The sequence below is a fragment of the Poecilia reticulata genome, chromosome 15 (genome assembly GCF_904066995.2).
Source record: "Poecilia reticulata chromosome 15, P_reticulata-male-v2, whole genome shotgun sequence".
Classification (NCBI taxonomy): Eukaryota; Metazoa; Chordata; class Actinopteri; order Cyprinodontiformes; family Poeciliidae; genus Poecilia; species Poecilia reticulata.
This window is the reverse complement of record NC_088844.1, coordinates 4,228,895-4,373,073: the sequence shown is the minus strand read 5'-3', so window position 1 is coordinate 4,373,073 and position 144,179 is coordinate 4,228,895. Positions and strand designations below refer to the sequence as shown.

General features: G+C 39.4%; 2 protein-coding genes and 1 long non-coding RNA gene across 11 annotated transcripts in view; all 3 read right to left on the bottom strand.

The window, feature by feature from the left end:
* Window positions 1-46,547, bottom strand: part of cdh11 (cadherin 11, type 2, OB-cadherin (osteoblast)) — a 148,809-nt gene extending 102,262 nt beyond the window's left edge. For 2 of the 3 annotated variants that reach the window (XM_008429073.3, XM_008429074.3), the window contains exon 1: window positions 46,045-46,547. The gene's annotated coding sequence lies outside the window, so the exon portion shown is untranslated. Of the gene's footprint in view, window positions 1-15,472; window positions 15,497-46,044 lie in introns of those variants that run through there. The other variant, XM_081616587.1, reaches the window with a different exon arrangement.
* Window positions 46,548-56,921: 10,374 nt separating this feature from the next.
* LOC103461274 (uncharacterized) lies at window positions 56,922-125,337 on the bottom strand. 7 transcript variants are annotated; one of them, XR_014091194.1, is made up of 5 exons: window positions 116,645-117,018; window positions 116,331-116,468; window positions 116,122-116,221; window positions 112,212-116,034; window positions 110,895-111,864 (listed from the first exon to the last, which is right to left on the bottom strand). XR_014091194.1 is itself a non-coding variant. In XM_081616434.1 (3 exons), exon 1 carries the CDS (start codon window positions 124,680-124,682, stop codon window positions 123,819-123,821), a length of 864 nt encoding a protein of 287 aa, XP_081472560.1. In that variant the 5' UTR covers window positions 124,683-125,337; the 3' UTR covers window positions 56,922-57,427; window positions 63,865-63,952; window positions 121,164-123,818. The 7 variants fall into 7 exon arrangements, 6 of the variants coding, with proteins under 6 accessions (XP_081472560.1, XP_081472556.1, XP_081472555.1 ...); XM_081616434.1 differs by lacking the exons at window positions 110,895-111,864; window positions 112,212-116,034; window positions 116,122-116,221; window positions 116,331-116,468; window positions 116,645-117,018 and adding exons at window positions 56,922-57,427; window positions 63,865-63,952; window positions 121,164-125,337; XM_081616430.1 differs by lacking the exons at window positions 112,212-116,034; window positions 116,122-116,221; window positions 116,331-116,468; window positions 116,645-117,018 and adding an exon at window positions 121,164-125,337 and having other exon boundaries at window positions 110,895-111,087; window positions 111,699-111,864.
* Window positions 125,338-128,405: 3,068 nt separating this feature from the next.
* On the bottom strand, window positions 128,406-130,317 carry LOC108166949 (uncharacterized). The gene is made up of 2 exons (XR_001777341.2): window positions 128,553-130,317; window positions 128,406-128,477 (listed from the first exon to the last, which is right to left on the bottom strand). It is a non-coding gene; the product is annotated as an uncharacterized LOC108166949 (long non-coding RNA).
* Window positions 130,318-144,179: the final 13,862 nt, after the last annotated feature.

Sequence of the window (144,179 nt, the reverse complement as noted above, 5' to 3'; positions counted from 1 at the left end):
CATTAATGTTACATTGTACTAAAAGTAAAACACTAATACAATTTCTACCTTTGCTTGTTATTTAGGAGCACTGAAAAGAAATGGATCCATCCTCGGAATCACATAAAGATACGGAAAAGGCACTCTGGAAGTGGGTTACTGGAGCCTGGGACTGAGGTGGAAATGGAAAAGTTAGAGCGACTAGGGAGGCGGCCGGCTCAGACTCAGGTGGGCAGGTCCTCCAAGATGGACAGTTGTTAATGTATGAGAGCTTTGAAGTGTGACAAAAAGGTAGTGTGAAAGAGCTGTGTGTGTGTGTGTGTGTGTGTGTGTGTTGATACATATTTAGATGTATTTATATCTAGATATGTAAATATACAGAGGTATAGATCTATCTATATATATAGTTGCATATCTAGATATAGATCTATATTTACAAGTTTTGTGCTGAAGCATTTAGTACTTTGGTTTGTTGATTAAGATTGTATATCTATGAATGTAATTCACTTCCAGGTTAGGGGAGAAAGACGCCATTGTTCCTACAGGAATAAGGCATCTGGCTCCCACTGAACCCAGTCAGGGCCTGTTAAACCCATATGGGCCCATAATGGAAAATGTGTAAATACACATTTGTTACCCATACTAACCCAGTTTAGACCCATTTGAGGCCCAGGTAAATATTCATGAAAGGTCCCTAGTGGGCCACAGATGGGCCTCATGTAAGTTACCCATCTGGGCCCCACTGAAAACCCAGTCAGCACCCATTTAAATTACCTGGGCAAACCCATTTGGGGCCCATATTGGCAGCCCTCTTTTACCCATACGGGGCCCACATAGGCATGCAGGAGAACAGAGCTGCGCCAAGAAGCTACAAACACTGAATAGAAGAACTACCATCGATACAGTTGCAGCCAAGCATGACTGTATGTTACACAATACAGTTTTACCAAGTTGCTCAGTCAAAACTGGCATTGTTGTGCATTTAAGGTGTACAAAAATCGTTGAAGAATGACTCAAAACCACCATTTTATCTTGAGCTGAGTGTCACTACGCTATACACAGACCCGTTGCCATAGCAATTGACTAACAGCAACTCCACCAATATGTCAAGATTCACCACCAAAAAACATGCAAACATTTCCCACACCAAAAACAAAACATTACAGTTTTATGTTTTCATGCTTTGCTTATTTTGTGGTTATTAATAAGTGATCGTCTGAAAATGGCTGTGGTTGATTAGCTAAATTAAACACCTGGTTCTCCTGTCAGAGAGTTGGCTTGTGGGTCGCCTTTTCTGTACTGAACCAGAACACAGAATTCTGGAGCACATCTACATGTAGAGGTTGTCAAAGTCAAGCTAGCATAACTGACCGACTTCCCTCTCACTCGCTATTTTTTGTTAATTAAAGCTTTTTCCTGACCTTGTTACCTAGTTGTTACAGTATTGACAGTAAAGCATTGTATTCCTTAATTGAAGATACCTGTGTGCCTTTGAGCAAAGTAAACATGATACTCAGCAAGGATAAGCAGGTACAGAAAATATGTGGACGAATGGAAGAAGTTGAGAACATTTCAGATATTACTCCAGACCCACACACTCCTAAACCAACCATATCAATTCATACTATGGAGCGAGCAGCTCTACAAAATACTAACTTTGTGCTGCATAAACAAACTACAACAATTTGCAGGGAGCGTGGAACGTGAACTGTAGCTGAGTGAATGCGCTGTCACATTCATATGTAATTGTATTTGCATAATTTCTCCATGCATGTAAATGTAAGACAGAGAGGGGTGATGCTCCCTCTTGACAGGCAGCATGACAGTCAACGCCGCACTCCACACCGGGCGCAGCGTTCTGATGAATAACCTGAGCCGGCGCGGCGGCAGAATGAATCAGAAGCACGGTGTGGATCTGCCCTCAGCTCCCCGCTCTCCGCTCTGGCCTTTCCTCTTCCTCTGACGGTCGGTCTCTTGGTATTCAGCAGCTGCTCTCATGCAGCTCAGGCTCTCTTATCTAAATCTCCATTCAGTCAGAGAAAGAGACAGAGCCGGGGAGAGCGAGCGAGGGATAGATAATGCAGGTCACTCTCCAATGACAACTCTAAAAGGCAACTGGGGAGAGGAGAGCGGAGGGCTGCTGAAAAGCATTATATGGATTTCTGTTCTAAGCTGGGTTCGTGGAACGCGGGCAGACTTTATAAGTAGCTTGCTATGAACATTACTGTACATCTGGTGCTTTATAGGCTTACAGTGACTTAGCTGTTTGTTTCAGCAGTTCTGGGAGCATCTGGCATCGATGAATCAATAAGGAATACTGGGAATGCATGTTGAAAATGAACAAAATAAAATGAGGAACTATTAAGAAGCAAGAAAGTCTAAGTCCCATCTGTAGTCCTTATCTGATGGACAAACATTTGTTAGCCTTAGCATTTTTTGTGAGTTGCATTAGTTTATTATTGCAGAATAAAAAAAAACAGTGGACGATGCTGATACAATCAGAACAGATCGAAAATGCCATGCAATTTATGAAAATAAATACAAAAGAATTGAACTGTACCATATAAATTACAGGAGATAGCCGTAATATCTCAAATCCGCAAATATTTACACATCCAGATTCTAAAAACATGCAAGTGTCTATTTTAATAGCTCAAACACCAAATATGCCTTGATATGAATGAATATGACCAGTGGAAACCGTCTTAGCATCACCAGAGAAGCTAACATCCACAATTTATCTTATCATGGCAGAGCAGCCAAGCAGCAGTAACAAAAATGAATCATTAGAAACACTGAGACAGCAGTTGAAGTTGTAAGGCAGATGAGAACGTTAGCATAGTTAGTCGCTAACGGCCAGTTTTGGTATTTTCACTGTGTTTATAAATAATATACACTGCTCAAAAAAATAAAGGGAACACTTAAACAACACAATATAGTAAATCAAACTTCTGTGAAATCAAACTGTCCACTTAGGAAGCAACACTGATTGACAATCAATTTCCCCTGCTGTTGTGCAAATGGAATAGACAACAGATGGAAATTATTGGCAATTAGCAAGACACACTCAATAAAGGAGAGGTTCTGCAGGTGGGGACCACAGACCACTTCTCAGTACCTATGCTGTCTGGCTGATGTTTTGGTCAGTTTTGAATGTTGGTGCTGCTTTCACACTCGTGGTAGCATGAGACGGACTCTACAACCCACACAAGTGGCTCAAGTAGTGCAGCTCATCCAGGATGGCACATCAATGAGAGCTGTGGCAAGAAGGTTTGCTGTGTCTGTCAGCGTAGTGTCCAGAGGCTGGAGGCGCTACCAGGAGACAGGCCAGTACACCAGGAGACGTGGAGGAGGCCGTAGGAGGGCAACAACCCAGCAGCAGGACCGCTACCTCCGCCTTAGTGCAAGAAGGAACAGGAGGAGCACTGCCAGAGCCCTGCAAAATGACCTCCAGCAGGCCACAAATGTGCATGTGTCTGCACAAACGGTTAGAAACCGACTCCATGAGGATGGTATGAGGGCCCCACGTCCACAGATGGGGGTTGTGCTCACAGCCCAACACCATGCAGGACGCTTGGCATTTGCCAGAGAACACCAGGATTGGCAAATTCGCCACTGGCGCCTTGTGCTCTTCACAGATGAAAGCAGGTTCACACTGAGCACATGTGACAGACGTGACAGAGTCTGGAGACGCCGTGGAGAGCGGTCTGCTGCCTGCAACATCCTTCAGCATGACCGGTTTGGCAGTGGGTCAGTAATGGTGTGGGGTGGCATTTCTTTGGAGGGCCGCACAGCCCTCCATGTGCTCACCAGAGGTAGCCTGACTGCCATTAGGTACCGAGATGAGATCCTCAGACCCCTTGTGAGACCATATGCTGGTGCGGTTGGCCCTGGGTTCCTCCTAATGCAGGACAATGCTAGACCTCATGTGGCTGGAGTGTGTCAGCAGTTCCTGCAAGATGAAGGCATTGAAGCTATGGACTGGCCCGCCCGTTCCCCAGACCTGAATCCGATTGAGCACATCTGGGACATCATGTCTCGCTCCATCCACCAACGTCACGTTGCACCACAGACTGTCCAGGAGTTGGCGGATGCTTTAGTCCAGGTCTGGGAGGAGATCCCTCAGGAGACCATCCGCCACCTCATCAGGAGCATGCCCAGGCGTTGTAGGGAGGTCATACAGGCACGTGGAGGCCACACACAATACTGAGCCTCATTTTGACTTGTTTTAAGGACATTACATTAAAGTTGGATCAGCCTGTAGTGTGTTTTTTCACTTTAATTTTGTGTGTGGCTCCAAATCCAGGCCTCCATTGGTTAATAAATTTGATTTCCATTGATGATTTTTGTGTGATTTTGTTATCAGCACATTCAACTTTGTACAGAACAAAGTGTTCAATGAGAATATTTCATTCATTCAGATCTAGGATGTGTTATTTGAGTGTTCCCTTTATTTTTTTGAGCAGTGTATATTGTGTTCATCATTCTGTCACCATTCATTTTTTTTCACCAATTTCCAGACAAACCATTTAAAAATAGTGGAAACTTTTTCATTGCTTTTACAAGCGAATGGCCGTCCCAACAACAAGCCTTACAGTGAAGGGCTGACTTTGTCATTTTTAACTGGGGCACAAAGTTAAGCTGCTGTCACTGTGTGTATCTTTCCCCATGTGTTGGCTTATCTAAAGACTAAGCTTGCTGGATATCAGGAAAACATGGAACTGCGATGCCATTGCTGAAAGTTGAAATGTTGATGAAGATTGAGCTACATTTTCCTGACTCTTTTCTTTTGATTCCATCTATACAATGTGCCTTCATCTTTCTGTGAGTTGTAGCGTCTCAACACCTGATATCTGCAGTGTGAGGATCTCAGCCCAACATACAGTGTGGAGATGGCAAACACTTTTGGTATTTTTAATTAGAATTGATCAATAAATAAAAATTTGTATCATCATAAAAAAATTACAAGCGATACGGTACATGCCATAACTCATAGGAAAAAGTGTACCAAAAAGATGTTCTATAAATTACAACTATAGAAACAACCAGCTCGAGTTTTCTATAAGTTTTAGAAAAAGTTGTGGCTCATATCAAATTAGCAATTCTGAAGCTGGACACTGGTCTTTCTAAATTACAATTTATGTAAAGGTATTTTCACACCAGATAAGTCTGGTAGACTTTGGGGACTGACATTGAAACATTTGTTACATTTTGAAAACCCTGTTCCCCTCCTCGCCTGTGGTGGTGCTGCATCAAGAAACAATGAAGGAAACAACATAAAAACTTCTGAAAAAGACACCAAGCACAACTTCCTCACAAAATGTCAAAGAAAATGACAGCATCAGATTTTAGCGGTTGTAGAATTTCTTTCTGTTCTTTGGCAAAAGATCAAGTGTCATTTCTAGCTCGTTTGTTTAGGTTGTATTTACCCAGAATGCTCTGCGCTGTAGTTTGCTGCGTCCAAACTACAGCGGTCTTCTCCAAAAGATTCACATATGCAGTCAGAGTTCACTTAGGTTGTTAGTCACCTTAGTGAGTTCACGCCTCCCCAAGTGAAGGTAAAGGTCATTTTATTTATATAGCACATTTTCAGCAACAAAGAAATACAAAGTGATTTGCTTTGTATGAACTGGACTTTCTAGGCAAACAAAACAGAGTTTGATTAAAGCGGACTAGACAGGGCTGGTGTGAATGAACCCTAAATTTAACAGCATTTTGTGAATCTTCTAATTGGTTGACACAAGAAGAAGACAAGTTCATTCAAATTTGTATTTACACAGAAACACTGCAATCTTTTCTGATGTCTTCATCTGGAGAAGTAGCAGTAATTGAAAAGGTCTATTCAATATGAGGATTTTTATTCCGTCATTCAGCTTCTCCCAACAGCTCAGCTCAGTCATTCATTCATTAACCTCTCGTTTAACTCTCCATCTCTTCTGTACATTTACCTGTCTCCCCACTTTAGCTCCCCGCCTCACCAGCATCGCCTCCCTCTCCTCCTCCTAACCCCAAGGCAGGCAGTAAAACTCCACACCAAATTGAATTTGGCATGTTCTCAAACTGCTTTCGAATACAAGCGCTGTGAGCGCACGCCAGTAATGTTTTCACTGTGACTCCAGATTTATTTATGCGATGATGCCGGAGCCACCCGAAGCGGCTGTAAAAAAGATGTGCCAGCTCTTTAAAGGAGGAAGTAAGCATGTTAAGAGCAGAGAAATGACATGATAGTGAGCCAAATGCAGGAGGATGTGGAAACGGTGCGGACCTGTTGTGGGTGTGAGTATATGAAGATGCTTGACCTTAGTGAGTGGGCAGGATGACAATTCTACCTTTTTGCACCGTTTGCTGATTGATCCTCTCATCGTCTTTGTCTTTCCACAAGTTTCTCTTAAATTAATTTCCCTCCCCTTTTGCTGTCAGCCCACTTTAGTGTGAAGTCAATCTTGATCCATCTCTGTTGCTATCAGATCTACTTGGCACAGTCTTAGCAAGCCCTGCTATCCCAGCTAAATGAATGTTAAAAGCCTATTGAGTTTCTTTGCATTGGCTGCAGTAGCTCTGTCCTTATTCAGGTAATACGATGTGCCGTGTGTGTGTGTGTGTGTTGGTGGAGGTTGGAGTATGTTCTATGCAACCTGTATATGTGTGTGTGTGCATGCGTGTGTGTGCGTGTGCATGCGTGTGTGTGTGTGTGTGTGTGTGTGTGTGTGTGTGTGTGTGTGTGAGCATTTGCACGTAACGTGATGCAGTCTTTTCATTTAGGGAAGGAGACGCAGTCAGCAGGTTATGACCTCTGCCAGAGGGCGAACATGTACTGTAACCTGACATGAAATTGATTCCAAGGTAAAGTAGCAGAGTGTGTGACTGGTGTGAGCTTTTTGCTGTGTGTTCTATTAATAGACCTTTAATGCAGTTATCAGTCAATATGTAATACCTACTGTATCTATCACTGAAAACCAGTTTCTGTCCTCTGGATGTCTCATGTCAGAAATTGTCAAGAGGTTGTGCATTCTTGGTAAATCATATTCTCCTTCAAAATAAAATAGAAACATTTAAGAATGAATGAATGTGGATGCAGATGATATGGACTTTCTTTTAATTACGAAATTTGGTGGTACTATTGTGAGAATGATGAAAGTGACGATAAATCTACGTTTTATTTCTTTTCATAGAAAGAAGCAAGATTTGTGTCACAAAAAAAAATCACAGTAGCTACATTTAATCATATTTCCAACTTTTTGATATTTACAGATATGCTTATTGAACAAACAATGGAGGAAATGCAAAAACTAAAAGCTCCCACATACTCTGGTGAACTCGTTCTGGGAACATCTACACTCCACACTAACTGGGAGACAGTGGAGTGAGAATGTTTTGTTTCATTTTGCTCTAATATCTAAAATGAAACACAGCAATCAAAAACAATAAAAATGAAATTAAATTTACGCACAATGATAAATAAAAAGCATCTTGAGGTCTCTAAGCGAAATTGCTCTTCAAAAACAATCAGAATGGAAGTCATCAAGCTCATTTTAATTTATTATGCAATTCATTCATTAATTAGCTTCTGCAGTTGTGCCAAGCTGGTTTCAAATGTGTAATAATCCAAATATTGTTGCTGTTTGAACGGTTAAAATATGCAGATATATTTAGAGGGAGAATTTATGGGCATCTGTGGAAATGAATCCCTGTGAAAACGGGGGTCAGCTGTACCTCGTGGTGGTGGTGGTGGTGGTGGTGGTCTGCCTTCGCTGCTCTTTCCATTCACAGTGTGGGTTTCCTCGCTCATCCATTGGTAACCTTTACTGATCCATACCAAATTATGTTCAAATTAGACTCTTCCTTTCGGGAGCATTATGTGGGCATTTAATGTGTTTTTTTTTAATCAGTCAGAGTAATTTCCTCAGTTACTTCTCATTGATTACTGCGACTCCCGTCTGCCATCCATTAGCAAACGATATTGTTGCGTTAGCATCAGTTTCCAAATTGATTTGGGTTCAATTTTTATTTGGCTTTGAATCTAAATAAAAACATGAAGCTGCACCAACAGGTTTTGCGTTCAGATCGACCCGTTGTACTCTGAAGGATCCCTGAGGAGCTGACAGAGCTTCTGCATTAGAGTCGTTTTAAGGGCCCACTCAGAAAGAGTCCTCCTCTTGGCAGTAATGACTGGGAAAATCACTTGCAGAGAGGTGAACAGCAGCACCGACTGGATCAATGAAGAGACTGCGGTAAGAAAATGGGGGTCACCAAAATCAATTAGACTCTTAACTGTGGCTTGAATGATGAAACATCAGCAGATGGAGAATCTCAATCAATGCCTGTCCAACTTCTGGTGTCATTTTGCTCATATATTTAACTTATATCTGTTTTATATTGTAAGCTGAGAAAATGACAAGGCGGTTTCACCTTTAGATGCAACTCAAGCCTCTGTCAGATCATAATTGATCTGTCAGATCATAATTGATCTGTCAGATCATAATTGATCTGTCAGATCATTTCGCTACACTGTCCCAACACGCATTGCTTTGAACAAGCTAAGGATGTTTTTATTATTTTGAGGTAGTTGATCTCAGGGTTAGAGGTACAGAAGTGTCTTTATCTGGATTTCCAGAAAATGTAAACAGATTTATTTTTTGCAACGAAGAAACAAATATCTAAAAAAAATTGAGAGTAGTGTAGCTCTGAGTCAATTCGTACTTTTATTTTGTACCTACATATTATCATTTCATCTCTTCCTAGCAACATTTTGTGCCATTTAATCCCTATGGCTACTATTTTATTGGTTTCATATTTTTATTGATGCTTTATACATGTGGACATCTTACTAGTATATTAGTTTAGTACATATTTGCGAAAAGGACAAAAAACTTTACATACACTATGGTCAGGACTTTATTTTGATTAATTTGTTATGTGTTTTCATTATAAATAGTTGGTTAAATATGTAGCTTAGGGTTGGCGACCACATTCACTGTGCAGGTACAAAATCTCCTCAGGGCTGGTCTGAAATATCTACAAATTATTTCATGATTGCTTTGAAATGTCAAGTGGAAAACAGCACCATTTTGTACAAACGTTTAGAAAATTTGAAAAGGTGAGACACATTCAAAGCTGCAAAGGTTTTGGATGCAAATGGTGCAACATGAGCAAAATGACCAGCATCTATAGCCAAAGCTCTGGGCATTGAGACGAGTCTCTGCATGGCAATGCTGATGTAAGCTAGCACTGCTGAAGCTAATTTGGAAAAAAACAACAACAAACAAACAGTGAAATACAGTAAAGGTTGTTCTGCTCTTCTGATAGATTGCATAAGCAAAAACTAAAAGGTGTTTTGAAATCACTGAGAACTTAAAATGAGCTAAATCTCTCTGGATCTCATGGCTTTCTCTCCTTTACGCTTAAAAAACCACCTCATCCCTCTGTGTCCTGCACCAAACCCACCTGAACAGACGAGCTAATGTCAACAGAAATCACACTCAGTCTCTCAAACACCAGCGCAGCACTATAAATGGTTTATGTCACAATCTTTGTCAAGCACCCCCTCTACACCAACCGACCCAGCCCTGTATCACACACACACACACACACACACACACACACACTCCCTCAAGCATTAGCCATGGAATTGAAAAGCCACTTCAGAAAAATAATGGAGCATTTGCAGCCCTACAGGGTGTGTGTTGTGTTGAGGCAGCGTGAGGGAATGGGCTTCTGAACGGCCGTGACCAAGGTGATCTGACCTGTTTGCAAAGGCAGCTGCTTTTGTTGAGGCACATGTATTCACATGATTCAACACATGTATTCACATGATTCAACACATGTATTCACATGATTCAACACATGTATTCACATGATTCAACACATGTATTCACATGATTCAACACATGTTTGAAAGAGAGAGACAAAAAAGTCTTGATCTGAACTAGTGAATTCCAATGTTTCTCAATTTACAGATTTACAACAAGTCATAAGCATGTCTGACGACACATACACTAGATCATTTGATGAAATGTGCACTGCAAAAAAATTAACTGGATTCAATTCAATTGAATTAAATTTTAATTTGATTTTGTGTTTACAGCAATGAAATGTATTTTATTTTGATGGGAATGAGTTGAAATGCTATGGCATTAATACCTTAGTAAGGTATTACTAAGGTACTAAGGTACCTTAGTAATACCTTACTAAGGTATTAATGACCTTAATAAAATGACCTTGTATTAAGGTCATTGTAGATAAAAAAAGAGGAATAAATTTCCAACAAAAAAACATTTTGAGATTAATCTCAGAAAATGTCTAGAAAAAGAACTCAACTTTCTGAATTTGAAGTTAAAAATTTGCTAGAAAAAAAGTATTTCTAGATCAATCGCAAATGTAGGAAAAACAAAAAAAGGTAGAGAAATTTTAAGATCAATCTGAGATATTGTCTATAAAAAACAGGGAAACTTCTGAACTTGAAAAGTCAAAAATTGGCTAGAAAAAAAAATTGATTAATATCAGAAACTGAGAAAAAACTTGGAAATTTCTGAGTTTCAAAAGTTTAAAGTTTTTGAATTTCTGTGAAGTTTTTTGGCAGAAATGTGCTCCTCATTTAATTCCATCTACAATGGCCACAATACGCATCGTAAAATAGTTCCATGAGAAATTCACACGGCTTTCAGTGGAAAAATGTGGTGCATCTTTGTGCGTTTACACAATTTAAGATGGATAACAACAGTCAGGTGCTACTTGATTATCTGTAGTGTGTTTGGCTAATCAGGTTTTATAGCCTGAAGGGCACAAACAGACCTTAAGACAATGCAACAGAGTGAGTCATCACAGTGACATGACTAGGATCTCTGGTACTTCTAGAAATGAACAAATGTGAGCTCATTCATTCATTTGTCATTCAAAAGGACCCAATGATCCAGAATGTTGTACATCTACACCAACATGGTTGAGAAATAATAAAAATAAAAAAGGTCGCAATGGCTTAGTCCAAGCCTGGAATGATGGTGAAATATTTTGAGAACTTTGAATAAGAAATGCCGTGAAAACTGAGTAACTTAAACAAAAATATCGAATTAAGTCCAATAGAAAACAATTTTGAGTTATGACCGCTCTGCTTGGACGTAGACGTCAGTTGATGGTGTAGCCCGACACACGGACAGAAAAGCTTGCCCGCATTGCTTGGAGAGATGTGTGTGTGTTGCTCAGTAATGCCATCTGCCTGTCATCACTACTGGAGGTACCACAGCTTCATGCATACACAGCAGAATCTGTCACAGATCGTCTTTAAAAAGCCTCCAGGGATCCATAAAGAAATCCACTGAAAGATAAAGTAGGAGAAGACAAGGCTGAGATGCTGGGGAGGACCTGGCCAGTAGATAAGAACTGGGATAAATAATTTAAAACTGGAAGAAAATTGTATCAGAGTAACAAAATGTCATATCACTCAAGATTTCTTCAGTAAACAGAAAAACGAATCCCAACGACAATGTTTGAGGCTCTGCAGACGTGACTCTGTCTTTCTGTACTGGATTCAAACTAAAATCTGATTGTTGGACAAAAATGTTTGGATGAACAGGCTTTTAAAATCGATCAGCATATTTGATGGAATTTGACAAAACATAAGGTTTATTCATGTTTCACAACTGGTGACTGTATGATTGAACTGTCTTGTTACTGAAATGTGCTACAGAAATAGACTTGACTTAAAACACATTGAAGCTGATAAAAAAACACACAAATAGAAATTAACCCAATTTTATGGAATTCCAAAGTATCTGTATTCTTCCATATTGTTGTACAATATCTGTGACAGACTGGTGACCAGACCAGGTGACCTGTCCAGGTGACCTGTCCAGGTGACCAGACCAGGTGACCTGTCCAGGTGACCAGACCAGGTGACCCCGCCTCTCGCCCGGAACATTAGCTGGAGAGGCAGCAGCACCTCCTGACCCACTGAGGGACAAGGGAGTTAGAAAATGTATGGATGGATGGATGTTGTACAATATTAGCAGATATGACTCTGAAGTATCAAGAAACTTTTTAAAATTTGGTTTTAGGTGTTTAAAGCTGAGTTGAGTGGCAGGTCTTCTGATTTTAGGTAAAGTCTAAAGTATTGTTGGGCATTTATTGTACCGTATGTTTATCGTGATATGATTTTGATTTATTGTTGCCACAATAAATTCTGATTAATGATGCTTTACTATTGCTACTATTGCTGTTATCACACAATATTTATCACAATAGTACCACAAAATATTGTGAAGCTTTCCGTCTATAACACCCACCATGTTTCTACAGTCGGTAAACTTCAGTCTCTCTGGTCTGTGACTCTTGTTCACGTCTCTGGCAGCTTTTGTTGAAGCTACAGATGCTTAATAAAAAATAGAATAAAGTTGAAATAAAGTAATAAAGTTGAAATAAAGTTGTTGAAATAAGGTTTATTTTGATTGTTTTTATGAGCACAAAGAATAAGATATGATTCGCATGTAATTTCTTAAGTTCATAGCCTGATTCATCACATTTTTTATCAGTTCCACAGAATCTCACTGGAAACCTAACATTTTGCTCACTGCTCGTGGTTTTTGAAGGAACTCCAGTCGTCTAAATTGCTGAAGCTGTCTCTGCCTTCACTCAGCTCTACAGGAGCCTGAGCTCAGGGAACTTTTCTTCCACTCTAATCAGTCCAGCAAAGGGACAGATTGGAGGCTCAGTAATAGCCAACAACTTGAGGTCAGGCTCAGCTAAGACTTTAAAGTTAGTTGTTATCTGCTAGATTGAAAGACCAAGAATCGTTTTATCTAATTTCCCCCCATGTTGTTGCTAAGATTTCAACTGTCACAAAATGGTTACAAGACAGAACAGTGCAGTAAAATAAGGCTCCTGTTTTTTGAAATAATAAATGAACTTTGTGAGCAAAATGTTATTTCCAATTAGGACCTAAGAAGTAGTTTGAAATTATAATTGCAGATGTAACTAGAAAATTTCTACAGAAATTTTACGGGGCCTTCAGCTTGAACCAAACATTTTAGTTTTAGTTTGTACACCTGAAATGAATAGGAAATATAAACATACAAAACTAATAGACTTTACTTTGTTCAACAGTGTCCAATGACTGATGCTCTTGCCAGATCCATCACCATAGTTCTATGGCTGATCTGGTTCACTACAACAGTAAACTGGCAGAACCAAATGTTCAATGAGCTTCAGTCCAAACTGACGACTATAAGCTTCGCACATGTGGTTCTCACTCACGGTACAAAATAATAAAAAATAAAGACAGTCGATAATTGTTTATTTCTCAAAATCTTTCAGCCTTCATACTAAGGATTTTAATTCACACTCAAAAATTCAGAGAAATAATAATTTTATCTAAACAAAATATGAATAGTCACAGGAAATATGTATTCTTCCCACCATGCAATGTGAGACCTCTCTCTGTGACTGTTTGTGACATAGACATAATATAAGAGTAGACCCCGCATTGACTGCTCCGGCGCAGGAAATATGGCGGCCATCTTGGAGAGGTCGTCCCTCCTACTTTGCTCAATCAAAACAGCAGAAGATGCCTCAGCACTGAGGGATATTGTTGTTCTGATCGATGGACTATTGATGTGAGGCTCCACAGACAACATTTCACAAGTAAGATGGACATATTATTGTGTGTATTCGGTGACTGGAATATTACTTTACTGTATTTATGTCCACCGGCGAGATACCAGCTAATATTAGCCACAGTGCTCGGTGTAATACAGGTTCAGCTGCTATGAAGGATAACTGAGATTCTGTAAATATAAAATAAATTATTCTCTAACATTGACTTAGATTATCTGACACAAGAGCCTACATTAGAAATGAAACAATGTAACATATATTATAAAACTTATATTATGTTATAAAATTCACAGCAAAGTTTACACAGGTGGTAAAGACTATTATTTATATGTAATTCTTTCACTCTGTCAAAAGTAAGATACATCCCAAATTTTCCGTTTTTGTTTTGAAGGTTTCCTAAAGACACGATGTGAGGAAGAAGAAGGAGAATCTATAAAGAGAGACGGATTCACTGCAGGATGAATCTCACCGGATTTTGGACTCAATCTCAGCTGCTGAATCTCTGAAGCTAGAAATCCTCGGTTGAAAAACATACATACATATAAACATGTATCCAATATATATTATTCAGTATTAATCATTATTTATTTGTGTCTGTATAGTTATATAAATATGTATTGATATTACTAAATAAATTATTAAATAAATCATGAACGGCTGTGGGCTTTGTAATCTGCTCATCATACATCAATATCAGAATATTCCATTCCTATTCTATTGTTATAACCACTAATATTTAAATATGCTGAACTATGTATTAAAAACATACTTAAATAATGCAATTGTTTATAAATGTAGCTTTGATAGATGTTTGAATATGGTTTCCAGTAACAAAAAAAGCAGTTATGATCGATTAAATGCGCTGATACGTCATTGTGCTGCTAAACACATAACGCTGAGTGGAGCGGTGGACCGCTCCAAGATGGCCGCCCTAAATCTCGTCAGCGACAATAGGCGAGAGCGGCCATGAGGGTCTATCCTTATATTATGTCTATGGTTTGTGAGACTACTCACTGCCTCTGGCTGGGACCCGTTGCTATGGTAATTAATTATCTCCACCTGGGCTGGCTCTGGAGACAGAGTTTCTATACTTGGGAGACACCCAGCGTCAGTCTCAAGGACCCTGACAAAAAACCATAAGCCCTAGCAAATTTTTGAAAACATTTTACGGGAGCAGGCATGTGTATCTATGTCATGACCGACTTTTAGACCAATAGGGCGATATTTGTGCCAGTGAGGGGGAGTTAAAAAGAGTTGTGGAGTCAGAAATCCACAGTCCTGTGTGTGTGTTTCAGAGAGAAAGATTACCAATTCTGTGAGACACTCAGCCTCAAATTTTCTCGTTTTTCTTAATTTATGTCATCATTTTAACTCAGAATCCCACTAAAAGTAATAGCTCCCTTCTCAGCATCAAGCTGAACGTTTTGATACCACATTTGTAGGGGTGCACGTAGCAGTTCAGGCAGCGGTTCGGGACGCATTAACGGTGACGGAAGAAAAATAAAGAATAAAGAGACATTCTATTGGGTGTAGAACAGTAGGTGCCTGCCATGCAATGCATGGAGGCAGTGATTGACTTGCTCTCCCTGTGACTGAGCAAGTCAGTCCCTGCATTGCATGGCAGGCCCAATTAAGAGGAACAGAAACTGGGGCCTTGACGGTTATCAGTAAATATGTTGAGGAACATGGCGTTTGTCTGACAGATCTCCAGCTCCCTCTCTGTGCCAAACACACACCCCCACGCACGCACACGCACGCACACACACACACGCAACCACATTCCTTCAGTGGTTTTCTTTACTTTTCGTATTTTCAACATGTTCAACAAGCCCACTTGTGTCGAGCTTTCCTGTCACACACCCAGAGATAAAAGGGGAGACATCATTACCTGTGAGCACAAGACGGCATGATGACATCTGTGTGCAACGCCAAGCATTCAAACTTTTTTCTAAGAAGAAAAAGAAAGGTCAGATCTAATAGCCATGAGACATCTCAAATTTAATTTCTAAATAAAACAAATAATTATTCTTCAAAAATACTCAATATAATTAACCTTCACCTGCAAAAAACCCCAAAGTCACACAGTAAGGCTTCAAAGTATATGTGTAAACATACAGTATATTTCATTACCTATCCAGTAGTTAATGTTATAATGAAAACTGTTATTAAAATATACAGACGTTTAAAAGAAAATATGGCATCAAAACTACATCAAGAGCAAAAGCATATTAAACTTTATTCAAGTATTTCTAACTGTAAAAAAGCAAGTTCAACACACATTTAAAGATACTTTTTAGCACAAGTAGGAACAACTATTGCTTTCCTGTTTAAAAACCAAACAAACCACATTACAAAACCCTTTATAAAACATAATTATTAATACAGTGGGTATGTGTTTGAGAGGTTATCCTACCACGAGAGGCTCGTAGCCCTGGTCTTAACGCACCAACCTTAGAATCTAAACTGGCAGTAAAGACTTTTTATTCCCGACAAACATTCTAATGTGCTTCAGAGCCTTTGGCTTCTTCTTCTTTGTTGCTAAGACTCTAAAGGTTGTGAGTGAAATGCCTGTATTACAAAGAGAACAGTGTACTGTGCTGCTTGCTTTCCAACAGGAACTAACAGCACATATAGCATCATAAAAGGATACAGATTTACATAACAGTCCACTCATTTGTTAGCCATTTGCTGTGTGGTGTGTGAGCTTTCACCACCTCCTGAGTCCCCATGCAGCACCATTCAAATTAAATGAGTGTCTTTAACTGTTTGGCAAATGAGTGATGCCCTCTTCCTCCCTCTGTCTGAGTGACACACAAAAAGCTCTTTACTGATCTACAGCATTGTCTGTGACATCCACCCTCCACCAACATGCAGCAGCAGGACGGTTCTGTCCAACACTGGACCACCCACACTGTACTGACCCCGGTCAGACCCACGCACGTTGCTTCAACAGACTCAAATGATAGAGACACCTATGGCTCCATGGTGTCCATGTGTTGGTGAAGATGTTTTAAAATGATTAAAGTCCTACGACAATTTTTTTTGTCATAGTTTCAGGTAACCATAACAAATGACAACCTGAAATTGCATTAAACGTTTCAGAAAGTTACATTTAACAGTTTAAAAGCTTCTTTAAGCCTAAATAAACTCTTTAATGCCTTACTTACCAAGTAGTTTCTTATTCCTTTGCTCGTTTGCAGAGAGTTAAATATTTAATACTTTCTCAAATTATTATTTTTTCCTGTCACCACACTGCTTTTACATCTAAAACTTTTATTACGTCTTAGTCTTAGGACACCTGTTTACAAGTGAAAGATAATTAAATCAACCCTCTTCTAAAAAGTGCTTGTAGTGAATAACATAATCAGAATATTTTTTTGTATTTGCTCCCTGAACAAACAATGGAAAATATGTGGTGATCATTTTTTCCCCTCAGACCTTTGAAGATTTGTCTCAGTAAAACAACCACCAGGTCCCTCAGCCAGAACCATGGCATGCCTTAATAAATATGTAAAATTATTATAAAAAGCAAAATCATGTGAAGAAGTAGTGCTTAAAGAGATATAGAAATGTAACGTTCAGTCTTCTATTGTTTTCATAGTCTTGAGCTACTTTTAACTTTTTAAATTTAAGGAAAATAGTCACCAGGTTCTTTTTGTCTTGGCTATTTTTCAAACTATGTTTGCGTTTCTGCTTGATCAAAATTAGGTCCGATTTGATTTAATCTCCCTTTCATGTCTTGATTTTATACGCCGATGAATACATGAGTAATTTTTGTCACGGTTCTAATATCACAGGTATGGCTTTTTATTCAATTGTCTGATTTCTGTCAGGACAAAGATGAGCCTACGATTTTACAAGACAGTTAACAAGGTCAACAAAGTCACAACAAAGTTCAATCTAAAGTATATTATTGTGGCTGTCTAAGACATTAAAGAAGTAAAATTGATACTTTTCTGTGACTGCAGAAATAATGACTGAAAACGTTTTGCAAGCTGGCATGTGGAGCAGAGCGGGCGCCATGTTTACAGACACTATTAGTCTCCAACTGTTGGCTTCGCTTCTCCGTCTCAGGAAAAATGCTGCCTGTTTTGTCCGACTTGGTTCTCCGTTCACTTTTATAAAACAACACTTGCATCACAGAATCTTATAAATATCTGCTTCCCTTTACATTAAACAAACCAACAAAGCCAGTTATCCTGAAAGTTACTGAAGTACAGACCGAACTGGGAGAAAAGCTACAAAATGAGTCGTGTGAATGTAAAGTATCTAAAGTATCTGAACAATGCTTTTACTTTGTTTTTTCCTTTATCTTAAGTATTTTCAGCTCAAATGTTTTGCTGACTTTTCACCCCAGTGAATGGTAACGTGACCTTCCTGCTAGTAATTAAAATGAACATGAGTACTTCACTTAACGGAGGAATTTCTCATTTAGCATTTGGCATCCAGATGAGGCACTGAATGGGCAAAGCAAATTAAATAAAATGATTTCACAGCTGAAATAATAAAAAAAGATCTTTTATTTGCTTAAATCTTAAACCGCTGAATGATTTTCTTTTCAGGATAAAAAAAAGACAACAATCTTTCAGCACATTTAAGATGTCCTTGCTTTCAAACGTATTTATGAAAAACTTAAGAAAATGTTTTTTATCGTCTTTAGAAACTTGGTATTCCACAAAAAACAAGCAAAGAATTTCTGTTCCTCATGTTGTTCACATTAGAGTTTAGTTGAAGTTACAAAAGAAGAAGGAAAAAATCAAATGGAGAAACGGGGGGTGACTCACTGTGGAAAAAGATGGAAATATGTATAAAAAAAATATACGAAACATGAGTAACAGGAGCAGGGACTGAACCCAGACTTCGCTTAGCATGCACAGCCAACACAGAGCGCCAAAAATAGCTCAGTGAGTTGCCAGAACCACACAAAACTGCATGCATGTCGAGGAACCAGGGGCCCCAACCGTGGAAAACTCATCAAATTAGGAGTCTGAGGAGGCCAAGATGGAAGAAAGGGAGCAGAAAAAAAGAAAGGAGCCCATCAAAGTGGGTAGTTTGAGTGTGTGATTGCTGTCAGACTGGGTTTGTCTCAGCAGAACTATTTGTAGCTTAGAAACTGGCTTCACAAACACACACCCACGCAGGAGAGAAAAAGCAAAGCCTCACTTCCCTCTTCTCCTTTAACCTTGTTTCTCCTTTCTGTTCTTTGTCATCTTCCTTTATTTTTACTCTTTCCTCATTCCATCCCCATTTTTAGCCCTCTCTCTTTTGCTTCCTTATATATATATATATATATATATATATATATATATATATATATATATATATATATATATATATATATATATTCAGAACACAAACTGTCTGGAAAATGCTGACTATGATTGGCTGTTACAGTTGAACCTCAAATAGTCCTGCAATTTCTTTCCCCGAAAAAATGTGATTTAGGAAACATGAGCAACATGTTGGAGATTCCAGGACAATTTTACTCATCTTTGTTGTCTAAAACTGCTTCACCGCTTCCTACTAACTTTTCAGCTCCTACTTGTCAATTTCCACCTGTATTTGCAGTAATGTGCTCTTATGTAAAACGGTTTTTATCTGCCTCACTAATATGCTGAGACTCAGACGCTTTGACTGTCACATTCGTCTCTACAGGATGCTGCTAATATTGCTAATCAAGTCATTTTACCACATTCTAGCGATGTCTGTCAATCAGACGATCTCCTTAAATCACGTCCACCGTTCTTTATCTTCTAACGTGGGACTCAGTGACACTTTTCCTTTTATTCCACAAGTCACTATCCACCCAGAGTTTTCTCTGCTGCTTTCTTTAGGGCTCTTCTTAAATTCCAGTTTGTACTGCTTCCCTCTCCTCTCCTCTCTTTGGACACCTGTTGCTACAAACCCAGCAAAGTTTTTCTGTTTTGATGGATTTGGTTTTTCAAATTTAAAGACATGGCTTTAAGTACATATTAGATATGAAGTTAAATTGGAAATTGGCAAAGTAGTCATGGGTCACAGCTTCAAATTTTTGCATGTGGGCCTTTTTTACTCAACCCATCATTTTGTCAGACAGATAAAATACAGAGCTAGTTGATATGAAAACCCGATAATTTCACCAGAGACTTTAAGTTTAAAGTGGTTTTGTTTTAGGTTCTTTTGTTAAGCTGCAGACTAGAGTGTGTCGCTCTAGTCTTGATTTTGGAACTTTGAGCTTCCCAACACCGTGTAAGATGGTGAATTTCTCCATGGAATCAGGAAACAGTCAAACCACCCAGGTAGATAAATAACTTCTAATTAGCTTTGACCAAACTCACTATTTATTTACTTCTACAAGTTCATTGTGATTGGACATCTTCCTGCTGCAGGTAAGAGAACTATTCCTCAAACTGGCTTCAGAGAACCTCATTTCAAAATCATCTTTTAATCCAATATATCCTGATCCGACCTTTTCCAGGTCAAGGTTTTCAGAAACTGTGCATCACAAATCAGCCACAACTCTCTGATCAGCAAACCTCCAGTTTTCCACTGGAGTGTTTCCAGGTCAGGACATCAGTGTTAAAGACAAGACAATGCAATTTTTCCTGTATTGACCGATTGTCATTAAAGGCCGTGTGCATTGAGGCAACGCTGGTGACCTGAATTATACACCTCTGTTTGGGTAAGCTATGTTTCTGTCTGTCTGCTTATCTTCCTGCTGTCTGTCCTCTGTTCATTTTCTCTGTGTGTGTGTGTGTGTGTGCGTGTGCCTTTGGGCCTCAATCTTTTTATTGTTCTGGACAGATAAAGAGATTGGGTCTCAAAGAAAGAAAAAAAAAGGTCTGCAAAATCACACACACCCGCACGCACACACTGAGACATTCAGGGCCACACAGAGACACACACACACAATCAGAGGTTTCTCCGGATGAAAGGGTCATTGTGGTAGCACAGCCACAAATCCTGGCAGCACTCAGCTCTCGACAGCTAAAACACACACACCCCCACGCACACACACACACACATGCACGCACGCACGCACACACACACACAAAATTCTTGTAGAACAAAACACTTCTTGTCTTCGAACCGCAGAGCCTGACCCCGTCTAAACACACAATGCTACACACACAAATAAAAAACACTTTGACTCACTCTCCATTGACTTTTAATCATTTCCTGCACCAGAGTCTCTGTTCTGCCAAAATGCAAATTTCATCTGCGTTCAAAATTCTGATCAGTTTTGAAGCTGCATTTCTGCAAGCAAGTGCAGCCCCCCCTCACCCCCTCCTCTTCCTGGGCACATGTGCACAGACTAAAGGTGGGTTATCCTCATTTACAAATCCATGGCTTTGTGACTGACCCATCAGCAACAGAGGTGGCAGCACAACCCAATGAATAATTCAATGCTTCCTTAAGGGTTAAAACAGGCAGAAAATGTGCTTGTTAAGATCATAAAGGGCAGACAGCAGACACTTCTAGACACACGACATAAAGAAGACCGCTGAGAGGGGCTGAAGGGAGAGACAGACGAAAGATGATGGGGTGGAAGAAAAATACAGATGCAGCCAATGGAAGTTTCAAGTCAAATGACCACGAATGGTCAATGGACTGAATCCATAAAGAGCTTTTCTAGTCGTACCAACCACTGTTGATTCTTTGCACAATCTTCAGAACAGACAGACGCCAAAATGAGCGCATCAAAAATCAGACCATTGGAATCCTAAGATCATTTCTAGAAAGTTGATTTATCTGTAGAAATGCCCATAGGGTGCTGACTGGTTGGCTACAAAGACAGGTGCAAACCAAACTTTCTATTTTATAGTACTTCTTTGATGAAGAAATAAGACGGCGATGAATAGCAGGTGAAAGGACCAGCAGCCCTCGGTGTATCCAGACTTTTTACAAGGTAAGTAGATAAACATTCTCAAGTAAGCAAGATTAGTAAGATGCAGTCAAATATCCCATTATAGCGTAGGTATGGGTCTAATTATTAGTAATCATGGAGGAAATGCCCCACCATCAGGTAGCCTACCATCTACAACAAAATTTTAAATAGTAAGTATCTAGCTCAGGGGTGGGCAGTCCTGGTCCTGGAGGTCCGGAGTCCTGCAACCCCTAGACGTCTCCCTGGTCCAACACACCTGAATCCAACAGCTGAATCTCCTCCTCAGTGCAGGCAGGTTCTCCAGATTCCTGCTAACGACCTCATTATTTGACTCAGGTGTGTTGAAGTAGAGACACATCTAAAAGTTGTAGGAGGCCATGCAGGCCTGGAGGTCCTCACCCCTGGTCTAGACCCTTCCATGCCTTTAGGTCTGCTCCGTTTCTAACATAGTGGTACATGTCACACAGCATGAATTTATTAAGTTTGTGATTTCATCAAGGTTGTGAGGGTATGGGTCAGTTTCTAAGCTAGCCATTTCCAACTTTTGTAAATACCGCTGTCTATGAATGCCACAAACAATGTGCCACTTCCACAGGCAAATTATCGACTTGAACAAGTACAAGCTAAGGTTACACTGGCAAAAACTACTGGGGAAAACAATCGCAGTTGCTCCATTCAACACCCTCGTCTCTAACATCTGACATTCCGTCTCAACCTGATTAGGTGACATAATTACAAAGAGTCAACAGCCACACCAGGGCTGGGCCGTGCGGACGTAATGTACTTTTTGGTATTTATTCTGATAATGATGAAAGTGATGATAAAGGTAAAGGTACTTGTTTTTCACTAACTTTTTAGGACAAATGCATTTTGGAGTAGTCCTCTTCAGAACAGCAATTGCCTTTAATCACATTTTTTGAATTAGTAGCATTTCTTGATGATCTTATGAATCCAAAAATGGAGGAATTATCCAAAGCAACAATTCTGACAAAGTTGTTGGTTATTGTAACTCAGAGTCAAAACCAGAACTTTCCATTGCCTTACTACAAATGTCTTTCTCGATCAAAAAAGAATCAAATGCTTCAACCGATGGGACGAGATAAAATATTCAAATATTCCTGAGTGAAAACCTTATAAAACCAAACTAAAACTTTTTAAACCAGACGTTCCCTTACAAGGAGTTTTAAGTACACAGAATATCCAGGAGGCCCAGATTAACTCTGTCAGATTTGATTTCAACACTTTTAAAGTGTCTATATGGGTCCACACCAGAAAGTGTTAATTTAACTCTTTTTGGAGAGTTAGTACCTTAACTCTTATAAAGTGTCAAATATCAAACCTGCTGGAGTTAATTATTTAACACTAATTCAGTGTTAGATCTTAATATTAACTTCTTAAAGCGTTATTTGTAATTAATATTAAATAGGTATTTTATTATTTTGAACTTTTAAAATTTTGGGGGAAAATAAACATTTAATAAAGAGGCAATGATTTTCTCAAATACATTTATGTCAAAACATGCACCATTATTACAAAACATATTACAACATGGAATAATGTGCATGTGTCACATATTGCTTATCAAAAGGTCTGACATATCAGCTGTGCAATACAAAATGCAGTATACTTAATACATTTTTCTTCAATACCATATGCATGAAATTGTTCAAAGTACAAGGTGGAGAAAGTAAAGCAAGAAGTTCAAGTAATATGATAGAGTACATTTTCTTTTAACAGGTAGATTACAGGATATTACAGTACATAACAGACCAACCTGATATTCAGATCCATCATTTCTTATCCAGTTTCTGTTTCTGTTGGTAAGAGTCAGTTCCTCTCTGACTCCACCAGAGAGATGTCCACTCACTAACAGATTGTCTTCAGGTTGTTGTTCTGTTCATGACGTTTGGTCAGAGACACCAACAAGCTCCTCTACTGCATCAGACAGTCTTCAGTCTCTGAGTCGGACAGTCAGTGTTGGTCTCTGGATCATAACAAACAAAAACATGACAATGAGGAATGGAGCGAAGGAATACATTTTACTACAACTCTAACAACAAGCCTCCACTACAGAAATGTAGAGTTTTAGAGATATTAACACTTATAATCATTTTTGGAGCTTGAATCTTCCAAGAATCCATGGAGGGATCAGGAGGGAGAGGTTAGGCTGACGACTGGAGATTCATCCTGAACCAGACTGGTTCTAAAACAAAAAGGCAGTAAAAGGATTAAAACATGCTGCAAAACGTATATAAGACACAACAGCGGGAAAAATGCTCTTAACAGTTTTTTAAAGGAAAAAAAATCGATCAGAAAGGTTAATAAATCTGACCAATATGCATGTAAACGTTCAATATCATGAAAAAACATAATCCAGATTATTACGGACCTGTTCAAGTTAGCCAATAATTTGATCAAATGTTCACCGGCTTGATATTGTCCAACACTTATACTCCGCTAACATTCGGCATGCTAAGCTAATATGCTAACTAACACCGAGCCGTGTGGTGAACGTGACGTCTATCATACAGGTTGAGCTCAACTCAAAATAATAGTTATAAACCATCTCAGAAAAAAAAGACTTACCAAGTGCAGTAAATAACTCAGACATGTGGAAAGTAAATAGTCCTGAAATGACTTGGCTTCTGTCACTTTGGTGGGAATCTGTGATTCTGGGCGGAGTCAGTGAATTAACTCCTTCAGTGTTGGAGCCGCTGGTGGAGTTCAGAGTTCAGAAGTGAAGAGTTATTGATTCTATTTTAACAGCTCTAGATTTGATAGGAAACACTTTGTTTTAACACTGGATTTTAACTACTAATAATATACACCGCAGACTTACATAAACTGAATGTGACTCTATTAGAGTAAAATTAACTCTGCTTTTACACAAAGTCTACTAACACCAAAACATTTAACACTTTTGAATTTTCTGTGTACAAGGTTAACTTGCAAGGACTTTCCAAAATGAGCTCATTTCATAATTTCTTCTGAATTTGACATCTTCCTGGTTGATTGTGAAAACGATAAGAAAAAAAAACATGACTACAGGGCCAGAAATAGATATACAGATCAAAATGTAGAATGAATGCTAAAACATGTGGGGAGCTAATCATGTTTGTCAGAGCATTTCTATGAATAGCTGGAGGTCACGAGGAGCTCTGTCAGGAAGGGAAACTGCGATTTGTGTCACCTGCGAGCCGACACATGAATGAAACAGGGAAAAAAAGACGAAACACCCTGTCCCAGAGAGAGCGAAAATCTACAACGCCCTCCATGACGGAGAGCAAAGTAAATCAATCAAAAACAAATCTCTTCTCCTGATGCTTTCCCAACATCAGCTCTCCCGTCCATCTGTCGCTCTATCTTTTCCTGGTTTTTTCCTCTCTGTCCTCTCTCAAACCTTCAATCTCGCTTCTCGTATCCACCGAGGCGTACGTAAGCGAGTGTGGCAGGCCTGGTGGCGGGGTGTGTTACAGCTTCAGACTAACATGCCCCCCTTCACCCTCTTTCCCATCGTATCCTCTGCAAACACATTCAAATTCAAAAGGCCAAAGAAGTTTGGAGAGTGACACCAGATGTTCCAAGCTTCACATTCAAACAACAACGTCCTCTCCGTCTTCTCTTCCAGCTCGCTTTTCTTCTTCCTCAATCATCTGGCCTTTTATTCCTTTTACAGAGCCCTCTCTTTATCCTCTTCCATTTCTGAATTTAATTTAAAAAAACTCATCTTTTCTTTCTGTTGCTCTTTTCTTTCTTTGTGCAAGCAATTTATTTGCTTTCTCACTCCATGTTGCTTTATCCTTCGCTTCCACCCATCTATTTGCGTCAATGCCGTCTAACTCTGGGGTCCATTGACTTTTAGCTCAATCAGCTGAAAACTTTAAAAGGAGCAGAAGCTTTGGGAAGAGGGAGAGCATTCACAATCCTATCCCTGATATACGGAATGTGACGGATGTTCTGCTGAATTCATACCGATCTCATTGGGTTTAATTGTTGCAGCCAAAAAAAAAAACATTATCTTTCTTGCGTGAATATTTTCTTTATTAGCCATCTGGATCCCTGATTTTTCCTATTTATCACCTCCTCTCCCTGTCTCCACAGCCACCAGGTTGCTAATACCCCTCCGTCACTCCGTCACTCTCTCTCTCTGAATCTTATTGATTCTCTGCCGGTGTGTGTTTGTTCCTCCTCCTTTTAACTGTCAGAAGCAGATAAAATCTGCCAATGTCCCCCAAACTTTATAAACCCAATCTCTGTCTCCTGCAAACCTCTTAGGAAAAGCTGAGCACGAATCCTTAATATGTAAAGCCAAAGCAGATGGGAACCAGAGAGAAGTGACTGGGAAAGAGAGCGGGGGCGACTATTTGCACACCTTTTCATTTTTATCATCTCTCGAGGTTCATGAGTAAGACAAAGCTGTATTAAGGTATTATTCTGTCTTTATCGACTTTCAAAAAGTATTCAAGCCCTTAATCTTGTCACATGGCACCAAAAGTGTGTGTTGTATCGTCTGTATAGTCTGGAATTTTAATTGGTTGCATTCACCTTCCTTTTTCTGACTGTCTGACATATAATCAGACCGAACGTCTCTTCTTGTAGGTGAATTAGAATTAGCATCTTTTTTCTTTTGCTAATTAATTTTTCACAGTGATGAGAGAGAATATCTCAGATTAATTTATCAATGTCATCAAACCGTAAGTTGATAGATTTCTCAGTATGTGGTAGCTTAGTCTTTAAAGTCTTGGGTCAAATTTTTTTTGTTTCCTACTAAATAGCCATAGCTTCTTGGAGTTTTGGCACAGAACTGGTGGAACTTGGTCTTTTCAGATCTGCTCTCAACTTCTACATAAGACTGAGATCAGGACTTTGCGGTGACCTTGTGTTCTAACCACTTTACAGTCTGGATGGTACTAGCATCCCAGTTTTTCTGCCAAACTGGGAGGAAAACAAACTTTAGTTTTATTAGACCTCAGGACATGTCTCCAAAAATGAAGATCTTTGTCCTTGTCTGCATTGTTCTGGATTTGATTTGAACATTTGGGTCACAAAGCCCATCTCCTTCCAGAGTGGTACTCCCATCACGTCTATACATGCTTATAGCTCCAATTAACTCATATGTGTCAGTTGACCCATCAGAAGTTCCTAAAGAAAAGACATCATCCTTTGAGCTCTCCATCATTGCTTAAAGAGATACAGAATGTAAAATTATGGTTGTGAAGACTAATAATGAAATCTTTGACATATTCTCTCTCTCATTATTGCAGCATTTAGCAAATGGAGATAACAAACAAGAAGAGTTTGGTTTTCTAACTTTAGACGTTGAGGAAAAACAAGGTGTTTGTGTCTTTTAGTTTGGTGTATGTAAACTTTTGGTTTTAACCATACACTGCACTTGTCCCTCTCATATCCAGCCTCCACCCAAATGCCCAAACCCCCCCCCCCGCCCTTCCATGCCCCTTCCTCCTTCTGTCCATTCAAGTATTGATTTAGCTGTCCATGATATGTCACGGTGATGGACAGCTACTAATTGGCCTAATCCAACCCCCAGGGGCATGTAGATCTCTGGCTGATCTGGAAACAGCTGTCCTATTGTGCATGCAGCTGACACCGAGACCCTGGGGACCCGGAGAGGCAAGAGATGGGGCGATAGAGAGGGATCTGTTCACCTCCAGTGTTTATTCTTCAGAAATCTTATGGTTCCTGCTGTTCTTACTTCAAACACACGGCGTCATCATAGCTGCTGTCTTTACATATTTTAAAGGCTCAGCGTGCATTTCAGTTGAGCCTCACACTACACCGGCATACACGAATATAAAAGACAGTCGGATGGAGAACTCTGTGGAGTAAAAGACGGCTCTGGTCAAGAGGTTGGACAGACGACGCTCTGACTCAAAGGTCGGCATCATGTCCCCGTCAGAGTGTCCTTGGGCGAAACACCAAGTGTCTCACATTTACAGAGGTAGACAGTCGTCCAAGAGAGGAGAGGAGCTGGCCTAAGCACACCCAGATTAGCTCTGCTCTATTGGAGAGGCAAGAGGCAGAACACAAGGTCTTAGCAGATGCCACTAAGCCTTTAAAGAGCCGCCTTCAGCCAGGGATGCACCCCAACCCTCAACCATCACCCCCAAGCCCATTTAGCCCCGAGGGGGTGGGGGTCACTGTTTACATTCAAATTAGCCCGTGGAGACCTTACGGGACGAACATTCTGGCTTAAAGGCAGGTCATGATCCGCTCATCTGGCAGCCATTAGCCGTTTTTAAGCTTTGAGGCAGATTTTATTCATAATGATAAAGTGTGAACATGGGTTTGATTTTAAGGGAACATGGATTGACTTTAAAGCTGGAAGGGGTATCATTAAACATGTAAAGCCCACCTTCAGAGTTACTTCAGGTTTTTTGAGGTTAGCTGTTCAGGGTAGAGGTGATAGGAAAAAAAATTAAAAATCAGAAAGCTTGAATGAGTTTTGCAGCATTAGGGCTGGAAATCAGCTTTGAAAGAAATTAAATCTTTTACTGGATTAAATGGTGTTAGAACAACATTTCCCACGTTTGTCTTTAAAAAAAGTAGTTTTTAAAGTTTCTTAGCAAATATTTTCTGTTTAATCAGGGCTGAGTTTGCTGCTCTGTATCAACACAACAATGTCTCAAAGGTCTACAGAGTCCTGTTAAAACCAAACTTCTAAACATTTCCTGCATATAATGAGAAATTTCTCCAGTGATGTTGAGCTGGATAATAAACAACTTTGTTCAGAAGACAGTAAAGAATAGAAAAGCTGAAATAGTAATATGTAGCTGAAGACTTTCTGACTCGACTGTCATATTTTGATTTTCTGGACTTTTCCACATTTGCATCTTATATGCTAATATCATTTTTTTGGGGAGGTTGCAAAATATCACAAGGTTCTCACCATAGTAGAACCGAGGTTTTGTAAGAATGATTTTGTGCTTCAACAAAGGACTGACTTATCATTTGTGTTTTTATTGCCATTAATAGCTATTCATTTGAAAATACCTAAGAAAATATAGAAATCTAAGTATTTTGTATGAGAGTTAGCAGGATTAGGCAAAGTAACATCTAACAACTACTAGAGTGGCAAAGTAGTTCTAACATGATTTGCAGTATGTGCAGAGTATGGATGAACTGGCATTAGGTGGACACAAACGCCATTTTGGCTACATTCATACCAGAAAAGGTTTGGTACAAACCATCACTTTGCTCTTTGCTTCGTTCAGAAGGTCTGGACCATCAGCTATTGTGAAACAATTGCTTCCTGGAGGCCTGGCTATCATTTGACCTTGACATATGTACCATGAAGAAAGCTGCACTGAGTAGCTTGTTGGAAATTGCGTGCACTTTAAACAACCATCCCCTACTATGAAGAAAGAAGTGCAGAAATTGAGCTGAATGGGAGAAATTCCACTGAAGGGAAATGAGAATCGAGCGGAACTGTGTAGGAAGACGATGGTCAGGCTAAACCGGAAGTGGCTTCACATAAATTTGTATCAAAAGTCTACGAAGCGCTAGGTCTGTTTACTCTCATGGAACCAAGTTTTCACTTTTTATTTTTTTCCATCTTCAAACAGATCTGATTCATAGTTAAAATAGTATAGAATAAATGTCACATATGTGGAAAGGTTTTGAAATACTTATTTCCTTACATTACAAAAATGTGGCCTTTACCTTGGCAGACAGGAAAAAGAAAATTGGTCAGCAGTGTTGCAGACCACTGCACTTATCACGCATGTGTACTGACCCTAATTACCCTTCTACATCACATTTCACCTGACCTGCCCTGGAACCACTGACACACCGCCGACATCCCTGACAAGCGGACGGCACAGAGTCATTGCGGTAAGACATCGTGTCCTGCGAACCGTCCCCTCCCCGTCCTCTGCGTTCTGACTCAGTTCTTGGACACGGTTGCTACTCAACAATAACCCCCCTCTTCGTTCCCCACATGGCCGTGCCAGTTCCCCTCCCTCTTCTCCAGGTTAACACAGAGAGCCTTTTGTTCTTCTGAACTGCAATCTCTTACCTCACCAAGCCTGTAGTCTCAATTTCAAATGGCCTGAGCAACCATAGAAGCTGAGATGAATGACGACCAGATGTTACTTCCTAAGTTTAGAGGAATAAAAATATTTTTTAAAACTTCATTTAAAGAAGCAGATAGCGTCTCATTTCTTAATGTTCAACATCAGGAGGCAGGAGGAAGGTGACCTTCAGCAACTCAACCTACTTTTTTTTCACACTTTCAGAGGTATTTGAATAAATGCCTCTGAAAAATACAGTAGTTGAAATATAAATAGAAAATTGAAATCCTCACAAATCAAAAATATCTTTTTTTCCTCCCTCAAAATGTGGTAGCAATATATTTTCTTTGATTTTTTTTTTCTTTTCACTTTGAGAAAAAAACAGGTGACATTCAGCTCTTATTGCTCCAAACTGCTCCTAAAGATTGTTGGTTTGTTGAATAAAATATCAGTGTGTGCTCTATCAAGTATTTGGTATGTGAACAACTAAAATAGCAGCTTTAGAGGCGATCTGATGGATCATGAATTTTAGCTATTCCTTAGCATTGTTTCTAACCCCCACAAATAATCAGGATCCACTGTATTACGTTTACTAATCGAGTTTAAACAGAAATATAATAGGAGAGGGGTGTAATATGGCATAGCATATCAGACGCTTAATTATCTAAACATTTGTACACACAGCAACTATAATAAATTCTGACTTGATAGCTGGTGGAAAGCTTTCTGATTTGAAATCAAGATGTATTCCTGTTGAGTTTTCTGAACTGCACCTTGGAAAATACAACCTCAGAGACCAAATACTACATAACAGATGTCCAACCTGACTTAACTGTCTTCCAAGTCAACAGATTTGGATTTTCTAAGCTAAAACTCAGTGACGAGGCTAACTGTCCATATCAACCGAGTTCTCTTCGTTTTATGCATTCTAACGCAGTAGCAGTCATACAACGTAGATTTTACAGCATAAAATCAGAAGCACAAATCAACTGTAAATCAATGTGACACCCAACTTGAACTTGGAGAAGACAGTTATTGAAGAAACCTCTAACTTTTCAAGCAACAACTCTGAACCTCAGTTAATGTTCTGGCCAAACATTTAGACGTGAAACTTCAAATCGTTTGAGTACATAGAAAACATGTATGCTTTCTTTGCCTATTTGAATTTCATTTATGAAACATTTTACTGTTTTTTTCCACTCCTCTTCTTCCTCCCCCTTTGGAGGTACATTTGCTTCTTATACAGATAAATCAAGGCAACAGCCATGTAGCCATCATGCGTTGACTCACAGAGAGCTTAGAGTTCACCTTCTCACCTTTCGGATGATGTGGACTTTTGCCGACAGGCTGCCTGGAATAACTTTTATCTGTTGCTCTGGTGATGCTAACACTCAGGTGGACGGGATGCGCAAAGACTCTAATGCTGACCTTGCATGATCAGCTTTAGAACTACATATGAAGGCAACATGCAACGACCCCTCAGTCCCCCTGCCACTAACACACACACACACACACACACACACACACACACACACACACACACACACACACACCAGCACTGACCTTGTTTGTTCAACCTTGCCACTAGAGTATAAACAATGTTGACTGAATTTGCTTTTGCAACCGTCACAATAAAAATAGACATGATGGTGACAAATCCGATGTCACTTTAAATAAACACCGAAAACTCTTATGTAAAATGACTCAAAGGAACTGCTTTTAAAATAAACCCTGACCAGAGTATCTGTCTGCATGTCTCACTAACTACTGAAATATGTTTTTAAAAACTAATTAAGATTAAATGATGGATCAAAATCCCCAAGCAGCAGAGGTCAATGGCTACACCACATTTAATGTGTTATTAAAGGTATTTGGATGTTCTTATCATGGCTTAAAAATCCGAATGAACTTTGGTTTTAATTGTGATCGTTACTTATTGTGTGTATTTTGTACATGGCTACGCTGTTAAATCTCTCACTCTACTATTAAAAACCAGGGGGGGCAATACCCAGTTCTGGAGGCAACTATATCTGAAAAAGAAGTGCTACGTTTCACATGCAGCTGCAGACAAAAAGCTCAGAGGTAAGATGACAAGTCGGATGAGAAAAGGGATGTTAGTTTGTATGAATTATGCTCTATAAACCGTGACTCATGGTCAGGGATTGAGATGCAGGGGCAGCCAGAGAAATATAGAAGCAGTCAAGCTGTTCACAAAACAGAACAATTTATTGTGTCCAACAAGGACACTGGAGATGTCCAAACTTCTTGCCAAGTCGGCCAAACCTGCCAAGTTCAAAATACTCAAGGGTCACAAAAACCTGGTTTAGTTTTCAGATTATAAAAGCAACAATGAATTTATCATGATTCTTCTTGGTCGTTTCAAACAAACTCATTCTGTTATATAAATTGTCTCTTTGAGATCCAAGATATAATTTACAAGACAGGCCTGTTTTGACAAAAGATACCTTTAGTTATACACTGCTCAAAAAAAATAAAGGGAACACTTTAACATTTAAGTGAACACTGAAGTGTTCCCTTTATTTTTTTTGAGCAGTATATATACTTTATATCTAAAAAGAGGTTTGCTTCCCTATTTAAATGAGCGGTTCACCAAGAACGGGGTTTAGGAAGACCGCAGCTTCTACGTTGGAGCCAAGACGGTTTCTACTTTCCATTTTAACAATATGTTTGGTGTTTGAACCACTACAATACACAGCTTTAATTGATTTTAGAGTGGGTGTCAAGTATTTATGTTTTTCAGCTTTTCAGCTGTTGTGGTCCCTAAAGAAACTTCATTTGTAGAAAAAGCCTCTCAGTAAATATTTTCAAGTTCAGAGATTTACACAGAATCCATAATGTCGGAGTGCTGGCGTGTCACTGCTGTGGCCTGGTGGACAGGAACAGTCTAATCAGACTGTGACGCATGGGGCGAATTCAAATCAGCCAAATAGAAGGAAGGAACAGAGGGGGGGGCAGATCTGACAAATCAGTCAGCCATTTTATTTCAAGGGTCCTAAAATATCTGCACTGGAAACTAAACCAAACTGTCTTGTTGCTGAAATGTGCTATACACATACACATCAACCTGACTGACCGATTCATGTGCATGGTTAATAATGGTCAACACATTTGCCAACTTACCATTGATGCTGGATTTAGCAACTTTTCAGACCATAAAAAAAAAAAAAAAAAAGAAATCAGCATTGGCAGGACTGGCTTTTTAAAGGTCGGTGATCGGCCAGAAAACTGCACCCTAATTACATCCAATATTTACTTTTAACAAGCCCTGTGATGCCCTGGTGACCCGTCCAGGGTCACCCCGCCTCTCACCCAATGGACACAGGAAATGGAGTCCGGATATGTGTGGATATAAGAAGTAAAATAAAAATGAACATTAAAAATGATCTGAGTCCAGTTGGCAAAACTTGTACAATGGGGAAGCTTAGCCTCCTAGACAAAGACTTTCCAATGATTAGAATCATGGTTGACAACACATGGTCAGAGGAAAGACAGCAGAGAATGGGAAGATAATAGGAAAAACGAATAAAAATAAAAAATAAGGAGAAAAAAATAACATACAAACAAAGAGACAGAAAAACTAACAGAATGAGACAGTTGGAAGCAAAAGAAGTTATTATTGTAAAGAGGTCAAGCTTGCTGTGAAGCTCTGTCCTGAAGACTTGTATTTACAGGAGTTGTGTGTGTATGTGTGTGTAAGGAGTGTATGAAGGATTAAGGATAACACCTCTGCAGTGTATTCGCCAAGATGAACCTGTGATTCACAGGGAAGTTTTAGAGAAGGAGGCTGGTTCATGAGGCAGGATAAGAGACGTCTGTAATTTGCGCCTGTTTAGCGTCTGGCTAATTTAGCAAACGTGTTAAATGACAACGCAGCAGGCCTCTATTAGTGTTTACGTCACATTGCATATTCATGAGGGAGACTGGCTTGCAATGCATCTGTGCTGCAGCCAGGTTTGTTTCTGGGAACATATTGCTGGGTTCATCCACGTCACAGGATGAGCACAGAGGAGGGAGGAGGGGGGAGGGGGGGAGAAGAAGTACAGGAGGGATGGAGGGATGAGAGGGAACAAGAGAGAGAGAGAGAAAGACAGGAGTGGATGAGAACTGGTAGATAAGTCCCAGTGTGATCAAAGCGTTTCTTTGACAGCAGAGCGAGCCTCGCCAGCAGGCTGACTGGTTAATGTTAGCAACACACACTCTGACTTTGAAATATTAGAATATGAGATGGTAAGAGGCTTCATCTTGAATTTCTCTCTGTGACACTGATAAAGTCGGCAAAGGTGGACTGCATTCAGAAAACCCATTTTGAAAAACGAATCACTTTTTGTTTGCAGCAGATACATGTGAAGCGTGTTGACACTTTCATTTCAGTCTAATGTGTGTGAAGGCCGTGTAAGGACAACGTCCACGGCCTTCAGAGACAAGGGTTGTGGTTTCAAAGCCACTAAAATGTTCAACTGTCTGGATTAAAGTTCTTTACGGGTCTTCTTCCTTCTGGATATTTTCTGTTTTACCACAACACAAGAAGAAACAAACAGGATCAACTAAAAAGTATGGACAGATTGTCATGATCCGTGTTTCTGTGTATTTATTTTTAGGGTTTTTTTGTGTTCAGTTTCCTTCCTGAGTCTCTGTCTCTGCGTCTTCCCCGTTGATTGTTCCCAGGTGTCTCGTTCCCTGGTTACCCTCCCTGTGTATTTAAGTCCACCTGTTGTCTTAGTCTCTTGTCGGATCCTTGTCGAATGTCAGAGCTGTGTGTCGGCTCTCCAGTGGAACTGAGAAGTCCTGGTCTGCCTAGCTCTTGTTTCAGTATGTCAGTTGCTACCGGTAACTAGCTGTGTGCTATGTTCTCTGCCGCGCCGCCTGTATCGGACTGAGTGAGCTTCATCATTAAATTCATCATTTCCTTTACAACCTGGGTCTCTGCGTCACTCCTCAACCCCACTTTATGACAGAGATACAGTAAGTACATCATGCAGTGCTCTAAACTGCCTGGCTAACAGCTATCTTACTGCGTAAGCTAGTTTTCAGTTTCTCCATTCAGCCCTGTTGTAATGAACAAAGAAAAACGATAATTAATCTCAGCTTATACCTTTTAGGTTTGTAGACCAAAATTCAAAGTTAAGGACAACAACTAAATACCAGGACTAAATACCAGGACTAAATACCAGGACTAAATACCAGGACTGCTCAGGACCAGAATCTAAATACACATGATGACTGATAAGTTAGGAATTGCTTGTATAACAGACTCTCTCCCTAACTTTCCACCACTCTGAGGATGTATTTGCTTTACTAAGCACATGCTATGACATTTTGAAAGAGAGGACAACTTTGGGAACTGAAAAACCTGAACGCAATACTACTTAGCACGACTTTAGCTAGCATTTTCCTTGGCACTGATTGGCTGTACCATCAAGAGCGGAAACCAGAAAGACCGTAGAGGTTAGCTTCTACAGTAGCGCTAAGATGGTTCCACTGAGCTTATTAATTAGGGTATATATAGGGCCTGAACTATTAAAGGAGCCAATGATAAACGTTTTTAGATGGGACCTTGAGTATTCCTGGATTTCAGCTATGGTTCCTAACCCCTATGAATTTTGGGAGTCTAGTATTTTCAGTGGATACAACACTTGCTTTTGAAAATATAAAAGCAGTTATATATTCTACATGTTTCTTAATGTTAGAGTGAAACTACTGATTATGTTTTTCTCATCTAACATGTCTAAACATTCACTCCTCTTATAACACAATGCTGCTGTAACCAGCTAATCGAAAACCATCCTGCTGCTTGGAAAATTTGGTGCTGACTCACTTTTCATCCTGCAACAAGCGCCAGAGAATTCTTCTCTGCAGATCACAAGCTTAGAGATGCTATTGATAATAGTATAAATAATGGAGGAACGGAGCCGTGTAATCTGGCGATTAAGCCACTTATTTTCCTGAGCTCCTCCTCTAAACATGACATGGGAAGGGGCTCGGCGACAATGTGTTGCACGTTCTGCCTTCCAGCTTTATGTCGAGTGCTCATTATGCAGCTATGTCTGCACACTGACACCCACTTTTGTTTTTCCCCCAGTTCAGCCACAAAAATAGAAACATAATGGTCAGATAACAAACGCTCCTGACCACACAGAGGTCATGCTTGCGATGCTTTTGGGCTCAGAATTTCCCCACAAAGTAAAACTACCTATCAGCCTGTTTATCTATCCACTCCTCTGATGCTGCGCCGTCTGTATCATAATCAGATAAGAGCTACGCAGCATTTGCTTTTTTTCTCCCCTCTATGCGTTTAACATCTAGTTTCACCCTGTGTGCTTGTGTCAGCATGTGCGGTGTGAAATGAAATTCCTTGTACACACACCTGTTTGGAGCAGGTCTGCCAGCCACTACCACACACTGAACAGCATGGGCCGAAGCAGATGAGGCGTTTACTGTCTGTCTGTACGGGTCACCTCTACAAATGTGTTACATCTGCAAAGTCAAACTGCTAAGAAGGAAATGAAATAGTTATTTATAAGGTAAGCGTTCGCAGTGGAGAGTCCACAGGCGAACCAATGGCGTTCTATTCTGGTCTTTGAGGGTAAACATCCGGTACAGTAGACACCCGTCAGTATTTTTCTCTAGAATATAACCCCAAATTTACCTACGTGCTAGTGTTTCATGGATTATTTCATGGATTAATAAAGATTCCAAAACATTCATTTTGGGGAGTATTGGTGTCAAAAAGTAGAAAATCATGTTCTTTGGTTGGCTGTAACCATGACAACGGAGGAAAACAAACGATTCTGTGTGAAATTAGCTCAGGATTTTTACAAGGTGAACTTTGAACAAATGAGCAAACAAAAATGTCAACTGGTCCTAGAGAAGGCTGAACATGAACATATCAGTTAGTTTTATTGTTATCGCTCCATGCTAGAATAAAAGTGCAAACTCAGCTTTTTGGATTATAATACCCTAAAATATTTTTCTTAATAATGAGTCAGAGATTGAGAAGCTGAGACCATTACGAATGACCGCTCCGCTGGTGGCTGCAAAAGACAAAATGAACACACAGCCACGCGCTCGCAGTTAATTATTGTACAGAATAATGAGAAGAAAACGACTCATTAAATGTCTCCTTGACCCGCATGCAGAAACTCGCCTCTTTTCCTCTCTGTCTTTCTCTTTTACGCTCACTCTGCTGTTCTTCAGACAAGCTTGTCAAAGCACATGGCTTTTCAGCTGTGAAATATTAATTGGTCTTTAAAAAAAATTATAAAAAAAGAAAATCTTAGTGACCCCAATCCGGAATAATCGCAATGATGACAGAAAGCTAAAGGAAAAAACCCCAAAAAACAAAAGACCTTCTAGAATTTATAATTGAGAATTGAACTTTCTTCTTGACCTTCATCTCACACTAGCTCCTTCTCTCATCGTTTTTCATCGTCCCTCCCCACTGAAAACGGCACCAAAGCACAAATGTGGTTAAAATGATGCATGAAGAAACAACCTTTCTTTTCTCTTCCCGTCATGTGACTGGTGTCATGAGATCAGCCACCACCTGACGGCACCAAGCGACTGTCAGGGAAAACAAATGACCCTTGATAACACAGATCCGCACCACACACACATTCCCCCCAAATAAATCAATAAATAAAAACACTCTTTCCGCATTAGAAATACATGAATACTCAGGTTTTTATGTAGAGGCATGCACACAGTCTGCTCTGGTCAATACCGCCTCTCTACCCCAAGTAATCCATTTTCATTGTACTTGGATCAATAACCTGTCCAAGCTGTATTCTGATCATCAATACGCCAGTCAATAAAATCACTCGTTAATCCTGAATTAACATCGATCGGGTCGGCGTGTTATTGCAGTGGCACCACAGCCGCCGTCCCCTGGTGATAAATCCACACAACCGGGCCCAAGTCCTTCCTTACGCCGAAAAGGTTAGAGGAGCAAACGTGGAAGAACCGACACCTTTTTAAAAACAGAGAACCCTCAGTCTTTGTCTCCAGTGATGGTGTCAGTTCGTTGCTCTACGTTCCGACCCCAACGACCCCCATGACCCCACCCTCTGCTCGACTACGTTGTGACTCTGCTTATTGCTCAACGCGGCCGTTGGACGGCTTCACAAAAATATCACGCTGCCGCTTTATCCGATCCGAGTCCAGCAAATTCGATACGTTTCCCCATTTGCTGATTTTTGCTTCATGTCTGATTAATTTCTTGTCCTTTCTGTGCTCTCAGAAGTTGGACTCATTCCCGACTGTGAAGAAGGGAAGAAGGAAAAAAAGTAAGGAAGGAAAACACAGGAGTGCATGAACTTCAACTCGTGGGCAGTAATTTCAGGTTGATTTCATGTAGAACACAGAGAGAATAACTGAAACCACATGAGCACCAGAAAAGAAAGAAAAATATACAAACTTCATGCTAGACGCCACTGAATTTGTGGCACAGAAAGGGAAGTATGGTAACGTGGCAACAATGCTGAGCGAGAATCAGCAGAAAATCATTTCCTCACTCTTTTTATCTGGACTCTTCGTTTTCTCCCTTTTCCCCAGGAGTAAAGGTCAAGAACACTAATTAGCAACTCTGTCATTTAATCTGGCTGAGACCAAAGATTAGAAACATAATCCCACTGCACTCTGGATGTTATAAATCAATGCCAACATTTTAACCGGTTCAGTTCTAAACGTGGGTCAGAATGAAATTCTCTCTGTATAACCTTGAATAAAAATATGGTTTTACGGTTTAATGCAATTTTAAAGAAAAACATGCAACATTGTCGGAACGAGTAACAGGTGCTAAATTAAATTTAAATATTTATTACTACATGTAACAAAAATTTGTCAATTTAACATTTTTCTTGGTATTTGGATCCATATAAAAGACAACGGGGCTGCACAGTGGTGCAGTTGGTAGAGCTGTTGCCTTGCAGCAAGAAGGTTCTGGGTTCGATTCCCGGTCTTTCTGCATGAAGTTTGCATGTTCTCCCTGTGCATGGTGGGTTTTCTCCAGGTACTCCGGTTTCCTCCCACAGTCCAAAAACATGACTGTCAGGTTAATTGGTCTCTCCAAATTGTCCCTAGGTGTGAGTGTGTGTGTGCATGGTTGTGTGTCCTGTGTGTCTCTGTGTTGCCCTGCGACAGACTGGCGACCTGTCCAGGGTGACCCCGCCTCTCGCCCGGCACGTTAGCTGGAGACGGGCAGCAGCAACCCTCCTGACCCCACTGAGGGACAAGGGTGAAAGAAAATGGATGGATGGATGGAGGACGACAGGTTGGCACAGTTAATGTTCCTGGAGGAATTCTCTTAAATATTTAATTTTCCTAATCTCATAGACAATCATATTCTGGTAATATTATGAGTATGTACTTGCATTATTTTAACTATACACTCCTGATCAAAATCTTCAGACCAGTCAAAAAATTGCAAGAATGTGCATTTTGCACTATTGTATCTTAAGAAGGTTCTAAGTAGAGCTTCACAATGTTAAAGGAAAAAATCAGAGCAATAGACAAAAACTTTTGAGCAGCGAATTAATTGAAAACTGCATTTACACTCAAACATGATTTTTTCAGCTGATCAAAAGTTTAAGACTATAGTCTTTAAAAGCCAAAAGCTGTGCAAAAATCTGGATTCCATGTCATTTTCTGTCAAGTCTTTACATCAGGGGTCCCCAAACTTTTTCCACATAACTTTTCCCTTCTCTGCTGGGGGCCGGAGTCAGTTTGTAACAGAAAAAGTGTAACACGTTTATCACCTGGGCTGCCGGAAATTGTTGACGGGGGGGGGTTCTTGATTGATTTTTACCCAGAAAGCACATGGGCAAAAACCGTTAGTGAAACGGTCACTGGGACTGACTAGTATATATTCCATTGAGGGAAAGTAACTTTAACATATGAATTCCTCATATGTTAACATAAAGGCTCGTTTTGAAGTATAAGCTGCTACTTACAGGCTTCAAAGAATTCGACCTGGAATGCTGCGTTCATAACAAACACGTGTTCATCTGCTCTACCGCTAGCAAACAACCGTTCTGACTAAATAACATAAGTCAAGCAGTTCCTTAAAAGTCCAACAGATGGCAGCAATGCACCATGCACCCATAGTTTACAGGACACACTTCCTGCTAAAGAGCCCCCTGGTGGTTGAAGAAAATTCCACATATAAACCGGACCAAATGTGGAGGTGGGCCAGATCCGGCCCGCGGGCCATAGTTTGGGGACCACTGCTTTACACTGTTACACTGTCAAGCAAAAAAGCTGACTGACTTTGAACCTGGTAGGATTGTTGAGCTGCTAAGCAAAGCCTCTCACAACGTGCCATCGCTGCTGAGGTTGGACGCAGTAAGACAGACATTTTGCATTTTTTAAATGATCCTGAAGGTTATGGAACAAAAAAGTCGGCCCACTTTGCAAGGGTGCACCAAACATGGGACATTGAAAGGTGGAAGAAAGTTGTCTTCTCTGATGAGAAAAAATGTAACCTTGATGGTCCTGATGGCTTCCAACGTTACTGGCATGACAAGGAGATCCCACCTGAGATGTTTTCTACACGGCACAGTGGTGGGGGCGCCATCATGATTTGGGGTGCGTTTTCCTTCAATGGAACAGCTTCAGGTTGTGCAGGGCGTCAAACAGCAGCTGGCTATGTGGAGATGTTGCAGCGGCCATCCCTCATGACTGAGGGCCCTCGTCTGTGTGGTAATGATTGGGTTTTTCAACAGGACAATGCTGCAGTTCACAATGCCCGCCTGACAAAGGAGTTCTTCCAAGAGAATAACATCACTCTTTTGGACCATCCTGCATGTTCCCCAGATCTAAACCCAATTGAGAACATTTGGGGATGGATGGCAAGGGAAGTTTACAAAAATGGGCATCAGTTCCAGACAGTGGATGCTCTTCGTGAAGCATCTTCAACACTTGGAGCAACGTTCCCACTGGCCTCCTGGAAACACTGGCATCAAGCCTAGACCATTGTTTGAAGTCATCAACAAGATGGTGGAGCTACTCATTACGGAGTCCATTTTTGACATGTTGAGTTCTGTTTTGGGGGTTTTTGGGGTTTTTTGAGCTATGGTCTTAAACTTTTGATCAGCTGAAAAAAATCATGTTTGAGTTTAAATGCAGTTTTCAATTAATTCGCTGCTCAAAAGTTCTTGTCTCTTGCGCTGATTTCTTCTTTTAACATTGTGAAGCTCTACTTAGAACCTTCTTAAGATCCAATAGTGCAAAATGCACATTGCAGTTTTTTGACTGGTCTTAAGATTTTGATCAGGAGTGTAATCCCGTTTTATTATTATTCTGGTAATGTCACTGTCATCATTTTATTACTTTAATCTCACATTATTACAACTTTATTTTCATCTTATTATGACTACTCTTGTATTATTACAATTTCAGTCATGTATAATTACAACTTTATTCTCATTACTATGATTTTATTCTCAAGTTATTGACTTTGATGTACAAATTTATTCACATATGACTATTCTGGTATTACAATTTTATTAATAATTATAACTTTTTTGTATTATTTTGACTAACATAGGACTATTCTCAGAATGACTATTCACATAACACTATAACTTCTGTATGGAATTATTTTAACTTTATTCTAGTATTTTTACAACTTTATTCACGTATAATTAATACAACTATTTTCGCAATGACTATTCACGTAACACTATAACTGTATTCTCATATTTCAACTTTGTCCATGTATAATCATGATTTTTTCTTGTATTATTTTTATTTTAACATATGACTATTCTCATAATGACGATTCATGTATCACTATAACTTTATTCTCGTAATATGATTTGATTATTTTTTTCTCATATTTGACTATGTTCTCATAACATTATGACTAGCAAAATGAAAAACCTTTTTTTTTTAGCCTGGCCCTAATACTCTGTTGTACTCTTTTAGTTTACATACAGTGGAAAAAGAACAGTTGCTTTTTTTTCAGCTGCCTAACAACCACTTCGCATCAACATGTGGGGGAGGGGTTAATTGATTTTACTCATCAGTCTGGCATTTTATTTCAAGAACTTTAAGGCCTGTCCAATACTTAGCAAAAAGCAAGAAATGTGTCTCCTTGCAAGATCAAGAATGATGTTTCCTTTGATAGGACTTGTGGCATTTCTGTTCTTCCATATAAAGCTTGGAAACTTCAAATTTTTGCTCAGTTACACAGTAGTTATCAGACACATGGGGAAAAAAAGATTATGCCTATATGATGTGTGTGACTATGAGCTAAGAGAACTCCCAATCGCACTGGGAGGGAAAAGGAAACACATTTTTAGTTTTGGCAGAGTCTAAATCGGTCTGTTAACTTGAGGGATGGCAGAATGAAAAATGTCTGTGGTTTTGAAACGGTAACTTTTTGAAAAAGCTTACCGCTAACTGGTCTATGACTATTCTGCTCTAAATAGTCTGACATAAAAGCAAAACAGAAGCTGCTGTGTAACTGTGACTCTGCTTTCTGTCAGAGCCGAGGACTCAGATATGGCAGCAAAACAAAATAAAGAACTGCAGCAGCAGAACTCAATTCCCCTTGAAAAGACCCCCCCACACACACATCCCCCACACACACATCCCTCACACACACACACCTCCTATCACCTCTCACTGGGAGGTAATGTGAATGTGAAGGTAACAGAAACCATTCACAGTGGACATGCTTATCCAGACAGACTGGATTTGTGTGTGTGTGTGTGTGTGTGTGTGTGTGTGTGTGTGTGTGTGTGTGTGTGTGTGAGAGAGAGTTTGGGGCAGTTCGTGCAGATTGAATCCTGTATCCCTGGGGAGCCTAACTACCTCTCCATCTCCCTGACCAGCGCTCTGATCTGAGAGAGGGAGATTGGTAAAGAATTGGAAAGAAAGAGCAGAAAGAAGGAAAAGAAGCAGAGCAGAGCAGCCTGCAGCTCAACGGCTCCCTCTATTGGTACCTGGACAAGGTTCAACACTTCCAGCCGTCTTTACTGTCTGTTCTCTCTCCATCCGTTTTCTTACTCATTAGTGTTTCTAGACTTTCAAATGATTGAAAAAGGAAAAGGTTGTTGACTTTCCTTTCCCTTTAAGACATTTAGTCTCAGTCGGTTTAAGACCTCACTAATTTGGCTGTAAACCCTTTGAATGTTAGAACCAGGTTAAAAAAACAACTGAATGTTACACTAGTGATAAATGTCAGAATTACACAGCAAAGCAACAAAAATAGAAGTAAAAAGTGAAGTAGAGAACTGTTTCTTTTTTCACAAAATACTTGTTTTGTGCAGTGCCTCAATCAATATTACAGCAGGAATACAGACTGACACGTCGGCTCTTTGCTAACTGGTAGGAATACTGCAGAGTATTTGCCTTGCCAGGTTCTTGAAACGGCTCTTATGAAAAGTAGCAAATCTGATGACATTTCTGTGTTACACTGTGTCGTTTTTTTTTTTTTTTTTTGCTTCTTTTTCCCAACTGAATATCAGCGAAGAATCTGATACGTCTCCCGCACCCCGCTTTCTTCTGTCATCCAAACAACATTTCTACGTTCGGTTCAGCTTAAACACGGCGTGAAGATTCGCGGTGAGGATATCGAAGCGTCTGTCTTGCCTCCAGACGATCACTTTCACAGATATGAAAAAGAAAACCAACTTCTGCTGGAGCTGTTCTGTCCTGAGATACCTAAGTGCAGACAGACAGCTTCTCATTGTGTTTTTTTCTTTTTCCGTCCAGCTCAGACAGAAACGACGCCCGTATGGAGAACCGAACGACAGACGTTACGGACAGAAGTCACGCTGCCCTCATCTTCTCCCAACATCCTGATGGGAGTCACGCTCTGGTTTTTAAAACCTAAATCAGTTTCTCTGATCCTGTACCTTGTTGTTTCTACTCAGCGCACCACATCCTCTAAAATTCATCACATGTCCTGTTTCTGTTTTCTGGCCTCCAGATGCTTACCAAATGACTCCAAACAAAGTCATTTTGGGAGTAAAACCGCAGGAAGAAAAATAAGTCAAAGAAGTTGACTAATCTGGGTTTTTCCCTGGTGGAAAATTGCAAATTTAGCTGATTTACTATTCAGGCCTGATTTTTTTCACTCTGTCTGCCAAGGCTTGAGATTTAAATCTTGTTGGGTTTTTTTGCCACAAACCACTTAAGCACCAACAGGTTAAAACAGTCTCTGTACATTTTGTAGTGGAGACTCTTTCAGAGACTCGATGTGTTTTTCATCAGCTCCCATCTTTACCAACACATCATTTTGTACTTGACCATCCTTAAAGGTGGCTTTGTGAAATAAGTCCAGAAGGAATTGTAGTTTGGAACATTCACAGTTTTGTTTTGCCATACAGACAGACTTTCAGATTTCTTGAATGTGACAATAGGTGCCATTGACCGTTGGCGTTACGTCACAGTGTTTGCAACCTTTCATATCCTATTACAAACAAATCATTTTCTATAATCTACTTACAGTTAGGTGGCTACGCATCATCATAAAATATTATCCACCGGTATTAGTTTTAGCTTTACTTTTCACCAGATTTTTAATATCTCATAAAGACAGTTGACCCAAATGGGTATCAGAATCCCAATCATTCAAAATTGTATGCACATGTAAAAGTAGATTCAATTACACATGAGTTGGAATTCATGAAGTGACCTAAACTCCAAAATACTTTGACGCCATCTGCTAGTTAAAAAAAAAGCCTCTTTGGTCGTTGACTTTGTGAATCCAGTTGGCGGCCAAAATTCAAAGAATCGCAAATGTCAAGCCTAACTTTTCCTATCCATCAGTGTGGGAGAAATGTACAACACGTCCAGCCAATGGACAACGCAGAAGATATTGAAGAAGATATTACCTTTTTATTCCATCTTAGCTAAGTCTAAATGATTATTCATAGCGTAGAAAAGACGTCCACAAGAAAACTGGTGACTGAAATGGGAGACAAGCTGCTAACCATGGATTTGAAGAATCAGGTCAAACTTTCACTGTGTTGTGTTTGGATGAGTACCAAGAGAATTAGAAAGGTTTGGTACATTAAAATGTTACTTTAGTCTTTATTTTTAAGGGAAACATGGAGTATAAATCAGTCAATCTCAACAAAGTATTAAAAGATGTCTGGCTTTGAAGAATTCAGACAGATTTTGTTTTTCTAAAAAAAAACATTCTAAGCATCTCTTTGTTTCTGTGTCTCAATTGTTGGACAAAGCCTTTTTTATATTTGCAAGAGAAAACAAAAAGGGCTTGCTGGTGTGAGAACCTTCTCGCTCGAATAAAATACAACAGCAGCAAATGATTTTCTCAATGGCTCCCACCAGACCGGAGCGCAAGGCAGAGTCGGCAGAGGGGAGAAAAAAAGGGGGTAGAACAGGAACAGGAAAAGGGATGGGTGGTAAAAATGTGGTGGTGGAGGGGGGGGGGCTCTGGGGCTGGTGGCAGAATGGGAGGGGGATCATTTTCAAACTGCAACTGTCTGAGCGACAAAAGGACAGAGGCGAAGCTTTTGTGTTTGTTTTTTTTTAAATGTTGAAAATAAAGTCGGTGACAGATATTTAAACTGCACAAAGATGGATAACTGCAAACCTTTTGCTACCACAACATCACTGTGGGGGTCACGGGGGCAAAGGTCTGCTCTATATATTTTCTGGTTCCCCCTGTCCAGACAGTGTCAAATTGGCTGTAATTTAGCAGAGGGCAAGTTTTGTTAAGTTTTTTTTTTGTTGCTTTTAAACTGTGGCCACCCTCAGCCTACATCTGGTGAGCCCCTGTTCAAAACTTTCTGGCAGTGCCCCTGTTTCCCAAATATCCAGACCAGATAGAAAATTCAAATTGCTCAACAGCAGCGGAGGGAGTCGGAGTTGAAAACTGTCCAATGATCCGGGAGCCAGACGAGACTCTCCGAGTTCCAGGCAAAGACGAAGCTCAATTATTGAAGTCGATTTTAATACCAAAAATTAGGGAAACAATTTCATGTATTGCTCTTAACCTATAAAGCAGCAATATATATATATATATATATATATATATATATATATATATATATATATATTTTTTTTTTTTTTATTTTTTATTTTTTAAGAGGTGTTTTGTGATAAAGTTGGGTAAAAGTCATAAAAGTAGCTATTTTCTCCCCTAAATAAATCAATATTTTTGCTTCGATGCATCCAAGCCGAATAGGTTTTTTTAGGCCCGAATTGAATAAAACTTGTGCGTCGGGGAAAGAAAAAGAAAAAGAGAAAGTTGGTCCAACAGCAACGCATGGAGCCGGGAGTCAGGCGTCAGTCCGGCTCGGAGATCGAACCGACACCCGCCACTGATGAATAAAGACAATTGTTGGGATTCAGATGAAATGTTCTGTCCGGATCCAGATCACATCTGCAGTGCTGATCCAGAGCGGAACCAGAATCTCCGTAGGATCCCGGGAACCAAAACCTTTCAACTGGTTTGCGCCATAAACCCCCAGAGGAGATAATAAAACAGCTGAATGGCACGAAGAAATATGAACACAATCAAAATAAATCAAATAAAAACACCCCGGAAAAAATCAAGCTGCTTCTTACCTTGAACATGAAAGACTCCTGAGATTCTCCAAGGGAATTTTTCCTCCAAAACATAAAGTGCTATTTCTTCTGATGTCCAACACATCCACTTACTGGAAGCCCTGGGTTAAATGTTCTGCTGCTTTTGGACGGGAAAGGTGGGAAACCAGAGCGCAGGGCCAGAAAGATACAAACAGAAGCTTTAAAAAAACCTAAGCAGGTTCTGAGATGATTTTTATTTGATTTTTTTTACAAAAGAAAATGCAGCCGGAGCAACCGAGCGTCTGGATAAGGTCCCGAAACTGAAGTGATGGAGAGGAGAGAAGGCGAGGAAGAGGAGGAGGAGGAGGAGGAGGAGGAGGAGGAGGGTGTCCGGTGGGGTGTGGGACAGAGAGAGAGAGACGGGGTGGGAGTGGTGGAGGGAATCACCGGAGCATTCCTCCCTCCTTCGGGGATGAAAATCCAGTCCGTGTCGTTCCTCCGTCCTCTCTCCCAGAGAGTCAGCAGCGATGTGAGGGAACCGGAGCGGCAGAGCGGCTGCACCGAGAGAGGGAGGCGGGAGGGAGGCGAGGGAAGCCGGGGAGGAGGGAGGGGAGCGAGCCGCGCTGCCAGCCGGTGGAGGGCAACCTTCACTCTGGATTAGTTCTCTAAACCCAACATGTAAAATTACCCCTCGAAAAAAGTGTTGGTTCGTATTTTAATGTTTCTGTTCTAATTAAAACTTAAAATCTTTCTTTTCTTTATGACCAAATCAACTCAACACCCTGGTGCGGCGCTCTGGACACAGGGAGCCAACAGGAGGGTCATTCATGCAACAGTTGTTTGTCCTAATAGGCTGAAAGCAACTCCACACTGCTGCTGGACATACCGATGGTCTCCCAGGCAGCCAATGAGAGGAGAGGAGCAGCGGGAGACTGAGCTGCTATTGGCTGCATGGAAAACAAGCTCTAATTTCTCTCAACCAATGAAAACGGAGGATATGATTCTTACTTCAGAGGCTCTCAGCTGCTGAAAGGGTTAACACTACTGGGCAAAAAAATCTAGCATTTTCCCCACAATTCTGACTTTTACATTTTCATAATTATGGTTTTAATTAAAATTCTGACTTTCATCTGAAAGTTTGGAGTTTTAATCTAAAAATTCTAACCTTAATCTTACAATTCTGACTTTTTACTTTTTGAATTCTGACCTTTTCCAGAATTCTGACTTTAATTGCAAACTTATAACTGTAATCTTAGAATTCCGACTTATTTACTTTCAACCAATCAATAACGTTATAATAGGACATTTCAGCAGCAAGGCATTTCAAAGTGCTTTACATCATTAAAACAGAAACAGTCATGTAACATTGAATAAACAGCAAGAAAGAGAACAAAATTAAAAGAAAATAATAAAAATAAAAGTTCATAAATAAATAAAGATAAAAACAATAAAACCACACCCCTTTTCAACCAGGGGAGGACGACACCTGCACCTCTTTACACTTCCAAGAAGGATTTCAGAATTCTTCCTTTTTAAATTTCAGATTCTGATTTAATAATGTTGCTTTTTCCCCTCAGAATTCAAACTTGAATCTAAAATTTCTGAGTCTTCATCCAAAAATTATGACTTTAATCTTTGAATTCTGGCTCTTTTTTCAGAATTCTGACTTTTTCCAAAGAAATTTGACTTTATCTCACGATTCTCACTTTAATTTCAGAACTCTGACTTTAATCTAAAAAATGTAGTTTTTATTTCAGAATTCTGTCTTTTATCTAAGAATTTTGACTTCATTTTCTGAATTTTGACATTTTTCTCAGAGATCTTTCAAGATGTTTCAGTTTCGCAAAGTTCTTTTCTTTTCAACTACTTCAAATATTCCCTATAAGACAAAGCCAGTGAATAGGCATATTTTATGACCATAATTTGGAGTTATGTTCCACAATCTGCAAATAAGTAAATCAGTGAACACTGAACAGGAATCCACTGCATACATGTAGTTGTTTTGTGCCTGCTGTAAACCAACAACCCAACTCCCATCAAACCGGGTCAGCGGCTGACAAAGCCCATCTTCTCGAGTTCTGCATGTACCCTGGTGACTTCAATCAGCCAAATGCTCTGATGACACTGAAGCCAGTGTTGCAACTCCATGCCCTCTGGTGCCTGGTCCTTGGTAACTGAATAATTGACTTACCCTTCGTTGGCCTGCATGTGCAGCACATTACATCCAAATCGGATTATTCATTGTGGGTGATCAGCTCGGCACTCAACTCTTTTTGGCTGTGACTGTAAATACTGACTAACTTTCATTTCAGTGAGGTGATTCCTCTCTGCTTAGCTTCTCCGTCTACTTCAGTGTTTCTCAACCTTTTTCAGCCCAGCCCCCCCAGCCTTTATCCAGGTCCCTCACCGCCACCACCAAAGAATTTATAGGATTCTTTGCACTGACCATTATTTTATTATTAATATTACTATCACTATTGTAGATGTTTTGATTTTTATGCTTGTTTCTGTATTTTTTTTAATTCTTTACTTTTGAGGTATTGAGAAGATTAGAAAAGCAGTTTCAGTCTGATCAGATATATTTCTTCTCTTTATATTTTCATTTATGAAAGCAAAACAAAGTAAAACAAAAAAGAGAAAAAGGGGGTATTGTTTTGGAGAGATATACTTTTATGTATTGTTACGGCATCAGTGGGCCCTGCCCTCTTTTTCCTTGCAGGGTTCTGCAGTCAGGCCCTGCAGGTGTTGGGTGTTCCTCTGATTGGCGTCCTGCAGCTTTAAAGCTGCTAGGCGTACAGCAGAGGGGAGGCTTTTCCCTTCCCTCTCCTCAGATCCCCACTTGGTTTGGTTTGTATCTTTTGGTTGAGTTTTGTTAGGTTTTGCATTTGCTCATTTCTGGTTATTTATAGGTTTTGCTTTAATCTATTTTGGTTTCTTATTTCAGCCATTTCTTGTTTTCAGGGTTATTTCTTTCATATAACTTAATAAATTCTACTTTCATTTACACATTAAATCCTTGTGTGGTCTCCATTAATGTTGCCCCATCAAACGAGCCTGGTGGACGTAACAGTATATAACTAAATATTATACTGAGAATAGACACTTCCTGAAGGATGAAGCCTTTCTTTTTAAATTCTCATCAATTTAGTGCATATTGTGTTTGGTTGACATATGACATCCATTTGGACCACAAGATGATGAACGTATTCATTTGATAACAAATTAGAAACGTTAATCTTTCATTAAGACTCTATCTATTCTTCTACAGTTGGAGGTTCAGGGAGGAGCAGCGACTGGTCAGTTTTTTTACATGCTGTGATTAATATTTGAAACAGATATTTTGCGTTGTTATCCATTAATGAGAAATGTGTTGTTATGCCTTTAAATGTCCAACAACGAATCCTGTGTCTGTTTGATTTGGTTTAAAGTCAGGATCATAAGTACACCATTTTATAATTCTTAGCGTATCATGTAGTTTACTTGTTTCTGTATTTATCATCAAAAATAATTTCCCAGAGAACAAAAAAGTCATAGAAATAGAAATTATTTTCACAGGCGTCTAAGAAAAATGTAACGAACATTCAAGTTAAAATCAGTAGGCCTAACATCAGCCAATCAGAGTGGAAAATATATTTTTGTTCTTTGCCATTTTCTAGTTGTTAAATATTCCACAAAATGACCAGATAAAAGATGTTCAACATGCCAGTTTAAACTTTGATCTATTTGCAAAACGACTGAGCTGCAACATTAAAACATGGATAGAACTGTAACTACATTAATCATAACTCTTCTTCTCTTCAGTGTTTGTCAGTTTCTGGTGGTGCAGCTCTGTGCTGCCTTCAGGAGAATGGGACATCAGAGCATCATCCATAAAACTTCACCCACATGGCATTTATTGTTCAAACCAGAACTTTCAGTGGAAAAACAAAAGTTCCAGATCCTTTTAATGCCATACAAATATGAGACAGAAACATGGATTATATCTTTATATAGACCTGTCTATTGATTATAGATTAATAGTTTTACTGGACAGAAATTACAAAGAACAAATCTGGTTCTTAATCAAATCCTAATGAGTCAAATTGAAAGTGTCATGGAGTCATCAGCCTCATGACATTAACACTGACATGAAAAATAATATTGAAGAAATAAATATATCAAATCTAATTAAAACATAAATAAGTGATCAGTTCTTTACTGTTATGGTCTGTAAGATATATTTATTCTCAGTACTAGATGTGGTCTCAACAAACCCATGGCACTTCAACAATATTATTTTACCTTTTATCTGGAAATAGTGTCTGTTTATTCTTGCCATACAGTCTCTGTATTAATTATTGCTCGAAAGGTCTTGCCATACCAGTTTATTCCTCTGTATTTACTTTAGTTTCTTAGTTTATTCTTGCATTTTGTTCTTCATTCATTTCCATTTAGTTTCCTTTGATTAGTTTTATCCTCTCTTGGTTTATTGCTATGTAAGTAAGTAAGTAAGTAAGTAAGTAAGTAAGTAAGTAAGTAAGTAAGTAAGTAAGTAAGCTTTATTTCTATAGCACTTTTCACAGACCAGGGTCACAAAGTGCTGCACAAAGTGTAAAAAGTAAAACAAGTTAAAAACAACATACAAACAATAAAACACGGAATTACACTAAAAAGCAAGTTTAAAAAAGTGGGTCTTAAGTTGTTTCCTGAAAGTGTCTATGCAATGTAGAGATCGAATGGTGCAAGGTAGCTCATTCCATAGGCGAGGCGCCACAGCTTTGAAAGATCTGTCTCCACGAGTCTTAAAAAAGGTCAGAGGAACCGTCAACAAGTTCAGGTTCGACGACCTGAGGCTCCTAGTCGAAACATAAGGCTGTATGAGGTTCTTAATGTAGTCTGGCGTCTGTCCATGAAGAGCTCTAAAAGTCAGTACCAGGATTTTGTAGTGCATCCTGTAAGATACAGGCAGCCAGTGCAAGCTTTTGAGGATGGGAGTGATATGTTCCCTCCTGTGGGTGCAGGTGAGCAGGCGTGCAGCAGAGTTTTGTACTATCTGCAGACGCATTAACTCCCTCTTATTAAGACATGTAAACAGACTGTTACAGTAGTCCAGTCTCGATGAGACAAAAGCATGAACAATCATCTCAAGCTCTCCATAAGTTACCATTTTACGAAGTTTGGAAATGACACACTAAAAGTTCTACCAACCAGGTAAGAGGTGAACCATTTCAAAACGCAACCCGACATTCCAACCAAATGTTGGAGCCTGTTTATCAGGATGCCATGATCCACTGTGTCAAACGCCGATGACGGATCCAATAAAACCAGCACAGAACATTTACCGGTGTCCGCTGCTATCATGATGTCACTAAATACCTTCACCAGGGCTGTTTCAGTGGAATGAAACTCACGATACCCTGATTGAAAAGTGTCGTAAATGTCATTCGCCTGCAGAAATGATCTAAGTTGGATGTAGACCACCTTTTCCAGGACTTTGGCCAAGAAAGGGGTCTTGGATATTGGCCGGAAATTTTTTAGTTCAAAAGAATCCAGTCCCAGTTTCTTTAACTGTGGTTCCACAATGGCATGTTTAAAAAGACGGGGAAACACACCGCTAAGCAAAGACATGTTAAACATTTTTGTAATGTAGGGCCCAATGGAATCAAAAACCCTCATAAACAGTTTAAAAGGGAGAACATCTAAAGTACCGGAGGACGGTTTCATTGTTTTGATGATGGGTAAGATGTCTTCCACAGTGACGGGCTCAAATGAGGCCCAGCTCTGGTTGGGAGGTTCAAAATGCTGGGAACTATGGCAAGGCGGCAAGCTGTCCTTTATTACTTTAACCTTATCAATAAAGAAATCCAGGAACTCATCACAAGTAATTGTCGAGTTATGAAGATTTACAGCAACAGGTGACACAAGAGAGCTGATAGTATCGAAGAGCACTTTAGGATTTCTTTTATTTGAGGCTATTAGACATTTAAAATAACTTGCTCTGGCCTCCTCAATCGTCCTATTTAGGAACAATATTAAGTCCTTTAAATGCAGCCTATGGACCTCCAATTTAGTAGATTTCCATAAGCGCTCAGTCTGGCGGCATGTTCTCCTCAGAGACCTAATTTCATCATTTATCCATGGGCAGAGACTTTCCTGTAGTACCTTCCTAGCCTTAACTGGCGCTACTTGATCCAAAATATCAGCACATTGGCTATTAAAACCATTCACAAAACAGTCCGTTTCAGTGAGATTATTAAAAAGTGAAGGGTCAAACTTATCACAGAAAAGCATGGCTGTCGCCTCCGTGATGATTCTCCTCTTTACCTCAGTAAATACAGGCCGAGGTTCAGACGGCACCATCAGGTCAAAGAAAACACAGTAATGGTCACTCAGGAGCACATCCTCCACACACACATTGGTAATTTGCAGACCCAATGCAAATACCAGGTCTAACGTATGACCCTTGTTGTGTGTGGGATCTGAGACATACTGTGTAAAGTTAAGCGACTCTGTCAGCGATATAAGGTCTCTTGCTGGAATAGAAGTAACATCATCAATCTGCAAATTAAAATCACCCACAATCAAGACCTTTCCCAATCTAATAATAGAAGATAAAAAGTCAGCAAAATCCTGAAGAAAAGTCCCAGCAAAGCCAGGAGGGCGATATATCAAAATAGTATAAAATGTATCTGAGGAACCAACTTCCATCATAAGGATTTCAAAAGAGGTGATGTGGCTTGTTTCTGACAGTCTACATGTGGTCCAGTCACGGTGCACAGCAGCCAGTCCTCCTCCACGGCGTCCTGAGCGAGGCTTACCTACCGCCAAGTAACCAGCAGGACAAAGCTCATTTAAGTGAACAAATTCATTTTCCCTCTGCCACGTCTCTGTGAGGAAGAGGAAGTCCAAGTTTTTCCTAACAATGAGTTCATTAATAGAGAACGATTTACTTGAAATTGAACGAGCATTCAGTAATCCAATCCGATTTTGCGAAGACAAAAAGGTCCGATCGGGATTCCAGTCAACTGGGCACGTCGGGATAGGCTGAAGACATCTCCCACGGTCACGTGACAAACAGCAGGATCGATGCTGTTCTCCTATTGTAAGGAAGAAACGTTGTAACGGACCCTGGGCCCGGGCACCTCGTCCATCGTGTGTCCAGCGATGGTCCACGCTTAACTCCACAATCCGGACGAGTGGCGGGATGCGTAGATGGGGCCGCACCCCCAGCCGTAAGGCCGCGTACGAGTGGGATCTGACGCAGCCACCTGTAGCTCCTATTAGCATGAACCATATACCGCACGCCACGCCTGATCCGAACCTGGACACCCGCTCGACAGCCTCTTCTCCTCCTTTTTGGATATCCTGGACGTCGCCACAACGCCAGGTACTCACGAGAGGTTGGGGGACACACAAACGGAGGTGGAAAAGTTTGTTTGTAGCTGTACCAATCGTAGAAGCGGCTTTCCATTGACTCTTTGATGCCGAAAAGAGAGTCACGATTATAAGTCCTTATCGCACTCACGCAAACGTTGTCCGTCAAAGTTGATATGACAGCAAACACAAGCAGACAAATGGCAAAAAAACAACATTTTAGCAGGCGAGCGGCAGCCCGAACACACACAGGCGCCATCTTTGCTGATCTTTGTCCACTTTAGTTTCTTTCCTGTTGCTACATTTATTTTATCATTTATTGACCATCAGTAATCTTCACTCATCACCTGCTGCGCCGCCTAATCGTCATGTGTTTCACATCATGTGTTGATTTTTTCCACTGTTCAGCGTCGGATTTTCTGTTTTTATGCCATAATTCACATCTAGTTCGTCGCTCCGTTTTATGTTCAGCTTCTCCTGTTTCAGAGTTTTGCTCAATGTGCTCCTCGTTTCTTTTTTTTAAGCCCCTAAGGTGCAGGGCGGTCGGGAAACGTATCGATGGGGAAAAGGCAGACAGACATAAACCTTTTAAAACAACAGAAACAATTTCTGTATTCTGATTATTGAAATTTAAAAGTGCTGTGTTGTTCTATCACCCCGTTTCATACCGGACCACTTACAGCTCCGTGTTAACGCTATAAAATGAACGCTCTCTATCGTGGTATCACCATGGAGGGATTTCTTTCTGTATTTATTTAAATGGGTTCATTTTTCAGAAGGATACAAAGTGAAGGTATCGTGATTTTAGTAATTACATGTTTATAAGGGTGATTTTCTGTTGTCCTTCCATGGAAGCGGGCAGCTTTCAAACAGAAATAAAACACCTTTTAATATAAGTTGCTGCTTTGACATGATCACAGATCTGCTAAAACATATGTACAAAAATACCAGACAAAGTGAATCACAGCAACGTCATCAGCCGATGTAACGCTGAACTGATGTGGTGAAGCTACCAGTAGCAGGAACGGAGCTGAGCCATGAAGCTACAAACACTGAATAGAAGAAGAGCTGCCATCGATACAGTTGCAGCCAGGCATGATTTAATGTTACACAATACAGTTTTACCGCCCACGTTGAGAACAGCTAATCTATTCACTGATATGTTTTGCTTTAAAATGTTCGATACATTTTTGAAACAATAGATACATATCCTTTAAAGATAAATATATTTATTAGGCTTTCGCTGTCTTGATCTCTGGGTTCTCATGGTAAACCGGTGCAGCCTGCTTCAGTCAAATGGCACAGCCAATAGCCTACAATTTCTTTTAGGAATTCAAATTTTTGCCCTGTAATTACATGGGCTGCACTAATTAAAACAGCCTTTGATACGTAACACAGGTTAGGATTTAAAGTACAGCTGCTCAGAGGCTCTAGATTAGGATAATTAATGGTTCTTTAACCAATAGGCATTTGGTGTTAATTGTGCTATTCAAAATAGTTGGCTTCTCATTCTAACTGCGGCTCTTTTCCACTCCACTGTCAGAAAAGGATAAATCGTATTGGGGGAAAAAGTCACAAAACAGAATATAGATGTATCTTTGCATATACAACACTGTGGAAAGGTTTTTGCTCCTTTCAGTTATTCAGTTTTGTCCATTTAAAGAGAAGCTAAACCTCAAATAAACTTTTTTTTTTTGCAGATAAACTGCATAAATTTGGCCTTAATGCAAACTGTATCATTTTTGTGTCTTCAATTCTACAATAAATGGCCTAAAACTGGCCCAGTGCTGCCCTCTTTGGGCGTCACGTGGCCACTGCAGTCAAATTTTCCAACTCGTTTCTCATTCAGGACAGCTGCTACAGTGTGACTGGTGCTTTAACGTGTTGTCACTAATAAAGTAAAAAGCAGAGGTGTGCAGATCGATCGGCCACCGATCATAATCGGCCGATTTCCGTGAAAAAGTGTCTGATCGGTGATCGCCGATCACACAACATATGGAGGATCAGATAGCAGGTAAAGCAGCGCACAGCTACAAACACTGACCCGGATTAGCATGACGGTCAGAAAGCTAAACAAATAACCTGGAAAATTATTTAAGTCTTCGAGCTGCGATGTAAGACGCTGGTTCTGCTCTCGCTGTTGAACCGCTGCTACTCTACAGGTAGTAATATTCATAGATATAATATAAGGATAGACCCTCATGGCCGCTCTCGCCTATTGTCGCTGACGAGATTTAGGGCGGCCATCTTGGAGCGGTCCACCACTCCACTCAGGGTTATGTGTTTAGCAGCACAATGACGTATCAGCGCATTTAATCGATCATAACAGCTTTTTTTGTTACTGGAAACCATATTCAAACATCTATCAAAGCTACATTTATAAACAATTGTATTATTTAAGTATGTTTTTAATACATTGTTCAGCATATTTAAATATTAGTGGTTATAACAATAGAATAGGAATGGAATATTCTGATATTGATGTATGATGAGCATATTACAAAGCCCACAGCCGTTCATAATTTATTTAATAAATTATTTAGTAAGATCAATACATATTTATATAACTATACAAACACAAATAAATAATGATTAATACTGAATAATATATATTGGATACATGTTTATATATATATATATATATATATATATATATATATATATATATATATATATATATATATATATATATATATATATATATATATATATATATATATATATATATATATATATATGTGTGTGTGTGTGTGTTTTTCAGCCGACGAGTTCTAGCTTCTGAGATTCAGCAGCTGAGATTGAGTCCAAAATCCGGTGAGATTCATCCTGCAGTGAATCCGTCTCTCTTTATAGATTCTCCTTCTTCTTCCTCACATCGTGTCTTTAAGAAACCTTCAAAACAAAAACGGAAGATTTGGGATGTATCTTACTTTTGACAGAGTGAAAGAATTACATATAAATAATAGTCTTTACCACCTGTGTAAACTTTGCTGGTGCATGTTATAACACGTAATGTAAGTTTTATAATATGTGTTACATTGTTTCATTTCTAATGTAGGCTCTTGTGTCAGATAATCTAAGTCAATGTTAGAGAATAATTAATTATTTTATATTTACAGAATCTCAGTTATCCTTCATAGCAACTGAACCTGTATTACACCGAGCACTGTGGCTAATATTAGCTGGTATCTCGCCGGTGGACATAAATACAGTAAAGTAATATTCTAATCACAATATGTACACAATAATATGTCCATCTTACTTGTGAAATGTTGTCTATGGAGCCTCACATCAATAGTCCATCGATCAGAACAACAATATTCTCAGTGCTGAGGCATCTTCTGCTGTTTTGATTGAGCAAAGTAGGAGGGACGACCGCTCCAAGATGGCCGCCATATTTCCTGCGCCGGAGCAGTCAATGCGGGGTCTACTCTTGTATTATGTCTATGGTAATATTTCACAGACGGAGCGCCGCTTCTGCTCCACCTGGTAGTGACTCTCACACCGAACCTCTGCTTAAAGCTGCAGCATCTAACCTAAAAAAATACATTTTAAATACGTATTAAAACTTTCGCTGTCCTAACATGAGACAGATAATCTCTAAAAAATAATCGATCTCCTCCCTGCTCTGCATAATTACTCCACTCAGTCAGAAACAGCCACTCAGAACTAGCAGTAATCAGCTAGCCGCCATGCTAACAGGAAGTTTTCATTCAGTTACTCTGGATTGTTTATTGTAATGGATCCTGTATTTGCCTTTGAATGTTAAGTTTTATACTTAACATCTATAAAGTCTGTGATATGTTGTCATAAATCTGTAAGGGTAAGAGTAAAAACAAAATGCGCCATGTTGTGATTATAACCAAACCTGGTTTTTGTCCTGTATGACAGAAGTATTTCAACTGTCATTGTCTTAACAAGCAATCTACTGATGTTGTTTCTGGTGATAAAGAACATGTGGAACCTGGAACTGGTGACATTTTGAGTCTTTTAGAAGTACAGTACTGACATGACATAACATACCTTTTGCAGTTGTACATCTTTCTAAGAAACCTCTTCTGCTGGTTTCCTGACAAAAAAAAGAAAAAGAGAAGCTGTTATGCAAACTACGGCTCTTTGACATATGAAGACATAAGAAGACAAAAACCCAAGCTGAAAATTGCTCGGCTCAAATTTTAGGCTCTAATGGCAGATGCCTGAAAGGCCCTGCAATAGAGCTGATTTGCACAAGGTACTCATGGGGACTTTTATTCAGATGGCAGCCGTAGATGATAATACATGTTTTTATTACAGCATTCACTCGGCCTTTATTACACCAAATGCAAAATGACATAATTGGATTCAAATAAAGGGTGGATTGTCGGAAGTAATTAGGAGGGTATATTTGGTGGTAATGAATGAACATGCAGACAGCTGCAGTCTTTTTGCTCATAATCTCTTCATTGCAGTCTTTCTGTTCTGCAGACAGATTTAAATTAGCTCCAATAAATAAGTCAGTATATTCATTAAGATAATTCACACAGTCTTCTAGTCTGGCATCTCCTCTGTGTTACATCTGAAAGTGCAAAAAAGAAAGAATCATTTTTTTTCTTTACTTTTTTTTAAAGATAATTTTTTCTTCTTATTCACCCCCGATTAGAACGGATTGAACTGTTTCACCAAATATTAACCCAGGAAACATTGGGAATTGACTTTTAAAGGCTGAAATGTGAACATGTAGAATTCTAATGATATTTTGGGGGCATAACAAAGGTTTTAACGTGTTTAAAATTCTGTCCTCCACGCGATCCCAGGGTATTTCCAAAACACAAAATTAAGGTGGAAAAACGATGAAAATCAATGCTAAAAAACATCAGAAATATATTTGTTCTTATTGGTATTCTTCTACATTTGCAACCAATTCAAAATCAAGAACATTTATTTCTAATGTCAGCGGTCTAGTCAAAGTTCATCCACAGGTTTGAACCTTTAGGACAAGAATTTACCTGACTGGGCCGACTCTGGCCAGGCAGACTGAAGCTGCATCTCGGAACTGCAGTTTCCAAACTTCAGAGCTTCTGCCTCACAGAACAGCCCTCGCCATCGACTCCCCCACTCAGCTCCTCCAGACTAGCCAGCAGCAATTAGCAAACCCTTGGTGGAACTGCATATCTGCTGAGCTCATTATAGCAGCTACTTCTCAGTGTAACGCTGGTAAAATGTTGTTAAAGGGTTAATGGAGGAGAAATATGATGACTTCTGAAGAAGGAGTTTCAGAAAGAGGCAGGTCTAATTTCAAGGTGTTAAATGACAGTCAAAATTTTATTCTAAGTCATATTTGATATATATAGTGTTTTTAAAACAAGTTAGCATAATTACTTGATTGTGATATAAAATGGCTCTATATGCCTGGAAAATACATAATACTGACCCTAAAAAACAGCAATTTGCTTTATTGAATCATTTCAACATTTTGTGATGTTTTTTTATTATTTTATTTTTGTAAAATGACTTGACACAATTAGCCAAAAATAATTCACACTGAGGAATATCTTCTTATCTAGAATTCCTGCTTGAATCTTTAGGAACCATCAAGGTGTTGCATTCAGGTTCAATGTTTTGACTTTTCTACATCATTCATACATTTTAAATGTAATCGAGCTAGAACTGGATTTTCTTCAACTTTTTGTATTAGATCGAATAAACTATAAAGTTGTTCATTATATTCACCGTAAATGAACCTCAAAGAATATTTTATCATTGACATCTATTTATTTCTATTGATATCTACATCTTTCAATGTTTGAAATCAAATGTCTTTTTACTTTATGTTTAATCTGAGATTATATTCATGGATTATTTCACTTTGTTCTTTTTATTCCCCAGTGAATTGTTCTTGCTATACTTGTACAGCCACTTAGCTCAGACTTATGGTTTATTCAGTGCATTAACAAATGATGAGATGATGCTTCTTAAGATTTTGGTTGAATGTTTCTAGTACATTTCCAGATTTTTAGGTCTGATTCTTCTTTGCTTTAACATGTTCTGCTTTAGTCGCACTTAAAGCACACAGCACCTAATATGCTGTCAATGCTGTCATGGTCAATTAAATTAATTTCATGATATAAAGCAGACATGCTAAGAGACATAACTTTGCTAGAAATAAACAGAAAACGGGAAAAAGCAACAAAGAAAGAGATTGCCAGAAAATCCGACTCCATGGAAGGAGATGGAAAAAGTATTTAAGATGTTTAAAAATGTCTTATTTGAATTTCTCAAGCCTGTTTCCTTAATTTTTTTCTTTTAATTTAACAGAGGAAATTTTCTCCATTTTGACAAATAACTAAAACATTTCAGTCCACTGGAATAAACTGATGTGGATAAAATCTGTCCAAAGTCATTTTGTTGAGGAAGCAGCGCTGCTGAACGGTTACTGAAGCAACCGAAGGAGAAACTGTCCCCGCTGCACCTCTCAGACTGAGGAAAACCTTTTAATAACCACATGACTACAGACCTGGGACACTTTCAGAATAATCACCAGCTGCATGTGCATGTAATCGTCTAATGCAGTGTTTTTCAACCTTTTTTGAGCCAAGGTACATTGTTTTAATTGAAAAAATCATGAGGCACCACCAACCAAAAGTCTAAACAAAGATACTCTGTAGCCGCCTATATTACATATATAGTAATTCTTATCAAAGTTTCTTGAATAGGAATCAAAATAAACATAAAAATTAAGTTTTTCATATTTTACATTTCTTATTTCAAATTGCACTTAACATGTCCACTTCAAAAATACGTATGTTTCTACGCTCCTTCGTGGTGGGGGGGGCATGTTTTCGCATCCACCTGAATAATGTGTAGTTGCCCCTGCTCATGGCACTTCAACAATATTATTTTACCTTTATTCTGGAAATAGTGTCTGTTTATTCTTGTCATACAGTCTCTGTATTAATTATTGCTCTAAAGGTCTTGCCATACCAGTTTATTCCTCTGTATTTACTTTAGTTTCTTAGTTTATTCTTGCATTTTGTTCTTCATTCATTTCCATTTAGTTTCCTTTGATTAGTTTTATCCTCTCTTGGTTTATTGCTATGTCCACTTTAGTTTCTTTCCTGTTGCTACATTTATTTTATCGTTTATTGACCATCAGTAATCTTCACTCATCACCTGCTGCGCTTCCTAATCATCATGTGTTTCACATCATGTGTTGATTTTTCACTGTTCAGCGTCGGATTCTCTTTTTTTATGCCATAATTCAACACAATGTTATTCGCTCCCTTTTGCCCGCTTCTCATGTTTCAGAGCTTTGCGCAATGTGCGCGGCGTTATTTTTTTTGTATTTTTAAATTTTTTTTAAGCCCCTAAGGTGCAGGGCGGTCGGGAAAAATATCGATGGGGAAAAGGCAGACTGACATAAACCTTTTAAAACAACAGAAACAATTTCTGCATTCTGATTATTGAAATTTAAAAGTGCTGTGTTGTTCTATCACCCCCGTTTCATACCGGACCACTTACAGCTCCGTGTTAACGCTATAAAATGAACGCTCTCTATTGTGGTATCACCATGGAGGGATTTCTTGATTTAAATGGGTTCATTTTTCAGAAGGATACAAAGTCGTGATTTTAGTAATTACATGTTTATAAGAGCGATTTTCTGTTGTCCTTCCATGGTAGCGGGCAGCTTTCAAACGGAAATAAAAAACTTTTTAATATAAGTTGCTGCTTTGACATGATCACAGAACTGCCAAAACATATGTAGCTACATAAATACCAGACAAAGTGAATCACAGCAGCATCATCAGCCGGTGTAACGCTGAACAGATGCGGAGCCATGAAGCTACAAACACTGAATAGAAGAAGAGCTGCCATCGATACAGTTGCAGCTAAACATGGTTTAATGTTACACAATACAGTTTTACCAAGTTGCTCAAAGTCTAAACTGATATTGTTGTGGATTTAAGGTGTAAAGTTTACCTTCGACCAAACGCCCCCCAAAGGCATCCCAGCGCCCCCCTTTTGTACAAATGTCCGCCAGCGCCCCCTGCCGTCCTCTGAACGCCCCCTGGGGGGCGGTACCGCCCACGTTGAGAACCGCTATTCTAAATGAAAACTAGCCGTTCTTCTTTGATTTAAGATTTTGACTTCCAATGATTTGCTTCCTGCTAGAGAGCCCCCTGGTGGTTGAAGAAAAATCCACAGAAAAGCCACACCGGGCTACAAGCTGCATGGTTCAAAGTGTAGGAAAAAAGTAGCAGCTTATAGTCCGAAAAATACCGTAGGTGAAATTGGATAATTTCCACGGCACACCTGACTATCACTCACGGTACACTAGTGTGCCGCGGCACAGTGGTTGAAAAACACTGATCTAATGAGTGGATTGTGTTCTGGACTTAGAATATGGTATATAGAAATAATGCAAACAAAGAAAAACAAACATATAAAATTCTAATGGGGATTCACTGCCAGAAGCCCACGTCTAAAGACACCAGTGTTAGAAAATATTAACATATTGTCCTAGATTATTGATTTAGGTGCATTAGTTGCCTTCTCTGCTGGAAGTCAGGCTTTAAGCAAAGGGAGGAGGGAACATCTGCACTTATTGGCTCAGCCATTTCCTGGTTTCTGTTTTCAGGCTGCAGCTTGACTACTGTGTCGATCGGGTCATCAAAGAAAAGCCATTTACCCTGGTGATGATGAAGAGAAACTGATAGAAGACTGGACACACACAACCACACGCACGCACACACGCACCCCCCCCACACACACACAGGCTCATAGCTTATCATCAGAGTTTGGAGAGTTTAGACTCAGTCAGCCGCTACATGTCAACAATGATCATTTTAATATTTATTCAGACGGTGTGTGGAACAATCCGCCTGATGGTTGTTTGGAAGAGTCAAAGCAAAACTTCAATAAAAATCAACTACAGACTAGAGCTCACGGTAATTGCTGGTAAAACATTCAATTTTAGGACACATGAAAGCCAAAATGTTCTTTCATGTCTCTTAAAAATCTTAGATGTTCCGGTGACAAAGACATACTTCAGTGTGCGTCTTTTTGTGTTTCCCCAAATGGAATAAAGGCTCATGAATCTCAAATGATGTTTAGAGAATCTCTGCTCTGTGTAAAATTACCCTTTGAAGATTTGATCAAGTAGTTTGATCAAGTATTTTGGATTTGGAAATGATCAAATGCTGTTCAGAGCGATTAAAGCACATGAAAACATCAAACAGGAAGGTACAATACATACTTAGTTTACTGGCTTTGTGGCTAGAACCTTGTTGCAGTATACTTGCTGAATGATTTAAAACTTTTATATCATGTTTTTTTTTAAATATTTGTCTTCTATGGAGGTGTGCGGTCCACCTCTACTTCCTCTTTATTGTGTGTCAGCATCGGACAAAATGACGCTTTGTGTGGCCTGGTTGATTTGCTCCAGACCAGTGGAGTGAAGCATCTCTAATTCGCCTGTTTTTTTGTTTAGGTTTTTTTTTGGGTCATTTTAAAAATTTGCTCAAAATTCATGGAAGTTGGATGGAAACATGGCTGACTGCTGATAACAACTTTATAGAACTAAACAATCAAAAATGCTGCATGAAGTGAAAAAAATATTTGATAAGAAAAGACCTGATTAGAATGCTTTGACACTTTCTTAGGCGACTCCTGTAATTTCAGATTTTAATTGAATATTAAATCAAGGCAAGTATTTCAATTGGCATAATTGACATACAATAACATAAAAAGGTTAAATTTGTTAATAATTCCATGTAGAATTTTAATATCATCAACTTGGACACTTTTTAATTTGGTATTTAGCCATTTAACGAGGAGCATCCGAGGCATACGCTTTGCTCAGCAGGTGGAAGTTTTCTATGGCAGCTGGAGTCGCAGTCGGAAGTCCCGAGTCGCAAACATTCAGCTGAGGCGGAAGTTGAACGAGTTCTGTAGCCGAAACACAAGCCTGCTGTTGTATATGCTGACCCACGAGCCTCAAACAGTAAGGAAATATTCACTGTTAGTGAAGCCACCTGCAGACTGCAGACACACACATGCAAGGACACACGCATACACAAACAGATGGACACGAGAACCTATTGAAAATAACACACACACAAATTAAAGATCAATGTAAACACAATGGAAGAAAGTTGGAGTGAGCAAAGTAAGAGTCTGTGGGCTGACAACTTAGCAAAATATCTTCTCATCCTCAAGGTGAGGTGATCAATGACCTCACTGTTTGGTATTAAACTTAGGTGGAGGCAAATGCAATGTAGTGTAGTAGACATCTAGGTTTGTATGTGTGTGTCGGAGCAGCAACACAGATTAGCCCTGCAGGTAAATGTTCCCCTGGGTGCCATGTACAGAGGCTGCAGTCCTCAAAGCAGCTGTTCACAGTTCAATCTTGTCTTTTACCTTAAATGTTTGACCCAAATCAGACAGTTTAAACTGTAATTATCCCTGTTAGAAAGGTACAATTCAAATATTGTTATTTTGAAGGTTCTGGTGTTGTGAAAGATATCCTACCTTCTTCCAGTACCACAGAAAGCATTTTCATCCGTTGTCAGAGAGCATAACTACCCTGACGTTCTGCATCATGGAGGCCATTGAGAATCTTTAAAAAGATGATGGAAGGCAATGTTAAATATGTTATCTGATCTACAAAACATATATCTTTGCAAGACTTTCCATTAGTACCAATTCATCAAAAGCATTTTGAGCATATTTGAAAGAACGGCTCCTCAAATCTGGAGTTTGTGGGAGGGTTTTTATTCCTCCCACAAACCATTTAAAACCCCATTACTCTAAGTGAATAATTTACTTTTTCTCTTTCAGCCCAGACAATTATTTAAAATTGATAACAGTCAAACTTAGCAGAAATGAGCTGTAAACCATCGTACACCAATATGACCACATCATAATGTTGAAAAAATTAACTCAGTTTAACATGCTTTACATTCTCACACCTCAAAAACTATATACTGTATTTTCCGCACTATAAGGCGCACAAGAATAGACGCTACAGTTTGGGTCGCCACCCGTCCCGTATTGAACCGATACGGGATGTGATTTGTTCCGTACTCTACAAATGTGGATGTGTAATAATAAAGAAGTGGTCCTCCAGTACTTTATATAGTAGCTGCCCCAGTCATTGTTTCACTCACGGTGTTGGTGTTGCGATATTGTGCCCAACTGCTTTCTGGGTAATACAGACCAACCGACACGCTGCCGCCACAGTCTCTGTCTCTCACCCCCCGGCTTTAAATGTATAGGGGCTGGTCCCTTGGTAACCTTAGTCGAAGCAACCGGATTAATATCTAAAGCAGGGGTCCCCAAACTTTTTCTCTGCTGGGGGCCGGAGTCAGTTTGTAACAGAAAAAGTGTGACAATTGTAGGAGAGCCTAAATGTAAAAAATTATTGTTTTCCAGAAAGCACAATCAAATAACCCTCTCTGGGTTCTTCACAGAAAAAAAGTCAGGAAAGATCATAGTCCGTATTTTCCGAACTATGATCCGCACAAGACTATAAACCACAACCCCAAAGTAAAAAAAAAAACCCAGTAAACATACACATATAAGCCTCAGATATCTCTTCCGCTCCAGGTTTTCCACAGCGATGCAGCAGCAGCAGAGGGGCGGAGACCCAAAATCTGAGTCATAACTGATCAATTGAATATCACATTTATTACGTTGAAAAAGAAAAGTTGCCAAGTTTAGATTTAACTGAACTGATTACGGTAGTTTCTGAACAATAGGTGTAACAGTAAAAGTGCTGATCCTTCGTGTTGCTACTAGCATGTGCTAAATGAAAATGGGCGCTTTCTTCTTCTTCTTCTTTAGATTTCAACAGCAGCTTGCATCCATTATTGTTGCACTACTGCCATCTACTGGATCCTAATATCTATACCTCAAATTCTCATAATGATTCCAGTATTATTTAAAAAAAAAAAATCTTTTCCCCCTCAATGCTATTTAACTGATCAACATTCTCAAATTTCAATTCCCTATTAAAACCTAATTCCGTTTTAATGGGAGCTTTCTTCTTTGATTTCCAATTTTGACTTCCAATGATTCACTTCCTGCTAAAGAGCCCCCTGGTGGTTGAAGAAAAATCCACATATAAACGGCAAATACGGTATATGAAAAAAAATCTGAATGCTCTCTGGTATTGTTCAGGGGGCCGGACCAAATGTGGAGGCGGGCCGGATCCGGCCTGCGGGCCGTAGTTTGGGGACCACTGATCTAAAGCCACTTTGTTGACATAAAGAATGTCAACAAAACAGTCCAACTCGGGTCGGCGAGGAGAGCCTTCTGCGACTGGGCCGGGGCGTGGCCGGACGATGGTCACCTTTCTCCGTTCGCCCACAGCCTGTTGGTGGAGAACGTGGTGCTGAATGACCTGCAGACGACCTGATTATCAGGTCGTAGGTAGATAGGTCAGTCAAACTTTATTAACAAACCAGCGTTCTGACAACTATCCCAGCATGCACCGCGCGCTTCTTCTTCTACGGGCGAAAATGAAGTCGGCGGCTGCTTACTGTAGTTGCTAGACCTGTTGTGGCTCAATATTGGTCCATATATAAGGCTCACCGGGTTATAAGGCGCACTGTCGGCTTTTGAGGAAATTGAAGGTTTTTAGGTGCCTTATAGTGCGGAAAATACGGTAACTATATCCAAAGTTTAAAGTAAATGAAAAAGTACCACCTCTCTATTCGGACTGTTTTCTGGAGTTAAGAAGTTTTTACTCTGCTAAATGCAGAGGAGGACTACCTGGGTTTGTAACAAAAAAAGGGGGTCGTTCAGTGGACATGTGCCTACTTTCCATCATTTTGACTGAACTATGATCCCCCTGAAACTAAGATCCTCTGATTCAGTGTAACTGAATCTAGCAGGGAAATTACTGACAGGCTCTGAGTTTTAAAACTAAGCCTGCATGATCTCGGACCTAACTCCCTGGTTTTTCTCCAAAGTAAAAATATTTAATTTCTTCCATGTTTCATGTTTCGTCATTTTCCATGTTTCTTTCTTTCACTGTTTTCCAATCTGTTCCCCTTCGATTTCTCTCTAAACGCAGCAGAGAAACACTAACACATTCCCACTGACAGCTGAGGTCGATACATAACTTTAACCTCTTGTTCTTTGAAGTTCATCTGAAACAAAAGTACAAACACACACGTCTAAAAGTCTTGTTTCCTTATGTTTTGGTTGTGTGTGCCGAGGCAGCCTGAGTGATTATGCAGGGATTATGGACGGGGCTTCTTAGGGCAGCCGTGTTTGTTTTAACTTGAGCCTGAAGGCTACGAGGGGCTTGAGGGGGATAACAAGAGAAGGGTACATGTTTCACTTTATCCATTTAACCTACATCTTTTACTTCCTCTTTTTGTCATGTTTTACCATTTTGCCACTCGCTACTTTCCAGATATTGTACTTTTGTTCAATCTTCTTGTCCCAAACCATCTGTGTGCCCTGTTGCATTCACTTAATAGATGCCTGCAGTGACCAATCAGTGGCCTGGGATTTTCTCACAGTCTGCAGTAATTGAATTTAGGCTGTTGGCACGGTAACTGAGCTGGGAAAGTCGAGAGAGCTGAAACCGTATGAAGGGGACCGAAGGTGGCAGATGGTTAGAGTTTGATTTCAAGACAAAGAAACAAAGAAAAATATAAAAGCCACAGATATTAACCCAGACGTTTGAGAGACGCATCGATCCATTTGTTAAAACTGTTTGTTTCTTCTCTTTGTTCAATGCAATGCCTTTTTTTTCTCCCTACGCTGAAAACAGAAGAGTTTGTCCAAACTCAAGCTAGGATTGAGGGATGGATATAAAGCGTGCTTACTAGACAGTGCAAATCAGAGTGACAGAGGATTATTGAGGCAGAGGGGCAAAGAGGGGCAGTTAAATGGAGAGATCTTGAGATGGAAGGATGCACAGAGGGAACAGAGAGCAGCCTTGTGCATGAGCTGGCAGTAAGGAGCAGAGCTGCATAGCAATCACTTGTTTGCTAAGCTTTAATCAGCCAGACAACACTAAACATTAGCTCACCTCCCACACTATAGACTCATTTAATCAAGGTGCTAACTTGTTACATTAGACTCTTATGAATAAATACAAGATGTCTGCAGAAATAAAAGGGACAGCAGCTTCCGACGGACTCAACAAGACGGACGAGAGAAACGACTTTTGAACTTGTAAACTAAAACTCACCTCGTTTGAAAATGAATGAGGTACAACATGAACAAGACAGGAAATTTGTTTGTGAGGGTTAGAGACAGAAAAGAGGGACAGCAACAGCAAAGAGTAAAAACAATTCAATTAGTGTGACAAATGTTCTGATAATCAACAATCCAGTGGTTTCCAAAATTATTCAGGAAAATAGGGTAAAAATGATATAAACCCTGATTGAGAATAGCTTTTGATTGAGAATTGCCTTTCTATGCAATTACGCTCGATTCTCATCTCCCTTCACTGCTTCGTCTCAGATTTCTACCGCTGAGTTCAATTCCTCCAGTAATATTTCAACTGGGCCAATCAGCAAACAGGTGGAGTCATGAACAATGGCGTCAATTTTCTGGACTGTTATAGAATTTTTGTCTGTCGTTCTTAACAATGTCAGCGGAGGAAGTGAACGAAGTCATTCAGTCCATGTTGGCCACACCTCCAAATATTGCGCAATTAAAGTTAGCACAAGAGGAATGTTTAAGATATTTTATTGCTGTCAAATATGTTGTTTGGATCGACACGGATGGTTGCCTACATCCTACGCAAATTTCGGCGTATTACATACATTACGTCCAAGTGTTAAGTAAATGGGTAAAATCAGAACCAATCGTTAAAAACTTCCAGAGAGTGCAGGAAGCAATCGCTTTTCAGTAACTGGGGCTTCTAACTCTGTACAAAGCAAAGCGCGGCTGGTTCCTACTAGTCTAGACTGAGTCTGTAATTGCTCTCTATCACAAAAGTGACGCATACCCCAACAACGTGACAGAACTTGATGTTTCACAAAATACATTTTTTCTCATGTTTTCACTTTTTGTCAACATACTGACATATATGGACATTTAGGACACTGTCAGCAGTAAGTAAAAATAGTTTAAAAAAAATAAAATTATTAAATGATCATTTCAATACGATAATCTAAACATTCATAATCCCAGCTACAGGTCCACCAGAAAACCCTTTCAGCCATTAAAGCTTTAATAGCAGCATTCAGACACTATGTTTAAGTCTCTGTGTGAGTGAGTGGGTGACTGAGGCAGCGATACTGAAAAGGACTTTGAAACCTCAAAGACAACAAAAGAAATATATAATTGGTCTGCTGTAAACAAAAAAACTCACAGTGACAGTGAATCTGACAAACTCCTAGAAAAAACAACTTGAAGGAAAAATTCACAAAATAATGAGCATCTAAAAATTAGAGAATTCATCCTTCGTGTTTAATGAGGCAGTATGTGTTTGCCTACTGTCATAACTTGTTCTAACTAAACTTCTTAAAGACAAAAAATTAGTCTTACTGGATTTCAAGTCAACATCAACTTTCTGCTCTGCAGAGGGTTGGGCTCTGCACAAGTAAAGCCAAAGTTCAATTTTATCATGCATTTAAAACAAAAGTTGACCAAAATGTTGCACACATAACGCATCAGAAGTGTACGCAAAAAAAATTAATGAATAAAACCTAGAGTCATTAAGTGATGGATTTATCAAAAATCAAATCTTTTTCAGATCAGTGAATGCACCATCCCAGGCTTTATCAGACTACACTTTAAATAATCTTCAGTTTATGAAAAGACTCAAAGTTTACTGTTTGAGCATCAATGAGATGCCACAGAGGCACAGTGAGAAGCTACTTAAAAGAAAACTACATTTTTCATGTCCAGACTTGTCTTTGGTGAATTCCATCTGTGAGAGTGAGATTTTCAACAGATAACAGGAAGGCCACAAAGAGTATAGTAACATTTCTGTTTCAACTATTTGACCTGTCACAATGTCATAGTGGGACAAAGATAAGGTAAGGACTTGTATTTTCTGATAGAGGGATCGACGGCATATTTTGGTGGCACCCCTGTCGTCCCCCCTCTGATACTGGCAATACAGGCAGTATTGCCAGTATCATCTTTGGCAATACTGCCTGTATTGCCAGTATCATCTTAACATCCTTAAGATGTTAAGGAAATGTCTGTTAGTATTGTAACAGTATATCTATTACAGTGACAGAGGTAATGCCTTGTGATGTTTGCTTTTCTGTGTGACTAGAACTGCTTAACTTCTGCTCTTCACCAGATAAGTGGGAGTCACCTGAACACAGCAGAATAACGCTTCTCATCAGCTACGTGTAAAGCAAAGTGCTTGTTTCATGTAGCAGGACAACTCTGTAATTTTCTATAAACCGCAAAGAGAACACGCTATGAGCTGAATTGTTTACCATAACATGTCAACACAGGCAGGAAACAAGCTAACGTTAGCCTGTCTGTTAGCTTCCAAGTAAACAGCACAGGTAGAAATGCTTATGTGACCAGCAGGTGGAGATCTTTTTAAAAATGACAAGATGCACCCGAACACAGATTTATCAGTGCGCAATATTTTATTAAAACAATTCTTTAAAACATTTCTCTTTAAAAACGAGGCTTCAGGCCCACTGCTCGGTCCCTGGAACAAAAGGAAAAAGGACAGACAAGATCAATTATTCCAAACATGCAAAAGAAATTAGTAAAACAAAAAGAACCATGCAATGAAAAAGAAATTAATAAGTCAAACAAACAAAAAAACGAACAAATTAGTAACTTCAATCACAAAACAAAACTAAAAGAAAACAATGGAACAAATTGTTGTCATCTGCTTCCAAATGCTCTTCTATGGGGCCAGAGGAGTAACGCCCCGCCCACACAGCCGGCCCAACCAGCAGCAGGTTTAGTTGAGAGCGTCCAAAACAACGGCAAGACAGCAGAGCGTCCAAAGCGCTGCAGCTCCAAACACAATCTGGTGCCTGAAACAGAAAACCCATTAACGGTGGATCCAGATAAAATAAATCAAAAGCTAAATAGCAGGTAGCTTACCCAGGGGTGGAAACACAGCCCAACCCGGGAGGAAGCGGGTCAGCAGGTGAGGACCAGACAGAAGCCGCACGCCACAGCAACCCTCAACTGCAGCCGGCAACGCCATCAGAGCAACACTGCAGAAACGCACGACAGGTGTAGCACCCAAAAACCAACCATGACCTCAGCCACGGATAGCAAAACTGCCACTTACGATCTCAGACGAGTCGACCAAACCCACAAGCCGACATGTAGCCGCCGACCGTAGCAACAGTGGGAGAAACAAAGACACACGCACCCTGCAGCGGCCCGCCCACCAATCAACGGTGCCGGGTGCACAGAGTGGGGGAGGGTGGAACACCATCCCACCACACTTACCAAAGGTTTTTTTGTAGAGTAAAACAGTTCTTTAAACGAAAGGGTAAGGCTACACATGTTTTAGTTGAAATGTCCAGGTTTGTGGAAGTTAGTTTTTTTTTTCTTTTTAGAGATTCTTTTGCACTAGTTGCTTCTATTCAACAGGAAATTGACAGGAAATGGAGTAGAGAGAGAGGGGAGGAAGACATGTAACAAATGACTCGAAACCGGGAATCGAACCCAGGATAATCGCGTTAAGGACCATAGCCTCTGCACATGGGTCTCTACCAACATTTGTTGAAGCAGATTTGCAGTCTCCAGAAATTACAGGGGGACAAAATGTTGACTCGCCTAGCAAATAAAAAAAACGAAAAAAAAGCCTCCTTATTCGTAAGTTGATTACTTAGTTAAATAATCGACTTACGAATAAGTAAGTCAATTACTCACAAAAACTATGTATAATTTAAGTTGAAATCTGAATAGTTTTGTTTCTTAAACAGTGTAACCTTCATGTGAAGCACATTACTATTTTATTACAAAAATAACTGAATGGTTCTGGTCTTTGTCAATACAACTAGGGCTGTATAATTTTATTGATTCTATGAATCAATAAAATGTATCAATATTTTTTTTCTCAGAAAGTATAGATTTTTTATCTGTGAGTATCGATACATTAAATCCTTTTCCAATCCGTCGTGTTCCAAGTGTCACTCTGCTGTTTTAGGGCTGGGTGATATGGTCAAAATGTAAATGTCAATATTTTTCTTATTAATCTCCATACTGGATATATTTTTGTGTAAAATGTAATGCAAACATAAATGTAGACAAGCTCAATCTATGACCCTGTCAACTATTCTCAGCTGACCACTATCTATGTAATTTGCATATTGAGTCTACAGAGGCTGACAGTCTCCCCACTCAGCTCCCAGATCACTGTTGAAATTTTGAGGGTACTTGCTGCACTTTATTTACTTTACCAAGGCTTGGAAGCTACAGTTTGCATGGTTCAATTAAAGGAAACTAATTTTGTTACCGCATCTTTGATTAATTTTGTTCAGGTGCAGACTCTAAGTCTCTGTCCAATCAGAGCCAGTTATTGTGTAGTTGGTACTTTTAATCGGTTTTCAGTTCAATTAATTCAATCCAAGTCACAAAATGTCACCAAAGTCACTCTGTCCCTCTAAAATCTGTCAGAAAATCTAAGAAACGTATCAAACTGTATTGTTTGGTGAATATCGTGATATATATCATATCGTGAGCAGAATACCATGTATCGTATTGTCTCATGTAGTGTATTGCTATAGTCCTAAATACAACTGTGCAGTTTTACAGAGACATCTTATTTTTAAATGCTTTTTTGAAAGAGAATGTATTTTGACACAGCTCAGGCATGGATGGATAATTTCACAGAAACTTGCTTTGAAAAATCCAAAATATATTAAAAAAACTGCGTGCCTGTTGTTCTGTTCTGTTTTTTTTTTAATGGTTATATATGTAGTCCATGGTTTTAGCTGTTTACACGTATTGTATATGTATTTATTGTTTGGGCAGCTGCTACTATATAGTACACATAGTTTAGTCTTAATTTACTGTATCATACTTTTTGAGGTCAAACCTTTGAGTAGCTTAGGTAGCCTGGTTATTGCCTTCCTATGCAATTCTGCTAGATTCTCATTGATTGATTGCTTTTGATTGATTGATTGCTATTGACTTTCTGCACAGCTTTGGGATTGTAGTTGTAGCTGGTCAATAGCAACGGAAGAAGTGAGCAAAGGCATTCAGTCCGTATTGACTACGTTTCCAAATGTTGAGCAATTAACATCGGAACAAGAGGAATGTTTAAGACGTTTTATTCCTGTGGTCTTGCTGTGCAGCGCACACAAATTCAGGTAAACTTCATCAAGCTGACGCATCGCGTACGTTACAAACGTTAACGACTGGGTAAAATTAGGTCAAAAAGTTTAAAATGTAAACTTAGTCCACACCTCCAGCAAGCAACTGTTTCTAAATAGTCGATGTGTTCTCTGTGAGAAGTGAAGTGCTGGTTTTTACCTAACAAGCAAGCAATTTTAGACATAAAGTGCCATTAATTTAATTTTTAAACAGAAATCTGCTCATTGTTCTGACTTTAAATTGAAAGAATATTTAAAGCACAAAGTTTGACAACTTGGAATACACATAAAAACCGATTCTTATGTTACAAATGCTAACATATTAAATTCTAAATTAAGTTGGTAAAAGCAGTTGAAAAGGGTTAAAATGCTCTTTTTTCAATGAAAATTGCATTCTAACAAGATGAGCAGTGTTAGTTATCAGATGTGTCATTTGTCATAATGTTATGACAAAGTGATGAATGTTGATGTTTAACACACATCCAAGTGTTTTAAAGTACAAACTTACGAGTTGTGCTTGATGGCTAATTAAAACACATAGAATGACACGGTGTGAAAGAAGACCCGGTTACAACGTAAAGCTCAAGTCTGAGAGGCAGGCGGAGTGTTCAGAAATGAATCAGGCGAAGGTAACACATCACAGAAATTGGTTTTGCAACACCATAAAACATTGCTTAAACCATCTGATAATATATTGACTTCTAGATTTTTGCAGATTAGCAGCATTTCTCTTTTTTAATTTACCTTTTTTTCCTTTGTCATCCTTTTTCTTTCTACCTCTAACCAACACCAATCGTTAACTACATCAGTTCTTTGTAATCACAAAATATTGTCTTGTTGCCGTTGCTTCACACCACTGTTAAGGAATTGGTTGGAGGCCTTTTTAACCCTTGTGTGTGCGAGGACTGAGGCAAACATAGAGGACTATGGAAAATGATACAAGTTTACGTGTGTGGGGTCAGTTGGACCCCATTTCGACATACAAGGGTTAAAAGGATTCCTAAGCAAGACAATATATTTAAATACATTGTTCTCTGAGAAGATGTGCTTGAGAAATGAATTTCTGGAGTCTGTCAACAAGGGAATCAAAATGCTTTGTTATTTCATAGTCATGCAAGCCGTTTAGATTTTTTTTTTCCGTATTTTTGCTCTTTGACAAGTGTGGCCATACTTGGAGAGCATTCGATAGCATATTAGCATGTTTTTCAAGTAGAAATCAGCAGGTATTCAGAAACAAAGTAGATATAAATGTTTCTCCAACGATATAAATCATGACTGACGTCTTCCGATTCTTGTTAGAGCGCTTGTTCCTGCCTGTACTTTTCATTGACGTCAACAGAAAGCAGGTTGAATGGATGATGAACACATGAGGGACACATTTCTTATGGTTTGCGAAATAGTTATTCGCAGGGAGAAAAGCTGAGGAATTTAACGTTCTTATCCTTGATGGAAAAAAGCAATAAGCTGAATCTGAATTAACTTGATTCCATAATACACCAGAACAGCCAAAAAAAAAGAAAAACAGAGAGAAAAAGAGTTGAGCACCGAGAAAGACAGGTCTGATCTGGATGTAATTTTGTAGACATGCAAACCATTAAATAGTTCCAGTTAAAGTCAGACATCATTCGTACCTCTGGCAGATTTAAAGCATTTCTGATTTTACCAACATGTTTCTGGTGACTGGAAGTAATAATAATATTAGTGTTCTGGTCTGGAATGACCCAGCTAGAGTCCTGACCTCAACGAGCTCAACAATCATAAATTGTTCAAGCACCCATGGAAACGTCACAAAGCCTTTAAGGAGGGTTTCATTGCTGTTATACCAACAAAGACTTTTCATTTAATATTATTAATTTTTGACTTGGGGTAGGATGTGTTAATTACAATTAATTAATTCTAAAGATTTAGATGTGCTTAAAATGTTAAGGCAATTAATTGTATAATTAGAGAGCATCACTCTACTTTGCTCAATAAACAAACAAAAGTTGGTGTCATGCACACTTCCAGCTCTATTCCTAAATCAGTCCTCTACAGCCTGATGTGCAAAATAAATGGTTTTCAATCAAAACAGGATACATAAAAAAACTTTATTTTTATTTTTAATAGCTTAGACATAAAATGGGTGTCTATAAAAAAGTTATGGCTGACCTAAAAAGGCTGCTGCAACAGTCTGGGGAAACAAAAGGAAAATAGATCATATCACAGCTGCCGTAAAGTCACTATACTGAAAATTTAAGATGCTTTCACACCAGCTCTGTTCGATCTGCTTGAATTAAAACTTCAGTTCGCCTGTCTAGAAAGTCCAGTGTCTTTGGGGAATTGAGAATGCTTTGTTGAACTCTGATGAGTATCAAGAAAAGTGAACTCTGGTCCACATACAAACCTAGGTCTCGGTTCAGTTGAAGTGAACTCTGGTTTGAGTGCAGTGTGAAAGCCAAGCGGACCAGAGACCTCTCCAAAAGCAGGAAAACAACTAGTGTAGGGAATCCTGGGTAAGTACAATCAAAACTAATGTGACAGTGTAGTGATAGGAGGTGAAATGGCTTGAGGTCTTTCAACAAAGACAAAGAGAAATCCTACATGTGCTAAAATCTGACGCCACTCCATTGTTGTTTACTGATCAGGCTTTTTCCTGCCGATTCCGATCACCCATGAGGGCTGATCACGGCCGATCACCGATACCGATCACATAATTATTGTTTTTTTAATCATAAGCACTACCAGTTACATTATGTGGAAAAAGGAACAAAGAATTCACCTTAATTTAGACAAAAACTTGTTTTTAATAACTTTTTCTAAGAAAAAAACTAAACAAAATAGGCATTGTGCAAATTGTACTACTATCGGTAATACTATCTTTAACAGACTGATAACATATGGAGGCTCTGAAGAGGCTAAATAATGTAAAACGTCAAAATAAAACCTCAACATTTCCAACAACTTCAAGTATAAAACTTAACATTCAAAGGCAAATACAGGATCCATTACAATAAACAATCCTGAGTTACTGAATGAAAACTTCCTGTTAGCATGGCGGCTAACTGATTACTGCTAGTTCTGAGTGGCTGTTTCTGACTGAGCAGAGTAATTATGCAGAGCAGGGAGGAGATCGATTATTTTTTAGAGATTATCTGTCTCATGTTAGGACAGCGAAAGTTTAAATACGCATGTAAAATGTATTTTTTTTAGGTTAGATGCTGCAGCTTTAAACAGAGGTTCGGTGTGAGAGTCACTACCAGGTGGAGCAGAAGCGGCGCTCCGTCTGTCTGTAGCTTCATGGTGCAACGGCACCACAGGTGAGGAGGGGAACATGTTTTTGAAAGGGTTTGGTTTGTTTGACAGTGCAGTGCGAAAGTGAACCGCACCAGCTAAAAATGCAACTTTGGTGCCCAATCGAACTGAGTCTACCAGACTATCAGGTGTGAAACTTCCTTAGAAATGTTGTGTACGGAAAACTCTTGGGTCTAAATATGTTTGGTTGCTGTAGATCAGTGGTGTCCAAAATTGGTCCTGGAGGCCCGGCATCCTACATGTTTTAGTTCTCTCCCTGGTTTAGCTCATCTGCATCAAATGATGGTTCATTAGAGGCCTAAGAAGAACATTGACTTGCTGAGGAGGTTGTTACTACCCCCAGGGAGAGAACTAAAACATGGCAGGATGCCGGGCCTCCAGGACCCACTTTGGGCACCACTGCTGTAGATGAACCATGTATCCCTCTCAGCTTATCACTAATCTGTTCACTCAGTGTTACCAGAACAAGAACTGAACTAAGGCAGTCAGCTCTAATGTCTACACTCCTCAGCTCTGGAACAAATTCCCTGAAAACCTAAGATGTGCAAAACCTATTGGGTCCTTCAAACTGCATCACTTCTTCATGTGATGCTCAGAAGGACGTCTTGTTTTGATGTAATGCTGTGAACTTTCCAGTAAACTCTGTGTATAAATAGCCTTAAAAAAACACACCAGCCTTTTCTTACACTGGTTTCTGTTTGTTGACTGGAGGATTTCAGATGTTGCCACTTGCTCCAACATTTCTGGAACCTTCTCTCAGACTGCAGTGGTACATTACTAAATAATACTCCATGTATTAAAAAAAATACATTTCAGGCACTGTGCGCCCCAGCCACACCAATTCATGCTATTATTGAGTGAGCAGATTTACTCCTGCATTTCGCTGATACCATCTAACATTTGGGTATAAGTGCGACTCAGTGTTTATGAATACCACCGTTACAAATAGCCTGCAGACAAACAGTTTAGTGTTCTCTCTTCAGGAAAGAATATTCTTCCTCTTTCATTAATAAATAACGAGGTGGCAGAATGAAACTTTACAGAAAATGCCAACTCTGTCACACAAACCCCCCACGCCTTGCTTTTGTCATGTCGGGTGTAATTCGATTAACCCACATGCAAGAACACAGACAGGAGAACGAGAAAAGGTTTAACAGGTTTATTATGAGCTGGAGGGAAACTGGTTTGAGCAGCGGACAGCAGCACCAACAGCACACTAAGAAAAAAAACAGGGGAGATGATGAGTTTGAGGTTGTGGGAAATTAGCGTTATAAACAGAGAGGAAAGGAGGAACTTATGGGTGTAGTAGTATGTGTGACACCTTTGGAGGGAGTCAGAGGTTCTGGGTTTCCTTTTCTTTGGTTCGTTTGCCAGGAAACATTGAATCCTTGACGGAAGCAAGGAGCACCAGCTTGATTTGTGCTGGTGTGGCGGAACAGACAGATCGGCCAGGGCTTGGAGAGCGACTGAGCGGACAGTTTGCCAATTTGAGTGAGGTTTGAAGAAGGGTGAACTGTAAAGGTTGCAGTGAGGACTTGGGCATCTGGCGGGTAACTTCCGCCAGCGTCACGAGGGGCGAACGGGGAGCGGGTGTCCAGATCCGGATGCTCGGGTAAGTCCTAAAAGAACACAGATCAGAGAGTCAGATTACACGGAGATCAAGGCTAGGGAGACACAGCAATCAACGAGAGGCCAAGAGAGTACCATCACTAGTCAACAATCTGGCGTCGAAGTGTTGGCAAACCGCTGCTCGAAAGCCGCAGGTAAGGACGTAATTGCCAACCGGTGTGTAGATGATGTCACAGGTCCGTCCCCCGTGCAGCCGTCTCCAGAACTCCATCTAGAGGAGAAAAACCAACACCAACCTCCACCCAGAACCTAACAGCTTTGAGCCTTCAGACAATCAGTTTGAGGGTGTTGAAAAGGTGTGTTTGGGTTTGCAGCAGGGGTGTAGAATTTTGTTTATGTTCAGATTATAGATTCTTTCTATACACACAGCAAAACTAATGATGATGCAATCAATGTTCCTCTGGCTTGTACACTAATACGCACCAGAGCAATGATTTTGGGGCTTAACTATAATTACTTAAGGCAAATTAAAGCTCTCTTTAGCTGTAGAGACGTTCCAGTAATATGTTACCTTTTTGATCATTCCTAGACGTTCTTTTAAATGATAAATGTTCCTGTATTTTTTAAGCTTAAACTTGAAGCTGTGTTTAGTTCTGTGATGGCACACAGGCTCTTTTTTTAAAGCTTGAGTTAACATGTGAAAGGCTCTACATTTTTCCTCTGTGGGTTTCATGTTACTTGGTAATGTGTGAAAACCACTTCTGTTTTCTTTAGGCATAGCCCCCCGCTGAGCTCAGGCCAAACAGGACACACACACACACACACACACACACACACACACACACACACACACACACACACACACACACACACACACACACACACACACACACACTATCAGATACTGATGTTATTCCTGAATCTCCTCTCAACAGCATCCCCCTCTTCCTCAATCTCCTGTGATTAGCTTATCCCTCATTGATGACAGGAAAGAGCATGGCTGCATGCGCAGCCGGAGACTGATAAAGACAAATAATGAGTAAACACAAACCAGAGTCACTTTACCTTTCAACCTCCATCGGAGCACAAACCTTTCTGTAGCCTTCTTTTGAAGACCTTGGAAAAACTGTTCACGTTCCTGGATCTTTTTGTAACATTACAATCACATATGGTGGGATTTTACTAGATAGTTCAGCCAATAGTTTAGGAGAGAAAGGGTTAGACACTGAAAGACAGGGCCATGGGTATCATCTACTGAAGGAGAACGTTAAGTTACTGCCAGCAGTACGTTAGCCAATAACTGAGAAAGGTACATAGCTAAACAGAATGCTAGCCCAGATTAGCTTCGATGAAGAGGAAGGGCAAAGGAAACGTAAAGCTAAAAGCAGAAATAACAGTAAATACTGTAAAATTGGAGAGTAGTAAGAGAATATAGCAGAATGAGTGAAGGTGATCAATATGATCTCCAGCAGCCATAGAAACATGACAACAAAGATAGCTCAATGTAACCGAAGCCACTTCAACTATACGCTTCATCAAAAAGTAGACAAGAAAAAATATCTGCCTCATGTTCTACTTTTAGGATGTTTTCATACCAGATAGTCCGGTAGATTTGGTTTGGTCTTTTCAAACACCCAAGTGAGTCTAGTACTAGCGGAAGAAATGGCTTATGGTCTTTTTCCAAAGACAAAAGAGAAATCCCCAAACCACAAAACTCTCATGTCACTCCACCTTGTGTTACATTCAGTGTCTTCTTCAGAGGCTTTTGTGTCAGTTCCTTATGTTCTTCTTGGTGCAGCGCCACCACAAGCGAGGGGGGTAACACATTTTTCAGAAGTTGCGAATCATTATTGACAAGGACAGTGTGAAAGCGAACTTCATCTGCTGAAAATGTTAACAAGTGTTTCACTTTTGGTCCCCAATTGAACAAAGTCTACCAGACTGTCAGGCATGAAAACAGCCTCAGACAGAAGCCATAAAGCTTATACTAGCTTTAGCTCTGGTAGCATGAAATGATTAGCCAGTCATGATATCCTTGCAATCATTAACACTTGCAGAAAGCTCTGAAGCAGATGCTAATGTTAGCATTTGTAGTTGCAATGGTTAGTCAGAATATTATATTCCTACAGTCATTTATATCTTGTCTGCCTCTTTGTTAGCAATTATTTGTTTTAAAATTATACAAGCCATTTACATAACAGAATTCATTCAACTAGCATGAGAAACATGCTAGTTGAATGAACTGGCATGACAGGATTTATTTGCCAACTCTGTCAACACAAGATGGCTTAAAGCCCTCATCATATCTGGTGTTCATATTAATAGCTTACACTTCACAAACAAAAGGCACAAACGGACTTCATTTTGATGGAGAAATATCAAGGCGTCCTCTCATCTCTTCGTCAGCAGTGCCCTTGTGGCAAACTCGACATAAACATTAAAGTATCTCTGGACTCAATCTTGTGGTTTGTTTGTTCTCTCAGTAGGGAATTACTGTCCTACCAAGAGGGAATTCTGGATGGGATGCCAAAGAATTTTTAATGAAGTGATGACTCAAATGGATGCTGTGAGGTTCACATGTAGAGCAAACACCAGCGACAGTTTACACAGAGCACACGCATTTAAAAAAGATACAAAACACAGGAAATCATTTGGGATAAAAAAAAGACTAGAAATTAAGGTTTGTTCTTTCTTTGTTTAAAAAAAAGTCATGAAATTAAGAATGCAGAATACATAAGGAGACGTTTCATAAATGTACAATAAAAAAAAATCTTTTTGTGTTATTTATACGTCCCACCTATTTTACATCAACATTCACCTAATAACGGCTTGGCCGTTTTTCAGCAGTTCTAGCCAGTGTCATTTCCTGTTTTAAAAGTAGCAGTCTATCACTTAAGACCTTCAAATTTCCCTCTCGCTATCCTTTCCTCTCATCTCCTAGAGGAAATCCTCAACATTACAGGGCCTAGGGTTAGGGTTAGATGCTTTCATTCTTTCCATGCTAAATGCATGCCACAGCTGCTTTCAACTAACTGTAGAGCAACCTTTTCTCAAAAAGAGAAATCTTGATCAGAATATGGAACTATAGCTTCATAAATAAAATGCTAGCCTTGTAAAAAACAGTCTCTTGCTCTATGCTTCACTTTGTCCAATTCGTTTTTGCTCTCGGCTATTGAGAAACGATTGCTCCCTGGAGGTTTGGACTCTGTTGAGGTTTTAATTTTTACCCAATTGCTAACATTTGCCTGTGATATAGGTAATGTGCCAGATCCAGTGGCGCAAAAAGTGGGTATGCAGCGCATGCAACGCATAGGGGCGCAGCACCAGTCTCGAGGTGAGGGGGTGGGGTGTAGAGCAAGTGTATGTTTTCACCCTGACGTACCTTCCTTGGGGGGGAGCGCCGATTTATGTTTTCGCATCCAAATGAATAATATGTAGTTGCGACCCTGGCAAGATCAATGCTATGAAGGTTACCGGAAACGACCTGCGTTGTAGACAACCATCCTTCACTGGAGACTTCCGGTCATATTGCAGTGCTGAACGGATGTGCGGTGGAGTCCTCTCCAATTTCCTTCTAAAAAACTAAATTAACAACCTGTACTAACTTGCTTCGCGTTTCTTCAGTCAACTGTACTAGTTATCGCTGCCCAGATGGCACCAAAGAATGCAAAACTAACCTCCAAAAAGACTTTAATAACATCCACGTTGAACCCAGTGCAATAGTCCAGGAGTAGCAGGTTAGCTAGCGCTAGCATTGCCTACAGCGACGGGGCAGCTTCTCCTCCAGTTTTCGGTGGTGCTTCGGATATGCCTCCCGTTAACAACAAATCCACAGACACAGATGGTGATGGTCTGGCAGCCAAGGTAGCAGGTAGCACTAACAACGTCATGGTAGCTATTAAATCAATGAAAGATGACTTTGTGAAGAGATTTGATAGCCTGCTAACTGCTATCCAGGGGATGCAATCGGATATAAGCATTGTTACCGCGTGTGTTACACAAGCTGAGAATAGAATTAGCGCTAACTAGGATTCTGTTGTTTCCTTGCAAACCGATAACACTGCTTTGAAAACTGCTATTGAGGTTCTGCAACTAAAGATAGACAACCTGGAGAATCGTAGTCGCAGCTCCAACATACGCCTTATCGGTTTCCCTGAGGGGACTGAAGGTTCTGACGTGCGCATTTTTGGAGAAATGGCTGCCTGAAGTGCTTGGTGCAGAAAAGTTCCTGGTCCCGCTGATCATAGAGATCACACAGTCGGGTGGGTTGATGCTACGGGGACACGGTCCAGAGCGGTGGTCATGAAGCTGCTGAACTACGCTGACAAAGTCTGGATCTTGAAGGCTGGGTTGGGTGGGCGTACTTCGTTTGGGAATTTACGCTCTATTGTTCAATTGTTGTTTGTTGTGTTTATACTTGTCTTTATTTGTCACGTTTTCCCTTTGCAGCTCACTCTTAAATGCACATAACGTAACTGAAATAATTTTTTCTTTTTTTTGATGGCCACTGACCTTCAGTTCACCTCTTGGAATGTAAGAAGTCTGAATAAACTTGTCAAACTGAGACAGGTGATGAAAAGGATTCAACAATTAAAAGCTAAGATAATTTTCCTCCAGGAATCTCATTTAACCCTTGATGAAGTCAGTAGAGTGAGGAGAAGATGGCATGGTCGGATTTTTTCTACTTCCTTTAGCTCACACTCGAGGGGCATAATTACACTAATCCACAGCTTGGTGCCATTCCAGCTCATCAATGTAACTGAGGATCGATATGCCAGATATCTAATCGTACAATGTGTGATTCTGTCTGTGAAACTAAATTTGGTTAATGTTTATGGGGAAAATAACGATAACCCTGCTTTTTTTTAGACACCTGTTTCTATCTGTAGCATCGCTTGGAGATGATTTTAACTGTACACTCTTACCAACGTTAGATCTACAGGTAAAGACATCTTTCATGTTCAAACAAGGAAAGAATTACTTAACTTTATGAAAGATCTCAATTTGGTTGACATTTGGAGAAATATGCATCTTAATCAGTCTTCTTTCTCATGTTATTCTAGTACTTGCCAAACATTTTCAAGAATTGATTACTATTTAGTCTCAGCTGACCTAGTCCCACACATTACTAATAGTTGGAATGACAGTATATTAATATCTTATCATGCTCCGGTGTGTTAAGAAAATAAAATCATTAACTTCTGGCTCGTTATATTCTCTTGTCTCCCGGATTCAATGATTCCATGCGTGGAAACAAAAGCCACACAGAGATGACAGCGTCACAATAATCAGCATTTATTCAAGACAGATGCAGACTATCACCAGAAAAACATATCACACAACATCAGAAACCTCAGAGCACAAACAACACATGAATTTACCTGAGAGAGACAAAGACAAAAGATGGAAACAACAAACAAAAAGCAAAGACGTCCTTGGAGAAATTGCAAAGAGAAAAATCTAATTTGTTACTCTGTGTGGAAAGTTTTATCTTCTTGTATTTAATTTATTCAAATAAGGCGTATATTTGCTCATCCAACCAGGACCTGTCTCTGACCCTTTTTAAAGTTAAAGAGTTAAAGAAACTCCCTGCAATTTGTTCACAAGATCAAACACCAGTTATCACCATTGTCTAAATAAGGTGGAAGCAGACTCTCCTGATCTCCTGCTGCTTCATGGCTTTCACAGATCATTGTGAAAAGCTGGAACGTCCTACTGATTGCTACCGAGGGCCGATCAAAGATCTTGGTAAACAATCTGCTTTAACTACAGGTAAAATAAAGGTCAATAGGCCAGAATAAGTTAGAAATTTTAAAACAATAATTAGGCTATTTCAATCAAAACATGTTAAGTTTTAAAACTAGCTTATTTTAAATTTATTTTTCTTAACAGGTGTCATTCTACCTTAAGGTTTCTAATCTTTCTTTTTCATCAAAGTGGTGTCTACAATCAATTTGGCTTAGGGACCCAGATTTTATACAATTTATTGGAACAAAAATAGATATGTATTTTGAATTGAACACTCACCAAACCTCATCAACTGTTAGATGGGAAGCCTTAAAGGCATTTTTAAGAGGCCAAATGATCAGCTTCACCAGCTTCAAGCATAAAATTAATAAGAATTGAAACAACTTGAAAAATCTATTCAAAACATAGAAACACAACTATTTCATAATCCTTCAACCCAACTAAACACAGAACTTCTTAGGTTGAGGTAAATACAACATGCTATCTACAAATAAAGCAATTAAAAATTTAATGAGACTGAAACAATTGTATTTTGAACAAGGTGAAAAGGCCAGCAAGCTGTTGGCGTAGCATATCAAACGGGAACAAACAGATAAAGCAATAAACTCAATTCAAACAGCTGTAGGGGTGTTTACATCTGGCTCAAAAGAGATTAACAACACATTTTCAAATTTTTACCACAAATTGTATAGCTCAGACCAGTGTTGTGGTACTCGAAGTCGGTCTTGGTCTCGAGACCATTTTTTTGATGGTCTCGGTCTACTCGACCGCATTTGGTCTCGGTCTTGTCTCGGTCTCAGGCGCTGAGGACTCTGCATTTTATTTCAAGACCGGTCGAGACCGCAACTGTGAAAATATCACTAAACGTACAGCATACTGTCCAGTTTATTTGTTAGCATCTTTGTTTTCAGTGGATGCAAAATGCACCGATTAAAATCCAAGCAATTACGTGTTTCTGTTACTCCCACCTCCCCACCCCCACCTTTTCCTCTCAGCGGCAGAAGATGTCTGTCTAACCGTCAGTAATATAATAGCGCTGCATAAATCATAAGAAATCCGATGACCACAGCTAACTCAGCAGCGCTTCGCTTTCACAGATGGTGGGGACTACGTCCAACTTTTTTCGTCACTTAGAAAAGTAGCTCAAAGAAAAGTAAGCACCGTTGACATGATGTTAGCCAAGCTAGCTGTATTGAGACAGATACTGTAAGCATTTGTGATGAAAAAAAGTCTCTCACTGCCTGAATTATTGTGCGGAGGTGTTGACTGACTTGTTTCATATATGAGACAACGCTGTGTCCAAAACTCTGCAATGTAATGATGCGACATTCAGGAGCAGTACGATTCTTCTGCAGCAATCATCTCCCTACTCCTGAAGCCAGGTAAACCTGCAACTCAATGTGGCTAATATAGGCCCATTTATCTTATTAATAATGATGTTAAAATTTTGTGTAAAGTGTTAGCTAGGAAGTTGGAGCCACTTTTACCCATGATGGTCCACCCTGATCAAAATGGTTTTGTACAAGGAAGACAGGGTTTTCACAACATTAGAAGGGTGTTTAATGTAATTTTTGAGAAATCTGAGGTTCCAGACAATGCTATCCTGTCACTGGACGCAGAGAAGGCCTTTGACAGGATATAATGGCAATATATGTTTGCTGTTATGGAACGCTTTGGTATAGGAGGGAAATTTCTTGGCTGGGTTAAGCTAATTTACTCAAACCCACAAGCTGAAATCTTAACCAATGGTCTAACTTCATCTCCCTTTAAACTGAAACGTGGGACAAGGCAGGGTTGCCCCCTTTCTCCTCTGTTGTTCACACTGGCCATCGAGCCTTTAGCCATGGCAATTCGCAAACACGATAATATAACCAGTATAAGAATAGGGAGCTTGGAACATCGTATAGCCCTGTATGCAGATGACATAATCCTGTTCTGCTCTAAGTTGGGGAACACCATGCCCACAATAACTGATTTAATTAAGTCTTTTGGAGTTTTTTTCAGGATATAAGGTAAATAATGCTAAATCTGAAATAATGTACTTATCAGAAAAAGAATGTCTCAATCCTCCAGTTTCAACTCCATATCAAAAGCATCAAAACAAGGATTTACCTATCTAGGTGTTAAAGTCACCCCTGCAATAAACAATATTATTCCAACTAATTACAACCCCCTTACAGAATCAGTTATGCAATTAATAGAAAGATGGTCCAAACAACCCATTTCCTTAATGGGTTGCGTCAATATTATAAACATGACAATATTGCCAGAAAATGTATACGTTTTCCAATCAGTTCCACTTTCCCCACCCCCCTCCTACTTTAAGGAGATAAATAAAACTTTTTCCAACTTCATTTGGAACAGTAAGTGTCCTATATTGAGACTGACTCTCTTATATCTGCCTTATGACAGAGTAGGTTTACAATTGCCAAATCTATTGTGGTATTTCTGGGCAGCCCAGATCAGGGCAGCTATGTTTTATTTTATTTCCAGAGATCCCCCAGCATGGGGTACAATGGAGTCCCAGCTAATCTCTATTCCTATAAACTTATACTTGTATTCATGAGACAGGAAAAAGCTTATTAAACAAACAAAAAACCCTTTTCTGAAAAATACAATGCTTATTTGGCAAAAAGCACTTGATTATTTGGGTGAAAAGCAACAACTATCCCAGTTCTCACCCATTTTTGGAAACAGGGACTTTGGTCCAGGTAGAGCAGACCCAGGATTTAGACTGTGGTCTGCTAAGGGGATAGCTAAGATATCTGATGTTTTTACAGGGAGGGTATTTATGTCATTAAAAACAAATATGACATTCCTACAAAACATTTCTATAAATATCTTCAAGTTTGGAGTTTCATTTTATCCAAGCAACAAAATAATCTTGGTCTACCCTCTTTGTCTTCACTAGAAGACATTACTGTAAGTTTATTTATTCTACTTATTTATTTTATTCCTTGTTTATTGACAAATGTAAAGAATCTTTAGCCAACATTTTAAAAACATGGGAAACAGATTTGGGAGAAAACATGTCGAGTGAGGAGTGGTCAGAAACCTGCGCTTCGATTCATACACAATCTGCCAACACAAATTACAAATTACTGCAATACAAATGGCTGAGTAGGCAACACATCACTCCAGTTAAATTGCATCACTTTAACCCTAATATTCCTGACACTTGCATTAAATTTACTTCCCAAAAAGGTTCTTTATTTCATTGTATGTGGGCGTGTCCTAGTGTTGGCATTTTGGAAAGATGTATTGATTGTGATTAGTCAGATGATTAGTAAAAAGGTTCCTTTAAATCCTAAAATGTGCATCTTGAATATTTATACTGAGGACTTTGTTATCCCAAACAACTTGAGATTCTTACTTAATGTCTCCTTTTTGGAAGCTAAACGCTGCATTGCAACCTCATGAAGAAGGAAACATTATGTGGAATTTCACAATGGACACAAATGACGTTTTACTTTGCACTTGAGAAAATCAGCCATTTTACTAAGAACAAACTTGATACATTTGGGGAAATCTGGTCTGTCTTTTATACTTGGCTGTGCCAAAATGATATCAAACTCAATGGGTGGAAAAAGTATTTGTTATAAGGTCATATGGTGAGTCAAACTGGTGTTTATGCTGGTTGGCCTATTGAGGGTCTGCTGCAAACGTATTTTATTAATTTTTTATTCATTACCCTCCCCTGTGTGTATGTCCTTTTGGTTTTTGTCTTGTTCTCTTGTTAAAATCAATAAATATATGTTTTAAAAAAACCCATCTTTCACTGCAAAGAGAGAAGTGCCGAGTCGAATGAGGAAAACAATATATTTGCACATTTAAGCTATTTGAGGGCAGTTATGGTCTTTACACCCCATGATCACCGGGGTTCACTGAGCATAGGTTGTATAAAAAGACATCATTTTGTTCCACTCTCACCATAAATCCATCCGACTGAACTCATGCTTTTAGCTATTTTAGGATGAACAAGAGTATTTGTTAAATCAGAGAACAATGAAAGATATTTTCTAATACTTTCTTCAAATAAGGAAGTATGGTGCACCTGTGGATGCATTCTAAGGCAACACTGTTGTACCCAGTCAATTGCTAAATAGTTGCATTTCCACTGGCCATCTAAGGGTGCAGTTTACATTTGGATTTAAAAGTTTTTGATAAAAAGTTTTGGTGCTAGGATGAGATGGGTTTTTTTATTGTATCAAAATTAATTTATTTTGCAAAACACTTTTTTTGCATCACACAAGTCACATGATCAACAGCCAGACGTTACTAGTGGCAGAAACCATGAAGGTCAAAAATGTTTTTTAATGCGTTATTGCATGAACAAACTTATTCATGTGTTATTTGAATTGTGTTTGTTATTTAATGGAAACACTGCAATTGCCAATTTTTTGTTTGTTTGATTTTGACATTAGCGGGATATTAACAAAGTTTTGCACACATTTGTAATGGAAATGCAGTTGGTGTCGGAGGAGTTCCTGGAATTTCAAGAAAAATGGGCAAAAAATCCTGGAGGGATTTTGTGTTAGAAAGTAGACAGTTGATAAAACTTTTCTATCAACTGTCTACTAAAAACACTTGTCTACCAGATCCAAAAATGCTGGTAGTATAACTAAAGTTGGTGTGAATTGATCAACTTAGACTTTGAAGGCAGATTCGCTCATATACTCAGCTTTAAAGACAAAAGCCTGCTGCTCGCTCTTCTCTTAAGGCACCTCTCGATGGGCGCCACCTGACCGTCACTTCAGATGACGAGAGTGAGAATGCAAATTAGATGAAAGGGTTTGTTGACTTCAGCCTCAATTCATTTTTGAAGGTGAGTAATTCCAACTCTAGCTCATTTCATCAAGAGTTCTGGAAAGTCAATGAGATCTCTCATGGATTAACATTTATTTTCAGGTGATAAGTAATTTATGATGAATTAGCTTTTAATAACGGGGTTCTGAGCATGTGCATAATGTTTCAGCCCACCTCAGCAAAGCTGCGCTTTTGAGTGACAATTAGCAACAACAAGTTGGCAATTTGTCATGTTTGTCACACAATAGCATAAAACAACCACCCACTGTGGAAATTGCTGAGTTATGAAGCTGCCATGTTGATTCTCTTAAGGACTCACACTTTTTCTGTCCTTTGACACTAACAGTGGCACAAATGAGCACATAAATAAAGACGGCACCGGTTGGACGGGCCTGTCACCGGCCACTGGTCAGATGACAGGTTGATGAAAAACCATTAGAGTTTTCCTCTGAGTGTAAGGCCGGAACCTCGAGACAGAAAACACAGATGTGGGAGAAAATCTGGCATTTTTAAACATTTAAAGAAATCTTTTTCATGTCAGTATTCTCTGTAGATTGCTTTAACAAAAAGTGGAATAGCATTTAGCTGCTTTCATTGATAGATGTTAGGCCAACTACAGAATGACTGACGTAAAAAATTTTTTAAAAATGTTTTATTTATTTATTTATTCAAAATTATGAAGTCTTTTGCAGGGTTTCATACCTGCTTTAACAGCTGATTAACATAATTTTCTAACATCTTCTCATAGTCTTACATAATGAGTTGATGTTTTATGTTGTAATATCTGCCTCTTTTAAATCTCAGAGATTTAAAATGTAAAAAGAATGTAAAGGGTTTCATACAGTTTTTTTAGTAAATATTGGGCATTTCAATTGAAGTGGGATTTGACCATTTTATGACTATTTACCATCATTTCATGTATTAAAAAATGGAGATATGAACTGGTGTTGAGGTGAATTGAGGTTTAAAATGTTATTTATATTTCTTAACTATTTGAAAATGAATTCTTTATGTATCCAACATCTGAAGATATTAGGTGCATTTCCAATAACCATAAAATTGTGCAAACTGAAATTTCAAAGATAAATTTGTTTAATGGAAACATGCCGATCTTAAAAAAAAAACATGTTTGCTAAGATGTATTTAGCAACACTACAATGGAAACATGTGTTGCACATCACGAATCACCTGATCAACACCTGAATGTTACCACTGGAGAAAACGACGCCGACGCCTGATCCCTGACAGACGATGAGCTCTAGAGCCATGGCTGAATTATGAGCATATGTAATGTAACCGTTTACATCTGTCACTGCCAATCCCTCTTAATGACTTCTCAAGTGACCAGTCAGTTCTTATTTAATGGAAATGTCATCAATTCTAAATTGTATTTCTTCAACATGAGTAGAAAAATTAGCACACATTTATAATGGAAACACAGGTAGAAGTCTCTTTCTGGGTTAATGTTACATTTTTATTCATGAAAATATTTTTTATTCTTTGACCCACAAACTGGCTTTTAGAAATGTAAATGTTTTCCTACTGGTCAGCTATAATATCTCACACACAGTTAGATTAATCTCTAAGATTTAGCTAACAAAGGAACCTTGTAGCCTGTACTCATCGTCCTGTCTCTCTGCAGACACCAGCTGGAAAATGACAACCAACTGAGAATTTATTCACTGCTTGGCCTCAATGAGAATCTTAGCATTTGACTTCCTTATAGTGAAAAAGTTGTTGTTTGTGGGAAGGAATGTCTGACTGTAAATTCAAGGAGGACAGTATAAACAGTTTAGCTTCACTCAGTCGCCTCTTTCATTGTTTTCCTCCAGTGAGAAACTTTAGCCAGTGTTTGGCTTTGTGCCTTTTCCCCAATCTCTGCCTCTCTTTCTCAGCCTCTCTCTATCCAAGCAGTTAGTAGCCCTTGACTCTGACTGTCTCTTTATATGTTTGGCCAGATCACTATCTTTATCTGTCAAGTGATGGATGGCTGGGGGTGAGGGCCGCTGACTTGTGCTGGATGGAAAACAACTGGCTTTTCTCCATCTCTCTCTCAAACACACACACCCCCTCGCACACACTGGGTGATTGGCCCTGGGAGGTAGTGTGAGTGTTTGTAGACAGGCTGGTTATCTGAATGACTGGCAGCTGGCATCCAGCTGCTGGAGATAAAAACCAGGCGTGGAGTGAGACAGGCGGACGCATGCAGACTCTCAATCGGAATAACCAGTGTGACATCCTTGTATGCAAATTCTTTAAGATGTTCTGCTTTTGCACCAGATTTTTAGAATCGTTTTTTTTTGTCAACCAACTGGGTTTGATTCTGATTATAAATAGAGTAGAAATTTGTGTTTCCCTTCATTTTTGGTAGGAGATTGCATCGGAGCTAAAACCTCACGCATTTGGTTTACTTTCCAATCAGCCATATTTAGGTTCTTATAATTAATTTAAATGTTGACTGTCTCAGTGGGGTAATGCATAACGGTGTTTTCACAGCTGATAGTCCAGTAGAATCGGTTCAGTTTGGACCAAAATTGCAGCACTGGTTCCACTTTAGCTGCTGTGGTTCTTTCATGCTGCTCTGCGTCAAACCAAACAAATATATGACATAGTTATTTTATTGTGCTATAAATGGCTCTATGTGTTAGGAATGTACGTAATACCGCCCCTTTCATTAGGCCCATATTTTGTTTTTTAAACATCAGATGTAACAATGTAATTTTATCATTTTATTTTCATTTGTTGGGAGTGGAAAATGCATCGTATTACTAACAGAAAGGCGTCCAGACGTCCATCTGTGTGGAATTGGTTTAGAAAATCTGTTTCACTTGTGAATAATGTTCCTAAAATAAACAGAATTTTCAATGCTGTTCTAATTTCTTGAATGGATCTGTAATCATTAAGATACTTCTTTTATAAAAGGTTTTTAGAAGGAGAGACATATTGAACTAGTTCCGTAAGTATTTCTGCTGTATTTGTTATATATATATATATAAAATTAATCCTAAAACTCAGAAAGTGACTGTAATATCTGCTGACCACACATCTGACCGGTGTGTACACTGTGAAGATCACAGCTCAAAACTGCAATCAGGTTATACTGTAGACTCCACCAGCCTCTGCTCTATATGCACTGCCATCATTACACTTATTATATAAGCAGGTGTTAGCATGCTGAGGATGACGCTCACACACACACGCCGAAACACACAGACATACCATTTGAAATGAATTCAGCCTGACTTGCCTCTTCTGCTAACACATCCCGGCTTTAAGCTGATTGAATCAACGGCAGGATTCTGATCAGCAACGCTTTAAATTCCTCTCACACCAAAACCCCGTCATGCTTTTCCTCCACAGACGACTTGAAAATTCATTTTGTGAGTGATGAGTTCTGCACAAAGTTCACACACACAATTCTGTATACCAATATTTGTATTCGTATTGGCTTCAGATAACCAATACTGTCCTCTACACAGGTACATGAAAAATTCTTCATTATCCCAAACAAAGTCAAAGCAACATGTAAGAGTGGCTCGGGTTCATAAAGTCTGTCTTTAAATCATAATATACATACAAAATGAGTTTTAAAGTTCAGCATAACACATAGATCTAAGAGTTTCCTGCAGCAGGAGTTTCTACGCCGCTCTGCTCTGGAACCAACTCCCTGAAAACCTGAACTGGAAACCGAGAACATTATTTTCCTGATCAGTCTCACTAATAACCCGTTTGCTTTGTCACTGATGAGTGTTTGAGACGAGACTGAGGATTCAATTTGCATTTTAACTTCTTTTATTATTATTATTGTTATTATTATTATTATTATTATTATTATTATTATTATTATTATTATTATTCAAAGCTATTCAAAGCCTGAAGTTTTTTGTTAACATGTTTTTTTACGTGCAGCACTCTGAATTGTCTTGTGTGTGAATGGCGCCGTATAAATAAAGTTGCCTTGGTTTCGCTTCGGCACTGGATGCTTTTCTTTTACATGTTGCACGAAAATCTATTCTGAGTGAATTCTAATGCACCGCTATTGTGTAAGGCTTAATGATTTTTTTGTTGTTGTTTGTTTTCTTTTAAGTGCGAGCCAATCACAAGTCTGTCATGTGAATATAAACAAATCCGCTAAGAAGCAGAAAGCTAGTGTGCGAGGCTGAGAGGTTCCGGCTAGAAATAGTCAGCCTCACCTCGACACATGGCTCTGGTTCTGGAACCATTCTGTATGAGTGGACCATGTTCCGTACCTCCATTGCCGAGGCGGCTTATCGGAGCTGCGGCCGCAAGGTTGTTGGTGCCTGCGGCGGCGGCAACCCTCGAACCCGTTGGTGAACACCTTCGGTGAGGGATGCTGTCAAGCTGAAGAAGGAGTCCTATCGGGCCTTTTTGGCCTGTGGGACTCCAGACGCAGCTGATGGGTACCGGCGGGCGAAACGGCATGTGGCTCGGGTTGTCGCTGAGGCAAAAACTCGGGCGTGGGAGGAGTTTGGAGAGGCCATGGAGAAAGACTTCCGTACGGCTTCGAGGCGATTCTGGTCCACCATCCGGCGTCTCAGGAGGGGGAAGCAGTGCAGCACCAACACTGTTTATAGTGGGGATGGTGTGCTGCTGACCTCGACTCGGGACGTTGTGGGCCGGTGGGCAGAATACTTCGAAGACCTCCTCAATCCCACCAACATGCCTTCTGTTGAGGAAGCTGAGCCTGGAGACTCTGGGTTGGGCTCTCCAATCTCTGGGGACGAGGTCACCGAGGTGGTCAAAAAGCTCCTCGGTGGCAGGGCCCCGGGGGTGGATGAGATCTGCCTGGAGTTCCTTAAGGCTCTGGATGTTATGGAGCTTTAGCAGAAGTTCAGGCTGGAAGACTCCACCCCCTTCGTTCGCCCATCGACGTCATGCTCATCTCCGACCTCAGCGCTGGACCTCACCTGCCGCGTTCAATCAGCAATCAGGCTCTGCATAAAAGGATCCACACCCAAGCCGTCAGCTGCTTCCCAGCTGCGTTCAACCCACCACCTCCCCTTCTCCACCCACATCCTTCGGCTCTAGGATGGCACCCTTTCCTGACCACCACCACCAGTGTCGGGCCCCGGGGGAGAGCATCCCTAATCAGTTCATCGAGTTCACATCAAATCTCAGCTCAAATTAGCTGCCGGGGTCCAAGCGCCAAAGAACTCTTATTCATTCCTGTCATTAAATATTTTAATTGTTTCCCTTTGTCCGTCTGAGTCTCTCCAGATTGAAGTAGAGTTGTATTGGCTCACGCAACTCTGCAATATTGCATGGACATCGGGGGCAGTTCCCCTGGATTGGCAGACTGGGGTGGTGGTCCCCCTGTTCAAAAAAGGGGGACCGGAGGGTGTGCTCCAATTACAGGGGGATCACACTTTTAAGCTTCCCTGGTAAGGTCTATTCAGGGGTCCTGGAGAGGAGGGGCCATCGGATAGTCGAACCTCGGATTCAGGAAGAGCAGTGTGGTTTTCGTCCTGGTCGTGGAACACTGGACCAGCTCTACACCCTCAGCAGGGTCCTGGAGATCGACAGGCGGATTGGGGCAGCGTCTGCCGTGAAGCGGGCGTTGTACCGGTCCGTCATGGTGAAGAGAGAGCTGAGCCAAAAAAGCTGCTGCCCCCGCGACCCGACCCCGGATAAGCAACAGAAAATGGATGGACGGATGGATATAAAATCGCATTTAATGAACATGCTGCCTCTAGTGGTAGTGAGAGTGACTGCAATTGTCCGTTTTTTAAAATGGGTATTTTCCTTTCTTAGGCTTGAATAATTTCACTGATTGGCTAACTCCTTTTAGCACAACTTGAACACAATAATAGTCTTTTCCAGTGTCTCATCAGATTGTTTTTGAAGCAAAAATTAACCCCCAGTGAGAAAAGAGACGCAGCTTTGTCGTCCATCGCTGCTTTTTGCAGACCTTGCTCTCATACATTAGATTTACCTTCACACCAGAAATGTGTGGACACAAAAGTTCCTGCCGGAACAAAATGTAAAAAAAAAAAAAAAAAGTGACATAATTGTAAAAAAATTTTGAACATGTTAAAATCTTTGTTAATAATTTAATCAAAATTGACACTTTAAAGTCCTGGCCCTCCTTATGAACAAAAATGTAAGAGCCTGATTTTATGTGGATCTTTATATTGAATTTAAATGTATGCAGGTATCACCAACTATGTGAAGGTCAATACATTTTTTTATTTGTGGAATAAAGTGAGCAGAGACATGAAAAGGGTTGAAAGTTATTACAGTATCATGTAAAATAAGATTTACATCATGTAATTTTATTCCTTCATCAAAATCATACCTGGACTGTTGCCTTCATTCTTTTCAACCATTCATCTGTGCAGAACCCCTGGGTGGACCAGCACCACATCCTTGGAGTTGCAGTTTTCCAGCTTCCGGCTCATCCCTGTGACTCCCCGACTCAGCTCCTTCAGACTAGCCAGCAGCAATTAGCAAACACCTGTTGGACATCTGCTGAGCTACTTCTCAGTGAAGCTCTGGTAAAAACGTTGTTAAAGGTTAATAGAGGAGCCATGTTGTGATGACTCCCTAAAGGCGGAGTTTCAGAAATAGCGGGAGTTTCTTAAAGAGACAGAAGCCCAACTTCAGCCAATTAAATTACAAAGTCAATTTTTTAAAGTCATGTTTGATATATACAGGATTTTTTATAACAACTGGTAACATAGTTGATTATGCTATAAAATGGCACTGTGTGGCTGGAAAACACATAATACTACCCCTTTAAAGTCCTTCGTCCTCCACACACATACTTTGCTTAGCTACTTAACTGGCACACTTCGTCCTGCACAATCTGCAATATGAATGCGATTCCCAGGGGCAACGGTGCTGCCAACCAAAATTACCTACATATTGCTGACCACATTTTTGCTCTATTACAGTATTATAGGCTCAACATGAAACTAAAGTTGTTGGAGATGAATTTTACTGCCGGGACTTTAGCATCCTACTATGTTTCAGAGGGGATTTTAAAGCAAGGAGAATTTGGGTTTTATTCGGCTTCAACTCTGGCTTTACACACGCTTAACTGGGAGATGGAGAGGAGGGGTGGATTGTTGGGTCGGGGAATGGGAGGATGAGGAGGAGTTTGAGGAGCGGAGGTTTGAAAATGTCAAGTCTAGAGAGATTAACAAGCTAGCGAAGGAGGACTGAGTTTGGTTTGAGTCTGCCTCCTCCACTTCACCATTCTGTCTCTTATGGCACACACACATGTACCCCTCTTTTACACACACTTATAATCATTCACCCTTTTTGTTTTGCAGACACTCCCTCTCATGCTGCTGCAACTTGCAGCCAACATTTAAATGCCGCTGCATTATGGGGATTTGGTGAATGAGCAAAGAAGACGAAGCAGAAGAAGAGAAAAACTAGAGTTAGGGGGTTAGTGGTGGAAACGGAGAAGTTGACACTCATTGTTATGCATGAAAAGTTTGGCAGGCTGAGGAGACGAGAATGTGGAGAGAACAGAGAGCAGCGTAGAGGAGGACAGCAATAGCGGTGTTCTTTAATGCTGTCAGTTCAGGAAGAGTTAACACTTTCACATACACACCTTATTTCTTCATCACCAAAACGCTCTGATAAAAGAGACAACGTGAGCCTTACGAACCGAGAGGGAAACAGTCAACATGGAGGTTTAAGCAGGTGAGAACTGACTGTTTGGTAGAAACTGATCAGAAACCACAGCGTCTGTGTCTGGTGGCCAAAAAGCTCAATTCTGATCTCATCAAATCAAAGACCTTTCTTCTTCTTGACCACAGACTCTCCCGCATGTCTTTTGGCTAACTCTTGTGTTGCCTTGATATTTACACACGGGTCACATTCATTCCATTTCTGGATGATGATTTAATTGAAGTCCACAGGATGTTCAGGGCCTTGGAGAGATTTTTGCCTCCATGCCTCGACTGATGCATTCCAATAACTTTTTCTTTGATTTTCTTGTAAAGTTCTTTAGTTTTCCAGACTCAGGTCTCTTCAATCACTTCAGACTCAACTCCTTTCCACTCATCGTGAAATTGTTAGCTCCAATTGGCTGGATCTCTGTTGAGTTAGGTCAGATACTTTAAAGGTGGTAAATATTTATTAAATCATCTTCTTATTTTATATATTTAATTTAGATGTTATTTTTAAAGAAATGTCTTTTTAGTTTTGACGGTGAAGAGTGATTTTGCTCCAAAAAAGCCTAATTTTGTTGATTATAACTGATTTGCAAGCAAAATAAGTGCATATGCACTAATCTGATGTTAATATCTGTATCGGTCCAGATATTGAAAGAAATTCTAGGTCGGGTATCGTTGACATTGTGCCCAATCCATAAAGGCAGAAATATCTAATCCAGGGGTGCCCAAACTTTTTGAGACCAGGATCTACTTTTTCTCTCACCAGCCGCCTGAGATCTACCTCATGACACAAAGACATAAAAATAGCAAATTAAACTCTATTGACTTATTTTATATGCGAATATACATCAGTTATAGCAGAAATAATAAAGTGACAGAAAACCTAACGCAGTTTCTTCCTGACACTGGGAGCAGCTTACTGGTTACTGGTTACTGGTTACTGGTCTCTGGTTACTGGTTTCTGGTCTCTGGTTACTGGTTTCTGGTCTCTGGTTACTGGTCTCTGGTTACTGGTTTCTGGTCTCTGGTTACTGGTCTCTGGTTACTGGTTTCTGGTCTCTGGTTACTGGTTTCTGGTCTCTGGTTACTGGTTTCTGGTCTCTGGTTACTGGTCTCTGGTTACTGGTTTCTGGTTACTGGTTTCTGGTCTCTGATTTCTGGTCTCTGGTCTCTGATTTCTGGTCTCTGGTCTCTGGTTACTGGTCTCTGGTTACTGGTTTCTGGTCTCTGATTTCTGGTCTCTGGTTACTGGTCTCTGGTTACTGGTTTCTGGTCTCTGGTTACTGGTTTCTGGTCTCTGGTTACTGGTTTCTGGTCTCTGGTTACTGGTTTCTGGTCTCTGGTTACTGGTCTCTGGTTACTGGTTTCTGGTCTCTGGTTACTGGTTTCTGGTCTCTGGTTACTGGTTTCTGGTCTCTGGTTACTGGTCTCTGGTTACTGGTTTCTGGTTACTGGTTTCTGGTCTCTGGTTTCTGGTCTCTGGTCTCTGATTTCTGGTCTCTGGTCTCTGGTTACTGGTCTCTGGTTACTGGTTTCTGGTCTCTGATTTCTGGTCTCTGGTCTCTGGTTTCTGGTTACTGGTTTCTGGTTTCTGGTCTCTGGTTTCTGGTCTCTGGTTACTGGTTTCTGGTCTCTGGTTTCTGGTCTCTGGTTACTGGTTTCTGGTCTCTGGTTACTGGTTTCTGGTCTCTGGTTACTGGTCTCTGGTTACTGGTTTCTGGTCTCTGGTTACTGGTCTCTGGTTACTGGTTTCTGGTCTCTGGTTACTGGTTTCTGGTCTCTGGTTTCTGGTCTCTGGTTACTGGTCTCTGGTTACTGGTTTCTGGTTACTGGTTTCTGGTCTCTGGTTTCTGGTCTCTGGTCTCTGGTTTCTGGTCTCTGGTCTCTGGTTACTGGTCTCTGGTTACTGGTTTCTGGTCTCTGATTTCTGGTCTCTGGTCTCTGGTTTCTGGTTTCTGGTTTCTGGTTTCTGGTCTCTGGTTTCTGGTCTCTGGTTACTGGTTTCTGGTCTCTGATTTCTGGTCTCTGGTCTCTGGTTTCTGGTCTCTGGTTACTGGTTTCTGGTCTCTGGTTACTGGTCTCTGGTTACTGGTTTCTGGTCTCTGGTTACTGGTCTCTGGTTACTGGTTTCTGGTCTCTGGTTTCTGGTCTCTGGTTTCTGGTCTCTGGTTACTGGTTTCTGGTTTCTGGTTACTGGTTTCTGGTCTCTGGTTACTGGTTTCTCAGTCAGAAGCTGGTTGTAAACCTGATGCCAGCAGGTGTCAGTCAGTCATGGTGGATCTGAAATTAGATTTTTCTCAATATGAGAAACTACAGACCGACAGGAGGAACCAAAGAGCCCAGTAAAGGTGAAGGCAAATCTTCTGAAGTCGGGATATAATTAATTTAATTTCACATAATTATCGCGGTAGAATTTGTTAAAACTTAATGAAATATATGTGTCCTATATTTGATGTTGTGACGTATGCTCACAAAGAACCAGGTAATTAGTCAAAAAACGTTTCTGAACGTTTATTGAACGTTCAGAAACTACAGCAGGTTTAATGAGCCACAGCAAAAAAACAATCCGAAAAGACGATCAACTCTAAACCACTACTCTCTCTCTCTCTCTCTCTCTCTCTCTCTATGTGGTTTAAGCACACCCGTTGCCGTGGCAACCGCCTGCGCCCCTCAAGCCGAGCAAAGATTATATTAAAAACATTCAGTCCTTTACATATCAGGTTTCCAGGCTTGATGTTTATTTCTTATTATTAATAAGCCTCATGAACACAGCGGTGGTTGAGCAGCTGATTTAAACTCCTGCTCTGCTGTCAGTCGGTCTTTGAGTCGCTTTTTTTATTGTTAATGGAACCGAAACGCACTGAATTGCGCAACAACTTGTTGAAACAATAATTACTGAGATTATTAATTTTAACACGTTTCGTTGACTTTTTATAATTATTCTTTTCCAATGAAGCTACAAACGTTCAGGATCTTAGTGAATATTTTTGATAAGCCTGTCAGAGGAGGAAGTGCTGACTCAGCGTCCTGGTGGCGATCAGTTTGTCACCTGCAGAGATCGGCGTAGTGGACACCCCTGATCTAATACATTTTTAAATCAGTACGTGTATGTCTATTATTTTAAGAAAAGAAACGTTTTAAGTCGATTCAACGCGTTTTTCTGTATTGGATCGTTATCGATACTAAACCTCAGATATTGATATCAGAAGTGAAAAAAGTTGTTCATCCATAATAATAAGAGTAAAACAGATCACTATCTTTACAATATTTTTTATCAGCACTAACTGTTGCATAACTGTTGCATAACGTAGGATGCAAAATCCTATTCTAATCTTATTGTGTGTTATTTTCAACAAATTCTTCCTTGTATCTCTTGCAGCCTAAACTTTTGCTCGTGAAGACAGCAGCCACCAAGATAAAGATAAAACATAAGGCATTTGTCTAATTTTATCTTCAAAATGAAAGCGCTTGCTGTGATAAATGATACAAGTAGAGAAGCCTGTGCAGGTTGTTCTGACAGATCTGGTTAACATCTGTTTTTGTACAGTTTGTACTTATTTTGTGTCATAAATAAATGATGGATTCATCTGCAGCTCCATAGTCACAGGGAGAGGAAACCGATGGATGTGGAAAATGCAAACTGCATTTCAAACATGAAAAGTAAAACACGCTGCAGCAAATCTAGTGTATTTTATTAATTTTTGACATTGTGTACTTATGCAGTGGCGTTGTGCTGGTTTGTACAGAGCTGGCAGTGCTGTTCAAACAAGGCTCCAGGTTTAAGAAACATTTCTCATCTCTTTCTCACGACTTCATTCTTCAAATATTGAGTTGAATTTAGCTTTTTTTTTTAAGTTGAAAACATTTTCTTCTCAGAATAAAGTTGGAACCTTTGAAGCTCGTCTACCAGTGATCCTGAACAGCTACTTTGAAGGAAGCAGAAGCCAAAAATGAAGTCAGGAGAGGATTCTGCATTAGCAGAGTGTTGGACTTCAGGACGGAGGACAACGTCGTCAGTCAAGGTGTGCTGGACGTTTACAAGCAACACAAATATGGAACAAACCTCCAGCAAACTGCAAAACAACTGAAACACTGAGTTCCTTTAAATCAAAGCTAAAAACCCACAATCACTCAAAGACGTGTATTTGGGCTGTAGTACATAGACTTAATTATATGAATCTCAATTATTTTGGTTTAGTGATGACAACTTACTTTTTTGAGCCAAAAAAAAAACATTTTAAAAATGATACTTTATTATTTACATCTTTATTTGAAGTAAACTAAATCAGTGGTCCCCAACCCCCGGTCCGTGGACCAATTGTTACCGGGCCGCGCAAGAAATAATTAAATATTTCCGTTTTATGTATTATTTGAGTCTGGAGGATCTTTTATTTTGAAAATCTTTTAACCGGATTCTCTCGGTTACTTGCGCGCCAACACTGAGGCCACAAGCAGCAAAATGAGTAAGAAACAGATCAGATGTCTTTGGAAAGTTTCTTTGCAAAGGGGAAAAGGCCCAGAGAAGAGACAGGAGAATGGATTTATCCCGGACCGGTAGGTGAGTCCCACATTACAAGCCGCTCTGCGTAACATGCGGCGACCGGCTGCTAATGAGGCAATGAAGCTTCAAGCTGCTTCACCACGTAGAGACCAAGCAGGCTGTGGATATAAGCAACACTTCAGGTGTTATTGTCTCCCATCACTCCCAGATGAAACCGTCTCGTTGCAGAGAAACAAGCTCAGGGCTCCGTTAGTCAGTATTGTGTGTTAAAATTTTCACGAAAGTAAAATGTTCGTTTTTGTGGCACATCTGTATCTTATTTTGAAGGGATATATAAACGTTACCATAGTGACCAGAGTCAGAGCGTTTGGGCAGTGGTCAAGAGGAGAGGAGTAGAGCTTGTGAGTCTTAAGTCTGGTTTAGACGGCAAGATTTAAGAATGTCGGCTGATTCTCCAAACCTCTGTGACCACAGAGCTGATAAAAGTCCAACAGGTTCGATCGGTTCGTGTGTCCAAGGCAGGAGCAACACGAACCGATTCCAGTCACGAACATCCGGATTCCAGAAGAAAATCCACAAAACTCCCAACATAGCAAACGGGAATTTAGAATAACCAAACACGGATGACGATGTAGAAACAACAGTGATAGTTTGTGGAGTCATTTAAGAGATAAAAGACGTAACAAAAAGAAAAGGCAGTGGATAAAAGACGACGGGAGCAGCAGCTCTATTTGCTGCACTATGATTTGGAGGTGAATGTTTTTTCATAGTTAACATTTTTAACTGAATAAACATAAACATATATAATAATGACCTTTACATATAGTAATAAACATTTCCACATCTCCGATATCCACCAGACTCTCAGTTGCTCGATATGTCAGCTGTTTGGATTCCCCTCTGTTCTGACGTCACCTTTCTGATTGGCTTCCTGTCACATTCAGCAGGTTGGATTCTCGTTCCCAGTCAGGAAAACCCCACAGGCTGCGATAAAAGGGCCAAGACAACCAAATTGGGTATATTCAGGATTTAACGGGAACACCAACATGCAGAAGCATCATCTGACGGTTCGCCCCCCTCCACGGGCCGCAGCAAAATGTCCAAATCTTGACCGGTCCGCGGTAATAAAAAGGTAAAACTTAAATTTTCAAGTTAAACCAACTTAATGAATTAAGCTTCTTTAATTAATAAATGAAGTTGGAAAAACTTAATTGAACCACTTATTACCAATTGAAACAATTCAATTAAGTTGGCGCCACCATTTTCTTTTATTCAGTGTCTCAGAAATTTGCTTTTGAATCATAGTAAATGAAACACTGACACATCATCAATGTTTGGTGTGTAGTGGGAATTTTGATGAAATGTGATGTTTATTACTGGTTTTCTCAAATTGGTGACTTTATGTTGATTTTATTTGTTTTTATGATGTAAAAATAACTGCATTATTGCTGAAATATGTTATGTGTTTTAAAAATAAACCTGACTGACTGATCGATCAATCGATTGATTAGCACACTGCTTGGGTTTTTGACAATTTTGAATTTGGTGTTCCAAATAGAAAGGTCAAAGTTAGGAACCTTTATGTAAATACCAGTAATTTTTCTTAGAAAATAAGGTGTCTGAATGCACAATTTACCTAACGGACAACCAGAAATAATATTTAGAGAGACTTGGCTGCATTTTACTTTTTTAGGGAAAAATAAATCAATTGCATGATTTTAGCCTCTGCTGCCTTACTAACTAAATTAAAAGTATCACACACACATTTTCTCTTCATTGCTTTCATAGTGTTACTTCTTTTCATTTACTGCAGGATGTAACAATTTCTGACCTGAAACACATATATTGTGCAGAAAAACAAGGTTTTTCAGATGAATGGGAGGATCTTACCCAGCTGAGGAGCTACAGAGGCCATGTGAGCTCGTTACTAAATTTCTGAGCAGCTTTGAAGCAGAAACATGAGGCAGACAATAAGCTCAACACATGCTGCTTCACACGGCCCTCATAACCAGGACGATTGGTTAATAATTCATGCTACAACAACTGTATCAAAGAGGGGCGCACCACTCTCACTGAGCATGTGGCTCAGAGAATGATTGTGTGTGTTGGAGTCAAATACAAACTTCCTATATTTTTTGCCTGTTTTTAAAGCAGGTAAGGAAGGTCTATTTCTATTTTTTCTCATTTTTTTCTGTTACAAAATCAGATTCTCATATATGTCAGTGTAAGCAGGGATTTTCCCACTTTCTCTTTCCACTTAGTTATCAGTATTTATGTCTCCACATCCTGCTGAAGACAGTTTTCTCTCCACTGTTGTCCAGTACTTGTTCAGGGTGAGTCTCATCAAGTGAAAATCAGGTGCTATTTTCTTTAGGTAGACATATTTACTCTAATTAAACTATTTATGATTGTAGCTGAATCTGGGCCTGACTGTGTTAAAGTGGCAGTATTATGTAAAATTGAACTTTTTTTAAGCTTTACATTATGTTATAATGTTATTCCACCACTGTAAAAAAATGTTTGTAAAACTTTAGTTTGATCATCTAAAGCAGGGGTCCCCAAACTACGGCCCGCGGGCCGGATCCGGCCCGCCCCCACATTTGGTCTGGCCCCCTGAACAATACCAGAGAGCGTTAAGATTTTTTTCTTCATATATTGTATTTTCCGGTTTATATGTGGATTTTTCTTCAACCACCAGGGGGCTCTTTAGCAGGAAGTGTGTCCTGTAAACTGTGGGTGTTTTGTTTTGCATGGCATTGCTGCCATCTGTTGGACATTTGGGGAACTGCTCGACTTTTATGTTACTTAATCAGTACGGTTGTTTGCTAGCACTAGAGCAGATGAACACGTGTCTGTTATGAACGCCGCATTCCAGGTCGAGTTCTTCGAAGCAATGCCTGTAAGTAGCAGCTTATACTTCAAAACAAGCCTTTATGTTAACATATGATAAAAGAAGTAACTTGTTTATTGAATTAGTTTTGGAAATACCTGCGGGCGATTTGATTATGTGCTACGTCATTGCTAACCAGCAGGCTGCTAAGATTTCTCAGGTCGCTACGTAGCATTGCAGCTCATAGCATTCAGAGGTAGCTGCTGTATCAGTTGTACTTATAATGTATGTAACTGAATGTAAAACACTTCTGTAAGCTGCTCTGAGCTCATCCTGAGTTGTTTGTGTTTTGACAGTTTCACTCCATTCTACATGGAAATAAAGGAAGAACTAATTAATCCTGACTGTGTGAAAGGAGTTTGGCTGATGGTTAGTTTTGGTACAAGACACCATAGTGAGACCATTACAAAGTGAATCATTGAAAATAAAAGAAAGTGCCCATTAAAATGGAATTAGGTTTTAATATGTTAAATATGAGAATGTTGTTGATCAGTTAAATAGCATTGAAGGGAAATGCTATTTAACAGTTTTTTAAATAATACTGGGATCATTATGAGAATTTGAGGTATAGATATTAGGATCCAGTAGATGGCAGTAGTGCAACAATAATGGATGCAAGCTGCTGTTGAAATCTAAAGAAGAAGAAGAAGAAGGCGCCCATTTTCATTTAGCACATGCTAGTAGCAACACGAAGGATCAGCACTTTTACTGTTACACCTATTGTTCAGAAACTACCGTAATCAGTTCAGTTAAATCTAAACTTGGCAACTTTTCTTTTTCAATGTAATAAATGTGATATTCAATTGACCTGTTATGACTCAGATTTTGGGTCTCCGCCCCTCTGCTGCTGCTGCATCGCTGTGGAAAACCTGGAGCGGAAGAGATATCTGAGGCTTATATATGTATGTTTACTGGTTAAAAAAAAAAAAAAAACTTTGGGGTTGTGGCTTATAGTCCGGTTCGGCTCATAGTTGGGAAAATACGGACTATGATCCTTCCTGGATTTTTTTCTGTGAAGAACCCAGAGAGGGTTATTTGATTGTGCTTTCTGGAAAACAATATACATTTTACATTTAGGCTCTCCTACAATCGTCACACTTATTCTGTTACAAACTGACTCCGGCCCCCAGCAGAGAAGGGAAAAGTTATGTGGCCCTCACAGGAAAAAGTTTGGGGACCCCTGATCTAAAGGAAGTCATCATTTTCCTTGCCCTCTGTGGAACCTTATTAAGATTTTTGCCATCTAACCAGTGACCTTGTTGGGAGCAGAGGTCATTATTGGAGACTAATGTCCGGTCCTGATGAGGTGCAGAGTCATCTCTGGGGTCCTGATTATGGTTAAGGGTTTAGGTAGTAGAATAAGATGAACATCTGGGTAAGAATTCATACTATAGTTCAATTGTCTGTGTTTTAATGGGAGCAGCGGTAGGAATGCCAGGGTGTGTGTGTGTGTGTGTGTGTGTGTGTGTTTACTGGTGGTTCAGCATTCTCTTTTTACTTGCACCTGTGTTAATCTGGCTTTTACTCGATCTCTGTCAAATATGCACAAACAAATATACTTTCTTGCCCCATATATGGGCAATTATAGGTTTGCCTATAGAGACTATGATACATCATAAAACTACTAACTTTCTAAAAATTCAGCCAGCCATCAACCCATCCATTTGCAGCTCTCATTCCAATCTTTATTCTTTTTTTTTACCCTCAGTAATCAGGTGTTTGTATTCGGTCCCATGTTCCAGTTTCTAAAAAGCTCAGATTGAAAGAAGGGCATCTGAACAGCAATTTTTGTGTCTCGCCACATATTCTCAAATGTATTTATGTCTGGACTTTTGCCTGGACCATTAAAACACATTAATGTGCTGTGATCAAAACTCTTCTTTTTTCACCAATGGCTTTTATGGTGGTTGGTGAACCTCAAACCTGTTCTCAAGTCTTTTCCTTTTTCTTCAGTTCAGTTTTTCTTCCTGGATTCCAGTGTTTACCTCTGACCCTCCTGCTGTTCACTGTGACCAGGGTTCCTGTCCCTACTAAAGAAGAGCATCCACACAGCATGACAATTCTTAATTATCCAAACATTTAAGGTGTGTGTGATGTGACGTATAAGTTTTATCCCAACAGACAATGTTTAGCATGTTGGCTAAAACATTCAAAGTTGGTATAATGTGACCAGAACGTTTCCCACCACACGTCTTCCCCACCCCATGCACCACTTTTAGAACTTTACGCGACCTTCTCTTAAGAATTTCAATTTTCTTTCCACTCTTTCCACTGATAACTCCTTCAGTTATCATGTGCCTGTTAGCTGCATCTGTGAGTCATGCTATGCTCGCTCAGTCTGGCTGTTTAGGCTTGAAGTTGCCCGTTAATCTTTAGGTGATGGATTCATTGGTGCAATGAGAGATAAAAATTCGGGAAATTATACGACTGGTTATGCTGACTTTATCTTGAGGATATTAGACTAAAAGAGGAAAATGCTTGTCCTCCCACTATGAAAATGTGTGACTGTAATGTTTGTTGGTTGATCTAATTTGCCCTTGTAGGTCAGAGTGTGTGCTTGAATGGTTGTTTCTTTCTGTTGCCTGTTCCCCCATTGACCAATAGAGATTGGCACCAGCCCCTCCACTACCCATCAAGGACAAACGGGTATAGACGATTGATAGCTTGATCTGGCAGGTAATTTCAACCTTAAGGAGACACGGTGTCCCGTACCGACTGTCATCACTTCTCAGCAGGTCAAATGCCAACTGGTTGTAAAGGAAAGAACCATATGATCTTTATTCCTTTAGGTTAATTTTACACAACGGTGACGTGACTGCTGCATGTCTGCATTCACACCAGAGACCCTTCTGTAGAGCTTCTGACTCCTCAGATCTATGGGGAAAAATACAGCTGCTTAAGAGTTTATGGACAGTACAAAAACAGCAAAGATGTAAAATAAACTGATATATGGATATTATTGAAATCTTGATTTTTGTTTCATTGGTGTAGAAAGACTACGCTGTAGGAAAGTCAGCCTTTCATCTTTGCAGCCATGGATTTTATGGACATGTTGAAAGATTCCGCTGCATAAGTGAAGTGGCTGACCCACGATGGATGCAGCGGTGACTCAAATTACTTTGTTTTATTTGGCTATCAATTATCTAACTAGTTGAGGGGCAGTCACAAAGCGCTGACATTTCATCCGGTCAGTTGGTCCTTGTATTATTATTCTGAATCTGCTTTAGATTTAGTCCGTTTTTAATCAACTATTCTCCTAAAAAACTGTCGAGGCCAACTGATTCGAAGCTAGCATGTAGAGCATTTTCTGGCTCCAGTCCTTGGCTGCCTCTTTGTCACCTTCTTTAATCAAGGTTTGAACGATGCTGCTGATTAAACTTCACATTACTGCTGTTTTAAACTCCCCATTCCATCCAAGTGATGTTTCAGATCCACAGAATCGGCTGCTAGTGTGTGATCACTGGCAGAATTATTAGTTTTCTGTTCCTCTGCTACACTTGCAGGTTTATTATATTCTGTGTTACAATGTCATTTCTATGGAAAGACAATGAAGGTGGTTGATGAAGGTGGATCACATTTAACAGTAACCTGACCCTGATCAACTCTGATGACCAGCAAACCATCTTCACTCTTTTCTTCTTTGTCACCCCGATAAGACAGCAGATGATTGCCTCTGCATTGTATCTATTTTAACATTCGTACCCAAAAGGCAAACAGGATTTCCAAACATTTTGCAGTTCAAATTTTAGCACTTAAAAATTTCGCACAAAACATGTACTATCTGGGTTTTTTATCATATGGATGTTTCACATATTACAAAACAATTCTTTCTGATTTAGCAAGAGCTATATCACTGTTTTAGATGTTAAGTCAGATCATGTGGACAATAATTACCATTTTATTTTGTTTCTAAAAAACTTAGGTTACAGTAATTTAAACAAATGATATAAAACTGATTTTTTTTGTTTTTTTACTTAGATTGTATTTATCTTCTTTTCAAATATTTTTAGTCATCTTTCAGACAATAGAAGAAGAAAAAATAATTCTAGATGTAAACATTTTGTCACATTCCTAAAATAATGGGCCTACGTCAGGTTTAGATAATAATAATTATTATTATTATTATGGGTGATGATTTGTCAATATGAAATAAGTTTTTTCTTTTCATTCTCTAACCCTAACCCTATATGAATAAAGCGAAGCTCGGTCCTCCTCCAGGCTCCAGGACTGAGTCAGAACTAGGCTGAAGGACGACAGAGAGCAGAGCATTATTTATTGGCTCATGGAGAGCTGAGAGCTGGTGGCTCCACATTCATGTAGAAAAAACTGGAATCTGGATTCCACCAAAATCCAACAGGAAGCTTTTTTCTATACTTGTTCTCTTGTGCTCAGTCAGTTCTGAGGAGAGCTGTGTTAAGTGTAAGGCAAAGTGACTTATTTAAGTGGGACTTGGAAATTAGCAAGCAGCACAAAAGTCTCTTAAACTATACATGACGAAAGATGTTCCTGAGATTTAACATGGTTATTGTTAAAAAACATCAGAAGAGGAATAATTAAAAACCTTTTGACTCGTTTTATTTTCTCTTCTGCCCGGATTCATTGAAGTCGTCGTTGTATCAGCTGAACCATAAAGACGAGACGTTTCTTCAAGTCCAAAACATAACATAGACAAACTAATGAAACTGACAGAACTCAATACAATCACAAACCCGCGATATTTATCTCACCCGACAGACATCCACACAGCACGACGGAACATTACGAGGAAGCATTTCACCGCAACGCTTCCCCGGAGATTGCGTCACAAGGACATCCTCGGACCGATCTGAAGCTAAATTCCGGGTTGGATACTTTTATAGGGAGGGCGTGTTTCCCTTCTACGCTGTATTCAAATTAGGGGAGTGTCCTTAGCGAGTTTCTTTTTAAATCTAGTTGACTATGTTCCAGTAAAAAACCTGTTTTCTAAGATCAAAGAAGTGTTAATTCAAATTGAATGGAGACAAATGTTTTTTATGACCCTGTCCCAAAAGGAAGCTCTACCCTGTTTCACAGGACCGGATTGTTTTACACCAGCTGTTAAATCTTATCAAAATGGTCAAAAGGTGAAACAGACACACAGAGAAACTAGCTGTGTTCTAAATTATAGAGAACTACAAGCTAAGTTATTTTAATTCAACTGAGTGTATAATGTTTCAATAGAACTATCCTAGATAAAAGATTACACTAATTTAACCATGGATATAATTTGAAGTGAATTTCCTTATTTGAAACATCATTAATTTTACAACTAGCTTATTTTAAATTTATTTTCTTAACATTATCCATCTCATTAAATGAATCATGATGCCTTGAATTGGAAAGTAAATGCAAATCCTTCACTTTGTGGCCTGACAATGGTTAGCTGATCACTATTTTTAGGATTTGTCATGAATCAATTTTTTTTCTCCTACCTGGCATCACAATGAATCATCAGAACCATCAGAATATATGAATATAAAATCACTAAAGTCCTTATTAGTGTGAGAGACTAATAACTCTCACTCTACACACACTCAAACTGTTCTTAGGCGGCTAAAATTTCCTGTGGGTTGCAATAGGCTTGGTATGACTTGATTTAGTGAATGTTTCCAGGTGAAAAAAAGTATACTTTAGTATACTTCAAACATACTTAAATTTGTGAAAGTACACTTTAAGTATACTAAATATTAATTTTACTACCTATAAGTATATCTGAAGTATACTAAAACTACATTTGTACCAATTTCGAAATTAAACACACTTAAACATAATTGTACCAAAATACACTTTTAATATATTAAATAAAAGTATACTTTAAGTGAACAAAATATGAATGAATATGTATGAATTTTTAAGTGCCTTAATAATCTTTTACTATTTATTAAAATTGCATACAATAAAAAAATGATAATCATGATGTAATTTTTAAGAAAGTATAAAATCAATTTTCAGATGTGTGATGTAAAAACCTTATCAGCGGCATTAGCTCCAGTTCATACTCCAGACCAGATGGTGGCGGTATTGCACACTTTCATTTATTTAAAAAAAGCCACAAAGAGAAGAAAAAACTTGAAGCAGGGAAGATAACAGACGCTGTTCAAATTCGCCATTTTTACTCGCTTAATATTGCCTTAAAAGTAGAGAGGGCCTTGACAATAGTCACTAATTTTGGTCAATTCAAGCTGGTGACGTCCTAGTCCAAGTTAGACGACAACACAACGGGACAACAACCGATGGAAATGAAATGTGTGTCACAAAAGGAGCCCGGAGGGACGAAGGCTGCTAAGTGTTGCTAGCTGGTGGTAAGTTTGCTTATTAATTATCTTCATTTAATTATAAACAGTGCAGTAAAGATATATAACTTACATTGGTTTCATAAATAATTATTTTATCAATTTTATTGTGACTTGTATGATTATTACTATAGCAATCATTCAGCTTTATGTTATAAATGCATGAAGGCTGTTTGTTGCAACTTATACTTTAATTCATAAACTAACCTGGTTTTAATTAAGCTCCATAAGACAGAGAGACTTTGATATTGTGAGGTTGTCGTTTTAACTCGTTCATCAATGATTTTATCTTCTACATATGTTTGCAGTCTAACTAAGCAAATGAAGATGAAATATGAAGCCAGAGAAATCAGGTGTTAGGAAACCTAAAGACTTTCTGTCTCAGGAGAAGCTCTGGCTCCACCAGATCACCAACCAGCTCTGAGGATGAACCTTCACATCGTCTTCATGATGTAAGTTTGTTTTTTCAATGAGGAGCTAGCTACATTTTCAACAACAAAAACTGCTGTGTTACCAACATTAAGTACTTAATAAACATGATTTGATTTAAAGGTAACTGGAAATAATTTTTCTCTTCTTGTTAATCTAACATTTATCTTTCATTTTTTTATTTGTTGTTGGCTTTCAGGGCCCTGTGATGAACTGGTGACCTGTCCATGGTGAACCCTGCCTCTCAACTGATGGCTGCTGGAGATGGGCACCACCAGCCCCCCTCACCACCCTACAAGGATCAGTGTGTTCAGATCATGGATGGAAAGATTTTAAGGTAGTTTGTCTCCTTAAGTCCACACTTAAAACAGCTTCATAGTTAATAGTTAATGCCAACATCAACTGATTCTATGACATTGCTGACTATTTTTTTCTACTTCTAACATAAACAGGCAAAGAAGACACCCAGAAATGTTTTTCCACCCGAGGCATCCGGTCCCAATCATTTAATTGCTCTACTTTTCTTTTTTGTAGGTTCCTGTAAGGTGCAGTGAACGGGAATGTTCTGTCGTTGATCCTCACTTTCATGTTTTATTGTCACACTTAAATTTTCATGTTCATGTGTTCACTTTTGATGTGTAAACTGATAATTTATGTAAAGTTCATAAAGTTGTGAGTAAAATTGGACAATTTCAAAATATCAGTAATAAAACAAAATATTTAAATTACCTTGAACATCTTGTGTAATTAATCTTTCCATGTAATTTTAGCCTAAAACAATGTAAGTACTGTAGTGTAGTTATGCATGTCATGTACAAAATAGGTACGTAGGAATAAAGACTTTCAGGAGTAATTAAAATTGCAGCTCATTATCAGTAGAAGGAAATCAAAAATAAAAATTAAGTGTAATTTAAATACATTACTAATATATTAATAGTATATTTAAAAAATATTTGAAGTATTATTACACTCAAAATACAATATCAAAATATAATAAAGCTCTGAAATATATTTAAAAATTATACTTTAAGTTGTCACGCCCAGCTCAAAGGCGAGGACAAAAAAGGGAGACAGACGAGCGGATCTATAGAAACAATAATTTATTTGATAACCAAGCGACGCTCCAGGAGATCAAGCTAGCCAGTCAGAGAGAAGTGTGGACCAATGCTGCTCGTTCCGGTCTTGTCCGGAGGGCCAACAAGCCGTCAGTGACTGGCTAGACGTCAGTATTTATCATCTGCCGATGAGTGCAATTAACGGCCCATCTCCCTGCTTCCTGAAAAAAACCAGAAAACACAGGACTAGAGACCCCTACTGGAAAGGAGGGGATCGTCACAAAGTACACTTGAAGTTGTTCCAAAAAAGTACGTATAGTATACTAAAATATACTATCAGTTGTAATTTAATACAATTTAAATACTACTAAAGTATACTAAATTAGTTGTTCCAAAATAGTACAGTTTAAGTACATCGATAAAAGTATACTGATGTTAAAATTTAGTACACTAAAGTATATTTTGTTTCACCTGGGTTGCCATGGCAACTGGCAAGTATTGATCATTTACAAATGTGTGATTTATTTGCAATGTGGACACAGAGTGGAACAGGTCTCCTCTGCTCTGACTATTGGTGAAGGTTTGGTGTTGAACAGAGGAGGGCTGAGGAAGCGGGAGAAGCTAATGGCGGCTAATGGCCATTAGCTGCTCGATCAGGACAGACAGACTGTCACTATAAAAGTCTCCAACACAGAAAAAGAGTCACTAGATTTATTACTAGTTGTTTTGAAAAAAGGTCAGGTCTAGAGAAGTCTGAAACACTGATAGATGTAGTCATAAAGTGGATAAGCTGACAACAGTGCTCCTTTTTACCCAACCACACTTCACTGACCCATTCTGCTGTCTTCTGGCTCCACCCATGTTGCTGGAATTTTTCAGAATTTGCCAGGTTTACAGGCCTTGTAGAAACTTCATTCGGCTAACCAGCAAGCTAAACACCTCCACACAATAAATCCAGGACACCCACCCAGTTGAACTTGAGAGCGAACAGTGTGAAACTGATAAACAGATAAAGAGAATCACAAATACATGGTAGGTTCAGTACATTAAATACAAGCTTGTCTGAGCAAAGGTATTTGACCTAAGCTATCTGCTAGTATTATACATAAAACACCAATGTGACCTTTGAAGTTTAATGCCTTGTCATCAAAGAATATTCCTACAACACAGATATAATCTTCACATACGATTCAAATTAGATAATTCAGGTAAATTGACTAAATACATTTACAGGTTATCTGTTTGACTGAATTCCCTAGTATGCTGCCTAATATCTGCTAATTACAAACATAAATGAGTCAAAATGCAAAAATAACAAAGATATACTTCTAGTAAATCATCCTACTCAGAGGCCTTTATGAGGTCTAGAACCACAGGACAGCATGGACCCATGTGCAGCTGCTGTCTTCTTGCTGGTTTTTCCTGGGCTTATCCCTGGTCTAGTTATATCACTTCCTGTTTCTGAACATTTCGGCAAGGCTTAAAGGGACAGTAGCTATTTTAGGGTGAAACCCCAAAACACCAGGTGTGAGATTTAGTCTTCAGAGGGGGGTTGGTAAACTTTAAAACTGTTTGTAAGAGCTATTGCATTGCCTTATTGAGATTCTGACTTCTTCAGTGGTGAAAGATGACTGTTTGCCTGAGGAAACGCCTCAAACCCTTCTTGACTATGTAAATGGATTCAGGCTGTACAGAGCTGGAATTGTCTTAAAATGAAACATTGACTGAGGTGAATGAGTTTAGTTCTACTGAACATGTCCTTGCTCTTTTGCCACTTGTGACTTCAACCTTTTCAGGTGCTTTTACAGGGTTGCGCAACGTGTCAGAGTTAAACTGTCTCTTTGAGACTCCAGGCAACAGGAAATCTTCAAAGTTGTGGCACATAAATCTGTTGAAGGTTTATCATTCCCGTACTATTCCAAGGTATTTCAACCATGACCTCAGTGTTGGCTGCTTCGGAGGTGACTGTCCAGAGTGTGGAGAGGAAAGAAGAACTTTGTGTGTTTACTCTGACTGATGTACTCAGCTGATCTGCCACATGTCATTTATGGCAGATCAGTTCACATAGGGCATAAATGTTCCATATGTTTTACTTTAACGGCAGATAATCTGGAGAGGTGAAGCAGAACATTCAGAACACAGAGACCTGACATGGTGAAAACTGGGGATGAGTACACAAACACAAGATGGCGTGAAGAACGTCATCGTTTTCGGTCATGTTTCTAAAAAGGTTTCACTTTATGCCATTGTGTTTTTGTTTGTCCAAAATGCTGTCGCCATGTAAACGAGAAACAAAATGCGACAAAACATTTCGGTTTTGCTGTTCTGGTGTGGTCGAAACAGAGCCTAAGTATGCTTCTGTTAACTCGGGGAGGCAGAATAATAATAATAATACTGTACACACCACATTTTTTTCACATTTCTGTTTAAAAAAAAACCAATCATGGATATTTCTACCCCTTTCACTTCATAATTGCTGTTGATCCATCACATAAAAATCCTAATAAAACAGAAGTCTGCTGTTGCCATGGGGCCACATGTAGAGAAGTTCAAGGCCAATCGATACTTTGAAAGCTACTGTAGATCAGTCTGCCCCGACTCAAAGACTTCATCTGAAAATAAACTTAGAAAGACATCAAAAAACAGAAATTTCACTTGATTTCCTAATAGTCAACTGACTGGATCTCTACGTAAGAAATGAAACGGGAAGACAAGAAAAAAAAAACAGTGGCTTTAAACTGAAAAGTGGATTGCTGGGTACTGAGTAAAATGATGAAATGAGAGAATATGGAATGTGCTGAGATTGAGCAAGTTTTATTCCCTCATCTTCACCAACATCATATTACATCATCAGCAAATGGGTATATTGAATCACGCTTTGCTCTCTCTCTCCCATCTGCGCTGGAGTCTGTCTCCTTCATTCATAATCAGTTTAGGACGTAAGGAGAGGGCGGTCTGAATGTACAGCGGCATTAATCCTGAGTAACCTCTCTGCAGGGCAGGTCTGACAGCATTAAATGGAACTGGGTCGCGTTGAGCAATATCTGTCGTCCCTCTGCCGTCTCGCGTTACATCAAACACTTCCGTATTGTTTTCTGCACCTGCTGACATGTCGTCTCGTTTTCGCACAATGCCGGCAGCACTTGTACCGTGCTTAACCTTTTCTAACTAACACCATACGGTCGTATTGACAGACCCTCTCTGGCTGGGAACCCACCCTAAATGCGCCGCGGTTCGCCCCCTCAGGACAGACAGACAATGAGCACCAGACACCAAGGCTATTACAGTTAACTAAAACTAACTAAATAACACAAATTGAAATTGAAGAAACATATTTGTTCACTGAAATAATAATAAAAATTAAAAACTGTAATTGATGAGGAAAAACACTATAGCTAAATGGAACTATACCAGGCATTTTGAAAATGAACTAAAACATACTGAAAGTATAGATTTCAGTTCTGCCTTGTAGCTGATGCTTCCTGTCCCTGCCTCTCTGGCTGATTGCTCATTATGCTCACCTGTATAAAGTCTGTTTTACGTCTGTGATCCCTATGTAACCTTAAAGCTGCTGTATGCAACTTTTACAAAAAATTTTTTTCCACATTTGTTAGAACTGTCACCATGTTGTGACAATATGTCATGAAACAGAATCTGAAAAAATCCCTCACCTCCAGCCTGAGCAAATGACCAAAAACAACCAATCAGAGTCAGGAGGCGGGTCTTAGCGATGTCAATCAACCTCATATAATGTGCTAACGGCAAAGAAACGCCTTATAGTTCCAGGAAATGCATTTATCTGCTGTCATCGGTGACTATGCTTCCTCCTGGCTATGATTTGTTGTTTCTGACTGACTGGTGTATTTTTGTAGTTTGTAATGGGAGCACTGGGAGACAGCTTGATTATCTGTCCTCTACTGCACACAACAAATTTGGAAGTGTTAATTCAACTCCTAGAGAGCTGAATTCAACACTTTGAAAGTGTCTATATTGGACCACTCTTGATTGTGTTAAAATGACACTTTTGAAAGTGTTATTCATGATAGGGTTGAATCAACACTCTCAGTAATTGAAATTTAACACGCAGCAGTGTCGATTTACTTAACACTAGTGTATAGTGTCAAACGTTAACACTATGAATGTTAAATACAGAACAACACAGAAATTTGAATTTTAAAATAGTACTGGTAGGGTGTGCTGTGGTGGCGCAGAGGCCAATTAAAAAAAAAAGTATACTTTAGTGTGTTAAATTTTAACATACGTTAGCATACTTTGATCAATGTACTTAAACTGTACTATTTTGGAACAACTAATTTTGTGCTTAGTATACATTTGTAGTATTTAAATAGTATTAAATTACAACTTTTAGTATACTTAAACGTACTTTTTTGGAACAACTTCAAGTACTACTAAACTTCAAGTACTACTAAACTTCAAGTACTACTAAATGTAATATTTAAGAGATTATTATATTTTGAGTGTACTAATTCTGTCATAGAATTATATTAAAAATATGTTTTTAATATACTTCAATATATTTTAAATATACTATTAATATATTAGTAATGTATTTAAATTGCACTTTTTTATTTTTGATTTCCTGCTATTGATAATAAACTAATATTAATTACTCATAAAAGTCTTATTTATTCCTACTTTCCTATTTTGTACATTACATACATAACTACACTACAGTACTTACATTGTTTTAGGCTAAAATTAAATGGAAAGATTAATTACACAAGATGTTCAAGGTAATTTAAATATTTTGTTTTATTACCGACATTTTAAAATTGTCCAGTTTTACTCACAGCTTTATGAACTTTACATAAATTATCAGTTTACACATCAAAAGTGAACACATGAACATGAAAATTTAAGTGTGACAATAAAACATGGAAGTTATTACTTTAAAGAACAAAAATTATAATTACATTGTGCTTTCAATATATTACCATTTTGGTAACACTTTATTTGATGGGGTGTGCATGAGACTGACATGACACTGTCATATACATAACATAAAACCTTTCATCCAACTTTTAAAGCAAATTCTCATTAAAATTGTCATTATTTACTGAATGACACTTCATGACACTGTTGGTATGTTAATAACATGAGTGAGGATCAACGACAGAACATTTCCATTCACTGCACCTTACAGAAACCTACAAAAAAGAATAGAGCAATTAAACAGAGAAAGTATTTGTATTTAAAGAGAACATAAAAATGGCAAATAAAAAAATAATACTTACATTTTTAAGACGTGGACTCGCTATGTATGTGACATCAGAACTGATGATGATTGGGACCGGATGCCTCGGGTGGAAAAACATTTCTGGGTTTCTTCTTTGCCTGTTAATGTTAGAAGTAGAAAAAAAATAGTCAGCAATGTCATAGAATCAGTTGATGTTGGCATTAACTATGAAGCTGTTTTAAGTGTGGACTTAAGGAGACAAACTACCTTAAAATCTTTCCATCCATGATCTGAACACACTGATCCTTGTAGGGTGGTGAGGGGGGCTGGTGGTGCCCATCTCCAGCAGCCATCAGTTGAGAGGCAGGGTTCACCATGGACAGGTCACCAGTTCATCACAGGGCCCTGAAAGTCAACAACAAATAAAAAAATGAAAGATAAATGTTAGATTAACAAGAAGAGAAAAATTCTTTCCAGTTACCTTTAAATCAAATCATGTTTATTAAGTACTTAGTGTTGGTAACACAGCAGTTTTTGTTGTTGAAAATGTAGCTAGCTCCTCATTGAAAAAACAAACTTACATCATGAAGACGATGTGAAGGTTCATCCTCAGAGCTGGTTGGTGATCTGGTGGAGTCAGAGCTTCTCCTGAGACAGAAAGTCTTTAGGTTTCCTAACACCTGATTTCTCTGGCTTCATATTTCATCTTCATTTGCTTAGTTAGACTGCAAACATATGTAGAAGATAAAATCATTGATGAACGAGTTAGAACAACAACTTCACAATATCAAAGTCTCTCTGTCTTATGGAGCTTAATTAAAACCAGGTTAGTTTATGAATTAAAGTATAAGTTGCAACAAACAGCCTTCATGCATTTATAACATAAAGCTGAATGATTGCTATAGTAATAATCATACAAGTCACAATAAAATTGATAAAATAATTATTTATGAAACCAATGTAAGTTATATATCTTTACTGCACTGTTTATAATTAAATGAAGATAATTAATAAGCAAACTTACCACCAGCTAGCAACACTTAGCATCCTTCGTCCCTCCGGGCTCCTTTTGTGACACACATTTCATTTCCATCGGTTGTTGTCCCGTTGTGTTGTCGTCTAACTTGGACTAGGACGTCACCAGCTTGAATTGACCAAAATTAGTGACTATTGTCAAGGCCCTCTCTACTTTTAAGGCAATATTAAGCGAGTAAAAATGGCGAATTTGAACAGGGTCTGTTATCTTCCCTGCTTCAAGTTTTTTCTTCTCTTTGTGGCGTTTTTTTAAATAAATGAAAGTGTGCAATACCGCCACCATCTGGTCTGGAGTATGAACTGGAGCTAATGCCGTTGATTATAGATCTTGCATCATATCTGAAAATGGATTGGATACTTTCTTAAACAACATTACATGATTATAATTTTTTCTATTCTTTGCAATTTTAACAAAAATAGTAAAAGATTATTAAGGCACCTAAAAAGACATACTTTATAAGCACCTAAAAAGTATGCCTAAAAATTACATGAAAAGTACTTTATAGGTACCTAAAAGACATACTTCTGCATATGTATTAATTAGTTTTATTTTGTAACCAGATTGCTGCGTGTTGCAGACTTCTGGCCAGGTCCCTCTTGAAAATGAGATCTGGTTACCTGGTTAAATAAAGAAAGCTAAGAAAAAGCATACTTTATTAGCCTAAAATTTACACTGAGATGTAATTTAAAACATTGTGAAATTAATAAGCGAGTTTTCAAAAATTCTATTTTGAGCATTTATTTTAAAATATACACAAAATATATTTTAAATATACTTGAGCAAGTGTATATTTACACTTGGGCAAATATATATTTTGTTCACTTAAAGTATACTTTTATTTAATATATTTATTAAAAGTGTATTTTGGTACAATTTTGTTTAAGTGTGTTTAAAGTTATAATTTCGAAATTGGTACAAGTGTACCTTTAGTATACGTCAGATATATTTATAGGTAGTACACTTAATACTTAGTATGCTTAAAGTGTACTTTCACAAATATAAGTGTTTGAAATATACTAAAGTATACTTTTTTTCACCTGAGAAGTTAAGCACAACCCACATATGGAGGCCTTAGTCCTTGACGCAGGTTTGCTTCCTGGCTTTTGCTGCATCAAAAACCAACTGCAAGAATTTTTTGTTTTTGACAAACTAAATTCCCTTGTCAAATTTTTTTGACAAACGGAGAACTCCTGCTGCACTTAACTGGGTTAAATAAATCGCTGCACCCAAGTCAGATTTTGAGTAAAATGACCCGGGATGTCTCTGGCTGTCCTAACTACTAAAGTGAAAGCTAAAAAAGCAAGGCCAATGAAAGTACCTAACATTTTCTATTTAAGATATGAATCTCATTCTAAAAAATTACAAACTGTCTGTCTGCATCCGCTCTGTTTGCTGGAAGGCCAAATTTGAACTCCACGGGAAATTGGTCTGCACTTCGGACATTCCTGCTTTCTCTTTACGTGTGGCTGAGGTCATCACCACATATGACCTAAAATAAGGCAGATTTTAAAACCAGACACAAAATGTTTGATCCTTGCTAATTTTATCTGAAGTGTTATCACAGTTATGGTGCATGATTGTTGTGTCCCTCCGTTAATTAGACCTGTAACCTCACCGCAGTGATCGCAATCAGAAACGCTCCCACAGTGAGACGTATTCTCTGCCGTCTAGACATCATCTTTATCTTCAACGCTCTTATTCCACTTAACTCCTGATTTTTTAACCCCTGGAGCTCATCACTAACCGCGAATCTGTCTCTCCAATCTTACACACTGAACTCTGCCTCAGCCATTTGTTTCTTCATTTTAGTTAAAACTGTGATGTCGTCTGGAGTTTTGTTCTTTTCCAACAACTCCCACTGTCTGTGATTCTAAATAACATCTTACTACAACTGTACAGTATTTTTTTAATAGACTGATTTAATAAAAAATTGTTTATTGTAAAATTGGGGTCGTGCAAGTAGACGGTGATCCCAAAACAGGACTAAATTCAGAAAATAATTCATGCCAAATTGAATGGAAATTACTAAAAGTGGGCCAACTTTGTGGATCTTTGACTTTTCACAGGTGTTTAGGTTGTTCTTAAAGGGGTAATATTAAGTAAAATCAACTTTTTTGTAACTTTATACCATGTTATGTTATTTCCTCATTAAAAACATACCTGAAGTGTTGCTCTGACATGTTTGAGAAATCCTTTAATCTCTCATGGCAACCATTCAGCTGAGCAAAACACGTGGATGGACATAGCGCCTTCAAGCTACTTCTCAGTGAAACGCTGATAAAAACTTTGGTAAATTGAAAATAGAGAAGTGATGCGGTGAATAAATCCTGAAGGCGGAGCCTCAGAAAGAGCCGTTTCTTAATAGGAGTTTCTTAAAGAGGCAGAGGCCCAATTTCAAGGGATAAAATTACAAAGTCACATTTATTTTATAACAATTGAAGGTAACAGCTACTTGATTGAGCTGACAAATACTTAATAATGCACCTTTAACTGTATGAAATAGTATTTTGCAAAAGCATCCATGCCTTTTGAACAACTTTCACCTCTTTGTCATACAGCAACCACAATCTGCTGTGTGTTTTATTAGAAATTAGAATTAGCCTATTCTCCCACTCCTTTGCTCTTGACTGTACATGTGATATTACAAACCATTGAAGTTGCTTATGATTATACATGAACCATTATGTCTAACTGATACTTTATAGGATGTATTTATTGTTATTGTGTTGTACAAAAAGTTATTTCACAGAATAGAAATCCTTCTAAGCTTTCAAAAGTACTTTGTCACTAGAATTTGAATTGGAAATTGCTGGGTTCAGCCTACAATGGAAAGCTAATGACCTTCTTCTCCAACAAGATGGCAGCTTGATGTCTTGCTGACTGTTTTAAACTTCAGCTCTCCCAGATTAGCGAAGTAGGACAACTAATGTATTTTTATTTGCTGAGGGGAGTGGGCTCTTGGGTACATGATAGGAATGAAATAAAATGTTGATATTAAAATGCCACTCTGTTTCTTGTCAAAGTGAACTCCGTCTTTGTAATGCTAACTAAGGCCAGGCGCCTGACTACGGCCAAGTATAACAGGCAGTCAGAAAGGTTCGGCTGAGGAGCCCGTGTGTGTGAATAAAACACCATTAGACAGAAAGTAAGTTCAAGTTATTGTATTCAAGCTTATATTTTTGCATACATTTAGGAAGGTATTCAATAATAATATTTATAATAATAGTGATTTCCTATGGATATAACCAAAAGACACAACAAGAAAAAACAAAAACAACAACAAAACAAACCCTGATGACACCAGAGTTCTTTTCCTATTTTAAGTCCGTTCTTGAATCCAAGGTGATTAATGGTCCATCAATAATCCAACTGTTTTTAGTCCATGATCCAAGGCAGTAGATCCAGAATGAGTAAAGTAGTTTGGTTCAATTAAGTCCTACCGCAAAGCTGTGATCCGGTAGATCACCATCCTGGGTTGAAATAGGGGGTGGAAATAAAACCTGACCCAAACAAGGTCATAAATAAAAATAAAAACAAAGTAGCTTTCACATTTAAACAGGGTTAAACTGTTATCCAAAATAACTAAACATTCAATAATTACAAAAAATAGCTATATTCCATAAAGTATTTCTCAGGAATCATTCAAATGAATTTCAAGTTAAAGATCACATTAAAGTTACAGATGAAGGTTACAGATCAAATTAAAGTGCACTTTCAAGTTGTAAACTTAATTGACTTCAATATTGTTTCAACAAAAAATTGTTTTTTTTTCTTGTTTTGTTGCGCAGCTCCAAAGAAATTAACCAATTCCAGAGTTCTATATACCGTCAACAAAATCAATGAAAAGTAACAAACTATCCTAAAAGGACGAATATACAAAAATCAAAGGGCCCATTTAATATCTTGACCATATATCATCTATTCGGCCACAAAATTAACAAAAAGAGAATGACCTTTTAGTCAATAAGACCATTTTTCAATCACTAATGCATAGATTGAGTGGGCGTGTCGCCACTTCATTTCTATTAAAAAAAAAAAAAAAGTACGTAAAACAAACGACTCACCGTCATGCGGTTGCCAGAAAACACCCAATATAATCCTTCGGCTGTGTTAATAAGGCTCAATCCAGCCGTATTCTTCCGTGATTTTGGAAGACGCCAAGATGAGCAGCTAGCCACAGTGACAGCAGCAACAGCAATGGAGATCCGAATTCACCTGTGACCCGGAACTTAAAGTGTGACGTCAGTTTGACTCGCCAAAATAAATACGGATTGATTAATTTGTGCAGGTTACATCTTACAAAGTCATGTCTAGCTGCTGTCAGGGTTTAACTTTGTGAGGCGTTTATTGAAGCCCCAGCTACAACACAGCATATATTTAAATAAAACATTTCAAGTTAAAAAGTAACTTTCAAGTTCAGCCACTTTTGATTTCTACTTACATTTTTTTTGAGCTACCTAAGTATAACATACACTGATTAGTTTGTGTTTAAACATAAAATGCTAATTATTAAAACGAGATTTTATAAAAATTCTTATTTGATCGGCAGGAATTTAACTTTTTTTACAATTTAGGAAATATTACACCTATCATTTTGATATCATAAGCTAAATGCATTTCTTGCACCCTGGGATGAACTTACATGCTTGTATTCCAAAAATATATTTATCAGTTATTAGTTTTGCAAACACTGTATATTAAAAGGTTTAAAAGAACGCATACTATATTTTAAGTATATTGGGCAATTTTATGACATCAACCCATCCAGGCATAATGACTATCAAATTTTTTGATCATATGCATTGAATATAATTACACCTATTTTGGAAAAATTCTATTCTCATGTGAACATCTGAAAATCTGGAAACTAATTCTCTCCTGTTCTCAAACCTATTGTAACTTACATGCATAAAACAAACTTGTGCAAGTGCAGCACCAAGACTGTCATGATATAGCGGTGTGTGGTGGTGAGAATGAACGCAGAGGAACCAGGTTGAAAGATGATGAATTTAATAAAGATGCTCAAACAGTCCAGGTCAGGAAGCACGGAAGAAACGTTAGCTCACAACCAATTACCGGTAGCAACCAGTGTTGTGGACTTTGAAAAAAAGTCACTCACTGCCTGAATTATTGTGCGGAGGTGTTGACTGACTTGTCACATATATGGGACAACGCTGTGTCCAAAAGTCTGCAATATAGTGATGTGACATTCAGAAACAGTTGATTCTTCTCCACGGCTCTTTACTTATTAGATAGGACTGGAGTGTCACTGAGAGCCGTGGTTCTATCAGATTACCATACGCTGTCAGAATAGCATACATGCAGTAAGTACCATGCCTGCGCATGCACATTAAGAAGTCCGACCATCAGAGAAGTTGTCAGTTCAGCATACACAACAATTTATGATGAAAATAAGTCATTAAATTGTTTTCAATGATAACTAGATAGATATACATGCGTTGTCGTGGTTTCAAAGTGTATTTAAAGCAGGGTCTAGCTGCAGCTGCAGTCAACTACAACACACACCCGTGTAAAACTCAATAACCCACTTAACCGCTAAGTCAGGATGCAATATAACTGTTAATAACAAAGCGTATGATGATCTACGTCACAATTCTATGTTGCTGATTAAATAAAATTATATGGTAATGACAGCATATGCATGTCTGAGCTAAGCGTGGGACTATCTGACAACGTATGCTGATCTGACAGAACACCGTGAGTTTGTGCTAAGCGTATGACGATCTGACCTGACAGAACACCCGTTCATTGTTCTTGTAATGCTCTGCGTACACTGCAGTAGCTATCATTATTTTATTTAAGTATGTACATTGATATTTTTTTAATTAACAAATAACCAAAACACAAGAACGAAAGAGCATGCACAGAATGCACATTGCTCTATGATTGTTTTCGTTCAAAGTGGCAGCTGTAATGTCTGCCATGGTGTCAGACTACCTGGCTTCATGTAGCGGGTGAGAGAGTGAAAACAGTCACGATGAGTGCCTTCTGTTTGGTTACTTCTTGCTTGTTGCTCCTTGGTCAGTGTTCATAGTTGAGCGTTATTTACCGTCAGGGCATTGCCTCAACTGCTATGTTTAATGGTCCAGACAGTGGTGGTTTCTGACATGAGCAATATGGGCAAATGCCCAGGGCGTTATCTTTTTAGGGATGGCATGAGACCATCACACATTGTAGCACAGAGATGGAATATTTAATATTGGTAAAATGTATTAAGTATTTAATATCTAGGTGTTTTTATGGGAATATGGATCTTTCAGATCATTTTGAGAAGCAATTTTGATCATATTTTACATTTTATTGTGTCATGTAGCGCAGGGCGCTGGTCTTGGTCTTGACTCAGTCTCGACTTCCCTCGGTCTTGGTCTTGTCTCGGTCTCGGGTTAGGTGGTCTTGAACACAACACTGCCTGGGTCATAATAAAAAACTGAAGACTGAATACGAAAGGAACCAACACAGGACTTAACAGTTCGACTGTGATGGCGCGCAGACAAACGACAAAAGACTTACGACGGACAACGGACGTAACATTGACGAGGACCCGACAAAGGACAGAGACAACAGGTGGTGTTAAATATACCAGGAGGGTAATCAGGGAAGTAGACACAGCTGGGAGAAATCAACAGGGAAGACAGGACTCACAGGGAACAGGATCAAAATAAGACAGAATCCTAAACATACAGAGAACTCAGAAAAACCTAAATCCCGACAGGGATTGTTATTGTGTTGTACAAAAAGTAGGCGGGCGGACTGGCTTGAGGCTTGGGCGGAAGCTCGGACAGAGCGCAGGAAGCACTAGGAGGCTTGGACGGAGCGCAGGGAGCACTAGGAATCACAGGCTTGGGCGGCGGGGACGCCGCAACAGCGGCAGGCTCAGGAGGGACAGCGGGGAATCTCGCTGGGGCGGGCCATGCTGCCAGACGAGCCGCCTGACGTCCAGGCGCCAGCTTGGCCGCCTGGAACCCCATAATCATGGGGACGATGGTTGGAGGAGAAGAGACCGGGGTGGCAACAGGAGGAGCCGAGTCACCTGTGGGTGCAGCTGGAGGTGTGGCGGGCAGTCTAGCTGAAACGGAAACTGGAGCTGAATCCAACTCGGAGGCAGACTCTGAGGCAGGAACCGGTGGAGCTGAGGCTGGTGCTCCAGCCGGAACGGACACTGGAGCAGGCGGAGGTGAGACCGGAGTAGAAGCAGGAGCTGAAGCAGGAACGGAGGCTGGAGCAGGAGTAGGAGCGGATGGCGCTGGGTCCGCACTGGGAAATAGGGAGTTGACAGGCCTGGTTGGTAGAGGTTCTCCTGCCAACACCGCCCTCGCCGTCCGAAATTCCCAGTCGGTCTCCTGGAACAGATACTCCAGACCCCTATGCGAGTGCCAAGGGAGCCATTGTTCCAACCTGGTCAATATCCGGGTGGCAGTGCTGAGGCGACTGACCAGGTCGTAAGGCTTTGCTACCTCGTTAGCGTAGCGCTTGACGTCTTTCATCAACGCTGACCAGTCCGCTGGGTCCACGTTGATGGAGTATGCATTCCTCACTGTTTTGTGGTCGGGTCCTTCTGTCATGATTAGGGGTTTGAGGTGGTGAGGAGAGATGCAGGCTGGACCTAGATTGTAGAAGAAAATAATGAATTTAATGAAGAAGCTCAAAACAGTCCAGATCAGGCAGCATGGCAGAGACAATAGCACACAGCTAAATACCGGTAGCAACTGACAAAAGACTGAACACGGAGCAAGGAAGCCTCCGGACTTATCCAGTTCAACTGAGAACTACTGCCATAAGACGTTAGACGACATACACACGACGAGGATCCGACAGGAGACAAAGACAACAGGTGGGTTTAAATACACAGGGAGGGTAATCAGGGAACTAGACACAGCTGGGAACAATCAACAGGGGAGACAGGACAACACAGAGACTATCAGGAAACGGAACTAAACACAGAAAAACCTCAAAATAAATATACAAAGAACTCAAATCACCACAAAGACGATTCATAAAGAGAATCATTTTGTGGCTAAATGATGCTACGTAAATTACAATTAGTGGATGAACAAAATGATCCATGATCACATAAGTCCCTCCTGTCTCAGGCCCAACAGTCTTATTATAACAGACTTATTACTAAAACCAGAGAAGCAGTATTATGATGAACCTCAAATCTGGAACAAGCTTCCAGAAAACTGTAAAACTGCTGAAACACTGAGCTCCTTTATATGGAGGCCAAAACCCTTTAGAGTCACCTTTGACCCAAAATAACTGGAACACTGAGCAACATATTTGATGTGGATATATGATTTTAACGTTGGCGCTTGACAAAATGTAATGTTTGTTACTGGTTTTCTCAACTGTTGACTATATAATGTGCTTATGATGCTTTTTATGTTTATGAAATATGAAATGTGCTGTACAAATAAACTTGATTGATATATTATCTAACAACATTTGACAACAGAAGAATAACTGAGGTAGCTGGTTTTTTAAAGTAAAATATCGTCTGTAATTTATTTGTGTAATTTCTTTTCATAAATAAGTGAAACTTCTTGCTTTGTGAACTGGGTTGTGCATCACCACCATGCTGCTGATTCCCTCTTGGTGTTTTGATCGTGACCTTTTAGGTCGCCAGCTTGTCTGCTCAGTTTTAGGGTTGAATGTTGGGAACTGAAGGGAAAGCGAAGGTAAGAACCACACGGTTCAGGTGTGTGTATTTCTGTGTGTCCTCCATAATGATCTATACCGCAAGCTTTATTCCAGCGACTAGACACCGACGATAAATCCTGCTTAAAGTTCGTCCTTCCTCTTTTCACAGTGAAACTATTGTGGATGATGGACTGTATCTCTTTTCTTTACAGTCCTCTATTTGATATTCCCCTTCAATTCTTTTTTATTCTCACCATGCATCACTCAAGTTTACATCACTCCTCCATTTTTCTCACTGAAATTGCATTTATTGTCATTTTTCTCATTTAGATCTTTTAATCTTAGCCTCTTTTCACCGAGATAAAAAGGCTGATGCGATGACTATCTAAGCAGAGCTCTTCAGCCTATTAGCCGCCCAGTTCCCCCCCTCGTTCTTTTTCCTCTTCTCCCTCTTACTGGGTTTGTAATGAGATCAAAATTTGAGGCAATTAGTTCCCTCTTCCATTTTCTTTGCATCCCTTATCACTCACTTGTCACATCTATCCCGCTGCTCATCCATTCTCACAAAACAACAAAACCACATAATGAGAGAGTAAAAGCAACCAGTTGCTATGAGAATTTGTGAGAGCTTGCAACATTCTCGAACCATTAGTGTTCCACACAGGCTAAGCAGGCTTTAAACATGGCAACGCAAATATTGGGATTCAAAGTCAAAAAGAAAGATCCAGCAAAAGTCTAGCTTTATTCTCTCAAACTGTGTTTCATGCAAACAACTATGACCTTAAGTCAGCTATAAGGTGGGAAATATTCTAAATAAAATGATCTCAGCTAGTCGTACCCAACTGTAACATTTGTAATTCTGGTACAGTACCTTAAAAGAGCTTTTTCACCATTTTGTCAAACCAATATATGACCATGTCATTTTATGTGACAGATCAACAACAGAAAGTAGAGTCTGAGTGTGAAGAAGAAGAAAATGGGATACATTTTACATACATTAGCTGAATCCAGTACGAGTTGGGAGGAGTTCTGTGATGTTGGTTAAAAATAAGACTCTAGAATAGCGGTTCTCAACGTGGGCAGTACCGCCCCCCAGGGGGCGTTCAGAGGACGGCAGGGGGCGCTGGTGGACATTTTTACAAAAGGGGGGCTCTGGGATGTCTTTGGGGGGCGTTTAGTCGAAGGTAAACTTTACACCTTAAATGCACAACAATACCAGTTTAGACTTTGAGCAACTTGGTAAAACTGTATTGTGTAACATTAAATCATGCTTGGCTGCAGCTGTATCGATGGCAGCTCTTCTATTCAGTGTTTGTTAGATTCTGTTAGCTTCTTGGTGCAGCTCCGTTCTCCTGCTACTGGTAGCTAAAATCACGATACCCTCACTGTGTATCCCTCTGAAAAATGAACTCATTTAAATAAATAAATAAATCCCTCCATGGGTGATACCTCGACAGAGAGCGTTCATTTTATAGCGTTAACACGGTGCTGCAAGTGGTCCGGTATGAAACGGGGTGATAGAACAACACAGCACTTTTAAATTTCAATAATCAGAATGCAGAAATTGTTTCCGTTGTTTTAAAAGGTTTAGGTCAGTCTGCCTTTTCCCCATCGATTCGCTTCCCGACCGCCCTGCACCTTAGGGGGTAAAAAAAAGAAACGAGGCACACATTGAGCAAAACTCTGAAACAGGAGAAGCTGGACATAAAACGGAGCGACGAACTAGATGTGAATTATAACATAAAAACAGAGAATCCGATGCTGAACAGTGAAAAAATCAACACATGATGTGAAACACATGACGATTAGGCGGCGCAGCAGGTGATGAGTGAAGATTACTGATGGTCAATAAATGATAAAATAAATGTAGCAACAGGAAAGAAACTAAAGTGGACATAGCAATAAACCAAGAGAGGATAAAACTAATCAAAGGAAACTAAATGGAAATGAATGAAGAACAAAATGCAAGAATAAACTAAGAAACTAAAGTAAATACAGAGGAATAAACTGGTATGGCAAGACCTTTAGAGCAATAATTAATACAGAGACTGTATGGCAAGAATAAACAGACACTATTTCCAGATAAAAGGTAAAATAATATTGTTGAAATGTCATGGGTTTGTTGAGACCACATCTAATACTGAGAATAAATATATCTTACAGACCATAACAGTAAAGAACTGATCACTTATTTATGTTTTTAATTAGATTTGATATATTTATTTCTTCAATATTATTTTTCATGTCAGTGTTAATGTCATGAGGCTGATGACTCCATGACACTTTCAATTTGACTCATTAGGATTTGATTAAGAACCAGATTTGTTCTTTGTAATTTATGTCCAGTAAAACTATTAATCTATAATCAATAGACAGGTCTATATAAAGATATAATCCATGTTTCTGTCTCATATTTGTATGGCATTAAAAGGATCTGGAACTTTAGTTTTTCCACTGAAAGCTCTGGTTTGAACAATAAATGCCATGAGGGTGAAGTTTTATGGATGATACTCTGATGTCCCATTCTCCTGAAGGCAGCACAGAGCTGCACCACCAGAAACTGACAATCACTGAAGAGAAGAAGAGTTATGATTAATGTAGTGTAAGGGTACTCAGAGGGGACCCGGAAATTCAACCACACACAGGAGTATAAAAAGGAAAACAAAGTTTATTTTTTCAGATACTGGTTTCAGCTAAGGGAGAGGTCATCAAACACAGCACTGGGGAGAGAGGGGAGAAGACTGGTGATGCACGGACAAAGGAGGGGTATCTTAGAAATGTTCAGCTTAACTGACCTGTAGAGCAGTGGACGGGTGGGGCAGAGGAACAGAGGGTCTGATGACAGGGAGATGCAGGAAACCAGAGGAACAGGCTTCTGTGGAGGCAAGGAAGATCTCCACGGGGAGATCCGAGATGCAGCACCCAGAGACTTTGTCGAAAAACAGGCAGAGGTCATACACAGGAGGACAGAGAGCAGACTTAGCTTAGAGGGGCAGGCGGTAATCGGTGGTCGTGAGGCAGAGCTTGGGTCAGGGTCCAGAAATCCAGAATAGAAGGGATCCGTGAAGGGCTTGGCAGGAGGGGTAAATCCGTGGTCAGAAGGGGGGTCGAAGAAACACAGAAGGCTTGGCAGGAAACGCTGGCTCTCTACTGGCTCGTGGCTGTCGATAATCTGGCAGGGAAGCAGAGGCTGAGGGGTGTTTAAGTAGGGCAAGGCCCAGGTGGAACAGGTAAGCAATCAGGCGTGGCAGGTGAACTGAATGAGTGCTTAACACAGCATGGACAGGACATGAATCATAACATGTAGTTACAGTTCTATCCATGTTTTAATGTTGCAGCTCAGTCGTTTGCAAATAGTTCAAAGTTTAAACTGGCATGTTGAACATCTTTTATCTGGTCATTTTGTGGAATATTTAACAACTAGAAAATGGCAAAGAATAAGAATATATTTTCCACTCTGATTAGCTGCTGTTAGGCCTACTGATTTTAACTTGAATGTTCGTTACATTTTTCATAGACACCTGTGAAAATAATTTCTATTTCTATGACTTTTTTGTTCTCTGGGAAATTATTTTTGATGATAAATACAGAAACAAGCATAAAAATCAAAACATCTACAATAGTGATAGCAATATTAATAATAAAATAATGGTCAGTGCAAAGTATCCTACAAATTCTTTGGTGGGGGCGGTGAGGGACCTGGATAAAGGCTCGGGGGGTGCTGGGCTGAAAAAGGATGAGAAACACTGGACTAGTGCGAGTAACAATTACCGAGACAAGGGAAAAGTTTGAAAGGTTCATTGACTATAATGGACAAAGAGATGACTCTTCTGGGTTTTTCAGAGGAGACAGAGGACGGAACTGGAGAGGAGAGGAGGTTGGAATTATCTGAGGTTGGAATGAATAAAACGTGCTGTTAAATGGATGAAGATGGATTCCTAGTGCTAACAGACAGTCGGGGGTGGGGGGCCGTTTCGGGGGATCGTGAGTTTTTCCACCGAAGCGAAGGGTTGGCAGGTGCTGGTGAATGTTGGTGTGGTGATTGTTTCCTTTTGTCCTTCTTTCCAGGTTGGAGTTGTGGAACGTTGGAGGGTTTTACATACAGGTGAGTGAGCAGTGTGTTGTTTGAAGTGATCCACTTTGCTCGAGGAGGGTAGCCAGAGGAGCTAAAGAAGACTTCTTATATAGGCCGGCACCGGTAACTGAGTAACTAACATTGGAAAATGAGGAGGAGACTACTCACTTATTGGACAGGCTGGTGACTAGCATGCGTAGGCTGATTACCCATTGGATTGCCTTCTTCCTCTGCTGGCCATTAGCATGGCTAGGCTAGTGTTAGCATTGCATGTGCTGGTCTTCTGCAGAGGAGAGTACACTAACCCAAAAGAGTCAACAAAATGCAAAAACCAAAAACAAAACAGCAACAATCTACAATGGAAATCATCCTACCAAGTTCATCATAACTTCCGTTTCAGCATGAATTTCTGTTTAGCATAGCTTGTGTTTGCAGTTTGTTGATCCTCCTGGCTTACCATTGGAGCTTACCTTTAAAAATGTGTGTAAATCTTTGTCGATATAAGAATACTCTTTCGATATTCTTATGAATATCAACAAAGGGGTATCAACAATTCACTACCCCTGGGTTTCCATTAAATAAGACATAAAATTAACATTAGACTTGTGTAAGCTCATTCACATGAGTCATTAAAATCATGGCAGCAATTGATGTTAGCAGTTACATGAGATACTCATAATTCAGCCACAATGCTAGCAATCATCACCTATCAGCCATCAGAGGAGAATCTTACTTGGGCGTTGGAGCAACAAGCCCCGCCTACTTCAGAGCAGCTATATGTGCTGCATTTTGGGGGAATTGTAGTCGGTGATTTTACAGAAGAGCTGTGGATTTAACATCTTAGAATGACATAACTTAGTATGAACTGTGATGCTGTGAGAGCTCTGGTGGAGGCAGCTGCACATTGTCTGAAAAAAAAACAATCAAAACATCATCCTCCTACTATTTCCTATTGTTGTCTTCTTTGTGGTTTGCACCAGTAGTAACATCCAGCTGTTGATCATGTGACTCGTGTGAAAAAAGTGTTTCCATTGCAGTTTAGTGAAATACATGTATTTCGATACAAGTGAAAAACCACCTCACCTCATCAATAGTTATCTGCTCAACCAGAGAGCCTAAAATTAAAATCTGCACTTAAATACAATTTATGATCTGTGGAATGACTTTGATCTTCAAAGATGTTCTCCATCAAGTCTGACTGAACTTCAGTTGGGTAAACTTTAATGGTTCTGATAGGTTTGAAAATGAAAAGTATGAATTTATCTTTGGTGAATTCTGGTTTCCTACTGAAAGTCTTTCCAAACTCTGGAGAACTGGATGGGAAACATTCTAAATATTATTTTGGTTGTCTATCTTTCTTTCTCTCTCTTCTTCTAATATTGATTTTGTGTTTAGGTAGTTTAGGTAAAATTTTGGTTACAGTCCATCAACACTGCTGAAGGAGAATAGATGTGCAGCAAATGACAAAGGGTCATCAACAGAAAATAGCCCTAGCTGGACATGTGTGTGCGCGTGTGTGTGTGTGTGTGCGTGCGTGTGTGTGTGTGTGTGTGTGTGTGTGTGCGTGTGTGTGTGTGAGTGAGTGTGTGGGGGGTGGCTTGTTGTTAGAGTGAGTTTGGGGAAATGGTCTGGCATGCTTGATTACACTTTAGCAGTCAGCCAGCCACTACAGTCTGGAAAAGTTCGACCTTTCAGTGCCATCATATATATAGAGACAAAGCGCGGCGGGACGAGGCGATGGAAGACGACGGTGAGTCACTGTGAATGCACACGGGTCGGATGCCACTGATACCCACACGGCGCTTGCATCTCCAATTTGAAATTTTAGTCTGATGGCTGCCCTTTACTCTCACCTGTACAAAATGAAACTCGTGACCTTTGAACCATGTCAAGCCAATGAAGAAAATGTTCAGAAATAGACATTTGTATCAATCACATCGTCTTTAGATCCCTGACTTCAGGACATGACGGACATGACCAGAGCAGGCGGACGATTTCTGCTAGAGCTTTATTACCACTGCCTGCACAGGACGAATTATCTATTGGCTTTATCATTTTTAAATGCATGTTCAATAACAAAAAAAGAAAGAAATAAATACTAATAATCTTTCAGATCCTGAACAATAAACTTCATAACACACTGACAGTTCAAACAATTTTAGTGGCTAATTTATTTCATACCTCTTAACAGTGACTCCTGATAACACTTTTTGCAGAATCTTTGTTTTCCAAGAAAACACCAATATAATTTGCTGCTGCTTTGTTTTTCAAGGATAAAATTTGGTGAAGCTGATGTAGCCTTCAGCCTCTTCTCAGAATCTGAACCACTATGCTGCAAGTGCACCAAAGAAAAACACATAATGTTGAATTTTATATGTATTTAAGCATAAAAATATGTAGTGTAGTAAAAGCGCAAATTTTCCCTTTGAACAAATGAAGCTGAAGAAAGACGGAGGACCTATTGTAGAGGGCTTGAGCATCGGGAGAAGTGCTGAAAACAAGAAAGCAAAACTCTGACATGGAACAAATGGAGACTGGGCCTGAGCCTTCGCATTAATTGTCTTGAATTATTCAGCCGACTCTAGAGTGTGAGGACCACTTGAGCACTTCTGCTGTGTGTGTGCAAAACCGAGTGAATGGAAGATAAGTGGTTAAGAGCGTGTGCTACTTTAATGTTCATTCAGTATGTATATGCAGCCCTGTCTCATCATAAACCGTTGGAACAACACGGCAAGTCATAATTCATGTCATCACAACATGTTTTGGCTTTAGTGCTACTAAATGCCAGGAACACTTATGCTTTACTAGTGCCCTGATATCGCATGAATATCATATTGATCGTCATTTTTCCATGTTTTGGTGCATTTTTAATGTTTAATGAGATGAATTTTTCACTTTGTACTTTTTTTTAACAGTGTAAACTATTTGAAAAAACCTTAAAATGCTAATAATTTCCATAAGTAGCCATGCTATCTCAGTGCATTGTGTTGGCATCAAATAGAAATGTCAATATGCTATGAGCTTAATCTACTATTCTCATTGAGTTTGTGGTACGCAGTTAGTGACCTCCAGAAACAACTGGTCACTCTTCATTAAATAGAACTGCATCCATGTGTCAGGTTACATTATCCACACACACACACACACACACACACACACACACACACACACACACACACACACACACACACACACACACACACAGATCTTGAGTGTGCAATCAGAGTCTTTATAACTCATCTCCCAATGATCAGCTGCCTGCTGCATTTGCCCTTCAATGCCAGCTTAACTTAGATTTTCCATCCGTCTCCATCCCTCCATCTCTGCTCCTCTGCGTTGGTTGGGTGTAAACATGGTCTCAGTTTTACGTCTGTCAACTAAACCAACATGTCTCCAAGCACTTCTCCATCACCAGGCAGGGCATCGGGTTGAGAGTTAGAATCTCTAAATATTGGGTTTGTTTATTTTTAGGGGCAGTAGATCACAAGTTGTTCAGGTTAAGAGTAGGTTAGGGTCTACATGCTAACTTGTTTGTTGCTAGTGACTGTAACGCAGATGAGAGCAGGACGGATCGGTCTAAATAACAGTACTACCATGGGATTGATATTAGTGTAACAGAGTTAAAAATGCACTTTATTAAGTAAGAAGTTTACACCATTATTTATTTAAAATGAGTGAATTTTATCTTTTGAACTTTCATTTTGAAGTTCCAGTTTTTGTGCCCTTTCTTATTTGTGTGTACGTGACTTCCCCTCCCTCACATCTGGTACTTTATCAGCATTTCCTTTGTCAATATGTCCTATTTTCATATAAACCGTCTGATCTTGTATCCTCCCTGAAAAGGCAAGCAAGCTAATTTATTTTTAACCAAAACTGTTGATGTGCAAAAGTTGATAATTGCAGTGAACTTTTCTGTAACGTCCCCCATTGAGGTGTGAGGTACATGCGTAGATGCACTGCTGTGGGGTAAAAACCAATGGTGGCCAGCATTGTGCTGTGTTGTCCTACTCAACCTGTTCAATTTCTGATAAGCAACGTGATACTTGAGCACTTTGTTCATGGGAGATGGTTACTGTTTGGTGGAAGCTAATCAGGTGAAAGCTTAGGGTCAAAAGCGCATGTTTGATGATTCGCTAACATCACAGCACCATTTGGTGGTCTGGTATGACAACTACAGCTGAGACTGTAGTTGGCGGTGTAGTTGTCATTTAGGTGGTGGTGCCGTCTAAATGTGAAACCTTTCAGCAGCAGGGGCGGATCTAGAAAAATATTTATGGGGTGGCAAGAGGGTGGCAGGGACTTTTTCAGGGGTGGCACATATATATATATATATATATTGTTTTTAATACAAAATTGAAATGTAATATTAAAAACATTTAATATAAATGTTTTTAATATTTTGTATTAAAAACAACACAAAATATTGTTTTTAACTTGCATTGTTTCAAAATGAGCTTCATGTAGCACCGAGGCTTAAATACAATTTCTTAATGTAGTATAGTTAATTATTTTCACATCTTTCGTACTCCTGCTAATTGATACTGATATGCATATCAATTGACATGCAATGTGTCCAGAAAACCATTTTATCCCAATACAGGACAAGGAGAATCTGTCACAAAAATATTAGTAGCGCCATCATTTGTTCTTCGATATATCTTAAAATAAAGATTAGAAAACTGATGTTTGATAAATTCTCCATGATATAAATCTATAAACAGTTTAGTTTCTGTTAGTTCTGTCAAGATACAAGAAAGGGCGAATATCTACTTATATCGGTCAATCGTTTCATTTTAAATATGCTGTAGGAGCCGTAGTTTGACGACTGTTATAAATATCACCATGTTTTTAGAACACAGGGGATTAGCTCAGTTTTTGTCTCTTGTTTTTAGGAATTGCAGCAGCTGCAGTGGCGCCACAATAAAGGTACAATAAAGCTGATAAACAGGTGAAGAACCAAACAGAACCACTTCTGACTGTTTGCAAAGCCAAACATCCAATAAAAGTTCCACCAAGCCACTACCAAGGCACTGGGGTCAAGATTCTAGACACGGCAAAACAAGGTTCAATGTCCAAACTTATTGATTGTTCTTGGTGATTTATTTTCCTCTTTCACCAAACAATTACAGACATCAAACCTTTATTTGTTCTTATGCTACCACTCTGAAAAACCATCGGCCCCAAGTAAAGTAAAAAAATTCAAATGGATAAAGAAATAAAGAAAAAATAGCTCCAACAACTTTTATTCTGCCTTTTCTCGCTCTGTGTCGCTTTACGCGGACCCGTTGCCATGGCAACCGACAGACAACAGCTCAACGAGCACATAGAGCAGAGATTACCGATCAGGGGAATCAACACCAAAAAACAAACATTTCCCACACAAAAAAGTTATAATAAGTTTTCGCCTGAGCACAGCGGCGGTTGATTAGCTGATTTAAACAGCTGCTCTACTGATGACGTGGTGGCGGGTTGACCTGTTTTAGTTCTAACGGAACCAAAACACACCGAACTGCGCAGCACATGTTAAGGTTATCAAAGTCAGTAGCAGGCTAACAACAGTTAGGCTAGTATAACTGACCCACTGCTCACTTGTTCAATCTTTTCTTTAAATTAAAAGTTTTCCTCACCTGTGAAATTTGAAGCCCTTATTACCATTATCTATGGTTGAATTAACCGCTAAACATTGCGTCCGTTATTCCGATTCTTTGCGTGATTGTAGCATTTTCCTGACTACCAATATTCCTGACTCAATGGACAGAAATGGCGCATCATGTGTGACTTACGATAAATCACATCATGTCCAGTAATATATCCATCAATGCTGCTGCCTCGCGCTCTGTCCTTCTCTCGCACTTCCCGCTACTTAGCAGTAGGTGTCAGGTTACATTGGGTTGCATTCAATGTTGTCGGGGAAAAAAGAGTTTCATGCGCTTAATGTCCGATTTGCCATAACTATTTATTGAATTCGTTGTCGCTAGCTGGGGTGGCAACAGGGGTGGCGAGGCTCTCGTTTGGGGTGCCACCCCTGCCATCCCGCTAGATCCACCCCTGTTCAGCAGTATTTTCAGATGCTGATTTAGTCTTGTGTAAAAGTAGCCTTGGAGAACAATATTTGCTAAAGAATGACTGTACAACTCAACAACCAGCTATCGTCCACAATACTGGTGCAGCGTTAAAATTCCAGACTTGCCCATTCCAATTTTGGCTGATACCAATTTTTTTGGGCTAAAATGTTGCTAAATGTAGCAAGAAAGTTGAAGAGTTGCCAACAGTGAGATGACTATTATTAACTGCAAAGATATAGACCTGATCTGGTGGGCCAGTCTGCTAGTCAAACCCCTATCACAGCAGAGCAGAAGAAGATAACAGTTGATTTATAGACCTTTGCCAGGGTAGATAAAATTGGTGGTCAAGATTGGCTTCGCATGTAAAATTCGGCCAATCACAGATTTCCCCAAATTAGGGAAATCAGCACCAATTAATCGGTGCATCCCTCGCTCAGAACATTCATCCTTCCTCAAATCTCCCCAGATCCCGACTCTATCAAGGATCCGTTGGCTGAAGGAAACCTGATTTATAGAAACGTTTCATGAAGTAAAACACCCCGAATGTCTTCCACACCCCTGAAAGACTCGTGTCCAGACACAAATAAGCCGGCTTGTAGGCAGGAGGTAAAAATGTGACATCAGTAGCTGTAGTGGACTCTCACTTCATCAAACAACTTTCAAAAAACTATTTATGCTCTAAAGATCCCGATTAGAAGTTCACTTTAACATCACAGACATAATTGTGTCAGCTGGATTTGTGCTCAGGCTTTTTATTGTGCTTATTTTCAGCACCAGTAACAAGGTCCCTCAGCTCATTGGGCTTTTATTGTCTTCTTTCCATTATCTAATTTTGCTCAGTGCGCCTGTCACTCTAAAGGGCTTTTCTCCAACTTGATGTTGTCTTCAAGGTACAAATGGACCCTGTTCATGAGATGTGCAGCGGAGCAGCCACATTAATAATTTGTAGCTAATATCTCTTGTCCTTGCAGCAATATAAACATGCTTTTCCTCAGTGTCTCACCTTTCTCGATTCATCGTCCTCTGCCTCTGTTCTTCTCTCTCTCGCTCAGTCACTCCGTCTGTCTTTCCTCCCGTCTCTCTTGCTCCCAGAACAAGCTCTGAATGGATGAGTGTTTTTTTATGTTAGCATTCTGGGCCAAAAGGCAGGACTGTTGTGTATGTGTGCTGTGATATTCAAATATTAAAGAATCCGTCACTCGTTTGGTGGACTTCAAGGTGTTCATCTATTTAAATGCTAAATCTCTGCTCTGCCATGGGGAATGTTTGAAGAATCATTCAGAGCTCAAGCCATGGGTCAGATTTTAACACTAGCGGAGCCACCCTGGATGTGTGAGAAGAACAGCGTGTTCTCCAGAGATCACACTGGTAGCACAGTGTCCCTGTTCCATGATGGATGAACAGCTTCCATGTAAAACTTTTAATCAATAGATTTAATTTGCTTTTGATGTTTGAAAAGGACATTATTTACAATATGGTACAAAAGGGCAGTTTTCACGTCCCTTTTATTGGTGAGACCCAATTGTAATTATTGAGTTAATTGCAGGGTTTGTAATTAATAATTAATCACATTTTAATCATGCCATATATTGACAAAATAAGTTACATTCTCAATTCAAGAAGCCTTTTTGTTGCTAAATTATTGACACATGAGCTTAACAAAAATATGTTATTTAGGTTCTCCAACTAACACATTGGTGCAAAGTGTTATTCTTTGCAGCAGTGTTTCAGTAAGCCCTGATCATTCATGGAACTTCTTTAGAAATGTGGATGGTGGACTTTGACACTAGTGTTTGGCAGTGATGGCATAGTTTGAAAAAGTAACTAATCGGATTACTGACTACTCCTTGAAAAAGTAACTCAGATTACCGACTACTTGATTTGGAAAGTAACTAAGTTACATTAAAAGTAACTTCTTTCAGTTACTTTCAGCAGCTGCAACTCTCTGCCACCTGTGAAAATTACATTGACCTTTGCCAAAACTTAATTGCAAGCTATTTTATAATAGTAATATGAACAATGTGCCTCCACTTATAAGGTTAAACTGAAGGGAAGATTGTTTAATGGTTACAACAGTACAAAAAATGTTTGTAATTTGTATGTTCCTCTATTGTCTGGAAAACTCTAAGAAGGATTTTAAAGGCCCCCTCCCTGCCCCAGCCTCCAGGTTCTGCGTTACGGCCCTGTGTTTGTTGTCAGAGCGCAGCGCACAGAGCTCCTGCTGCGGCTCCACAACTCGGATGGTCTTCTGCACAGATTTGTGACACTTGTCTTAATATTTATTATAATGGCGTTTAGTTGCACAGCTTTACGGACTCGTCTATTATTACACTGTTCAGATTAGTCTTGATGTTTGCAGTTTTCTGGAGCGCAACGCGAAGCTCAATGTCATTCACTGCAAAAATATTAACTTGACATTTCAAAGACACAGCGGGACGGACCATCCGGGAAATGATGGACAGAGAGAGTCTGACTAAAACTAACTGGACAGACAAATTCTGGGATTTATTATGAATCTTTGCTTATTTCCAAGCCCAAATGAGCAACTTCACGTTCAAAAACGAGCCCCAAAAAGCGCAACCCGCGACTCATTCAATTTGCAAGCGACTTTAGAAGCAAAACAAGCCCAAAGTCACTTATGATAATCGGACTTGGTGACAGAACCTCAAAATAGTTCCTGTTTTAGCAGCAAAATTCGCATCTCTCCCCTCCCTCCATTGTTTACGTTTCTGTCGCTGCTGATACCGTCGCATAGAAACGGCGGTCGCTCCCCAGGGCGCGTGGAGGAAATGAAATAAAATTACAATAGAAAATAGTAACGCAAAATGATTAACTGTAGTATGACTACTGGATTTGAAATAGCAATGCGTTAGATTACTCTCCGACGTCAGTACCGCCTTACTTTGTAATGTGTTGCTGACGTCACTGGTGTCGCGGAAGGCTGTGCTGCTGCTACAGGTTTAGCATTGAGATGCTGTGATTAGCTCTGAGAGGCTAACTCCTTTTAGCACAACTTGGACACAGCAGTAGTTTTTTCCAACATTTCATCAAATCAGTTTTTTGAAGCAAAAATGGACCCCAAAGAGACACACCTTCGTCATCCATCACTGTTGTTTCCGGATATTGCTTGTGCGTCAGACTTATGGGTATACCAGAAACACAAATATAAAGGTTCTGGTCGAAACCTGTGTATGTAAAAAAATAATGAATGCAACTAATTGTGTTAAAATTTTCAACGTGTGATTCAATGTGAAATTAGAGCGTTAAAGTCCTGTCCCCTATGTCAGGGTCTGTGTTTTTCCCTATTTTACTTTGTTAGTTATTTGCTTTGTTTTTGGTTTGTTTTTATTTGTTGCTGGAACCGTCATTCCTCATGGCATCCACCAGATGTCACCAACTAGCAGAGCCCCTGGGAAGCTGCTGGGTTCAACCCGTGTACACACCTGCAGCTCGTTTGTAGGGCGTGGATTGTGGATATAAGCAGCAGCTCCTCTTCTTCTCATCGCCTGAGTGTTTGCTTACCTCGATGATCCTGCCGTCTCCTCGTTGTTCCCGTGTGTTCAGTCCTTCCCGGGTTCTGAGTGAGTCTGTTTCCCCGCTGTTGTGGATCACCTACCTCCTGTGTCCTCCCTTGACGCTGCCGGTGTTACCGGTCAGACGCCACTCCTCGTGTGTTCATCTTCTCCCTTCGTCGATCCTTCTCCGGTGGATTCCCCTTTGGGACTTTCCGGGTCTGAAGACCCAAGCCCGAACCCAACCGGAGAAAAGGTACTACTGAACCGAAGTCAAAGCCGCTCCTCCAACCGTTAACCTACCTATCCGCTCTCCGAGTCATACAAACCAACGTTATACTCAAGTCCTCCTTACCTCCCTACCAAGTAAGCATCTCCTGATTTATTCCTGGAAAACATTCACCTTCCCGTTTCTAATCTTGTCTCTTGTTGGCAGTAAGACGACCCGGTCCTCCGTTCCAGTATTCATTCCCTATTCCCTTTCCTGACTTCAATAAATCATCATTGTACTTTTATCCATCTCTTCTGGTTGTGTTCTTGCATGTGGGTTCGACAATTGAGTACCAACATGACAGACTAGTCCTTTTCAACCTGTACAAACTAATAGTTGATATTTTTAGGTTAATGTTGTCGGAATACATTTCTTTCCAGATAGAGCTGGGTGATGTAACGGAAAAAACTTGTCACGGTAAAAGTCTCATATCAGTCGATATCGATAATTATTGATTAGTTTTTTGTTCTAAATATTGCCAAACTGGTGGCATGAGCTTTCCTTTTTAATTAGTTACCACTTCAGGCCATTGTTTTTTATTTTTCAGCAACTTGTGAGAGATTGTAGTGAAACCTGAAACTGCGGCTGCGCAAGTTACTGAACATGTTGTTGCTAGGTAACCAAAGAGTGAGTGAGTTGACGCCACCAATCTTGCTTAGTGCGCCATGAGGTCAAGCAGCTAAAACCTTTTCTCTTCCTACAAATCCCAGAATGCTGTGTGGTTCTGGATCAGAGTTCAGCTAATATTCTCTATATTGAATATTACGTCAGATGTATTCTGTTATTGATCATGTGTCTATCACTATATATTCTTTTTAGCTATAAAGTTTTCTCAAAATTATTCATATACCCAGGAAATTCGGAGGTAAAATTGTTTGTTTCTGATGCCAAAACCTTGTGAAAGAAGTTTTAATTATGGAAAAAATACGACTATTTACATTTTAATAGAAAATATCAAAATAAGCCCTTATCCCCCCGCCCACACACACATGCACACATTGATTGATTAGTGTAAGAATATCAATGAAATGTTTCTCATTTTGGTAATTTGTCTTTTGTGATAAGTTTTCCACAAAGGCGTAACGGCAACAGTTATTAGAGTAAGTGCATTTTAAAAGACTTTACAACTTTACCTCCGCTACATGTCTGTATTTCTTGTCATGCCGCTCCATGGCACGGCATTCAGTCTGGATGCCGAAAAATGATCCCAATAGACAGAGTGAGTAAAAAAACAGAAACATTGTGGACTGAAAGCATGATTTTCGGCTGTTTCCTCATTTTGTTGCGATGTCTCCTGTCACCACAGATATTCTCTGGCCCTTCTCTGCAGCAATAACTTTCTGTAAGGTTTAGTCTCAAAAAGGCAGTTCCACTTCCACTGTGCTGCTCTCATCACTTCCTGGTGCTCTGTGGCCCCGTCAAACATATGGGGACGCCCGTCTCATTTACCATCAGACACATTTCTTCAAGTACAACCATTCATCTAGTTAAGTCTAGATGCATTTGTCCCTGAAAATAAAAAATAATAGCACAGCGATCTGTCCGGGGAAAAGTAATTTAATTAAATGATCTACTGTAGTCCTCAGTTCTTTCCCCCCTTTATTATAGTCCCGGCACAAATCACTGGGATGAGACAAGAAAATCTTAACATGAGCCAGTAGACGCAGACACTTTCAACTCCCTCTGTGTGTGTTTTGGAGTCAGAATGCACTTAATGAGAAATCCTTAGACAAGACATGAACTGAGGTTTTTACAAGTGTTTTCTAACAATATGAGTGTATGCATTTATCCCTTTCAGAATATCAGGTCAGATCAGATATTTTAATAATCGGATGGCGTCAACCTGCCATGACTTTGCATAACAAAAAAGTCTTTTTGTTTCATTGCTTCACTTTCTCCTGACAGACGGATTCGAATCCTGTTCCAGTTCTTTTAGTTCACATCAAGGACACGAGAGGAGAGGGGAGACGGGTGGACATCCTGGTTGTCACCATTATTAGAGATGTTGCCATTTATAATGTAATGTTATTTTTATTCCTGGATGGATGCTTTATGAAAGTATAGAGAATTAGCATTGTCATAGTGGAGTTAATAATTTTAAAGCCAGTTTTACACATTACTCCAGGCAACACCCAGTTTTGTGTGTCATACAGATAGAAGGTGTGATGCAAAGGTTGTTTGGAGACAAATTAATACCAGTGATAAAAGATCCAACATAGAAGAAAAAAAATGTTTCTGGTTCATCATCTTGAGTATGATAATAATTGAAAGCATGGCAGCGAGAGTTTTAGTGTGGATGAGAAACAATAAACAACAAATAATGAATCTCAAGACACTGCATGAACGTTGCCTTAAGGATTTATATGAGACTAATTAACCCGTTCAGAATATTTTTTATGCACTAGTATTAGCTCACATGTCAAACACTAAATCTGGGTGTCCGATTACATCCATAGCCACAGGCACAGAAAATAAAGTCAGTAAAAACTATGAACAATGGTTTTGCTAAAATAAAAAAAGGTTCTTCAGAACAGAGCAACACTCTACATCTAGATTTATTTAAAAAACTGCTTCTAATCACCGCTGCTCACGACACACTGATAAGGTTGGGACTGGATGACTTCCTAGTTTTCAATGTCATCCTAGTAATTGCCCACACAGATTTAATGTCATCTTGCTTTCTCTTGGGTTCACATAAAACATCTGCAGACCAACTCACTCCCGTCCCTGTTGCTATTTAGGGGACAGAGGTCCGTTTCATCTCGCAAAACGGTAGAGTGTTTTCCTTTACTGTCCATGAACTGACAGATTTCATTGCTGAGCTCAAAAACTCTGTTGAGAACTTTTCCCCGACTTAGCCAACGAACCTCTGTGTGATAAGGAACGTCGGCAAACTGAATCTGTCTCCCGTAGAAAGGACTGAAATTGGTGATGTAAACTTTACGTCAAATAAAGTTTACAGTTTGCGTTACAGTGCTCATTGCATGGTCCATCTTCAGGACTTTTCCACATAGTGCTTCCTGGTGTATAATGCAATGATATGCTGTTAACTCACCAGTACAGTTCTCCTTCTCATCTTTACTTGCATTCTTCTCACTAGTCCACTTTTTTCACCGCACATAGCCGGTGCTCCATCAGTTGTAAGTCTAATAAGTTTGTCCCAGGGCAGTTTCATGTTGGTTACACTTTAACATACGTTTTCAAAAATGTCCTTTCCGGTCGTTGTCCCACCATCGATTTAATGTCCAATATTTCCTCTGTAACACGCAAATCGGAGTCCACCCCATGGATGAAGATGGATAGCTGTGCAGAGTCAGTCATGTCAGTACATTCATGTACTGACATGACTATGCAATCAAGTCTTTGCTTCTTTCACTCAACTGTGTTCTTAAATCAGTGGCCATCTGACAAACTCGATCAGCAACTGTATTTCTACTCAGGCTTATATTTACCATCATCTGCTTTTTGTCTGGACATACGATGTCGCACACCTTGATCATGCAGCTCTTCAGAAATTCTCTCTTGGTGAATGACCGGGCTGCTCTGGCGATCTCCTCCGTCACGATAAAACTTGCTTTCACAGCAGCTTCACTTTGTGATTTTGTACGGGTAAAAAAACGTCTGCTGAAATGTCAGATTCTTCTTTAACTCTTCTACTTTTCATATCTTCTGCTCTGCATTCAGGTCTTTCAGGTTATCCTGATGTTTTGTCTCATAGTGCCATCTTAGATTAAATTCTTTAAATACAGCCACATTAGCGCCACAAATGAGACAGACGGGTTTACCGGCAATGTCAGTAAAGATATACTCAGCCTCCCATCGGTTTTGAAAGGCTCTGTTTACAGAATCAACTTTTCTCTTCGGCATCATGAGGGGCTAGCTTCAATAACTTGCAGCAACAGACAGCTTTATTGGCACAGAAAGCTTGGCAAGGCAGCTGACCGCTGCATTATGGGATCTGTAGTTTATTGTGTTACCAGCGTTTCATATCGCTCTGCCATTAGTAACAATAATATAAAATGATCTCACGAGTCGGATATAATTGCAAGCCGGGCCGGTTGTGGCCCGCAGGCCTTGAGTTTAACACATGTAAGTTAGAATGTTGATTCTTTTCTGTAAAATGGCCGATTACAATTTCCCCAAAACGTAGACATGTTCCCAAACACTTCCATTTTCTCATAACACTGGATTTGTTGCACAGGTGGCATCTTATCACAACTCCACGCTGGAATTCATTGAGCTCCAGAGAGCGAGCCATTCTTTAACAAATGTTTGTAGAAACAGTCTGCATGCAGAGGTTCTTCTCTTTATGCACCTGTGGCCATGGAAGTGACTGGAACACCTGATTCTCATCATTTGGGTGGATGAGAAAATACTTTTGGCAATACAACGTATCTCATGAAACTGTTTGCATCCATCATTGACGGATGTTAAAGTTCACTTGTCACGTGAACAAAGTTATCCATGTGTGATTTTAAATTAATGTCTTGTTTAATGGA

Excerpts from the sequence above, each read along its gene's own strand:
- LOC103461274 (XM_081616434.1), bottom strand. The coding sequence starts at position 124,682 with ATGACAGAAGGACCCGACCACAAAACAGTGAGGAATGCATACTCCATC.